Source organism: Diospyros lotus, chromosome 9 (genome assembly GCF_014633365.1).
Source record: "Diospyros lotus cultivar Yz01 chromosome 9, ASM1463336v1, whole genome shotgun sequence".
NCBI classification, from domain to species: domain Eukaryota; kingdom Viridiplantae; phylum Streptophyta; class Magnoliopsida; order Ericales; family Ebenaceae; genus Diospyros; species Diospyros lotus.
In genome coordinates this window covers 26,240,148-26,384,326 of record NC_068346.1, presented here as the reverse complement: position 1 = coordinate 26,384,326, position 144,179 = coordinate 26,240,148, and the positions used below count along the sequence as shown (strand labels likewise).

Below are 144,179 nucleotides of genomic sequence, written 5' to 3'. Positions count from 1 at the left end.
TTCTTTAGAGGACGGTGGAAAGGGGACAATGGAGATGTGGATGTGGTGGGAGACAAGGATACGGTAAGAGAGGAGGAAGAAGGGTGCGGAAGGGGAGACTAACCTTGAGGGTACTCACCCTACCCATTTTCTTTTTGCTTGAGTCTTTATTTTTTATTTTTTCCTTTGAGATATACTAATGATTTGCTATTTTTATTTTGCAAAGATGCACTGATTTCAAAGGTTGGTTGTGGTTAAAATGGTCAAGGTGTCACAATAGATGGAGGAGGCTTGAGATGAGCAACAACCATAGACTATCTGCGCTCCTAATTCTGAGGGGATCGAGAAAGGTGAGATTCCCTAGCGAGGAGACACAAGAGACCCCAGGGTGGAGGGAGAGGGCACGAGTGCAGTAAGGGAGGCCGTAGAGCCTCTGCCCAATGATTTCTTTAATATCCCCCAATGAATTTTTTGTTATAGCCACCATTTCTGCAGGCTTCTGGAAGATATTTTGAGGAAGGAGATTTGCTAGAGCTTGCATCTCTATTAAGCCTAGGGACACATGCCACTTTAGAGGCTTCAAGGATTAGGTAAGTAACAAAGGTTGAGGCTGAGGCTCAACAGGAGCAAGCTTGGCTAGAAAGATATCACGACCAACATCAAGTTGTGTGCAATCTTCCATTCCCTCAACCAACGGACCAATCGCCTGATAGGGAACTTGTTGTGGCATGCCCTAAGAAATTCCTAAAATCTCAAAATCCATGAAAATTTCCTACGTATTTTTCATATCCCTAGATAACCCAAGAGAGCCTCCCTGGCAATGTCCCTCGGAGTCCTTGAAAAGTCTTTGGGATAGTTGAGCATTAGCATTGGATCTCTCTCTAGACCCGAAGACTTAAGACTCTAAACCCTATAAGACACATTGGGAATTGACTCCCTCGAAGACCTACCTAGGACATTCAACATACACACATTCACACTTGCATCTGCACTTCATTTTCTAGACATCAGTGTCTGACTTAGGCATCGAAGAGCTTGTGTGGGGAAGATCCCCACGTGCCTTCTAACTGCCTTTATGCTGCAAATACCCAAGGACCATACCCTAAAGATCTAGAGAATAGTTCCCTAGAAGACCCTAAAGACCCTCCGAACCCATCCAGAGATTGCTCCCCAAAGACTCTTAAAGTCTGTCCGCCCCCGAAGACTCCTACGACCCTCCGGGACCCTATAACCTCAACCCTCATCGAGTTAGATCCCAATTCTCATTGACCCCTGGCAGCCATCTAGATTTTCTCAAGGACTCTGCCCTAGCTATTCCTAAGACAAATAAATTTAATTGTTGTAGTTAGGCAATAATAATTTAGCGTCGCCTGTGGGAAATGAACGAGAAGTCATCAACCTTAGGACAATTTATGAAGGCTATCTATGTGAAAATACCATTTTAATATGACAACCTTCAGCAACATTTGCACCTTAGTATGCAGCATCTCCCTTGGCTTAGTTCTTAAACCCTCCTAAGAGTCACTAGGGAGCTTCCATGAGGTTTTTCTTCTACTATTATGGGTCTTCCAAGGCTTTTCCCCCTCCACCTTGTGTCGCATCTGTTCTTTAAAGCACGGGACCACTCTAGGAAGGTGGGGAGATTAGGGAAACGCACCACATGTTGTTGCACTCTCTAAAGACAAAGCTTTTGATATTGTAACCTACTAAAATTGAACTTGATGAAAAAGGCCATTTCCCAAAGCTTTTCCATCTCCTGCAAGAAAGAGCGATGCCCCAAAGTTTAGAATTAAATTGTCCTCTTCCTTGGATGAAGTCCTCCTAGAGGTATTTCCGCAAAGAAGGTCTTATGAACCCAAGAGGCAGTACTTTGGGCTTGTTAGTTTCCTTAGATATGCCTTTCCCCAAGCCTAAGGGTATTATGGAGCAAAAGGGTGCCTTCTAGTTCAAGTAGAGGCAGGAGTTGCCTAATGTTCAGTATTAGTAACCTTAAGCCTTTCATAGGTGGGACCATACAATCAACAACAACAAATGCCATAAATGCTTCAAAAGAAAAAACGGCTAGAGTCGTTAGCAATATTATGTTGATCGCTTTTGGAATGCCATATTCAAAGGATCTGAGACAGATTATTCAGGATTGTACACCAAAGGCAGCTAGTCTGTAAGCAAAGCACTCGACTGAAGACAATACTAACTAAAAGCTAACTCATTGTAGTACGTGAATATAGATGCATGTATCGAACCGCTTAAACAAAATGCATTTGTATAAGAATATGGTAGTGATAACGGGTGTGTATTATATATGCCTGTATTCTTGTGTGCTTTTGTTTTGCAGCAACTCAATAAGAAGCTGAGGAATTTGGCTTGACTCATGCTAGTAAGCCAAGGGATGGAGCCCCCTAGTCTCGCTTAAACTTTCTATATATAGAACCAAGATTCATCCAGGAAAAAACTTATGAATAAATAAGGACATTCTAAGTGGAAGTATTAGAATTGTCAATGACCTTCTATTCGAAATACATGACTGGATTTTGCTGAGAACAAGTTCAAGAGTAGATTTTGAAGTGCCTGGCTTTTCTCGTAAGAACTTAGTCGAACCATTAAAACCAGAATTTTCTCATAATATCTACCTGGGAGTTGTGGACGTAGGCATCTGGCTGAACTGCCTAAACAAAATGCTCGTGGTTGCGAACGTAGGCATTTGGTTGAACTGCCGAAACAAAAAAACACTCATTCACATGATAGCAAACGTAGGCATTTAGCTAAATCGCTAAAAGAAAACATTGAGATCCTCTTTGATCTCGAATGTAGGGTGAAAGCCAAATTGCCACAACAAAATATTGGTATTATGGATGCGGATGTAAGCGTCTTGAATAGGCACTCCGTTGAACTGTCATAAAAAAATATTGGTATTTTGATTGCAGATGTAGGCATTGCACTAAACTATCAATCTGTCACAACAAAATAGATGAAGAGTGGATGCAAACACTTGGTCAAACCGCGAAAACAAAATACAGTGCCTCAAGTGCATGCCTCGTGCTAGTAGGTAGATGGGACCATGTCTTATCGACTCAAAGTTCATCATCACATGGGTATAGGATACAGCCTGCGAGATAGTTCCATTGTCTTTGGATGCAAAGACGAGGGTTGCTCCTTCCAATGACTGCATCTCTCGCCTTGCACAATCGTGCACCAACTAGTGGAAATGGGGGGGGGGGGGGTTAGGAAACATTTCTTTCATGTAAGTCCATTGGTACTTACCCCTTCCACTATGCTAGGGCATTAGGGTCGTGTATTTCTCCCTATTGACCAAACCTTTCCACAAAGGGACTTTATGGGCACCGGCATTCTCCCTCCCGTTTGGCCCCGGGGAATAGTGGCAACAACCAGGCTACAGATGAGACTTGAGGGTAAAATGCGTTCTGGGGATTCGGGCACATGCCTCACCCTAAGACATAAGTGGCAACAATGGTTCCCCTTGTTGATGAAGATGCAGGAGAATATATCTTATTCTGGATATATGTAACACCCCGTTTTTCTCTTACCGAGCGTGTCACTATGCTGGGGCCCAAAATATACATAATTTATTTTTTCTTTTTTTCCCGGTACATAACTTAAACCTTAAGTACCGAGTCTCGAACAAAACCCCCAGCAAATCATTTAAAATGCGAAAGCAATAATCGAAACCTGATATGATACATAATCAACTCACTTTATTTATAACGTAAGAATTTGTACCATAATTAACATCATATCCTCAATATTGAAATACATAAATACATGGAGATTCCATAATATTCTAACAATGCTAAACATCAATAAAGCATCAGCTAAAACATATCCGAGTCAGCTCGCTAAATCCATCGGCCACGCCATCACGTGCCATCATATCTCAACTTGCTCCTTGCCTGACCTGCAAGTCTAAACTTGAACGTGGAATGTCCCAAGGGCATAACCCATTAGAAGATAAAACTTCTAGTGAGGGTCCAAAACATATATACGAATGTATGATGCAATAACATGAACAACATTTGCCCTTAGTGTAACTTCCCTGGCCCGCAAGCCCGGCTAGGAATCCTAGGCAAATCCCGAACCTCTGCAGGATAAGCCTAACGTTATTTCCTCAATGCCCTTGGGGAATTACGGCTACACTCTGGGGGCAACGTCCCATTCCCATGCACAAATATCAAAGTGACAATAATATCGTGCCATGCAATTATCACGACTTTCCATGCAATATGACAAAATTAATATTACATTCATAAATAGCATGCATATAAACAATCATCTCATGAATATCATATAAGGTAGGATAACTCACAAAACCATGTTTAGGATAAAATTACTCACCTTTTGAGATAAACTTACATTTTCTCGAAAAGCGTGCATCGCCTCGATATGCGTGCCCCACCTTGATTTTCGTGCCAACTCTCAAAAGTTGCACCAATCACATCATCTCAATCACCTCAATCATAAAATAATATTTAATCACTAAATATCCTCAATATTCTATTTATTTCATTTTTCCTTCATTTTCTTTCATTTTTCCTTCTAAAAATCCCATTAATTACATCGAGACTATTTTCTCAAATCTATCTTCACAAAAATTCATAATATGCTATGAACTTCCAAGGAAAAATATTGGACTTACCCGGATATAGCGTTTTCAAGAAAAACGAGGTTCTTTGATGCTAAAATCGAGACATCGGGAATCCCAACTTCAAAACTTTTTGCACGGACCTTCATAAAATATTTTTCTCTATTTTTCAGAAATTTTTCCAAAATTTTAGGAAGCCCTACACGCCCTTACGCACTGGCACGTGGGCTGTGCATGTTGACCAGCGCGTGTAGCCCACGCGCTGGTCATCTTCTTCAGCGCTGGCCATACCGGCGATGCTGGTTTTTGATGCCTTCTTCTTCCTCTCCTTTAGTCGATCCACTTGGCACACCTTTGAGCTCGAAATGAGGCTAGGAAGGCCTCCGATTTGTCGGCCAAAGGCTCAGCCAGACCGCCCGCTTCCAAACTCCGGTGAGCTTTGAAACCCTATCAAAACTCCATGAAAATGCTCCAAAGTTTCCAGTTATGCTCTACACCTCATGGGCTTCAAAAGCCCCTTATTTTGGAGCTCCAATTCGTTCAATACAAGCCTCGATTTGAAGCTCCCATTTCTCCCTTTTCAGCTAACTCGAAAACCCTTATTTATAGGCATCTTTGATGCTCCAAACGCCCGAGATCGGTTAGCCCATGAGCCTTAGAGCATAACCCTACCCCGGATCGACTTAAAAGCATCAACACGTGATCAAAAAAGCGGGTTGCAGGGCTATCATCGCGCGACCAGAAAGCTGGTCGGTTTTTGCTCGATTTCTAGCCACCCCCGTGGCCTTCGTCAGTCCAACCTTCACAAAAGATGCTCCCTAGCCTTCCCTCGTGCCATCCCTATGGCCAATTTCAGCCATGTGCTGGTCAGATTGCCCATGCCCAACTTTCAAATTTTGCACTTTAGCCCCTTAGAGTTTTGGCTATTATTAGTTTTAGCCCCTTTCACTTAACCCCTGAACTTTTCAATATTGCCATTGAGTCCCTCGAGTCCTAAAACATTCATTTGACCCTTAAGGATTCCGAAAAAAATATCATTTCGGCCTCCCTCTAGTAATTTTCAAAAACTCCACTTAGGCCCGAATCTCCATTTTGGCCTCAAACCTTCTCGTTTCTTCCTGAAACCACTGAAGGGTTATTCATTATGAAAAATTGAAGCCCCCTCAAGCTTCCATTGACTTTCGAGAAGTCGTCTATAACAATTCGGTATTGCAGCCTAAATGGCAGTTGTATTTTTGCTCTATCGAAAACTGTTCCCGATTCAATTTCTTTTGGCACCATAAATCCTATCTTGGGGGCTTGTTAATGCCACATCATTTTCCTTTGGCATCTCAGCTCCAGGGCACTCCCAGTAGTCGATTTGGTCAATTTTTCGGGATATTCAGATACCAATTTTCTTTGAAATCCCATTTCTCTAATAAATTGCTTCTTTTTAATTAACCCAAATTTCTCGGGTATTACAATATCTATCGGGATTCTGATTATATATATATATATGTTTATTAGGGCTTGGAATGTCATGGTGCCTTAGCAAGTACACCTATACCCTTTGAATTGTTACATTTCCTTCATACTTATATATATATATATATATTGTTGTCTTACCCCCACAAAGTGGGAAATACCAGTACTCCCCAGAACAGTTACATTGGGGAGCTAGGTTTTCCTTATATGTTTGCTCGTGTGTGCAAGAACACAGGTATTTCATAGAGTGTACTGTCCCTTCTTAAGGTGATGGCATGCTGATGGTGATTTTTTGCAAGTGTACTAGTCACACAAGTAATAAAGTAGTGAGTAGAATATCGTCCAATGAGGATCGAGTGATAATTACCAAAATTATATTAACCTAGATGTTATTCAAACAATTGATTAAGGAAAATTAATTCAAGAAAACAAAATAATAACACATAATGTAAATATGGAGAATTTCAAGATTTAGAGAGCACTAGAGTATTTTGATTTCACCTAATTAATCCAACTTAATTTAAATGGTTGACGATCCAAATTTAATTATTCATGCAATGATAATTAACCACACATGTCAAATTTTTACTTCCATTCCAATTATATTCTTGTGATGTTTATTATCTAGATCAAGTTATAGATTTTTTCTTCCGGTCTAAATCTATATCAACATATCAATCAAATATTGGCCAAGTATTTGATAGCATTAAGCATAATAATAAACACTTGCATGAATAAAGAAAATCAATCCATGAAAATCAAATTATCATATTTAAGTTATATCAAAACACCCTAGTTATAGAGTTTAGTTCATATTACAAATGATAGAATCCATAACAAAACAAATGAACATGAATATAGAATTTAAAGGAAATGGAAGAAGAGAATAAAAAATTTTTGATGTGTAGGATTTCCTTCTCCAAAAATGTTGTCACCAATTCTTGAAGAAATATTCCACCAAGAGCTCTCCAATTCTCCAATCCTTCAAGCTTTCTCCCCTCCAACTCTTCCAATTTTTCAGCCTTCCTTCTCTATTTATACTCATTCATTTCTTCTTTTCCTTAATTTTCTCCTTAAAACATGGGATACCCTACCTCCATGTTTTCCTCTCCATGTTTCTTGCCACCCATGTCCACTCAAAAGTTTAGGTCCCATACTCAATACAAAATAATCCCTCAAAATATCAAGAATTACAATTTACGGATTTTTGTAAGATATGGGCTTAATTTAGTTAGACTTTTGGGCTAGGCTTCTTAGGTCCAATTGGGCTAATTTTTCATGAAATAGGCAGCTAACTAACCCTTAAAAGGCCTCTTAATCCATTTACAAATCAGCCCAACTTGGAGAAAATGGAATGCAAAATTCGTAGGTAATGCTGAATTTTTGACAGCTTTAACCTTCTGTCACTCCAACAATCATAACTTTCTGTAGAAAATTCTAGTTTACGCACCGTTTGAAGCGTAGAAAAGTAGACATATAAAGCTCTCACATATATGTTTTCCATAATTTTTTGACATTCCAATTGGTACATATTTTATTTTTAATCGGACCCTTGAGTAGTGAAAATTCATAACTTTTGCTCTTCTTTCTCTCTTTTCCTTCAAATCCTAACATGATAAATTACCTAAAATTAATATAGAAAACATATATAAGCATAAAATAAAGTAATAATGGTATAGAAAATATGTAGAAAATATTAGCACATCACATGCCGTTAATAGTAACCAGTTATCTTTGATATTTACCCATTTTATGTTCCTACATTGTTATTATTTATGCTACATGTGTGCATAAGATTCATACATACGCTAGGTCCATGCACTTAGTTGTTCAAACATCAGTCTATCCCCCAAAAGAATGCCCATTCTATTGACGTGTGTATGAGTTTAAAGATACAAAAAATAAGATAAGCCAAAACGTCAAAAAAGGTAAAGAGGGGCCTAAGCTAAATCAGTGCCTTAGGAAATCCATCCTACAGAGTGGGGGGGCCCTCTGGGAAGTCTAGATCTGTAAATTCAATGTCAGCTAGAATGTCAATCGCTTCTGTCCCTTAAGGAGTCATGTGATTTGTTAGCGTTGAAGGATTTGTATCCTGCTCTGGCAAGTACAGACTCCTTGGACCAAATAGGTTAGGTAGACCCTTACCTCGGCATCTAGATAATATTTTGGTGCCTTTGGGTCAGGATTTGCATATTCCTACCAATCACAAATGCCATCTCTAACCGTCTCAACTGTGAAAACAACATCTGAGCAGTCGACCTCATGGCATGTTCTCTCTAAATACCCCTAGGCCAAGTAAAATCCATATTTGATAAAACCCGAGGCATACTTGTGACTCCTCGCTCCCACTTATGGGTGCCACTTGTGAACAATCAACCGAACTGCTCACATACCCGGCCATTTGTGAAGGGCGGACTATATTTCAACACGAAACGCCCTAGATTGGAACTAAGTTTCATCCTTCCCTTCCCTCAACCCCAGGATCCACTAGCAGATTTGGGCTTTAACCATACCACACTTGGCTAATTAATTTCCATTAAGTTTGCCCAATCGCCATTTATTACTTAAATTCTTCTTCTTCCTAAGAATTCCACTGGCTCAAAAATTCACAATTTTAATCAACCCAATGATTTTTTCACCAATTTTGAGGAAAATATCAACATTTTAATTTTCCAAAAGTCTGGCATTTATCTCCAAAAATGCCCGAAAATCCCTTTACTTTGAATATTCCCCCGGGGCCCACATTCAACCAAGACATGCCCCCAAAAGCCCCAATTTTTCTGAATTTTTTAAAAAAATATGGCTGGCGGGGCCCGCACGAGGCCTAGCTGCTAGTTGACACCGCGCCTGGCCACTGGCGCGCTCGCCCGCGCAGCCCTGCCTGCGCGCACTACTGCTGCCTATCTCCTGCTGCCATCTTTTCTTTTTTTCTTTTTTCTTGGGCTTTTAAACCCATATTTTCCAGAACATAAATACAATACATACACATCACAATTATTCCAATTTGCCTCCATTTTTCCATAAATAAGGCTCACACAACCACCTTGATGATTACACAACATACATTAAGAAAGAAATAAGATTACATTAACGTTTTAGGCTTCAATCAAGCCATCAACTAACAAAATACATTTCTTGAAGCACTCTCCATGCATCTTCCATTCTCTCCATCCAAAATCTCGCTTTCCCATTAGTTAGCAACCTATATGTGAGGTAAAAACCTCATGAGTTCAAAACTCAATAAGGGTGCAATGCAAAGTAAATATGAACATAACAAGATTATATGATGTCAAATGCATGCAAGTGTGGCTAAGTCTCTTTACCCTCACAACCCACCAAGGTTAGAGGCATCAACCCACCATTCCCACCATGTTCCCAATCTACCCTATGGCCTTAGGTCTCATGTACACAATAGAACATGCAAAATGCAAAATACACATTTATGAACCATACTTACAACACATTGCAAGGCCACCCTCCCATGGGGCCATCCCTTACCTTGACTCCTCAAGATCTTCAATAAACTTTAATCTTCAAGACCTTACTTTTGATTCCAACTCTCCTCTTGAAAGAAACTATAAAAGAAATGAAAAAGCTAAGGCACCATCAAGAAAAAGATCTATACTACAACAAGGTAACAACCTTACCTTTCATCATTTTCTTCTCATTTCCTTCTTCTTCTCTTTTCTTTCTTTCCTTCTCATTGCAAAGCTTCTCCACTTACTCTCTTGGAATTTCTTTCTTTCTTGAGAGATTTTCCCCTTTTTATATCTAATAGCCTCCACATTAAATCCTAACCTTTGGATTTACTTTAGGAGAGCAAATCTCATCCACACAAACAAACACAATCCATGCCATTTGGTTTTCTTAAATCTCCACCATTAGATTTCTTTTCCTTTTTCAAAACCAAATCCCAACCATTCAAGAAAGCACAATCCATGTGCTCTTTAACTTTTAATCTCAACCCTTGGAAAATTCAAGACAATTCCTCCACCCTTGATCTTGTCTTCAAGTCCCAAAAATAGAATTTTTTTTCTATTTATTTAATTTGGCCATTTTTCAACCATTAATGCATTACTAATTTCATTTTCATTTTGGATTTTCTTTAATCCATATAATCATGCCTCTCATTAAATGCTTGAAAGACTAATTTCAATTCTTTTGCATTTATTTAATTTCTCTCATTTCTCTTGGCCAAGAGCTTGCCAAGTGTCACTTCTTGACACCAAACTTGGCTTCCAAGCCTCCATCATGGCCATTCATGTGGCTCCACCACATTTAATCACCAATTTAGGGGAAAATAAATTACTTCTTACATATTAACACACTATAATTAATTTCCCTCTTTAATAATTAAATTCCCTCATGGAATTATACTCCAAAATTATCAAAATACCCTTTGTTGGACTTCACTATCCAAATTATCAAAATGCCCCTCTCATAGGGCACCATTATCCTCAAGATCTCTCACATTCTTAAGGGCATTTTTGGAAGTTTCTCACTTCCTCTCTCTTTCTCTTAACACCAAGAACACTGGGTGTAACGCCGCGCTTTCTCAGGCGCATTAATTCTTATGACGATCCTGGGACGATAAAATTTTTTCTTTTGAACTCATATACTAAATGACATTATTCCTCAAAAGTCCTAGAATTTCCATACATTCATTTTATCTCTAAAGAGAGACATCATCATACTCATCTATTGCGGAAGCTAGAATCGAACCTGACATCTTATTTTAACATTAAATCATAAATCAATTCTTTACATCACCATTTCTCAAACTTAATCCTCAATACAAGACTATTCATCAATGAAACATAATTTCCTCAACATAACTTAAAACATAATATACGTCTCAACTAACATCAACACATAACATGCGTTCTTACTAACATGAACCCTAAATGGGGTTATACATCGTCATCATTAACCATAAGGTTACATCATCGTTCCTCATACGTCAATCATACTCATATCTTACATTATGGACTTCCAAAACATTCAGATTTCAAAGTAGCAATACTTAAACACATGGGCTACATCACATACATTCATCTCATCGTTCATTCATCATGCACTTAGCTAAGTGCCATTTCATGCCTCATTCATCCTCGTACCTGCTACAATCTCCATCTGGAACGTTTGAATATTCCAGGGGCAAAGCCCAATTAGAGGATGAACCATCTAAGTAAACGGTACAAAATCATTTTTCGTGCATGAATGCAATATGCAAAATGTCATCATCATTTTCGACTTGAGTTAACCGCACCCAACTGCTGCTCCCCATTTTTACAGCCCCTTTCCTGGACCGATGTGTATGGATGCACACTTAGTAGAGCAGCGGTGCCAGTTCATAATCCCAAGCCATTTATGCAATGCATGATCAATAATATCATCGTGAATGTATGCACATTTCAACATCAATACATGTAAATGCAATCTACATGACATAATCACATCAAGACATGACAACATGATAAATTGTTTTCATCAAATCAGGTTTTGGGTTGAATCCCTTTCATACCAAGCATTTTCATAAAACTAAATTCATTTTGGTAAGTACTACTTACCTCATTTGCATCTCATAACATCTTTATTCTCGTGCTAGACTTCTAACGTACTCAATTCAAATCATCAACATACCCTGGCCATCATATTCATTTAATAATATCAATAACCTATTCCTCATGACTTTCCTTTATTTTTTCCTATTTTCCTCAATAATTCCTTAAACATTTTCCTCATTAAATAATTTCTAAGTAAATAATTCCTAAATAAATAATTCCTCAATAATCCAAACTAATTATTCCTCAATTATTTTCCTCAAATATTTCTCAATAGCAATTCTTAAAATAAATTTCCTAATTTACTGGAACATTCTAAGGAACTTTACTTACCTTAGCTTAGCCTTTAAGATTTCCTCGGTATACGTGCCCCGACCTCAAAATCCATGATCGACCCCGATTGTCGCTCAAATCCTCAATTCTTGCGCACTACCTCAATTCTCGCGCATAACCTCAATTTTTGTACGATGTCGCAATTTTCGTGCACCGCCTCCAAACATGTGCGCGAACCATTTTTCTTACCAAAATCTCCAGAATATTAATACATCTCCATTTCCCTTTTTTTGTAATTTTTCCCACATTTCCGGAATTTATTTCCATTTATTTCTATTTTTCCTCTTTTCCTTTTCTTTCATTTTTTCTTTTTCTATTTTTCTTTCTTCCTCCTACTGTTCACCTTCTTCATGGCTTCTGCGCACAGTGCCCGCGCACCAGCTCCATGCGCGCACGGCAGCACCCCCGACTGCTCCTGGCTCCGCTACCGTTAGCCGAAACCGGCCATTGCGCCACTGCCGCCTGCACCAAAAGCCATCATCGCGAGCGATCAACGCAAGCAGCCACCGCGCCAAGACTCCTCTGCGCGCACCAGCCACTACCATGGCCGGTTACGCCCGATGCCGTTGGACACCGCGTCGCTGCTCGCCACCATCGCGGCCTGCTTCCCCGTGCGACCTCAGCCAGCCTCCATAGCCGGCCAAGCTTGCTGCTTCAAGCCTCTGCCTCAGGCCGCACTGCCTCTGCTCGCCGAGCTTGCGGCCATGGCTGCCGCAAGCCGTTGCAGCCAACTTCAGCTGCCTCCTCGCGCCCCCAACTCCCTTCTTCAAGCTCTCATCTCTCGCGATCTCTCTCCTCGATCTTGCTCTCTCATCTCCCTCACGGCTCTCGGCCATGGCCTCACGGCCTAGCTCACTCTCCCTCCTCATCCCTCGGTCTCTCTCTCTATATATAGGCGAAGATACTTGGGCGCTACTCTTCCCTCTCGACAACCTCTGCCCAATGCTCTCAAATGAAGAACCCCAAACCAACATGCTGCAATTCTGCCTCCTCCATGCGCGAAGACAACCACCTGGTGCTTCCCCCTGCTTCTCACGTACATATATATTTATATTATACGTATTTTACACTAATATAACTATAGAAAAAATACATATTCAATCCTCATATTTATTCTTTATTACATTTGGGAATCCTTAAATTGCAATGCCTCCCTTTGCACAAATCAATTTTCATTACGATGCTTTAATCCATAATTAATAATTTCGATAATTACTCGATATAATCGATTTCACCCTCGGGTCCTCATCGGGCCCTTGATTCATCCCGCAACCACTAAAGGGTTGATCGTTACGAAAAATCAAAGCCCTCTCAAGGTTCCGTTTAATTCCCGAACGACCCCTATGACAATTCGGTATTTCACCTGACCCGAAACTGCATTTTAATTGTACCGAAAACCATCTCAATTCTGATTTCTTTTACTTCCATAAATCCTATCTCAAAACGCTCATTGAGATTATGCCGTTTTCCATAGCCAATTACACTTCGGGGCATTCCCTCCAATCGATTCGGCGATTTATTTTGTTATCAAACCCATTTTTCAATATTCAAACCTTGCTTAAATAACATGGCAACCTTACGCTGAAACGGGGTTTTACACTGGGTGTTACAATACCTTTTCTTTTCCTCAAAGCATGCCAGGGAGAGTTGATATTCCTTAACCGTCGTAGCTCGGATGGTATCAATATTGGCTTCCTTGAGCAGGCGGGTAAGTTCCTCAGACTGTCTCATCGTCTCCTGGAATTGAGTCCGTAAGTTGAATTTCTCCTCCAAGGTACGGTCGAGTTCAGTGATTGTCAAGGCGTTGCCCTCCTTAAGCACCATCTCGACCCCCTGTTACCTCATCAGCTCACCCTTTAGCCACTCAACCCCGCTCTTCAGGGAGTCCCTCTCTCCTCTTACCCTCTTGGCATCTTACTTGTGGCATTGGGCTCAGTCCCTATATTCATCTAACTCCTTAACCTTGTGCTCTAAAAGCCTTTGCTTGTTTAAAAGGCAAAGAAAATCTTGGAACATCTTGTCTCTATCCACCTCAGCTTTGGCTAACTGTCCGAGCATTCGCTGTTGCAATCACTTGTTGTTGGATTCCCTGCTAGTCAAGCCATAAATCCAAATATTAACGGGCATAATAAAAAGGAGGGAGAGTATCAACAAGTATTTGAAATCTTTTCATACCTCAACCAAGCATTACTCTGCTGTATTCAGTTGATCTCGGGTGCTCCTTGAATAATTTGGTTCATTTCAAGGCAATACCATGGTGTAGATCAATCTCGCCCCAATTTCTGACTCTCTAATTGAATTTGTATCCAAAAGCCTAGGTTACACATGAAATTCGTGCCCCTTCAGTCGTCAATGTCATAAGGTCGCCACTCCCTGATGGATGGGGACCATATCTGGAAATAAAAGCAAGTGTACTCTGGATAACAAGTTTAGTTCTCTCCGTCTCGGGTGCTTGGTGGGCTGTGGAAATGGAAGGTTACACATTGCCCAATTTTAGCTGTGGTACCTATCCAATTCGACTTGCGCCTCAACTTCTTCCCTTACCGTCCTAATAGCCTTGTCAGCCTCTAAGACTAACCGCATCCTTGGGGTTAATAGCGATGGCGGCGGCGACATTTCTCCTTCCTTAACATATCTGCTCGAAGATTGAGGAGATGGTGGAAGATTTAGTAGGGAAGTTGAAAAAATCATCAGAGATTGGATCCGTGGCAACCCTTGTTGTGCTCACCCCCTCTTGTCCATTCTATCTCTCTTTTTGCTCCGAGCCAAGAAAACCTTTCCCTCTTCAATTTCTTTAGAGTGAGAAAGGACTTGGGCAACTAGTTGCTATGTCTCTTATTAGGCATTTCACGCTTGTTGAGCAAACTCCTCCAGCCAGTCCAACATTATCCTTTCGTATCACCGCATCTCTACACTTCAAAAACAATAAATCATCAATATGATCATCAAAATATTGAAGAAAGCAAAAAGAAAAGGGGTAGGGTGAGAACCCTTAGGGTCTATCTCCCCTTCACACCATTCTTCCTCATATTCTCCTATCATGTCCTCGTCTCCCTTAACATCTACCTCTTTGTCTTCTTCTTCATCGTCCTCCGACAAAGAGGATGACAAGGATGCAACCTCCAAGGACTCAGTCGGTCTCGGTGAACCAACCTCATTGTCTTCTCCAACAACCATCCACCCAGCCTTTATAAGGTGCCTATTGACTGTTAAGTCAGATAAGGTTTTTGGACCCCCTTGTGGCAAAACAAATACCAACCACCTAGTCTCAAAAATCATCAAACTTTTGAGATTTGCCCTTAAATAACCTAACCTTAATAGGCGTCCTTTGGAACGTCACAAATTCCTTCTCTCTTCTCTTATATCAAAGGCGATAAAAATAGTACACTAAGGAGGTAGTGGGTTCTACCCCTCACTCATTGCATAAAGTAAAAAATCCTACTAGCATAGCCCAACCATTCAAATGAAGCTAAGCCAGCACAAGCATCTCCTCGTCCAAGAATCCCCCGGGGACTCTCCCTTGATGACTAATAATTTACAAATGTTAAATCAACCCTATCGTAATTCCTAGGCATCGGGCACCCACTTTGTACTCTTCCCTTCACATTCTAGCCAAAGTAAAGAATGGAGACCTATTGTTGTGGGATGCCCTAAAAAATTCCTAAAATCTCAAAATCCCTAAAAATTTCCCAAGTATTTTGCATATCCCCTGATGACCCCAAAGAGTCTCCCGAACAATGTCCCCCAGAGTCCCCAAAGAGTCTCCAAGATGGTTGAGCCTTGACATTACATATTCCGAAGACTCACCCAAAGTTTTCCAGGCCCAGTTCATCCGATGGTTCCGAATAGTCTTAAGATCCACCCAGAGGAAACTCAATGGGGCACTGTCACCCCGAAGACCTTCCAAGCCCTCCAGCCCCACTTGATTCATCTCCCTGAAGAGGCTAAAGACTCTTATCCATGGACCCCACCAAGTGTCTATAAATACCCGCCTACTCCAAGGAAAATGGATCTTTTTGGATCCCTTTTGGACCACTTGGATCTCTATCTAAACTCCCTAGACCTGAAGACTTAAGACTCTAAACCCTACAAGACTCATCGGGAATTGACTCTCCCGAAGACCTACCTGGCATCTGCACTTCATTTTTTGGACATCAGTGTCTAATTTAGGCATCAGAGGGCTCGCATGGGAAAGATCCCTGCGTGCCCTTAAACTGGATTTGTACTGCAAATACTTGAGGACCATACCTCGAAGACCCGAAGAATAGTTCCCTAGAAGACCCTGAAAATAGTCACCCAAAGACCCTCTCGACCCATCCGGAGACTGCTCCCCTAAGACTCTTAGAGTCAGTCTACCCCAAAGACTCCTACGACCCTTCAGGAGCCCAAAGCCTTAATCCCCTTCGAGTTGGATCCCAATTCTCGTTAACCCCTGACAGCTATCTAGATTTTCTCAAAGACTCTACCCTAGCTTTTCCCAAGACAAATAGATTTAATTGTTATAGTTAGGTAACAACAGAGCTGGAGTTATAATCTAGAGCACATCCACCCTTGATTCCTACTATGGGACCCACACACCAAGAAGAGGTCTGCCACCAACATGGTGAAGGGAAACACCAACTATTGGAGTATCATTGCAAGGGTTTAAGCCATTTTCAAAAACGATATTCGAAAACATTAAACATAGTAGTGGAAAAAAGAACGAAAACACCTTCCAAGACCTGTTTCCAATGTCCATATGCTATCCAAAACTAAACCATGCCATAGGGGTTTAGTTGATATACCTTTCTACAATTGAAGGTTGATGTAGTGGTTGGAATCCTCCCAGTGGCAGTAACTCCATGCTCCAAACAACTCCCGAATAATCCTTCAGTTAAACTGAAACTGTCCCCTGAAAACTGAGGGGCCTAGTTGGTTCACGCTCCAGTGAGATGATGAATCCCACCACTCTCTCTTTGTCCTAGATAGAGAGAATGTGGAAGATTATGGATTGAAAAGAAATGGGTTCTTGAAGAATAAACCCAAGCATAAAACAATCTCATTGTTTTACTTGGGTTGCTACTATAGCAATGAAAGGATTAAGGAGCTATGGAAGAAGGGTAATCACAGAGTGTTTAAGCTCTGATATGGGGAGGAGAAAACGAGCCAGAGATAGAGGGTTCAAAATCTCCATTGGCTCTCTCTTCTCTTGGCTTATATATCAAATACATAAACCCTAGAAGACCAAAACCCACCCAATCGAACAAAACCGACTAGGAGAGAGAGAAGGAACCAAGGGACGACAAGAAGGACGCATGCCTTCGAGCCTCTATTTCTCCCATCGTCCTCCTATGCTACGTGTCCCAATTTTCATTACAAAAGACAACAAACCGATCGTGCATTCGCGACCTCTGTAACAGGATCGGTTGACTGCTCAAAAGGAGTTGTCAATCATTTCTCTCAAAATTGGTCGATCAGTTCCCCAAGCAATTGACTATTTTTGCCATGTATTTAAAACTTCCAGATAATTGCATCTAGGCCACTATTAACTCTTAATAGCACTTTCATTATCTCATAATGACACTAAGGCCCCCGTTAACTCTTAATGGCATGCCCGTCAACTCTTGACGATTGCTCCTTGTTAATCAATCATTTAACTTGATCCATTAACTCTTAACGGTAACATCATTAACTCTTAATGACAATTTCAGCTTTAATTGCTTAGTCAACCATCACACTCGGATATGCGTGTGACCTTCTAGGTTTACTACTAAGTAGCAATCAGGACACGTCAACTCTTTGACGTTGACCAAATATTTTGGTCTACAACAAGAATCTCTCGATCTCCTCGAAAGTACCCCGAAAGACCTTGAGTGACAACTAACATTATGGTAGGACGATTCTACCAATAATGAAGTCTTACTTCAAAATAGAACCTATTTGGGCTTTCGATTCTTGAGTACTATAATCCCTCCATCAGTTATCATCCCGATCAAGTGAGAGTCATGGACTGATCAAACTCACTAACTCGATGACTATGCCAAAATCAGTGTGGTGAGATTGAGATGACACATCGAAACTCTTTCCGACATTAAAACACTTTCCAATCAAGTGTACCCTGACCAGGGGTTTCTACGATCAAAACCACCACTGATTGCATAGGATATTCACCTCACGCCAGAGGTCGATGGATCCCATTAGCAATCACTTGTCTCCATATGCCACTACACAAAAACCACATAGTGCATCTCCCACCCAATAATCGAATCGTTCTTAGCAATGGCAAATCCTTGGCACCGACACACAAGATAACTGTGTTGCCTCCAGTCAAAGGACTAGTAATACAATCGAAGCCTATGATAAACCATAGATCCTCTGAGCCATGTGATCTATCACGTGTGTCACATTCAGTAAGTGCTCCACTAACACCTACCCATATATATATTATATCCATCACATAGATTATGGCATGTGACTCACCATCTTTTATCATTGCATCTCATAATAATCCAAGGTAGTATCCCATGTGCCAGTTCATACTCAACTAATCATAGTCCTCATCTAAGAAATCTAAGGAGTGGGAATAACCATTAAGACATCCATATTGCAAAGGTCAATTGTCACATACTCTTAATAGTTAAGAATAAGACCTTCAACAGGAAATCTAAGGAATCATTCATATTAATGATTGGAGAGCTATGAATGAAGATATGACCTTAAATAGGAAAACATATTTTATCACATATTGCAAGAATTACATCATTAGTCCCATAAATATAAATGTTAGATGCCATCTAAATCTAGCATTAGGGCACCGACACTAACACATGGATGACTAAAAGGGCACGAGTTCTAGGTGTATCTAGGGTTTCTAGACATAGATTTGGTAAGGGAGCCTAGTGTCAGGGCCAGATTGATTTACTCCACGATGCTACCTCGTGATGAACAAGATTTCATAAGACGCACGTCGGAGGCTCTAAATGCTGTGAAGCAGTGCCTGGTTATGGTATGGGAATTTCAGGACATTGTTGGCACTTACCCTCTTTTATGGAATATGACTACTAATATTTGATTTTTTTTTTTGGCTTTGCTGATAAGGCATATAATGACAGGTAATGGCAACCACAAGTGCTTGGGCCGATTTAGCTTAGGTTGAGGCGATCAAGCAAAAGTTTATAGAAAAGCGCTAATGCCTTTAAGCCAAATAGAGCCATTTGGAGCACAAGGTCAGGGCCTCGAGAGACATTCAAAAAATAAGGGGGGGGGGAGTGTAACGCCCCACTTTTTCAAATACATGATGATATCAAACATAAGTTAACATCACATACGGGTGTTATGGAAACCCTTATCAACTGAAGCATTGGATCGAACCTGTAAGTTTAATCAAAGCTAAATAAAAGGGTTTCCACTAGATTTCATTTCCAAGTACAAGAAATGTAAAAGACTCTCAACACTCCAAAAAGACACAACTTATTAATGTAGTACAATTGTAGGGCATCCTTTTATTATAAACTTTGAGTACCCTAGCTGCTATTCACAATATATTACTTCGGTTACAAGGGTACATAATGAATCCAGGATTCCAAAGCTAGCGAAGCTCCACCTCCTTGCTCACGCTTTAACCTGGAACCTGTAACGCTTGATACTTCTGATAAAGCTGGGACGATGAATGCCCCATGGGTAAGAAACACCCAAGTTAGATTATTACATCTAAGTGAGTGGTAAGAAAGAAAGAAATAGTGCATGCAAGAGTAATATGCAGCTTTGCCAAGAGACATGTAGAAATAAGAACAAAATCTCTCAAGATCACAGCTCACCGTAAGAGCACGAGATCCCCTGTGATACCCCAACAAATAGCCACAAATACAAATACCGATTTGCTCAAAAGCAATAAAATATGAGATGTAACCTCTCGGCCCCCTTACACAGGCACGAGATATCCTCCTTACTTGCCATGTATGAACCCCTCAGCCCCTTTACACAAGCTCGAGGTAGCCCTCTTACACAGGCCCACGTGGTCAGCCCCCTTACACAGGCCCCCGTGATAGTTCACACATGATAAGCCACCAACTAGCCACGCCACCAAATGACAAAATCTATGACAAAGCAGAAGGAATATGATCACAAGCCATAGAGTCACCATCATCCTTGCTGGCACTTGTGTGAAACATCTCAGTCTCACCTCTAGGCTAAGCCCCACCTCTAGGCACGTGATCATGGTCCAATCCCTCAGTCTAACCTTTAGGCATGGCCCCACCTCTAGGCATAGGATTGCCCCCCTCCCCCCCGCGATCATCGTGATGTTCCCAACAAGTGGCCAACCATCATATATAAGTTCTCTATCCACCAATAGCAACTATCACCAAACATGTTGAAGACAAAGCAGAAGGAGTATGTACAAACTAAGGAATATCAAGTAGGCACGGCCTCACCTGTAGGCACGGTACACAAACCAAGGAAAAATATGATATGCAATCCACAAGCTACGAGAAAGAGTAGTCATGTTTAATTCCATCGACGAACCACAACAACAAACTCCGTGATCAAGCAAAATAGGAAAGAAATGCTCGAAAATAGGGAAACATGAGATGTAAGCATCAAACCATCCATAAGTGGAAACCAACAGTGATCAATAGGAATAAGAATCACTCACAAATTAAACCAAGAATGATCAAGAGGAAGCATGCACAAGAACCACTCACCTTGATCGTTTCTCTTCGATAGCACAGTTTACAGCCCGGTTTCGAGCACTAGGGGTTGTTCTGCAGAAATCACGCATTTAGGTGAACCAAATCTTAAATATTTTTACATGGGGATTGTAGATAATTAAATTAGGAGAACAAAGATGAAAATTTCAAGCCAAATGGAGTCTGGACGCGCCCTCACGCGCCCCCGGAAGGGTGGCCACGCGTTGCCCCCTTCTTTGCTACAGATTTTGCAACCCAAAATTAAAACGGCTATATTTTGCTCATTTTTTATCCGATTCGCCTTCCATTTGAACCTACGAACTCCTATTTTCATGCTCTATGATCGTACGAAAAGAAAAGTAACTTACCTTCTCAGTTTCCTTTCTGTTTTTGCGATTTTCCAGCCAGGTCTCTCTTTCCTTTCTTCTTTGCTTTTTCTTGCACTAACTTTCTTTCCTTTCTCCTTAGCTTCTCGTGGCCTTAAATCCTTCCCTTTATATAGCCTTTAAATTCCCAAATCCTCAAGATTTTACTTGGCCTTCAAGTTGCTCATTTTCCATCCTAGTAATCATCACACTTTGAAATTTCCCAATCTTCTCAAGCAAGCCTCCACTTCTTCCAATCCTAGGCCACCAAATACTCTTTCAAGATAAGCCTTATCATCTTCTTTCCTTGCAAGCAACCCCTAGCCAATCCTAGTCTTCCAAGTTTAGACTTTTAGGGTAAAAATCAATCATTGCAATCTTTGATTTTGATTTCATCTTCTCCTTCAAGCCTTTACTTCCTTCCAATCAAATCTCCCCTTCACGCGGCTTTCATGATAAGAACACTCAAAGACCCTTATCTCTTCTCTTTCGAGCCACTCATAGCCTTCCAACTCATGCCACTTAAGACTTTTGGGGTAAAAATCCATCATTACTTCAAAGACTTTAGGGAAAGTTTTAAACCAATCCTATCTCTCCAACACATGGTTTCTAGGATAAGGAATCATTATTCCTTTTGTTGGGAACAAGCTATCCCTTTTACAAGTTGTGGTATTTGCATTTGGGTCCTAGAACCATTCATGTTCACACTTTAATTCCAAACTTTCATTTAAAACACTTTATTACATCATCCAACCTTTATATTAAATTTTGGGGCATTACAGAGAGGAACTCCCTTAGAGATGAGCTTGGCTAAACAAAGTGTATTTTGGAGGGGCAACAAGAAACTGAGGCAACCCTCCAAGAGGCCAGTGCTTTACTGATAGAGGAGCACTGTCGTGCGCTGGAAGAGAAGGATTACTTGCAAGCTCGACTCTAGGAGGTAGAGAGAAAAGTTACGGAGGTCACCCGCTAGTTAGAGGGAATGGACATTGATGCCATTCGTGCGATAGCGGCGAAGGAGTACCGGCTCTCTCAAGCATACCATGCAAAAAAAGAGTTACACCACGGGCTTCGTTAAACACAACTTCTATTTAGCTCGGGGGTATTTGGAAAAGATGCGCGTTGAAGATAATTTTTCAGAGCTTATTTACACAATGAAAGTGATTTAGTTTGGCACCCTTGATTGGCAAGAGCTTAGAGATCTAGAGCCAAAAACGCTTGAGGACTATTTGAATGTCGAGGTGGGCAATTTGTCTAACCCTGCTGGTCCTGGAGTCCATACATATCGAAGTCGGACTCGGGATCCCCAGTGCTGACATGCCCTATCACTACTAATGTGCCAGAAGCCATCGATGCCTTGGCCAACTTTGATTTTATAGCCTTAAATTTCATGGAGGGGGCCCTATCTCCTTCCTTGAAGGAAAACCCTCCAAAGCACCACCTTAGGCTAGGCTTCTCCTATCTTTTGGCACTTTTGACTCATTTTAACTTTTGTACTTTGGGCTTATACTTATTAATAAAATGAGCATCATTTTTTGAGAAAAGGTAGATGTTTGGGATTGCTAAGTGCATGAACCTGTTGTGTGTGTATTCATTTTGCACATGTATGCATGCATGCATGCATAGAAGTAGAGCAAGAACACAAAATAATAAGAATAGCAATAGGTTACCAAAAGTAACGTTTAGTTGCTACAAGCAAAGATAACATATCCTCTGAGTACTTGTGTTCTTATGCACACATAGGCACACAAAGAAAACTCGGCTCCCCAGTGTAACTATTATGGGGATGCCATTCCACCCCAACTTGTGAAAGGTAAAGCAATTGGATATGTAAAATTATGGAAGGGATGCAACAACTTCAAAGGTAATGATATACTTGCCAGGGTACTATGAGATATAAGGCCCTGATAAATATTGAATATGGATAGAATTCCAATAACCATAAAAAAAATACATAAGGCATGGACCTCCGTTAATCACCCAACAAGAAAATCCAGCAGGGGTACCACTGCCGCCACCTACAACTAGGGGTTATGAACGTGCCGAGTCACCGGATCGTCTTAAACCCACAGGTCTTGTCAGTAGCCTAATCGTCATTGTAATACCCTGGGATACCGTAAATATCCTGATTCTAGACCTTAGAAAAATTTAGTATGTATAAATTTAGTAGCGAAATTTATTTAATGATATAAGGTATGTGACCCTAAAGAAATTATTAGAGTTTTAAATGTTTATTAAGTATAAATTTATTTTTAGTGGTATGTAATTAATTTATTTAGTCTAAATCATATAGTATAATTAAAATATGCTTATAAATAGTGCTTATGCCAGAAATTATAGTATGTACTATTATATGTATAAGTATGTAAATAAGTATAAATGTATATGTATATGTATGTATATGTATATGTATATATATATAAAAGGAAAATCTGGCAGAAGATCGGAGCAGGTGCTCGCCATGCTCTGGCTGCACCTGTAAACAAGAAATCAGGGAGGGGGGCAATTAATGAAGGGGTGTCCATCGGAGTGGCCTCCCGGACGCGTGGCAATCGTGATGGGACAGGACATGTCTGGTTTGGGCTATAAATAGCCGAGATCGAGTGAGGTTTTTCATTCGAAAGTTTTAATTCAAGAAGCGCTCAATTTGATTAGTGTTTGAGAGCTTGGTGAGTGGGGTTTTAGTCCTTGCATCGTGGGCAACTTTTTTGGTGATTTTGGTGGCCAATGGAGTAGTGAAGAAGGAGATCCAAGCTCGCCGAAAAATCACGCCATTCGCCAAAATCGAGGCTTCATCGCGCAAATTAAGGTATTTTTGCTATTTTTTTCTCGTTTTTAAGGCTATTTTTGGAATCAGGAGATCGAAAATAGGGGCGAAGCAAGCTTCTTTTGAAGCTTTAGGATCAGGCAGCGTCGCCGGCGGCGAGAAGGCCGTCAGAGAAAAAGACCCAGTCGGGTGCGTGGCTGCACGCGCCCGCGAGTGGGAAGAAGGCGCGTGCCTTCCACGCGCCCGACAGAAAATAAATAGAAAAAGAAAATAAAAAAAGAAAAGAAAAGATAAATAAAAAAAATTAAAATAAAAGAAATAAAAAATTTTGCAAAAATTTTTATCAATTCTAGAATATTGTTTATGTCTTGTTTTGTGAAAAATATTTTGGAAAATGCTAAATTGGTCATTTATTTAAATAGTTCTTCTATTATGGAAATAGGGAAAAAATAGGAATTTAAGTTGAAAAATTTTGAGAAAATTCCAGAATACTAGAAATATTATTTAAGGAATATTAGTAAAGAGAAATTAGATTTTATGGAAGTTTAGATAATTATTATGTAATTTTGAGAGATAAGGCTTAGAAATAAAAGAGAAATTGTAGAAATTATGAAAAAAATAGTAAAATAATATTCTAAAAATAAATTTAATGTCTTAGGAGTCCTTGAAGGCAAAAAGATTGAGAAATAGCCACTCGGCATGATTTTCGAGGCCGACACGCCTTTCGAGACAACTTAGCAGTAAGTGTATCATTTCAAGCTTAGTACGGTTATAAATGTTTATCTTTGAGAATGCTTTCATCATATTGACATACCATGATATGTACCCAACACGTAGACTGCATCCATGACATGATTATGAAATGCATAAATACACGTTGATATCATTGATCACACGCATTTGAGGCCGTAAAGAGTACGAACTGGCACCGCTGCTTTACCAAGGGTGCACGCATACACCCCGGCTTCGAAAGAGGTGGCCGCAAAAAGGGTAGGTAGCATGAGGGGTGCAGTTAACACCTACGAGAAAAGACATTGCATACACACATGACATAGCATTATGTACCTTACTTAGATGGTTCATCATCTAACTTGGGTTTGCCCCTGGAACATTCGACGTTCCAGTCGGGACTTACAGTGATGATACAGAGGTTGGAGATGTGTAGTGACGCGAGACGTCAAGTAACAAGTAAATGTGCCATGTTATGAATAGTTTAAGAATTATGTACGTTTGTATTTATCTTTAGAAGCTTATGTAATAACTTTGTAATAAATGCCATGTCCAGTTATTTATATATGTAATGCCATGAGCAGGTTCAATTCAGCTTCCACTTTATAAGATTGTATTTACTTTTAGTGTATAAATTAAGCACTAGATTGGTCTTAGGGAATTTCAGGAATAATATAATTTCAAAAAAAAAAATAAGACCTAAATTTCCTAGGGCATAATATGCCCTGAGGAGGTGGGCTGTTTCAGTTGGTATCAGAGCTCAACTAAGTAGAGTACCTAGAAAGGAAAACTTAGACTGAGCCTAGCAGGTTGGAAGTAGCAACTCGAGGACAGTTAGGGGTACTAACGGAAGTTGTGATGACAGGATGGCTGGGAACTTCTCAAAGCAGGTCTTGGTCGATCATTGGGCTCATCATCTGGAGAACCGGATCCTGGAACCAAATGAGGGTATCATGGAACATCTAGTCCAAATGGAAGAAATCCTTGACGACATACCCCTGAGCTATCGACTCTGGCCTAACCTACTCCAGCTCTAGATAGACATGATGGTCGGTGTCTTGGAAGGTGACCTGCAGGACTTTGCAGATTGGGTTCAACAGGGCGAGCAGTTCCCTGATTTTCGTCTTTATTGTGCATGGATTTGTGAGCTACTGGTAGAGCTATACGAGCCGGTGCTAGCAGATGAGCCCGACGAAGAAATGGGAGACGCGCTCGAGGGGGAAAAGGAAGAAGGAATAGAAGACCCAATCGAGGCAGTAAGGGAAGAAGAAATGGGCGATCTGATTGAAGCAGAGGAAGAAGACAACATACTTATATTCTGGGCCGAGGATAACCTTTTTGAGTTCGAGGACACGGACTCTGAGGACGAGGAAGAGATTGAAAAAGTGATGGACGATCTCGAGACACCACCATACGAGTCTGAAGATGAGAAGAACGTTTGGATATGGAGGTCATCAAGATCAAAGTAGATCTAGCTAGAAATATTCTAACTATCTACGTGACTTGTGTAGTATGTTGTCTACGATCCATGTAACTTATGTAGTGTGTACCTATGGCATTTTACGGTTGAATGTATAATATCTGTAGAGTTAATGAAGGATTAACCTTATCAAATGGTAGGACCTTGTTGTCTGATCTAGAATGCTATTTTCTTTTCAGATGGTGAACACCCAAAGGAGGTTAACAGTGGGACCTAGGACACCCAACCAACAAGGGCCATACAGAAGGAAACGTAAGTGGGCACCCGGAAGGTGACTCTAGCCAAGAGACTGGAAGTAGTCGACTGGATCAGATGGAATGAATACTGGGAAGCATGGTGGGATTCATGCAAGGAACTCACTCTCGGGATAGCCATTCGGTCAATATGCTCGACCTCTATCGTCGACAGAACTCTCCTATCTTTCAAGGGAAACTTGGCGCAGACCCCAGTGAAGGGGAATTCTGGATCGAACAAACGGAAAAACTACTAGACCACTTACATTGCAGAGAAGAAGAGAAAGTCAACTGTGCCACGTTCATGCTGCAAGATGAGGCAGATAGATGGAGGAAAGGAGTCAAGAGGGCAATGACCCCTCGAGTTAGGGCACCCTATATCACCTGTGAGCGATTTAAGGAACTCTTCAATGAGAAGTACTTTCCCCTGAATTTAAGAATGAAGAAGGAGAGGGAATTCATGCAGCTAAAGCAAACCGGGGACATGACTATCGCCCAGTACGAGGATGCTTTTAGCCGATTGATCAGGTACATGCCTATTTATGAAGGGGACGAAAGGATCAAAGCTCAGAAGTTCTTAGGGGGGCTGAATCTGAAGCTTCGGAAGGCCTTGAGCAGTATAAGTACTCAGTCTTATAGAGAAGTGATGTTGCAAGCCTTTACCACTGAGGCTAACCTAAGCCGGATCGAAGCTATCCAAGGAGAAAGTCAACAAGCGAGCGGTCATAAAGTATGCAAGAAGCTGGATCTCCAGAAGCCGAAGTTCAAGCCTGGTACTCCGTGCACAAGATGCCAGAAGTAACACCCTGGAAGGCCGTGCCGGCTTGAAATGAAAGGTTGCTACAACTGCGGAGAAATGGGACAGCTCAACTAGAACTGCCCAAAGAGAGGAATCACTTGTTTCAACTGTCAGCAGACGGGTCATTTTGCAAAGGACTGTCCCAAGCCGCGACTGATGAGTCAACCTCAGGGGACGTCCGAAAATGCTAGAGCACTGCAGGGAAGGGTGTTTCATCTGACACGACAAGATACGGCAGAAGACCCAGCCGTAATTGAAGGTACCATGTTCTTATCTGGTATTTCCATGCATGTTCTGATAGATTCAAGAGCAAGTCATTCATTCATTTCACATGCATTTGCTGAAATATTAAGAGAAAAATCGAAAAACTTTAACTGTCGTATGATTGTGGCAACCCCAATGGGGAAGTCTCTAGAAACTTCTTCAGGATACAAAAATAGGAAGATTTAGATAAGAGAAGTTGAATTTCTGGTGGATCTGATCCTTTTGGAATTTCAAGATTTTGACGTGATTCTAGGAATGGACTTCCTAACCAAATACAACACTACGTTGGACTGTAAAGCTAAGACAGTCTATCTCAAGAGCGAAGACTTGAACGTCAAGTTTCAAGGGAAAAAGAAGGCAAGTGAGCGGAAGTGGATCTCGGCTCTAAAGGCTGAGAAACTATTACGTCAAGGAGCACAAGGATACTTGGCTTGTGTCCAAGGGAAAAGCGAGGAGCCGTTAAAAATCAAAGAAGTGCGAATTGTTAGGGAATTCGAGGATGTGTTTCCCGAAGAATTGCTTGGATTGCCACCCCAAAGAGAGATCGAGTTTTCGATAGAAACTGTGCCAGGGGCAGGTCCGGTTTCAATACCCCCGTATAAAATGGCCCCTACAAAATTAAGAGAATTAAAGATCCAATTGCAAGAGTTGTTGGACAAGGGGTTCATCAGGCCAAGTATGTCACCATGGAGAGCACCGGTACTTTTTGTTAAGAAAAAGGATGGGAGTCTGAGGATGTGTATAGACTATCGACAGTTGAACAAGATAACTGTCAAGAATAAGTACCCACTTCCTAGAATAAAGGAGTTGTTTGACTAGTTACAAGGAGCCAAGGTCTTCTCAAAAATTGACTTGAGATCAGGATATTACCAATTGAGGATCAAGGCGAAGATATGCCCAAGATAGCTTTTCATTCTCGATACGGGCACTACGAATTTTTGGTGATGCCATTCGGGCTAACTAATGCCCCAGCAGCTTTTATGGATACTATGAATCGAGTCTTCAGACCATTTTTGGACAAGTTTGTGATCGTATTTATAGACGACATACTGATATACTCTCCCTCGGAAGAAAGCACGAGACGCATTTGAGAGTGGTCTTGCAAACGTTACAGAAACATAAGTTGTATGCCAAATTCTCGAAATGTGAATTTTGGTTATATCAAGTTGCATTTTTAGGGCACGTTATATCGGCCGAAGGAATATCGGTCAACCCGGCCAAGATAGCAACTGTGACGAATTGGAAGCAACCTCGGTCGGTTACTGAAGTTAAGAGATTCTTGGGATTGGCTGGGTATTATAAAAAGTTTGTGGAAGGGTTTTCCAGGATTGCAACACCCCTCACCAAGTTAACTCAGAAGGGGGTGAAGTTTGACTAGAGTGAGCGGTGTGAAGAAAGTTTTCAGACACTTAAGGATAAGCTGACGACCGCTCCAGTATTGGCTATGCCAAATGATTCAGGAGGATTTATGGTATACACTGACACCTCAAGAAATGGTTTGCGGTGCATGCTGATGCAGCATGTCATTGCCTATGGATCCCGACAGCTTAAGAACCACGAGCGGAATTACCCGACTCACGATTTGGAGTTAGCTGCAGTGGTGTTTGCCTTAAAAATTTGGAGACATTATTTATACGGCAAGAAGTTCAAAATTTTTACTAATCACAAGAGTCTACGATACGTCTTCTTGGAGAAAGAATTAAACATGAGGCAACGGAGATGGATGGATCTGTTAAAAGATTACGACTGCACTATTCAATACCATCCCGGTAAAGCTAATGTTGTAGCAGATGCCCTAAGCAAGAGAAAAACCACTTGTGTGGCCGGAATGATGGTGGCAGAGTGGAAGCTGGTTGAAGCTTTCAGCCTGATGACGATAGGAGTAGTTTCCTGAGAAAACTTTGCCTACGCAGCCAGGCTCACACTATAACCAGAACTAATAGATCAGATATGACAAGCTTACTCAGAAGACTCTCGAATTAAAATGTAGGTTTACGAGCATGGGCGAGCAAAGAGACCAAAATTTGAGGTAAGAGAAAACATCCTTCGGTTTCAAGGAAGAATATATGTACCTCGTGTGAGGGAATTATGGCAAGCAATTTTGGGAGAAGCCCACCGATCCAGATATTTGATACACCCTAGTGCCACCAAGATGTACCAAGACTTGAAAGCTGTATATTGGTGGCCCGGAATGAAGAAAAGTGTGGCGAGGTATGTTAGTCAATGTGACACGTGCCAGAGAATTAAGATCGAGCACCAAAAACTCGATGGGAGTCTGCAACCATTGGAAGTCCCAGAGTGGAAATGGGAGCATATTACAATGGATTTCGTGACGGGATTGCTAAGAAGTCCCAAAGGGAATGATGTCATTTGGGTGATCGTTGACAGACTGTCTAAGTCTGCTCATTTCTTGGCAATGAAAGTAAGCCAACCAATCAGCAAGCTAGCTCAGCAGTATGTGAACGAGATTATCAGATTGCATGGAGTGCCGGTAAGCATTGTATCGGACCGCGACCCGAGATTCACTTCTAGGTTTGAGGAAGTCTGCAAAAGAGTTTAGGTACTCAGCTTAAGCTAAGTACAGCCTATCACCCCCAGACTGATGGTCAATCAGAAAGGACCATTCAAACCCTAGAAGATATACTGCGAGCCTGTGCTATTGATTTCCCAGATAGTTGGGAAGAGCATTTACCTTTGGTAGAATTCGCTTATAATAACAGCTACCACAGCAGCATTGGGATGGCTCCCTATGAAGCCCTGTACGAATGAAAATGTAGATCCCCGATATGTTGGACTGAGGTAGGAGAACGTCAAATCTTAGGACCCGAGATAGTTTAAGAAACGACAAAAAAGATAAAAATCATTCAAGAAAGAATTAAGGAAGCTCAGAATCGTCAGAAATCCTACGCAGATACGAGAAGAAGGAATTTGGAGTTCCAAGTGGGTGACAAAGTGTACCTAAAGATATCTCCCCTAAAAATGGTGACTTGAAGCAACAAGAAAAAGGGCAAGTTAAGTCCCAGGTATATAAGACAATATGATATAGTGGAAAGAATTGGACCAGTCGCTTATCGACTTGCTCTACCATTGGCCCTATCAAACCTCCACGATGTGTTTCATGTATCGCAACTTCGTAAGCATGAGCCGGATCCCTCCCAGGTAATGCCAGCTGAAACTATCGAGATTCAAGAAAATCTTTCATACGTTGAGAAACCTGTCATAATTTTGGATCGTAGGGATCAGATCCTGAGAAACAAGTCAATCCCTCTTATACAAGTTTTGTGGAGAAACCCGGTAAGTGAGGAAATAACTTGGGAACGAGAAGAAGACATGAAGCTCAATTTTGCATACCTATTTGAAGACCCTATAGTTAGAATGAGTGAGGAATGATCAAATTTCGACGACGAAATTTTTGTAAGAAGGGGAAAATGTAATACCTTGGGATACTGTAAATATCCTGATTCTAAACCCTAGAAAAATTTAGTGAGTATGTATAAATTTAGTAGAAAAAATTATTTAATGATATAAGGTATGTGACCCTAAAGAAATTATTAGAGTTTTAAATGTTTATTAAGTATAAATTTATTTTTAGTGGTATGTGTAACGCCCCGCTCCCACCTACGGGTGTTACTCACGAATAACCAACTTACTATTCACACGCTAGGGCAAAGATGAAGAAATGGCTACGTTTCAACGGGAAACGACCTAGGTGGGAACTAGGCTTTGCCCTCTCTTCGCTCCGCTCGAGGGTCCGGGAATTATCGATCGACCTATTAAACCCGAAACCTCGCAATCGTCACCCCTTCCTGAGCTCTTTAATGAAGGGCTAAGGGTGACTTACTAGGATCAAAAAGGAATTAAGCTAACTCTCTAGCTTAAAGTAATTTATGGCATAACGCCTTAAATTATAAGGAAATAGGTTTTTCTTATCTTTGCCCCAACCATTAACCCATTTATTTCATTTCCAGCTCCTTAGGAAAATATTTGGATTAATCTTCCTTTAGAAAAATTTAAATAAATTTTTCCTCATTAAAGCTCAATTGATTTTCCCTTTTATTTATTTCAAAATTTCCATAATTTTCCAACCATTAGGAAATTAATTTTTGAAATACAAATCTCAAGCATCCTCATCCAATTTCAAAATTTTAGGAAAATAGTCCGTTATTTAATTTCTCAAAATATAGAAATTTTTTCCACAATTGCCTCAAATTCACATTAATTTAAAAATTAATTTAGAGGCTAAAATACTCATTTATTTATTTATTTACTTAAATTATTTCAGAAATTTATAAAATATCAGAAATAATTAAATAACCCCAAAAAAAATAAAAAAGAAAGAACTTCAACAGCAGCCACAGGGGGGGGCGCGCAGCAGCAACCGCGCCCCCCAGCGCGCGCGCAAGCCGCGCGGGCCGCGCATGGCTGCGCGCGCAGGCCGCGCCAGCCCGCCCAGGCGCGCCTTGGCTGCCCAGCCCACTGCCTGGCCATTTTTTTTCCAAAAAAAAATATTTTTTTTTTTTATAAAACCATATTTTCCAGAATACATTTCCATATCAAGGGGCTTCCAAAACACTAAATTTTTCCCCCTTTTAACCACATTTACATACAATCCAAGTTTAACAAAATAATACAACACAAAAATACAAACTACATAACCATTACACATAGTTTTCCTCTTTGCTTCAATACCTTCACCCTTGCAAAACTCCCTTTCCGTTGGATGTTTCTCCACCTACATTGAGGTCAAAGGACCTTATGAGCCAATGCTCAGTAAGGGTGCTATGCAAATGTAAATGAAGTATGAGAAACATAACATGTAATGCAATGCAATGCATATCAAGGGTAGTTCTCCATGCCTTCATAACCACTTAGGTTAAGGCACCAACCAACCCCTCACTCCCCTCACAAGTCCTCCTTATGGCCATAGGTTCACTTGGGCACAAAACATGCAAAGAACCATCACATGCAACTCATTCATACATGTACAAATGCAAGCAAAACCCCTCCACTTGGGGCTATCCCTTACCTTGTTTCCTTGAAGCTTTAACACTCTCACAAGCCAAGAATCCCTCTTAGACTTTGAAGCTTCACACCTCCACAAGCTAAGACTCACCCTTAAAGAAAAAATAACAAAAGGATTTTAGCTCTTAAATACAAGCATTCAACTATATCAAGGGAGAAAATTAGGCTTACCTTTGCTAGTCTTTCTCTTCCTTCCCTAGACTTGCTTGCTTTCTTGCTTCTCTTCTTCACAAATGGGAAAAAGCTTGGAACTAATTTCTCACTTCCCATTTATAGAGTTTTCTTCTTAATCCATGCCAATTCTCAAGATCACATCCTAGCCATTGATTTTTTTCTTATTTCAAGAGACCTAATCTCTACCTTTGAACATTAGCACAATCCTTGTGCTTCTCCCAAGTTAAATCCTAACCCTTGATTTTAGGAGACCTCTTGCCTAGATACAAAGGAAACACAAATCCAAGAGACTTATCTTGTTAAATCTCCTCCATTGATCTCTCTTTGGAGACTAAATCTCCTCCCTTGGATCAATCCCAATTTTCCATAATTCTCCATTTTTCATTTAATTAAATCATGACTAATTTCCAAGATTGACTAATTTCCCAAATTTGCATTTAAATTAAATCCACAACTTTTCAAGCATTTAATGGAGACTTAAATAATTTCTTTTTGATTTAAATTTAAAAGCTCTTGAAAGACATAATCTAATTTCTTTAGTATTTATTTAAATCCACCATTTTCCAACATTAATGCTTGACAAATTTCTTTTTATTATTGATTTTCTTTTAATTCTCTCCATAATGGCTCTCATTAATGATTGAGAGACTAATTTCTATTTCCTTTTTCATTTATTAAATATCCCTCTTGGTTCACAAGATCATGCCATGTGTCACCAAATTCTCTCAATTAAATAAATCTTTATTCTCCAAATTAAATTAAATCTCTTCCATAAGAACTTGCCAAGTGTCATCAATCGAACCATACTTGGTTTTCCAATTTAATTCCTAATTATCTATGCACTTAATCAAGAATTAAATTCTCCAACATTTATTCTCCAATATAAATAATTTCTCCAAAAATAATTTATCTTCCTTTGGGATGAAATTCCAAATTACCATTTTGCCCCTCACAAGACATCCAATATTTCATGGCATTTTCTTTAATTCAAGGGCAATTTTGGAATTTTTCAGACTAAAATTCTCTTAAATGACAAAATTTATCATGACTCTTTAAGGGTATTACAGTATGTAATTAATTTATTTAGTCTAAATCATATAGTATAATTAAAATATGCTTATAAATAGTGCTTATGCTAGAAATTATAGTATGTACTGTTATATGTATAAGTATGTAAATAAGTATAAATGTATATGTATATGTATGTAAATGTATATGTATATGTATGTATATGTATATATATATAAATATATAAAAAAAAAGGAAAATTTTGTAGAAGATTGGAGCAGGCACGCACCATGCTTTGGTCGCGCCTGCAAACAAGAAATCAGGGAGAGGAAGGGCAATTAATCAAGGGGTGTCCGTCGGAGTGGCCTCCCGGACGCGTGGCGATCGTGATGGGACAGGCACGTCGGGTTTGGGCTATAAATAGCCGAGATCGAGTGAGGTTTTTCATCCGAAAGTTTTAATTCAAGAAGAGCTCGATTTGGTTAGTGTTTGAGAGCTTGGTGAGTGGGGTTTTAGTCCTTACTTCGTGGGCAACGTTTCTGGTGATTTTGGTGGCTAACGGAGTAATGAAGAAGGAGATCCAAGCTCGCTGAAAAATCGCGCCATTCGCCAGAGCCGAGGCTTCATCGCGCAAATTGAGGTATTTTTGCTACTTTTTTTCTTTTTTTAAGGCTATTTTTGGAATTAAGAGGTCGAAAATAGGGGTGAGGCAAGCTTCTTTTGAAGCTTTAGGATCGGGCAGCGTCGCCAGCGACGAGAAGGCTGCCGAAGAAGAAGACCTAGTCGAGCGCGTGGCTGCACGCGCCCGCGAGTGGGAAGAAGGCGCGTGCCTTCCACCCGCTCGACAGAAAATAAATAGAAAAAGAAAATAAGAAAATAAAATAAAATAAAAGAAATAAAAATTTTGTAAAATTTTTTATTAAATCTAGAATATTGTTTATGTCTTGTTTTGTGAAAAATATTCTGGAAAATGTTAAATTGGTCATTTATTTAAATAGTTCTTCTATTATGGAAATAGGGAAAAAATAGGAATTTAAATTGAAAATTCTGAGAAAATTTCAGAATATTAGAAATATTATTTAAGGAATATTAGTAAAGAGAAATTAGATTTTATGGAAGTCTAGATAATTATTATGTAATTTTGAAGAGATAAGGCTTAGAAATAAAAGAGAAATTGTAGAAATTATGAAAAAATAGTAAAATAATATTCTAAAAATAAATTTAATGTTTTAGGAGTCCTTGAAGGCAAAAAGATTGAGAAATAGCTGCTCGGCACATTTTTCGAGGCCAACACGCCTTTCGAGACAACTTAGCAGTAAATGTACCGTTTCAAGCTTAGTACGGTTATAAATGTTTATCTTCGAGAATGCTTTCATTATATTGACATACCATGATATGTACCCAACACGTAGACTGCATCCATGACATGATTATGAAATGCATAAATACACATTGATATCATTGATCACACGCATTTGAGGCCGTAGGGAGTACGAACTGGCACCGCTGCTTTACCAAGGGTGCACTTATACACCCCAGCTTCGAAAGAGATGGCCCCAAAAATGGTAGGTAGCATGAGGGGTGCAGTTGACACCTATGAGGAAAGACATTGCATACACACATGACATAGCATTATGTACCTTACTTAGATGGTTCATCATCTAACTTGGGTTTGCCCCTGGAACATTCAACGTTCCAATCGGGACTTGCAGTGATGATACAGAGGTTGGAGATGTGTAGTGACGCGAGACGTCAAGTAACGAGTAAATGTGCCATGTTATGAATAGTTTAAGAATTATGTACGTTTGTATTTATCTTCAGAAGCTTATGTAATAACTTTGTAATAAATGCCATGTCCAGTTATTTATATATGTAATGCCATGAGCAGGTTTGATTCAGCTTCCACTTTATAAGATTGTATTTACCTTTAGTGTATAAATTAAGCACTAGATAAGTCTTAGGGAATTTCAAGAATAATATAATTTTAAAAAAAAATAAAACCTAAATTTCCTAAGGCATAACACGCCCTGAGGAGGTGGGCTGTTACAGTCACTGCTATTCCCCGGGGCTAAATGGAAGGGAAGACGCCGAAGCCCATAAAATCTCCTTGTGGAAAGGTTTGCTTGACAGGGAGTGAACACACGACATTAGGCGCCCTAGTGAAGTGGAGGGAGGTGAGTACCAATGGACCTGCATAAAAGAAATATTCCTGAAATCCTGTTTCTTCCACTAATATGCATGAATGTGTAAGGCAGAGATCAGTAATTTGGAGGGGGCATCTCCCTCGTCTTTATGTCCAAAGAAAAATTGAACAATCTCACAGGTTTTTCCTGGGCCCCCAATGAAAGAGAATTCCTAGTGAAAGGATACAAGCCGTACTTAATGGCATGGGGCACACATTTAGCGCCTTATTTTGGTGATCACGATTCGACCTAGTGTATACATCTGCACCTATGTTGTTTCAATAGTTCGTCTTTTCATCTACGTTCGCAATCAGAACAGCAATATTTTGTTTCGAATATTCGGCGAAATGCCTACTTCCTCAATTAGAATATCCATATTTTGTTTCAGTAGTTTGGAAAAACACATACTTCCACATCCAAAATATCCATATTTTTTTTCAACAATTCAAAAAAATGCCAACTAGAATATCCATGTTTTGTTTTAGTGATTCAGGGAAATACCTGCTTCTGCGACCAAAATATCGATGTTTTGTTTCGGCATTTCGACTAAACGCCTACTTTTGCAACCAAAAAATCCATGTTTTTTGTCAGCGATTCGGCGAAACACCTACTTCTGCAACTAGAATATCCATGTTTTGTTTTGGCCGTTCGGCGAAATGCATATTTTCGCAACTAAGAATATTGAGAATAAATGTTAGCCCAGCATAGTTTCTTTAAAAAGTGTATTTGTTTCTTCCTTGTATTTTTGCGGGGCATAGAGGTCGCAACATGGTGTTGCACTACCCGAGGCAGAGGATAATTTTTCAATTTAAAGAGTTCCTCATGAAATGCAGGATGTCATGTATTTTCCAATAGTTGTTTTGATTCTTCTACTCGGACATCTACATCCCGAATCCCATTTATTCATGATCAATTCTTTGATCAAATCTTGGCCTTGAATATAGAAGATTTCCATCAAGTCAAGCCTAAGGGATTCCATCCCCTTGGCTCTCTAGTGTGAGCCAAGTTAGACTCCAGATGTACTTTTGAGTTGTTGCAAAACAAACAAGGTGCACACACATATATATGTAGTATGCACATGCTACTGCTACTACACTATTTTGCACAAATATGTTTTGTTTGCACGGCTCAGTACATGTACCTACATCCGTAGTTTACAACGAGTTAGTTTTTTGTTAGCATTGTCATCACTCGAGTGTTCCTACTTGCACTGTGGACTTCCATGTCAACCGTATATCACAATGTAAATTATCTCATAGCTCTTCAAGAATGACGTTCATGAAGCAATCCACATAATGCCTTGACAGCTTGCATGACCCTTTACATTTGAAGCATTTATGGCAAAGGTTATGAGACACTCTCGTCACAGCTAATCATATTATCCTGCCCGCTAATTAGGACTCGTGGGGGACTATAATAGTCACCAAACATCTTCCAACAAAGGGGACATATCTAGAGATCAAGAAGAAGAGTGGTTATAGAAATATATTAGCTGCAAAAGGTGCTGATAATAATATTTTCTTATTAACCCTTCATGCAGCACGTCAACTCCTCGCTACCTTTTGTCACACGAGAAGGCACGCCTTGGGTCTGCAATATGCTTGGTTAGGCAGAAAGTGCGTCTGCGAAACTGACCAACCCAAGCAACCTGGGGAAGATGTTGCTCCATTGTTGAAAGACTTTAGGGCAACACTCTTCCACAAGGACTGACAATGCTAGGGAGAATGACATTCATCATCAAGTTCAAGTTAAGAAAGAGCACAATGAGAGACACGTCCCCCAACTCTTCTGACTTTCCTCAACTGGTTCTCGGTTGATTGATCCGAGGAACCCTCATGAAGCGAGATGGGAAGGTATGCTTTTCCCCCCAGGGTTGCTGTAATAGTAGGGGAAAAGCCTTGCAAAATCTCTCTAGTGTCTCCATGGAGGATTTGGAATGTGATTCATTAGGAGGCACTACAAGCTCAGGTGAGAGCATTGCTAAGCGTTCTCAAACTAAGATAACGTCTTTGCGCGTATGGACTTTACGAGCTCTATCATGGAGGATGACTTCTTTCTCAATTTCTACAAACAGTGCTAAATTGTTGTCACCTAATTACCAATAATGAAATTTATTTATCTTAGAGAACAACTCAGGTAGAGTCAGATGGTCCGAGGCACCACAATAAGGGCTAACTGGTTTCGGGCAAAATCTGTTGTTTATGAGAGCTAAGATGGTGTTGGGAGTGTCTAAGGGCTTTTCTCCACATAAAGTCTTTGAATGGTTGGACTTCCGCAAGGTCCGAAGTGTAATACCCAAAACTTATAGGTTACTTTAAAATAAGAACAAGGAAAGAAATACGAAGTTTTAAAGGAATCGGTATCAGAATAGCCCGAGAAAATGACCGACTCGGTTAGAGGGAATACCCAGGAGCTTAGATACCTAAGGAAATAGGTATGACCCTAACGAACACCTTGAAATATGATTTATGACGTTAAAATAAATTGGATAAGAGATAGTTTTCGGTATAGTTTCAAATCAGGCCAAAAAATCAAATTATCATAAGGAGCTTGCATAAAGCTAACAGAACCTTTAAAGGAGTCATTTTTTCATGTGAAACAACCCTCAAGGAGTCTCGAGATGGAACAAGGGGGTTTCGCAATCAAAGCATAATTCCATGCCTAAGTGTAATTTTTGAAAACTCTCGAGTAAGGTCGAAACGACACTATTTTTTAAACTTCAGGGGTCAAATGAGAAGTTTAGAACATAAAGGTCTCAACAAAATTTTGGAAAACTCAAGGGCCTTGTGGAAATGGTCAAAATGCATTTCAAGAAGATGTGGGGGTGAAAGTGCAATTTCAGAAAAACCTCCAACAGCCATGGCGACCAACCCATCCCATCGCCGAATTTGGCCATGGGAGACCCAATTAAATGGATGGGGGGCCTCGAGGAAAGGCCTAGGCAAGCTTCTTGGCCGACAAATGGCCTTATCATCGTCAAAAATGGCCAACTTTCGGGCGAAAGTGGCCGAAAGTTTGGCCATTGTAATGGAGGTTTTGGAGCCATTTTGGTGGGTTTTGGATGGATCTAGGGCATGATAAGGCATTAATGGCCTTGGATGAAGCAAGATAGGTCATTTTGTGGGTCGATTTTGTGTATAAATAAAGGATGAAGGAGCCGAGGGTTTTGTGGGTCGATTGCTCCCATTTTAGAATGAATTGAGGCATGAAAATAAAGGGCTTTTGTTCCCTAAGTGGAGAGGAAGATTTATAGAGATTTTGAAGCATTTTGGTAGCCATTTGACAGGGTTTCAAAGCTTGGCTGGAGAAGAAGGTGGACGACAAGGCTGAGACTTTGACCAGCCAGTTGAGCACTTTAAGGTGTTCTTTTCAGGCCTCAAGCAATGCCATCTGAATCAATTTGAGGAAGAGAGCAAGCTGGTGAAGGAAGCCAGCATAGCCAGTGTGCCGGCGCTGGAGAAAATGACCAGCGCATGGGCTACACGCACTGGCCATCATGTGCAAACCATGCGCTAGCGCGTGAGGGCATGTCCTTAGCGAAGAAAATCGAGAAAAAATCTAGAAAAATGTGATCTCGAGGTTTGTGCAAAAAGTTTTAGTGTTTGCCTTTCCAATTTCTTAGTTTCCGTAAAGACTAGCCTCGTTATGCATGCAAATGAAGCTTCGGGGTAAGTTATGGAATTTTCTTTCAAATTTCTTAGAATACTATGAATTGTTGGGGAAAAAGATTTGAGAAATTAGTTAATAAAGTATTTATTTAGAATTTTAGAGAGGAAAATGGGAGAAAAATGAAGGAAAATATGAAGAAATTGAAGCATTGATATATTCAATGAATAAATATGATTTATAGGATTGTTATGCTTGAGGTTAAGTGACTTGTGCGAATTTTGAGTTTAGCACGAAAATTGAGGCGATACACATTTTTCGAGGTGTACTGAATTTTGGGCATTAGGTGAGTGGTTTTTTCCCAAAAGCTTGTATATGATATGATTGCTTATATTATGCATGATACTCATGAAAGTTACAATCATTTTGTCATATTTGCTCATATACTATTGCATGGAAAGTCGTGATTTTTTTGTGGCACGATATTATTGGCATATTGATACTCGTGCATGGGATTGGTATGTTGCCCCGATAGTGTAACCGTAATTCCCCAAGGGCAATAGATGAAACAACGTTAGGATTATCCTGAAAGTAGGCCAGGATTCTGCCTAGGGTTTCGTACCGGGCTGGTGGCCTAGGGAAGTTACATTAAGGCAATGATTGTTCATATTATTCTATCATGCATTCAAGTATCATGTTTCTAAACCCGCACTAGAAGATTCATCTTCTAATTGGGTTATGCCCCTAGAACATTCAAACGTTCCAGATAGGACTTGCAGCTTAGGCAAGGAAGTAGTGGAGATGTGACGACACGTGATGACGTGTCCGATGGATTCAACAAGCAGTTTCGCTATATTGATTCATCATGAAGAGACAGATATTCTTTTGTTTTATGTTCCGTTGAGGATTAGACTTGTAAGATGTAAGTAGGTTATGTATGATTATTCGAGGTATTTAGTTTCTATCTCTGATAAATGAGTCTCCATGTATTTAAGTATTGATGACACGACGATAAACTACGGTACGATTTCCCATGTTATGAATACAGTGAATTCGATATGTACCATATCAGGTTTCGATTATTGCTTCCATATTTATGATAATTACATGTCTTAGCTTATTGATTCTTATCTTGGTATGCTGAGAAAGTAGAACGGGATTGTCGGGAAATGATTTATACTGAGTTTATGTTAAAAAAAAATATTCCCAAAATTCTTAAGTTATTTAACACTCGGGAAAAATGGGGCATTACACGGAGGGTCTTCAGAAATGTGGCATTGGAAAGGTCTGTAGCACAAAGACAGTTAGAAGGCACCCGAGGATCTTCCCCACACGGGTCCTCTAATGCCTAATTCAAACAATGATGTCTTGAAGTAGAAGTGCAAATGTTGGATGTATCTAATGGGAGTATTTCGATGGGTTGTCTCCTGAAAGGTTCTATGTGGTTTAGGGTCTAAGTCTTTGGGTGTAGAGTCTGTGTGAGAGAGAGAAGTCTCAAAGAATTCAGGCCAAAAGGTCCTTCTACTATGAAATTGGCGAGTCTTTATAGATATTTGGCAGTAGGGTCCATGTGACACATGGCATGCTGATACGAGTCTCTCCACTCTTTAGGGAAATGCATCGAATGAGACCAGAGGGCCTAGAGGCATCTTCAAGGTTAAAGTCCTTCGATGAGTATCCTCCAGATTGGTCCGAAGACTCTTTAAAACCATCGGATGGCTTAGGCCTAGGAGATTCTAAATGAGTCTTAGGCCTTTGGGATGCTAAGGCTAGACCTTCTCGGAGACTCTTTGGGATCATTCGGGTCTTCGGCCTACTTGGAATATTTCTAGGGATTTTTAGTTTTAATTTTTCTAGGGCATCCCATAACACAGTGTTTATTGTTACAGTCATTAATGGAGGCGAAGACAAATGCAAAGATGACCAGTCATGGTGAAGAAAACCAAAGGGCATGCGACTTTCACTGCGTCACTACCGATAGTCGTCATCGAACAATCGCCATCGACTTTTTGACGATTAATTGATCTGACAGTGAGTCTCTTTTATTCTTTTGTGTACAAATTAATTTACGTAAAGACAAAAATTAAATAACTTTAAACAGAAAATACACGAGTTTCATAAACGTTGGCTCTGATCATTGGAAAATACACGACTTTCAAAAATTAAATAATTTTAATCTTTGCTATCGAAAGTCTGGGCAGGCATTAAAGTAATCCAGGCCTTGATTACTGGAAAGCTATAAAGAAGATTTTCAGATACTTGCAAGGAACAAAAGATCACATTCTCACTTACAAAAGATCCGATCATCTTGTGGTGATTGGATATTCAAATTCAAATTTTACCGGATGTATTGATGCTAGAAAATCTACATTTGGCTACTTATTCCTATTAGCCGGAGAAGCAACTTCATAGAAAAGTGCAAAGCAGTCTGTCATCGCTACATCCACTATGGAAGCTAAGTTTGTGGCTTGCTTTGAGACCACTATTCATGGTTTAAGGTTGCAAAATTTTATTTTAGGGTTTTGAATTATTAATAATATTATCAAGTCATTGAAAATTTAATGTAAGAACTTCGTAACAGTATTCTTCTCTAAAAATGACAAATATTCAAAAGGTGTTAAATACGTGAAAATCAAATATTTGGCCATTAAAAAAGAAATTCAAAAACATACAGTGTCAATAGAATATACTAGCACCAATCTTATAATAGTAGATTTTATGATAAAAAGATTGTCGCCCAAAATATTTAATGAATATGTTGAAAGGACAAGGAATTTGGGCATCATGTAATTTAACTCTATTAAAGCTTATACCTTTGACACTTTGAGCTCATTTATGTGTTTATGATATTCCTATTTTCTATTTATATATATATATTATTTTATAATTAAGTTAACAAGAATAATTAAAATTGGACCGATATGATTATCTTCATTAAAGATCATGTTAAGTTGAGAACTATTGTTGTGGTACATAGAATGAACTGTGTCGAAAAAATTGACACACAATCACCATAGCCCGCATTAATATTTTAATTTAATAATGACAAAACAATAATCAAAATAAAGAGAATTTAAAGTATATTTATTTATACACATTACATTCTTCTTATTAAATCATAAAGATAATATCGTATGGACCAAGTGAGAAAATGTAAGAATTATCTTGTGGCTCACATGATAATTAATAGAAAATATTTCATCAGACAAATCAATAATAATTATCTAGTATATTACAATATAATTGACATAACTATTTTATCATATATGATGACATTTATCAAATGAAATAATCAAATCAAATATCAGATATAATGGTGTTAATCTTATGAGATAATCAAATAATTTAATAAGATAATTAATTATTTTAAAATTCTATTTAATTTAAAAGACGTGAATAACTCTTAAAGAGTTTTGATGAGAGACTACTTCTATTATTATAAATAAGAGTTTGGTTATTTTTTACTCAACATAGAAAATTAATTACAATTATATTTGATATTCATCATTACGATTGAAGTTAAAAGGATCGAAATCAAATTTCGATGCTTTTGTCTTCGACTGACAATTCTTTTTACGATTTAATTTATGATAAATTTAAGTATGCGTTTATTCATCACATTACATGATTTACATGATTTAAATGCGTTTCTTCAATTCATGGGCATAATGTATAATTATTTATTATTATTTGTACAAGTAATATTATAGTTAACATGTGAAGATAAAATATTTACAAACAAGTTGCTAAGTATGAGATTGTGAGTTCCAACTTTAAACACATTTATAGTTATTTCTCATGTTCCCTACCCAAAAATAAATAAATAAATAAAAGCACTTAACAAACGAAGAAGACTTGAATAAGTATAAACCTACGGCAGTCTTATGTTTCTAGCAGAGACAAATGAGAGAGAGAGGGAGAGAGAGAGAGAGAGAGAGAGGACATTACTCAATAGTGGTAAGAAGAAGAATGCTGCTCATTTAACAAAAGGCTCACTGGCTTTACTTGTAAATGAAAGACAAACACATAGCCAGCCATCTCATTAAACACTGCTTTGCATTTGCTTATGAGAGGCTAAATAATAAGCGCAAAAACAGAAGAGAAAGGAAAAAGAACAAAAAAAATAAATAAATAAGGAAGAGGCATCACAGGAAAATGGGTCTGATCAGTTTGCTATTAACTAACATAAAACGGTTAAAAATTTTGAACATTCTCAAATTCTGAAATAAAAATTCTCCCGAGTTTTTTGGACAGTTCATCCGCTCCTCTCCATTTTACTCCTCACTCTTTGCAGGACACGGACAAACTCATAAAACATTGTGAAGTCTAAGCCACAAAGGCTGTTACCATCCGCAGCAAAGTTAGGAGAGTATGCGTATGGGTTCTGACAAATGATGAAGTCAAAACCTCCGAATTTCTTAATTAGGCTATCTAGTTTGTTACTTGTTAGCCTCTGAATGTCCTCAACCTGCTCCAACTCTCCTATTTGCCCAGAACTCTGCCACCATCTGCTGAGAATCTTCCGCTTTGTTTCACAAGGCTCTACAGAAACAACGCCTTTCAAGTGAATGCCAAGACGGTGCAGAGATATTTCTGCACCACCGATTCCACTGTAAATCGATAGTACAGTAAGCCCTTCTGGGAACAAAAACTTTAACACTGACAGATGATAACCCAAGGTGTCTGTCTGGAAGGAGTGTTTGAGTGATTCAAGTCTTTCTTTTAAGCCAAAGCCAGAAGCATGAGTATGTTGCAATGGGTAACCCAGGATTTGCTCTAGGTGTTCTGGCTCCACAGGCCCAAGTTTGTGATGGCCAACCCACAAAAGGTTTAATGTCCTACACTGATGGAGGACATCTCTCTGCTTTTCCACTGAAAGTAGCCCCTTATAATCATTTAGTATCTTTCCTAGTCTATCACATAACTGTGAAATACCAGTGATATCTGAACTGATACAACTCAACTGCTTCCTTGAATCCCAGGATGGCCACCATCTCTTTGTATGCGGTATTGCTTCTTCTATAGTCATTGAAGGCTTAGGAAGAATGTGAAATCTATTCTCACTAGGAAGGTTGTGCACGTAGCCTTCTTTCCTACTCAAAGCTGAGAAATAATGCGTGTTTACAAATTCTGGCTCCAGAGCATACATGAACTGTGATATTTTTGTCCAACAGTCTTGAGATAAATTGATAACATTTCCATAAAAGAAATATGGAGGTTTTGCTACCGCTTGATCAACACTCCTGCAGGACATGGGTTTAGACAGTTGTGGTGATACAAATCCACCCTCCCTTCCTCCTTTATGGCCAATCACTCTCCGAGGTATAGGAATCAGAGACTCCCTTTTTCTTGCTTGTAGCCATGATGGGTCAAGAGCACTGCTCGAGTACTCATCATATTCTTGTTTTGGCTTTTTAAAACTGCTTAACCCATCTATATACTCCTCTTTCGGCCTTTTGCCTTTATACCTGTCCAAGTCAAAATCCCTGTACTGAGAATCACGTCCTGGAGTAAAGTCCTCTGTTTTCACTTCCACTGCATCAAAACAATGTTTAATTGGATCATTTTCTATCCCTTTAACCAAAGATCTATAATTAATCCCAGCATTTGAACAGTTCCCACCGAAAGAGGTCATGCAATTCTGCAAGAAATCAAAAAGTCACTTTTGGTAAACCAACTAATAGCACAAAGCATAACTCCCATAATATCATAACAAGAAAGATAAGCTGACGTGCTGAAAAACTATACAACATCATGTAAAAGAAGTAACAAGTGTAACGGGAAATAAAGACCGAAGGACCTCATACTTAATTTCCATGAATGTCCAAGTAATGTGCTGTTTCATGCATATTCATTGAACCATAGCTGGGGGCTTTGACTCTATGTTACATGGAATCGCATAAATTTTTGGCATAGCCATGTCAGACATTTGGCACTTAGGATGGAAGATGGAAGGGATGCCTCCAACCTGCTCAATTTGATATCGCTTAGTAAAAATGTTGAACTTTTATTAATTTTTTTTTTTTCATTTGTATGTGAAACTCTGCATAAAATTCCTTCACTGGTAATTAGCATCATATATTCTTGCATTCCCTCTTACATATCAACGTCCACACTGGATAAGACAAAGGTATGGTTATGAAATATGTTTTTGCCACAACCATATTGGATCCCTGGATCCCCTATTAAACCTATATTTGAGAGAAAAAAGGAACTCACATTTGCTAGTAAAGAAAATTTTAAAGATCTTCAAATGGACAAGACATGGAAAGTTCATTTTTCTTCTGAACCCCATCCAATTTCATGTGTATTTCTAAATAATATCACTTGATTTTAAAATATTATATGAGATATAAAGTATATTTGTGGTTAACATAACCATTGGTAGATATCTTAATATTCTAAAGTAAGTTCCAGGTTAAAGAAGTCTGCCACGTGAATATGCATCTGAAATTTATACTCAGAAGTCCACATAACATGATTAAGTTGTCAAACTTTAGGGAATATGCCATGTGGGGCAGTTTTGACTTTCGATCATTTGAGGCACATGGGAAACCATGCGGAATGCCTAGGGTTGACCTTGACAAGTTGATCGCAGACTTCTTGCAATTTCAATGCACTTTCCTTTCATTGAGGCCATCTGCATAACTAGGACCTCTTGTAGTATTCCAAGCCAGAACATCACTATCATCTCAAGTTTAAGCATTGTTAAACACCATATGAAGGTTATCTAAAAAAAACACCATATGAAAGGTTAGGTAGCCGACAACCAACGTAAAAGCTAGTCGGATCCAAAACATGAAATCTAGACAAACTATGAAAAACCGTTGGGGCGTAACCCTTCATAGCAACGCGTTACACTGCCCACGTGTAGTGTCAAGTGAGATAGGCCTGCTGCATCGGCGCCCAGATGTAGTGACAAATGAGTAAGGGTCCTCGCATTTGCTTGGACGGATGCAGGTAAAGAAATTAGTCCAAAATCAAAAACAAAATCAAATTCAAAGTTAAAGCCAAAATCAAAATCATAGATTAAGGATTGGGTCATAGAACACAAGAACATTAACAGGCAAAACTATGAAAGTGGTAGATGTGATGATTAAGAGAAAGATTAATATTATGTGCCTTCAAGAGAAGAGATGGGTAGGGAAAAAAACAAAAACTTTATCAGAAATTTGATATAAAACATGATATACAGGAAATGATCAAGCGAAAAATAAAGTGGGGATTATTATAGATAAAAGCTTAGTAGATGACATAGTGGATGTAAAGAGAATAGGGGATAGGATTATTATGGTGGAGGTTGGTCTAGGAAGAATAACTATGAATATCTTTAGTACATATGCACCACAAGCGGGGTTAAATTAGAAGATAAAAGCAAAATTCTAGGAGGACCTAAAGGGACTCATACAACTGATACCAAGAGGAGAGAAAGTTGTTATAGGAGGTGACTTAAATGGTCACGTGAGTAGAGACGAAAATGGCTATAGAGAGGTACAAAGAGGGTATGGATTCAGGGAAATTAATAATGAGGGTAAGTCTATCCTAGATTTTGCTATGACATATGGGCTCATCATAATCAATACTAGATTCAAAAAACAGGATGAACACTTAATCACATATAAAAATGTCACATCAAGTACCCATATAGATTACTTCCTCATGAGACAAGAGGATCGGTTATGTTGTAGGAATTGTAAGGTGATACCGGGGGAGTGTTTGACTACTCAACATAGACTTTGGGTACTTGATGTCCAAATAAGAAATTGGAAAAAAAAAAAAATCACATAAAACAAAATCCAATAATTATGTAGCGGGATTTAAAAGGAGAGAAACAATTAATTTTCAAAGAAAAATTAAGAGGCAAAAGGGAATGGAATGGAGAAGGACGTGCAAAACAAATGTAGAGGAAAATGGCTATTACTCTGAGAAGCACGGCAAATGTAGTCCTTGGAGAGACAAATGGTAAAGCCCCAAACCTTAAGGAGTTTTGGTGGTGGAATGAAGAGGTATAATTGAAAATTAGAAATAAGAAAACTTGTTATAAGGCTGTATATCAGTGCAGCAATGAAAAAAACCTAAAAAATTATAAAGAAGCGAAAAAGGCAGCAAAAAGAGCTGTTAGTAAAGCAAGGTCAAAAGCATATGAAAATCTATATAAACGACTTAATACAAAATACGGAGAAAGAAATATATATAAATTAGCTAAAGCAAGAGAAAGAAAAACAAGGGATCTAAACCAAGTGAAATGCATAAAAGATGAAAACCAAAATGTATTAGTGAATGAGGGAGCGATTAAAGAGAGATGGAAGAAGTATTTCACAAAATTATTCAATGATGGTAGGGACACAAGAGTTAGGTTCGGACATCTTAGTAACTCCGAAGGGAACGTGAGATGTACATTTTATCGACGCATAAGTTCAAAATAAATAAGGCAAGCATTAAAAAAGATGAAAAATCATAAGGCGGTGGAACATGATACTATACCAATAGAAGCATGGAAATGCATGGGAGAAGAGGGTATCTCCTGACAAACGAAATTATTTAACAGAATCCTTAAATAAAAAAATATGCTAGATGAGTGGAGGAAGAGTACTTTAGTTCCTATATACAAGAATAAATGAGATGTTCAAAACTGTGAGAATTACAGAGGAATTAAGTTAATGAGACATACCATGAAACTCTGTGAGAGAATAATAGAGCAGAGACTAAGAAAAGAAACAGACGTCTTGAAAAATCAGTTTGGTTTCATGCTTGGTAGGTCAACAATAGAAGTTATATACCCACTAAGGCACCTAATGGAAAGGTATCGTGATCATCAAAAGAACCTGCATATGGTGTTTATAGATCTAGAAAAGGCGTATGATAGGGTCCCTAAAGAAGTATTATGGAGGGTTTTAGAGAATAAAGGAGTCCGAATAGCCTATATACAAGTCCTTAAAGACATGTATCACAGTGCAGAGACAAGGGTCAGAACATGTGGAGGGGATACTAAACCGTTTAAAATTATAATGGGACTGCATCAAGGTTCTACACTAAATCCATACTTATTTGGTTTAGTAATAAATGAACTCACTAAACACATTCAGACAGAGGTGCCATGGCGTATGCGATCTGTAGATGAAATAGTGTTGGGGGATGAAACAAAAGAGGAAGTGAACACTAAGCTTGAATTGTGGAGAAACAATTTAGAACCTAAGGGATTTAAATTAAGTAGAAGGAAAACAGAATATATGGAATGTAAATTTAGTAACAATGCAAGAGTGGAGGATGTTATAATAAAATTGGAAGACCAAATCATACAAAGAAAAGGCCATTTTTGATATTTGGGATCAGTGATTCAAAAATATGGAGAAATTCACGAGGATGTCACGCATAGAATTAAGGCAGGTTGGCTAAAATGGAAAAATGCATCAGGGGTGTTATGTGATGGTAAAATCTCATTAAAATTGAAAGGAAAATTCTATAGAACAACTATAAGACCAGTTTTGTTGTATGGCTCAGAATGTTGGGCAATCACATACCTGCATGAGCAAAAGACGAGCGTAGCGGAGATAAGGATGCTAAGATGGATGTGCGACCATACAAGAAAAGATAAAATTAGAAATGAGGTTATTCATAATAAGGTAGGAGTAATGCCAATCGAAGAGAAGATGAGAGAGACTAGACTAAGATGGTTTGGTCATGTGAGAAGAAGACCAAAAGACGCTCATGTGAGGAAAGTTAATGAAATGGAACAATTAGTTAAAAAAAGAGGTAAGAGGCAGACCCAAGAAGACTTTGGGAGAGACATTAAAGTTTGATATTAAGTGTATGGGCCTAAATGAAGATATGACAAAAGACAAAAATACATGCAAGTCTAGAATTCATTTAGCTGACCCCACATAGTGGGATAAACGCTGAATATGTTGTTATTTTATGTTTCTACCAGAGAGCATGAGAGGACATAGCTGGTAAGACAGAATCTTCTTCTACTTCTAATCTTACTCAGCTTAATGTTGAGGAAATCAACAAACTGAAGGCTTTCCTCAAGACTATCCATGATGGAAACTGTGCATTTGCCTAGCAAGGTAATTGTTTACATTCTACCTCTTTTACTGCCCCTAAAACTGATAAAAATGATATTTGGATCCTTAATTCAGGTGCCACTGACCATATGACCCTTGGATCAATTTGTTTTTGACACTTAGTCTCGATATTACTCACAAAAATGTGATGCATGTTCCAAACCTATCCACCAACCTAGTGTCTATTCATCGGCTTACTTATGACCTGAATTGCCTTGCCATTTTTTCCCCTAATATGTGTGAATTTTAGGCCTTGAAGATGGGCAAGATGATTGATGCTGCTAGGGAACAGCACGGGTTGTACTTTTTGGTGCACAAAGGAGGCTGCTCTACTAGAAATCAGCTGTCCAAGGTTACTTGTTCTTCTCAATTCATTTCTAATCCTATTGCTCAGATTTGGTTACAGCACTATAGGCTTGGTCACCCTCCTTTTCTTCTTTTAAAATCAAAGTTTCCTTCTTTGTTTAAGTCTCTAGATCCTAGTGCTTTTCAGTGTGATATATGTGTAATTTCTAAACAACATCGTGTGTCTTATACTGCTAATAATAAAAGGTCTTCCAAACCTTTTTCTTTGGTTCATTCAGATATTTGGGGACCTTCTAAAATACCAAATTGTTCTAGGGCTTGTTGGTTCATTTCTTTTATTGATGATTATACTCGTATGACATGGATTTTCTTATTAAAAGACAAAGCGGCTATTGGAACCATTGTGCCCTATTTTTGTAAGCTACTTTCCTCAATTTAACTGTTCTATTCAAAAATTTCGAACAGATAATGCAAAGGATTACTTTAATAATCACTTGCATCAATTTTTCCAACAAGAAGGGATTGTTCATGAGTCTTCCTATGTTGACACTCCACAACAAAATAGAGTGGTTGAACGGAAGATGAGACATCTTCTTAATGTTGCCAGGACACTTCTCCATCATCATTATGTGTCTAAGCATTTTTTAGGTGAAGCCATTCTTACCGCAACATACTTGATAAACCGAGTATCCACCAAAATCCTCAATCACCTGTCCCCATTTCAGTCTATGTCTACCCATTAGCTGGACCCTTAAAAGTCTTTGGTTGTGTCTCTTTTGTTCATGTTCCCAAGCAACATAGAGACAAGCTTGATCTTAGGACGCTAAAGTGTATTTTCCTTGGCTATTCCCCTACTCAAAAGGGGTACAAATGCTATCATCCCCCTCCCAAGAAGTTTTACACTTCTAAAGATGTGACATTTGTTGAGACCACACCATTCTTTTCTTCACCCAAGACTGGTCACCAGGCGGAGAATTTAGTTAATGGTTATCACTCTTTTTGCTATGGGGATGTACTTCCTCTCTTAGAACCTCTCTTAGAAGCATCCCCAATCTCTATCCCATAATAACAGTACTCAGATCCAGCCTTACCCGAATCTCATTCTCAGTCGCTCATGACCTCTCAGTTCCCTCAAACTCAGTCTAACAACAGTGCACTAGCCATTCCTCATCAAGAATAGCTGTCAATAAGGTTTAAAGGATCTCCCTATGTATTCAAAAGGAGACAACCTACTCTAAACTCTCAGCAAGCATCACCATCTGATCCTAATCAAGGTAAGGAATTTATGCAGTCTTTTGTTCCAGAACCTTCTAACCCAATCTGTGATGATCTAGACCTTCCTATTACTGTTAGAAAGAAGGTCAGAAGCTATACCCAGCATCCCTTGGCTAATTTTCTGTCCTATCATCGGCTGTCACCAAGTCACAAAGGTTTCCTAGCATCATTGTATTCAGTTATCATTCCTAAATCAGTAGATGAGGCATTAAAAGATCAGAACTGAAAGCAAGCCATGTTGGAGGAAATGAGAGCACTGAAGAAAAATCAGACATGAGATATTGTTTCTCAACCAAAGGGAGTCATGCCAGTAGGCTATAAGTGGGTTTTTAATGTGAAATATAAGGCTGATGGGACATTGGAAAGATATAAAGCCAGGTTGGTGGCTAAAGGATATACTCAATCCTGTGGCATACATTATTTTGAAACATTTGCCCCTGTGACAAAGATGACAACAGTGAGAATTCTTATTTCATTGGCTACTTATTTTGATGAAAATTACAGCAATTTGATGGGAAAAATGCATTATTACATGGAAACCTAGAAGAAGTTTTTATGGATTTGCCTCCAGGATTTCAAGAAGGAGATGCCGAGAAAGTATGCAGACTCAAGAAAGCTCTTTATGAGCTCAAGCAGTCCCCAAGGGCCTAGTTTGGTCGATTCTCCAAGGCCATTAAGACTATGGGATATAATCAAAGCAGGGGTGATCACATGGTTTTCATAAAACACTTAAGGCAAGGTAAGGTTACTGCTTTGCTAGTCTATGTGAATTGTTGTTTCACTTTTGTACATTAGTTTTGATGATGAAAAACATCTATTGGCTTAATCCCTAAGTCATGAGTCAAGGTTATCGTTTTCAATATATATCAATTTCAATATCAAGTATTTGAACAAAAACCAAATTAATTTCATTCTTATTCATATAGAGATTTGCAAAAACAAGTATTAAGATTTAAAAGAATCTCTTAAAGTGATTTTCAAAATTAGCCTTGCAATCATTGGTCAAAATAAGGCAAAAGTTGTTCTAAGGCAAAAGATCAACTACAACATATTTTTGAAAATATTTTCTTTTTGGAAAAGTATCTCCCAGCATTTCAATAGCTAATATTCATTGGTGATAAAATGATTTTTAATGAATTTTTCAAGAAATAAAAAATATGTATTTTGGAGGTGGTAAAATGGCTAAATCTCAAGTTTGTGCTAAAGCCAAAATTCTACTTTTTTATTGTTATGGATTTTGATTTTTTGGATATTTTTATTGAATCTAAATAGGGGGTACTTTCTTATTTACATTTATGTATTAAAATAAATGGAAGGTAAAATATAAATAAAAGAAAATGTGGACATTTACTTAGCAGATCATTTAAAAATCGAGATGCTTTTGTTTTACATTTTTGTATTTATCTAAAAGCTTCTCAATCATTTGTTTAATGCATTATCCATGCTCTGAAAATTCAAAAATCAAATTTGAAAGTGGAGACCATTATTTAATCTTTGTGCCCATAAGATTCTTTAGAATCTGTCTCCCACTATATGCTGTCTCGAAATGCTAGTCCAGCTGGAAAGGCTGTATGTTTCGAAATATGAGGAGTATGCTTTGAAATCTTAGTGTAAATTTGTGTTGTTTCAAAACCAATAAGCTATATTTCGAAACCTAGTTTGAAATCTTGTCTCTAACGGCTATAAACGGTCAGATTTCTATCTCTTGATATAAATAACAGGTATTTGAAGACAAGACATAACAAGACACAACAAGAGAGCACACACTAGAGACACATACACAAGCACAAGTGGTGATCAAAATGTTTAATTGAGCTTCTAAAAGAAGATCTACACATATCTTTCTCTTATGCATTGAAAGTGAGAAGGAGAGGCAAGCTTCTAGCTCTCCTCATCTTAAGCTGGTACAAAAGGTTTGTACATCCACCGGTAAGGCATTTGTTGTTTATTGGGCTGTAAAGATAAAACTCTATTTATCTTACTATTGATTGTAAGGTTTGAGTTGAGCCTAAAACCCATTGTGGTGTAAGGTTTGAATTGAGCCAAAAACTCATTGTGTCAAAGGTTTGAGTTGAGTCAAAAATTCATTTGATGTAAGGTTTGAGTTGAACCCGTAAAAACTCATTGTACAAGGTTTTAGGGTGAACTGCGGTAAAACCCTTGTCGTGGTTGATATCACTAATAAAAGTGATTGGGATTGAAAAATCCTTCAAGTGGGTAAGCTTGAAGGTAGTGGACTAGGCAGGGTGCCGAACTACTATATATCTTGTGTGCACTTAATATTTTGCTTTTGCTTATCGATTATTGCTTAATCTTTCATAAGATTTGGTATCAAGGACTAAAACATATTTTCCTTGAGCATAAGCTTATATATATTCATATAAACATATCTTTGATCTCAAACACCTTTGGTATATTCTTATTTATGTAAATCATATTTGCCAAAGATCATTATTTTGAAATACAAGCTAAAAGATTTCGAATCAAGCAAAACAAAAAGGTATATTTCGAAACACATATTCTATATTTCGAAACAAGCTATAACAATAAGATATATTTCGAAACATATAAGTAGGTTTCGAAACTTGCAAAATAGAAAGGTTTCTTTCGAAACATATACCCTATATTAAGAAACATAGTGTTCTGCCATCAACCATTGTTTTAATTATCGAAAAATTTATACGAATCCCAATTCACCCCCTCTCTTGGAATATATTTGTCATCATTAGAACCAACATGAATGACATAATTGTCACAGGTCATGATAAGGAAGAATAGAAGGTGCTGAAAGGGAATTTCGCCCAAGAATTTGAAATTAAAGATCTTGGTGTCCTCAATTACTTCTTAGGAATTGAGGTGGCCTACTCTAGGGATTGTGTTTTTCTATCTCAAAGAAAATGTATCTTGGATTTGTCAGTCGAAATAGGGTTGACTGGGGGAAAAGTGTCTAGTATTCTAGTATAACCTAATTGCAAATTGTGGCAAAATCCTGGCAGTTAACCAATTGATAAGGGTAGATATCAACGGTTGGTTGGTTTTTTGATATCTCTCTCCCATACCAGGCCAAATATCACATTTGTTGTTAGTCTTGTAAGCCAATTTATGCACAGCTCAACTGAAGAACATATGCAGACCATAAGGAAAATCCTCGGCTACCTAAAAGCTACCCTAGGTAAAGGAATACTGTTCAAAAAAGAAAATGAGTTGGATGTTAGAGGTTTTACTGATGCTGATTATGTTGGATACCTTACTAATAGAAAATCAACTACAGGGTATTGTATCTTCCCAAGTGGAAACCTAGTGTCTTGAAGGAGCAAGAAACAGAGTGTTCAGGGCAATGGCTCTTGGTATATGTGAGTTGCTTTGGCTAAGGATCATTCTAGAGGACTTGAAGATCGAGACTCAAGGTGCACTTAGGTTGTTTTGTGACAAGAAGTCAGCCATAAGTATTGCACACAATTCTGTCCAGCATGATAAAATGAAGCACATTGAAATTGATCGTCACTTCATAGAAGAAAGATAGATGTAGGCCTCGTTCAAATCTCTCATGTTTCTTCTGAGGAACAGGTGGCTGATATGTGACAAGAAGTCAGCCATAAGTAATGCACACAATTCTGTCCAGCATGATAAAACGAAACACATTGAAATTGATCGTCACTTCATAGAAGAAAGATAGATGTAGGCCTCGTTCAAATCCCTCATGTTTCTTCTGAGGAACAAGTGGCTGATATGTGACAAGAAGTCAACCATAAGTATTGCACACAATTCTGTCCAGCATGATAAAACGAAGCACATTGAAATTGATCGTCACTTCATAGAAGAAAGATAGATGTAGGCCTCGTTCAAATCCCTCATGTTTCTTTTGAGGAACAGGTGGCTGATATGTGACAAAAAGTCAGCCATAAGTATTGCACAATTCTGTCCAACATGATAAAACGAAGTACATTGAAATTGATCGTCACTTCATAGAAGAAAGATAGATGCAGGCCTCATTCAAATCCCTCATGTTTCTTCTAAGGAACAGGTGGCTAATATTTTCACAAAGGGTCTAGCAGCCAAGAGGTTTGAAGATCTAGGATGCAAGCTGAGAATGGTAGATATATATTCTCCATCTTGAGGGGGGCTATTAGCGGATACAACAACCTAGTTATGGGAAGTCTTGAGGAAGTGATCATGCCTCTTTGTAAGTTTCTATAACCAGATTAGGATACTTCCTAATCTGGTCTTAGGAAAGTTTCCTAATGTTTGTGTATATTGTTTTTCTTTGTAAATATGTAGCTTTCCTTTCTTTGTATCTTCTTTGTTTCCTTTCTTGTATTCATTCTCCCTCCATAAAAGAGGGTCATGTACATTCTTCGAGAATTATGCAAATAAGTATTTTCTACATGTATCTTTGTTGGGTATTCTCCTTCCCAAAAAGGCTACAAGTGCTATTGTCCCTCCTCTCAGAAGTTGTCTTTTGATGTAATTTTTATCAGGATCAACCTTTCAATCCTCATATATCTCTTCAGAGGGAGACTGCAAGTGCAGATTAGCATTGGGTCCCACCATCTCTCTTCCCATGAATGACCCTATTGAGTCCTAGCCGTTAATGTGTCCTCAAGGGGGAGCATCAGCATCAACTCATGAAAAGCCACTGCCAGCTGCTCTTGAAAACTCACTTACAATTCCTGACACTTCCCTTATAGCTCCTGAAAATCCACTTATAGCTCTTGCCACTTCCCTTACAGTTCCTAAAAATCCACTTACAGCTCTTGACACTTCCCTTACAGTTCCTAAAAATCCACTTACAGCTCTTGACACTTCCCTCACAGCTCTTCAAAATCCACTTCTGGTTTATTCACGATGGCCTAAAGATCCTTAGCAACCTCAACACAACCAAGCATTGGATCTAGAGCCTAATCCACCTGTGGACAACATTACCATGGTTGATGATCTAGCTAATCCTATAGCACTTCAAAAGGGGGGAAGGTCTCGTGCTAAGTACACCCTATTTCTAATCATTTGGCTTATTCCAAGTTGTCTCCACATTTCAAGGTTTTTACTACAAGTATAGACAATATTGAAATTCCTAAGACCATCCAATGTGGTTTGAAGGATCCAAAGTGGCAAGCTGTTGTTTTAGAGGAGATGAAAGCCCTAGTGGGTAGCAATACTTAGGATATCGTAGAGTTACCCCCTCAAATAAAAAGGCGGTTGGATGTAAATGGGTATTCATAGTGAAATATTGTGCAGATGGGAGTATTGATAGATAAAGGCCAGATTGGTGGCCCAAGGTTTCACTCAAACCTACGAGATTGACTATGAAGAGACATTTGTTCCTGTGGTTAAATTAAATTCTATCAGAATATTACCTTCTCTTGCTTCCAATTTAGAATGGCCTCTACATCAATTAGATATTAAAAATGCCTTCTTCAATGGAGAACTAGATGAGGAAATCATTATGAGGGTTCCCCCAAGATTTAAGCAAGAAGTGAAAGCTAGAAAGGTATGTAGCTTAAGAAGTCTTTAAATGGGTTGAAACAATCACCAAGAGCATAGTTCAAGAAGTTTAGTATGAGTCTTAATCGGTTAGGATATCAACAGGGGCAAGTAGACCATACATTGTTTATAAAATATGCAGCAAATGGAAAGAAAGCTATCTTGATTGTTTATGTGGATGATATCATAATAATAGGAGATGATATTCAAGAAATAGAGAGCCTAAATAAGCAATTGAGAGCTGAATTTGAAGTTAAAGACATAGGAACAACAAGACATTTCCTAAGAATGGAGATGGCAGAGTAAAGCAGGTATTTTCATTTCACAAAGAAAATACACATTAGATCTTTTGAAAGAAACAGGTATGCTAGGGTATAGACTTTCTGGAACACCTCTAGAGAAGGAATTGGAAATTTGGAGAAATCAAGGATGATATACCAGTAGAAAAAGAAAGATATCAACGGTTGGTGGGAAAATTAATTTATTTGTCTTTTATACAGCCTAATATAGCCTATACAGTGACTGTGATAAGCCAATATATGCATTCTCCTACCCAAAGACATATGAACGCTACTATTCATGTCCCAAGGTATCTAAAAAGGATACTGGGAAAAGGACTTTTATTTCTGAAAAATGCAGGAAGAGGAAATGTGGGTTTTGTCGATGTAGATTAGGCCGGGTCTATTAAAGATAGTCGGTCAACTTTAGGTTATTACACTAAGCTATGGGGAAATTTGGTTACATGGAGAAGTAAAAAACAGACAGTTGTTGCCCGTAGTAGTGTCGAGGTAAAATTCTGAACCATAACTCAAGGGAATTGTGAAGTAATTTTGTAAGGAAGGTTAATGGAAGACTTACATATTCTTTTGTCACAACAAACAAAAGTGTATAGTGATAATAAATTAGCAATTAGTATTATTAATAATCAAATTCAGCATGATCAAATTAAGCATGTGAGAATATATCAAAGTTTCATAAAGCGGGAAATTGAAGAAGGAGGAATCAATCTGTCCTATATTCCTACAAAAAAGTCAAATTGCTAATGTGCTTACAAAAGCTATGGCAAAACCAAGTTTTAAATCAATTATTGGCAAGATGAGAATGATGAATATTTATTAGCCAGTTTGAGGAGTGTTAGAATAAGTAAAAAGGAATGCCCAAAATTAAAGAGATAAGATTGTTAGAGATAAGATAAGTTCCCAATAATAAAGGGGATAAGGTTGTTGGAGATGAGATAAGTTTCCAAGATTAAAGGGATGAGGCAACTTAGAAGAAAAAGATAACTCTAGAAATTTTAAATTTCAGTTTATTTGTTTTATCTTGTAAGTCTGATTTAAATTGGTTCCTGATTTTTAGGAGATAGTTTAGATGGTTTCTTGTATATATATATATACCTACTTGAATTCAATAAAATTCAAATAAGCTTTCCAAATATTATGCTTATTTCAGAAATATATAAATAAATTTGGTAAAGGGAAAAAAGAACGAGAAATTCAAGCCAAGTGAAGTGAAAAAAAGATGAAGACCAGAAGGTATAGGAAAATGAGGTGGCCATCAAGGAGAGACAAGAATATTTTTAGAAGTGCTATTCGGTGAATTTATGGAAACAAGTATTACATTAAGACATTTTCATAATTTTGAAATGGTTGAAACTATGTTCTACAGACATATTTGTCTGAAGAAGTGAAGCAATTCATAACAAAAAGTAAAAGAATGATAAAGTAGTAGGACTAGATAATATTCTGATAGAAACGTGAAAATGCAATTTGTATTGGTGGGCTGTATCATAAATAGTTGAGCCTGTGACCTTATTATAATTGTTCACAGAATAGAACAAGTTTTTTTGGACATTAAAATTCCACTGGCTAAGGCAATGTGATTTGTTGTTAGAAATCTTCCCATAGAATATACTCTTAAGAAAATTTTTGGTTTTCTCAGATGTTAGCAATTTCTTATCTTAAGAAGTCCAATGGAGTCACTTGTTTTAATGGAGCTTCAATAGAAATTGTCAAAACCTAAGCATAAACATCAGGGCAGACGCAAGATAGTATGTCAATTTATCCATCATTAACATCTTTAAAGAGTTCTGAGCATGTGAAGTCCATTCACCAGCCATTGCAAAGACAGATACAGTACAGCAGAAAATGGGAAAAGTAGTAAAACAAAATGAAGCCTAGCACCTTGTTTTTGTAATTGCAGGTACCAATAATTTCATCCGCACAAATTGAGTCAGCAAGCTCAGAAATGGGAGCATCTGTACCTGAAAGATAGCAACATAAAATGACTAACTAGAAAATTTCCATCAACATCATATCCATGCCCCACCAAGAAGGAATAACATGAGACTGAGATTCAAAGACCCCATAGAGAGGAACCCAGGCATCAATTAACATCTTCATTAAATACACCATGGAATCTAGGATAAGCAGTATGCTGAGAAATGAGTATTTGACATCATACCTTTTTACAGAAAAGGGCAGTGGAAGGTAAAGGACAAGACAATTTCTAAGAACGGAGAATAAGTGCATGACCTAATGCCATATTAAGCATCATAATATACTAAATTTGGAGAGTGCAATGCAGGATAGTTCAAAACATCAATATTGTAAATCAAATTGAGCAAACAACAAATTGAATTGCAATCAAAGGTGGTCCAATGAGCATGCGAACAAGACAAACTCAGAAAAATTGTCTCCTGTCCTAGGTCACTGAAAGGGAGATACTTGCAGCTGATGTCTTGTTCTTTCCCACTCCCACTTTTGAAAGTTCTGATTCTCATGGCTTTCGTATGATTAAGGGAGCTTCTGCCTGAGTATCTTTTGATTTACATAACCGCCTATCGACCTAGTTCGGGCTTAGTGTTCAATTCAACAAGATGTTGTTTGGATGCAAGCTCAATCTACATTAAAATATAGATGCTATGAATTGCATTCCTAAGCAAATTCTGGCTGCTAGATTCCCAAAGAGTATTGTTCTGTCATTTGTATTAGATTAGAATAAATGTAATCAATATCGTTGTATTGCTTCATGAATATTTTCTGTGATAGAGTTAGAATTAAACTCATCTTCTAGAAGGTATGTTTCTATAAGGGGCAGCTGACCATGTTAGTCTATTTCGGTCAGTTGGGCAGTTTGTTATTGCCTTGTAACCCACGCCCCTATATCATATAAATAAGGGTCGTGAAATAGGAGTAGGGCAGACCTTATTGCGCCTATTACCGGAAAGGACAGATTCCGGTTTTCTGTCTTGTATTCGGGATTGAGTGCAAGAGGTAGAGAGTGGCTGGGGATAGCTTGTATTCTCTAGGATCTTGTTAGCTTTCAGTGTATATGGGCGAGGTGGGATTCGAGTTCTCGTTGTAATTATCCTATGGATGTTTCAAGATAGTGGATTGAAGAGGTGCTAAGCAGTCTGGATGTAGGTCTTGTTTCCAAGACCGAACCAGGATAAATCGGTGTGTTTCTTGCTGTGTTTTGTTATATGTTTTGTGTGTTTCTCCCTTTCAGTGAGCTTTGGAATACCCTAACAAGTATAAATTTTATTTTTTAAACCCATGTAACTCAACCGTAGAATAAGAAGCGTAACAACATAGAAACATTTATGCAAAAGAATGACACGAAGTATTTGCAAACAGCCATGATGGAGGACATTGGAAGCATCCCCTAAAGATATATAAGATGCGTCTTTAAAATTGGTTCTATGGGCCAAGCACTGATTTGGGATTCTTTTTATGGAGAAAAGCCCCTCCTATAAGCTTTTGTTAGGCTTACTTAAGACCATTTATATAATGTTTCCTAATGTCTTTTTTGGTTATTCTAATTATGTGTTAGGATTTTATTTATAGTATTCTCTTAGTCTTATTATTAATAGCTTTAGATTTTTTATTAGTCTCCTAATAGGAAAAGGCGGGATTTTCATTTTGTTTAGTTTTCTAATAGGAAAAGAAAGGATCTCCATTTTGCCTAGTTCCCAAATAGGAAAAGTTTTCTAATCCTAGTGGGAATAGGATTACTAGAATTCTATAAATACTACTTTTCCTTTTCATTAGTGAATGATTCTTCAGTTTTCTCTAAGCATTGATGCTTTTCTTTGAATTCTATGATGCAATTCTAACGTTAGGCATGATGCCAACGGAACCTGTTGTTTTAGACTCACTGGTTTAGGTAGATTAAATGAACAATTCTCTCTCAAATAAGTTTCCCACTCTAGGATTAACAGGAATAAATATTAACAATAACAGAAAGTAAAGAATTCATAAAACTTAAACAGAAACCAGAAAACCAAACCACAAGAAGCTGAAATTTATCTTGGTTCGGATTGCAAGTATTGCAACCCTATATCCAGCAGTCAAAACACCTCACGAGTAGTCTTCTTTATTCCAACCAAATGATCAGTACAATAGCAAGTTCCCTCCCTTCTATTCCCAAGTACCACACAACCCTCGTTCCCCAAGATTACAAAGCTATCTTTCTCTAGCCTTTTTCTCAGAACAATCACAATAACTCATTACAATAGAAAATGAGAACAAAATTGCATACTAACCAGCTACCCCTCACCCTCTATTTATAACAGGGACGGACATACCAATGAAACTAATCGAAATTTAGATAATTCTAGTTTAACCCCCAAACTTACACTAATTACATTTAGGGTATAATTTCTAACCGCCTATCTAAACCAACCTTAGCCACTTTATGCCACTGCCTTCACTGATCTTCTAGGTTAACTCAAAGGCAAGCATATCAACAATACTCCACCATTTGCCTTGAGTTTTCTTCACCTGATAGACTGATCATGCTTTCCTCTGAGAATGCATGACATACCTAATCACTCAAACACAACAAACATTAAGAATATTTAAACAATACTGCAATTTACATATAGGAACAGCTTTGGTAAACATATATGCTGCATTATCTTCTCCTGCAACTTTTATTAGGTTTATTTCCTCCTCCTCAAGGATTTCTCTAATGAAATGATACCTAACATCTATATGTTTGGTTCTTTCATGGTGGGATGGATTTTTAGCCAAATGAATAGCACTTTGGCTATCACACATCAACTTAACCTTGACATCTCTACCTAGGAGTTTAATAATAATTCCTTTAAGCCAAATACCCTCTTTAATTGCTTCTGTGACTGCAATATACTCAGCCTCGATGGTAGATAACGCCACCACTGATTGTAGGTTAGTTTTCCAACTAATGGTAGAACCCAAAGCTAAAAGACATAACCCATTGAGGACCTTCTTTTATCCATATCAGCAGCAAAATCAGCATATGTGAACCCTAAGATGCAAGGATTTTCTTCCATTTTAACTCCACCATAAACCAAGGCCATGCCTAGTGTTCCTTTAACATACCTAAAGGTCCATTTTACAGCATTCCAATAAGCCTTACCTGGATTGGCCATAAACCTACTAGAGACACTCATAGCATGAGCCAAATCTAGCCTTGTACAAACCATGTTGTACATTAGGCTCCTGACCGCATTAGAGTAAGGGATCTTACTCATTTCCTTAATCTCCTTTTCATCTTTAGGTGACTGCTCATGGGAAAACTTAAAGTGTTGTGCAAAAGGAACCGATACATCTTTTACATCAAAAATATTAAATCTTCTAACCAGCTTGCTTAGGTAAGATTTCTGAGATAAAAACAGCTGCCTTTGCTGTCTATTTCTTTTGATTTCTATACCCAATATCTTCTTTGCTTCTCCTAATTCTTTCATCTCAAACACTGACCTTAATCTCAGCTTAAGATTCTCGATTTCTATGGCTGATTGACTAGCAATCAACATATCATCTACATATAGGAGAAGATATATAGATATATTCCTTGGCATATGTTTAAAATACACACAACTATCATAGGAACTCCTCTTAAAACCTTGGGACAACATAAAAGAGTCAAACTTCTTATACCATTGCCAAGGGTACTGTTTTAAGCCATAAAGGGATTTCTTACATAAGCACACTTGCTCTCCCTTCCCCCTAACCTCAAACCCCTTAGGCTGTTCCATTAGAATGTTTTCCTCTAAGTCTCCATGTAGAAAGGTTGTAGTGACATCCATTTGTTCTAGAATTAAGTCTAATTGGGCTGTTATTGTAAGAAGGATCCTTATTGAGGTATGCCTTACCATAGGTGAAAATACCTCATTAAAGTCTATACCGGACACTTGGGTAAACCCTCTAGCCACTAACCTAGCCTTATACCTAGGCTTATCCTCTTTCCCAGCACCTTCCTTAATCTTAAACCACTTACAGTCAACCACCCTCTTTCCTAAGGGTTTACCTACAAGAATACAAGTCTTATTCCTTTTATGAGAGTCCATCTCAGACTTCATGGCTTCTTGCCATTTCTAAGAGTCCTTTGATTTCACTACTTCATCATATGATAAGGTTCCCTTATTTCAGCAGCTGCACTCGTCAGTGCATAAGACACTAAATCAAAATATCTGTATCTCACAGGGGCCCTAAAACCCTTCTTTGTCTATCCCTAGCAACGTTATACCTCTCTGGATTAGGGGCATTTTTTGAGCTGGAGGATTCTTCATAATTCTCTTACTGCCCAGAAGAGGATGCTTCATATTCCTACTGCTAACCAGGGGAAGATTCATCATAATCCTCTTGGTGTTCTAACTCCTGATCTAAGAAATTATCTAGGCCTCTATCACTAGTTTCCTCTTGCAGTTCTACATCGACTGCCTTGGCTTTTTCAGCATCTTTTGATTTCCCCTTTTCCTCAAAATCTTTTATAATAGACCCTTCATCAAATGTAACATCTCTACTACAAATGTCTTAGGCATATCTGGATCTAGGCTCCACAATTTATATCCCTTAACCCCTTTCGAGTATCCTATAAACAGATACCTAATTGCTCTTGGATCTAACTTACCTTGCTTAGAGTGGGCATAAGCAATACATCAAACACCCTTACATGGTCTATATTAGGTTCATGACTTGTCCACATTTCATAGGGGTTTTTAAACCCTATGGCTGCGGATGGGGACCTATTAATCACATAGGCGGCCATAGTAACCGCTTCTACCCAAAAGGATTTAGATAGCCTAGCATGGATTATCATGCACTTAACCCTCTCTAATAGAGTCATATTCATCCTTTCAGTTAGACCATTCTGTTTGGGATTCCCTGGAACTGAAAGATGTCTAAGGATACCATTTGATAACATAGGTGGGTAAAATCCTTATTGCAAGATTCCAACCCATTATCAGTGCTAATGATTTTAATTTTGCTATCTTTCTGATTTTCTATCATAGTTTTACAGGTTTTAAATGTTTCAAAAGTGTTATCCTTTGATTTCAATACATAAACCCAAACCATTCTAGAATAATCATCAATTATTGACAGGAAATACCTAGCTCCACCATGAGATGAGGCCTGGGAAGGGCCCCACAGATCAGAATGAATGTATTCTAAAGGGACCTTAGTGGAGTGGATAGCCTTCCTAGGGAATTTTACTTTAGTTGATTTTCCAAGGATGCATGTTTCACATTTATCTAAGGCTGTTACATTTCCAGCTCCTACAATCCCTTGATTAGCCAATTCCTTAAGCCCTTGCTCACTAATGTGAGCCATCCTATAATGCCATAGCCTAGTTTGATCATAGGATTCTTTCTCTCCTACTGCTACCTCTCCACCAAATGTGGATGCTTGCAGTATATATATGCCATTTTCAAGGATTGCCTTCATGCATATGAGAGAGCCTCTAGTTACCTTAAGGACTCTACTAACTCCCCTATAGGAGTAATCATTTTTATCTAATACTTCAAGAGCTATAAGGTTTCTCTTTAGATCTGGGACATATCTAACAACTGACAATATTCTCACTGTTCCTTCATGCATTTTAATTTTAACATCCCCAATCCCTTTGATTTTACACTCTTGGCTATTTCTTAACAATACTTTACCACCATTAATGTCCCTATAGTTTAGGAACCAATACCTATGAGGTGTCATATGAAAGGAACGACCGGAATCTAACACCCAAATTTGCTTACCCTCGGTATTACATATAACTAGTGCATCTGCATTGTCATAGTCAAATTCACAAATTGAAGATGATATTTCAGCATTCCCTTTACCCTGAAATTCCCTCCTTTTCTTTGGACAATTGCATTTCATGTGACCTTCCGTGGTAGTCATTTTAGAGACTTCACGCAGAACCTTGTCTCATAGACTTAGAATCAAGGTATTGAATGCCCTTTTATTGATTTATTTCCTTTGTTGACTTATTTTTGTTTTTTGTTCTTCAGTACAAGTATCGGGTATTTTCTTTTCCTCATCTAAAGCCTCTTCTAGTCCTAAGTTCCCTAGTAGTGCTTTCATTTTTATCCTCCAAAGACCGAAATCATTCTGGCCATCGAATTTTTCCATATCATATCTTGTTGTAGCCATTCTTGATACTATTATGGCAAAAAAAAAAAAAAAACACCAAGTAAATGAAATGAAAGCTTTTCTTGATCCTAGGGGAAGGCTCTGATACCAAATTTTTGTTTTAGACTCATTGGTTTAGGCAAATTTAAATGAACAATTCTCTCAAATACGTTTCACACTCTCGAATTAACAGAAATAAATACTAACAATAACAAAAAGTAAAGAATTCATAAAACTTAAACAGAAACCAGAAAACCAAACCATAAGAAGCCGAAATTTATCCTGGTTCGATTGTGAGTATTGCAACCCTACATCCAGCAATCAAACGCACCTCACGAGCAGTCTTCTTTATTCCAACCAAATGATCAGTACAACAGCAAGTTCCCTCCCTTCTATTCCCAAGTACCACAACACTCATTCCCCAAGATTACAAAGCTATCTTTCTCTAGCCTTTCTCTCAAAACGATCAAAACACTCGTTACAATAGAAAATGACAACAAAATTGCATACTAACTGGCTACCCCTCGCCCTCTATTTATAACAGGGGCAGACTTACCAATGAAACTAATTGGAATTTAGATAATTCTGGTTTAACCCCCAAACTTACACTAATTACATTTAGGGTATAATTTCTAACCACCTATCTAAACCAACCTTAGCTGCTTTATGCCACTGCCTTCATTGATCTTCTAGGTTAACTCAAAGGCAAACATATCAACAGAACCCTTGGTGCAATGTCTAGAAGATCTCTCTCCCTCTCTTCTCTAATTGTCAATTTCAAAATTTATTTTCATAACACTACTTCCAGCCCTGTTCTCAGTCCTCAAATCTAAGCTTTTGAGCCATATTTTGCCTCGGGCCCGTGGTTAGTAGGTGTTAGCAGAATGCAGATCTATCCTACATCAAGCCAAGAAAAGATATTGATGCAAAACTTTAAAATTTTTTGTTGCTTTATAATTTACTTTTTTGCATTGTCAAATGGTTCGCCATAGTGAAGTCATCAACCAACAGAAGATAATATGGGACATTCAAGACTATGGAATAAAACTTTAAAAAAATTTCTTGCCTTACACCTTACTCCTTTGCATTGACAAATGGTTCATCATAGTGAAGTCATCAACCAAGAGAAGATAATTATGGCATTCAAAACTATGGAATTTGTGAGAGATGAAGTTTTACCTCTGAAATGGTAAAATCAATAAAGATACAAACTGTTTTCATTAAATGTAAGAATTTCCACCAAGACAATTTGGTGTAACCAGGGTGAGCTAAAATTCAAGATGGGTTATTTTACCTGAAATGATGTTTCCTACTTTCGGAGGGAATTCAAGTTGGTATTTGCAAATGAAAAGCAGACAAAATGGTTCACAAATTTAAAAAGGAAAACTTCAGGATACTCTCTCAAAGTTCTGAAATTACACTCTTCTTGAGAATGTCATCATGACATATGCAACTGAAGCTATGTTAGTCCAAAACCCCCTCCAAAATGCTTATTTAGTATTACAATTTTAAGAGTATTGTTGTTTGTTTGATAGTTATGCTACAATGAATTAACATTGCACTATACCATCAACCTATGAGTTCAGTTATGACCTCTAGTATTGCCAAACGTTTTACATATGTCCCACTTTACAAACATAAAAGAAATAATAGCCATTTCAGCTCTCATTTGAATTAGAGTGGCTCAATTTTGTTGAACCAAAAGGAATGAAAATTAACCATAATTTGTGGGAGGATTTCCATTTGAAGTTTAAAATCAAAATCAGGCTTACACAATCTTTATCTTGTGTTGCATTATCATGCAGATCTAGACTTCTATAGTTTCATTAAAGTTCGATTTCTAGGGGAGATTTACCTTCATATTAGTAGTGTCAAGGGTCTAGCACATGCTCTCGTGCGGCATGCCACTTGCCTATGTGAGGCCAACCTTTATCCCTAGAAGACACACAAATGACTCCTTAAACAAGACATTTGGATATAAGTGCACCTACATACACAGTTGTATATCAATAAACCCACAGGAACCTATAGAACACCCATGGCACAAGACTGGCCCTCAAACACTAAGGAGTCATGGGTCATGACTTTCTCCCTCACCCAATTCTGTAATGCCCTTGTTGCGTTGTGACATCTTTCTATTCCATTCTCATAAAGTGCTTAGCACATCGTCATCTCCTAAGTGAACCCCTACCTACCTACTCCTTTCCCTTGGAGCTCTTGGTGTGTTAATGCCTCCAACCTATCATGTTGTCTTTGACACAACCATCAGATGCACCTTCGCGTACTTGTCTATACCTTTTCCTAAGATCTCTCAGAGAGCGTCTCCGTGCTGCCACCAAGCACCATTCTCGCACCACATTGTCAATGGCCTGGTGTATGCCCCTATGCAGTGGGCTCTTGCCCATGCGAGCCCAACCTTTTTTCCTAGGTGACAAGTAAATGACTCTTTAAACAATGCATCTAGATATAAGCACACTTGCATATACAATTGTATATCAGTAAACCCGCAGGAACTTAGAGAAAACCCATGGCCTATGGTTGACCCTCAGCATTAGGCAGTCACGTGCAAAGATTCTAGTACTAAGAAATTGTGACATAAAAGGCCCTAGTTTGCTTCAGTTGTTACAACCAAGAACAAAATGGTAACAATTTCTAAGTTTCTAGTGGAACTCTATTAAAAAAGATTTATTGTTCTATATTTGAGGGTTATAATCTTATTGCAATTTTTAATTCTACATGAAGATGAGACTTGAAAGGTTCTACTTCTCCACTCCTTTATTGAAAGCCAAGGGTTCATGGAAACTAACTCTTGGAACACCTTCTTGCAGTTCATTGATGACGATGCTGAACAGTAATTTGTATAGTAAGTTAGGGAACTTCAATTCTTGGGGGCAAATAGGTAAGGACTTAATGCATATCTTTGATTTATTCCAATTGAAATTGGAAAAGCCACAATATATCCTCCACATGTTCATGTTCCCTGATAGAAGTCTTTAGTAACTTGTACATAAGCAATTTAGACTCCTTGCTTTACTTAAACCCGATAAGACTTCTCTCGAGACTCAATCACAAGCTTTTCCTAGATTTTTAAATAACATATGTAAATTCTTTTGTTTATCTCTACAACTTTCCATTAGGCACCTCAACAAATATATAGTTTCCATTGTTGACCTACTAGATACGAAACCAAATAGGTTTTCTAATGCCTCAATTTCTTTTCCTAATTTGTACTCAATTACTCTCTCCCAAAGTTTCATAGTGTGGCGCATTAACTTAATTCCTCTACAATTTCCAAAATTATGAACATATGCCTTATTCTTATTAATAGGCGCTAAAATGCTTTTCCTCCACTCATCCAATATCCTTTTTGATTTAAGGATCATGTTAAATAGTTTCGTTTACAAAAGAATGTCCTCTTCTCCCATACATTTCCATTCTTCTATCAATATATTATTTGGTCTAACTACTTTACTATTCTTCATGTTTTCTAATGCTTTTTTTTTTTTAATTTCAACATATATGTTTGTAGAACATGTAGTTCTATCTTCTACAAAGTTATTAAGATGCCCCAACATAACATTTAACTTCAAGAAATACTCCTTCCATCTCTCTTTGATCACCCTCTCATTTACTGGTACTTTTTGGTTTTCATCTTTTATGCATTTTACTTGGCTTAAATCACTTGTTTCCCTCTCTCTTGTTTTAGCTAGTCTATATATATCTCTTTCTTCATATTTTGTACCAAGTTACGAGTACAAATTTTTATAAACTTTTGATTTGCTTTATTGACTGCCTTTTTTGCTTCACTTTTGGCCAAACCATACCTCTATTAGTTTTCGTCATTACAACTTTTATTTAAAGTCTTGTAGCAAGTTCTTTTACTTTTGATTCTTATACTTGTTCATTCCACCACGAAGACTCCTTTTGTCTTAGGACTTTTTCCTATGACTCTCCTAGAACCATTTTTGTCGTGTTTCCAATAGCAATAGCCATTTCACTCCACATTTAGTTAGCCTCTCCTTCTATGGCCCAATCTCTCTTGCCAGACTTCTTTCCTTGAAAAGGGTTTATTTTTTACCTTTTAAATCCCACCATTTAATTTTTGGGCTCTGTTTTGTATCATTTTTTCTTCTCCATTCTTTAAACATCAATGGACAAAACTCTATGTTGAGTGCTCAAGCGTTCTCTTAGTATAACTTTCCAATCCTTACAATAACAGTAGTACTAATCACAAAGGGAAGCAGTCTATTTGGGTGGTTTATACGCCATTTTTATATGTGATTAAGTGGTCATTCCTTTTTTTAGGCCTAGTGTTGGCTAAGATGAGGTCATATGATATGGCAAAATCCAAAATAACTTTTCCTTCATCATTTCTTTCTCCAAATCATTAACCTCCATGTACATCTCTATACTTATTCCCTTCTCCACCCATATGACCATTTAAGTCTCCTCTTGTAATGATCTTCTCTCCCCTAGGTACCTCTTGTACCAAACCATCTAATTCCAAAATTTTGCCTCTCTCCTAACCCAACTTGTAGGACATATGTTTTAACAATATTCATAATTTCTTTCCCCAGGGGTTTCTAAGTTATACATGACAACACCTTGAGGAAGAGGTTGTCACATGACAACCATGACAGCTTTTCATTAGGTCTAAAGAAAAATGTGCTTATGATGGGCTTCTAACAAGATTGGCCAAAGCTGTTACAACAAGAGTGGACAAGTACATGGCTAATGGGGAATAATCACATATAACAAAGACTTGAACCAAAGACCTCTTAAAGTTGCAACTCTAGTACCAATTTAAGTCACCATTTCTCTAAAATCTTAACTTCATAATGAAGGGGCTCACTAAAATATATCATGTTTCTCTGACAGAGCTCAAGTTACAGCTTTTTGTCCAATTACTTAGACCTTGCATGGTTTCTCTTTTGTCATTCCACTCTATCAAGAGCCATAATTTCAATTAAATTGCAATTATCATGTTTATTATTTCAATCCAAGTAAACTTCAACCTCCGCCTCTATACCTAGGGGAAGGGATTTTTTTTATTTTCTTTTGGGCACGGTGGTGGAGAGAACGTGTACTTAGCTTGTGCAAGTATATCATCCAACTCCCTTTGAGAACAACCGACAGCTCTCAATAAATTAACGCATTGGTGCACATGCACAAACTTAACTGCCTACAACTAGATGCATTTATTAAGCATAGAATCAAACCTTCAAATCAAATACAATTTGTTACTTTAAAATTTACAATATTCTTTTACGTGAATGAAAGAAAATAATCTTTTAGTTCTGTGCCAGATTTGTTGATAAAATGCATCCATATACTCTGTAAGCCCTTATCCTTGTCGTCAATAGGTCAACATTGCAGAACAACTACTGTCTTATGTTTTAAAATCACAATTATATGAAAGACAGTGATGAATCATGGGAGATGCTTTATATTTTCACACCATAATGTCTGAGATGTTGATTAATATTTGAAGGAATTCAGAATTATACTTTCATTCATTCTAATCTGATGGATACAACAGTCCTCTTATAGAGGAAGAGATTACATCAAACATGGAAACTATCAAAAAAGAAACTATCTCTAAGGAAACAAATTAAAACACAAAGAAGTAAATATACAAAGAAGGAAATATACACTAAGATACATATGGACATAATCAATAAAGATTCCTAAATGGTAATTAGAAATCTTTCCTAATCTAAGTAGATCTCTTAATATTCTGATAAATCAACACCCCCCTCAAGCTGGAGAGTGGATATCAACCATTCCCAACTTGCTTATCAAAACATCAAACCTTCTTCTAGCTAGCCCTTTAGTCAACACATCTGCCACTTGATCTTCAGATGGCAAATATGGAATTCGAATTAACCCAGCATCCAATTTTTCCTTGATAAAGTGTCGATCAATCTCTATATGTTTAGTTATGTCGTGCTGTACTGGATTATGGACAATATTAATAGCTGATTGATTATCACAAAGTAGGTCAATAGTACCTTGAACCTTGATTTTCAAGTCTTCTAAGATAATCTGAAGCCACAAAAGTTCACACAATCCAAGGGCCATTGCCCTAAACTCTGGCTCTGCACTAGATCTTGCCACAACACTTTACTTTTTACACCTCCAAGACACTAGGTTTCCCCCCAAAAACACACAATAGCCTGTAGTGGATCTCCTATCAACCAAGAATCCACCATAATCTGCATCAGTGAATCCTTGTACATTCAATTCAGTCCCTACTTTAAACAAAATGCCTTTACCTGGTGTTACCTTTAGATAGTTCAGGATTTTCCGCACAGCTTGCATGTGCTCCTCGGTTGGACAATGCATGAATCTACTTACTAGACTGACAGCAAAGGCAATATCAGAACTAGTATGTGAGAGAGATATCAATCTGGCCACAAGTCTCTGGAACCTCCCTTTATCTACCATTTGTCCCTCTGAGTTCTCCTGCAATCTGAGATTAGGATCCACAGGTATACTTGACCCTTTTCCTCCTGTCATTCCAGTTTCAGCTAGAAGATCAAGAATGTACTTGCACTGTGATAGAAAGATTCCAGTCTTCGAGTAGGCTACCTCAATTCCTAAGAAATATTTAAGTACCTCGAGGTCTTTGATCTCGAATTCTTCAGATAATTTTCTTTTTAAACTCTGTTGTTCTTCCATATCACTTCCAGTCACAACTATATCATCAACATACACTAAGAGTGCTGTAACTTTTTCACCTGAATGTTTGAAAAAAAGAGTGTGATCACCTCTGCTCTGAGCATATCCCATAGACTTCATTGCCTTAGAAAATCTGCCAAACCATGCCCAGGGAGACTGTTTAAGTCCATATAGGGCCTTTTTAAGTGTTGATTTATCAGAATATTAAGAGATCTACTTAGATTAGGAAAGATTTCTAATTACCATTTAGGAATCTTTCCTAATTATCATTTAGGAATCTTTATTGATTATGTCCATATGTATCTTAGTGTATATTTCCTTCTTTGTATATTTACTTCTTTGTGTTTTAATTTGTTTCCTTAGAGATAGTTTCTTTTTTGATAGTTTCCATGTTTGATGTAATCTCTCCCTCTATAAGAGGATTGTTGTATCCATCAGATTAGAATGAATGAAAGTATAATTCTGAATTCCTTCATGGTATCAGAGCCTTTCCCTTCCCTTCCAATGTTTTCGAAACCCTAATAGTGCCTTCATTGCACTTCTTTGCGCCGAACTCCTCTAGAGTTTCAGCCCAGTCTTAATTGCTGTTTTGTTCTGTTCTGTTGTTTAGCAATTTTGTTCCTGCTGCACTTCTAGTTTCCCTTTCCAAACTCAATCTTCTTAAGACATGTCCGAGATATCAGAGGCGACTCCGATCATTACCACTGTTGAATCCTATCCTAGTGATCAGTAACCAATGGGAGGGGGTGATCTGCCTGGGATCCATCCTTCCTACCGACTTGATGGGCGAAACTTCTTGCAATGGTCTCAACTTGTGAGCACATTCCTCAAAGGCCGCAAAAAGCTAGGCCACCTGACCAGAACCCCTCCAAAATATTCGGATCCATCCTTCACAGCATGGGAAATTGAAGATTCATCAATCATGTCATGGCTTTGGAGTGCCATGCAGCCGGAGGTAAGTAAAAACTTCATGTTTTTAACATTAGCTAGGGACATTTGGGAGACTGTGAGGCAAACCTATTCTAAAGTTCAAGATGCCTCGGTGATTTTTGAGGTTAAGACTAAGATTAGTAGGACAAGGCAAGGGGCATCCACTATAACAGAATATTATAATAAAATGAAGGGGATGTGGCTAGAACTAGATCATTATCAAGATATCAAGATGGAGTGTAGCAATGATGCTGTTAAATTTAAACAAATTCAAGAAAGGGACAGGATTGTAGAGTTTCTAGCAGGGATTAATCCGGAATATGATCAAGTGAGGATCCAAGTGCTTGGTAGGGAAAAATTACCTACTCTTAATGAGGTTTTTTCCATTGTTCGAAGTGAGGAAAACAGAAGGATGGCTATGCTAGGAGATCACAGTGTTGAAGGCTCAGACATGGTGTCAAGCCATAGAGATGGATCTCGGTTTAAAGCAGGAAAGGCAGAAAATTCGTGGAAAAATTCAGGACGAGAAGGTTTGTGGTGCAGTTATTGCAAAAAACCTAGGCATACTAAGGATAATTGCTTCAAACTCCATGGCAAAGAAGTTGTGCTAAGCAGGACAGGCGGATTTAAGAGTTGTCAAGCCTATTTTTCCAGCACAGATCAAGGGGAAGCTGAATCAGCAGGTAAAACTGAATCTGTTGGTGCTGTCACAATTGAATGCAGAAGAGATGAACAAACTCAAGAATTTCCTCAAAACTCTCCAAGATGGAGCCTGTTCACTTGCACAGCAAGGTAAACTCACCAATTCTGAGTGTTTTTCTGCCTTTAAAACTGCTGGGAATACCAATTGGGTCCTTGATTCAGGAGCTACTGATCACATGACCCCTCACATAAATTCCTTTGACACTTACCAACCTCTTGTTAGCCCTAAACAGATTGTTATTGCTAATGGAACCACTGTTCCTATTGCTGGCCAAGGTACAGTTAAATTCAGCCCTTTGCTAACAATATTTGTGAATCATTAATTATTGAAAGAAAAAATATGCACCATACTCCTGGCAACAACTAAAAACTATAAACATTTGAAATCCAAATTACAGGCAATTATGGTACAAAAGGACACAAAAATATGCATCAGTATTTTCTGGGAGCTGTGGAAAACAGCAAAAACTGAAAGAAAATGAATGATGAGGAAAGGAAAAATGCAAGAAGCTGAAGAACAGGATAAACAAAATTAAATGGACAAAATTGCTATCTTCTATACTAAAGCATCAACAAGCTGAGATATAATTGAAGAAGTTACCCACCACACTTTTCAATGGCTGCAGAAATTTGATTCTCAGAAAATCCAACCTTAAGCAAGTGAAGTGTCTTGTCCATTGTTCCAAACAAGGATTCCGTGCAAGTTTCCTATTTATTATAATTGGGTTAGTTTGGAAAAGGCCATACGATATTGAACACAGAAATTAAGGTAATTAAAAATCAGAAACAGAGAATAAGCTCCACTAACCTTGACATTAATATTGTGAATTAAAACCAGAGCCATCAACCTTGCCCTAAAGGTAGAGCCAAGTGCTTGTATACTCTAACAGTCTCTATATTTATAACCAACAACATAGCTATAACTCACAATCAATTATTGTACTATCAATCGCCATGCTAAATTTATTAGATCACAGGGGAGCTACGATAAACCTGCTTGAACTCATCATACAGCATAAGAAAAATCTGTCCATCTAAGAATGTTTCTGATTTTAATATCCTCTCATCCACAAAATGCACATAAATTGTCACATCTGCAGTCTTCTCACATATAAGATGGTAACATCACACATTTTCCAAAGAAAACCATTGAGAAAAAAAATGCAGTAAAGCACAAACACAAGTTGGTGGTCAACCATTCTACCTGGAGTTCTAATTGAAAAATATGACACACCATAGACATCACCATAGACATCAACGCCCCCCCCCCCCAACACACACACACAAAAGGAAAAGTCCAAGAATGTAAAAAAAGATTGTAATGTAATGGGTCAATGAGGCATGAATAGGATATAGGTAAAGAAATGCAATAAAAGTAGAATTGTCAAAAGACCTCATTCCTTTCTTCGTCAGCATGTCGTGTATCAGGGCCTTGGTCTTTGGCTATCTGAGCAGCAAAGATAAAATCCACCAGTTCACTGATTGGAGCATCTTCACCTGACATACAGCATCAGGATGCAAAATACGGGGAAAAGAGTCCTCAATAACACATCTCCATACATGACAAAGAATGAATTTAGGACTTCTAAAAGCAAAACTGCATTCACCACACTAGACCTTCATGAGAAATAAAGGACAAGCAGAAGACTGCTGAAAACTTTATTCCAAAATCATGGCATACTCTTCAAGTAGAATGAAAACATAGGTAGGTGATTTTGTGAACTCTGTGCAAGAAAACATGAGCTTTTAATGTATACAAAGTTTGATTGTTGGAAAATTGAACGCATGATGTTGGAATGGGCTAGAGGACATTTTTCATTGAGAGAAGGTCTCCATACACTCGTGTAAGTTCAGTAAGACCAAGGCAATGTCAAGACAGCATGTGAATTATAAATATTTTCCGAAGTTTATTTGGTCAAATAGAAGAGCAAAAATTAATATAAACCCATAGGATAAAAGAAAGCTTCAGTAAACCACCAAAAACAAAAAAAGTTGTAATATGCAGAAACTTCCACATACCAAGCTTATCAATAGCAAAGTTGATTTCTTCCAGAGAGAAATTCATCCTTATCAAGGATGTTCTACTATTATCAATAACTTCACTGAGTACTTCAGGATCCTGCAGTGGATTGAGGAAAGGATGAACCATGGACTAGCTATACAATTCGAGAAACTTAATAAAGACAACTAAAATGAGAGTTGTAATCACCTAATAAGAAAGGCAATCTACTGCCAATGCATGATACAAGGGCAGCCACAATCTGATCTCACATCTATCATAAAGTTGTGACCAAATAAAAAAGCTATATTTCAGCCAACATTTAATGCAATAGAAGAAATGATGCACAATATCATTTATTTTCATATTCAAAAAGCTTACACCTACTCTGAATTTTTATGCCATTCCTATATTCTGAAAGTTTCCTTCTCTAGGTGGGAAAATTTTGTCATTATTGAAAAAATTTCTTGCAAGTATAGTATCGACATACTTTTGCAGAAAGGATGTGAACTCATTATAGATCATATCAGTAACAAAACAATGAGACAAGCATCCAAACATATTAATTCCTAAGAAATCTTAGAAAACACTACATGAAGAACTTCTTAGTAAAAGAATTGATATCAGCAGTTGATGCAACAATATTTAAACACCTCATCATTATACTTCTTTTAGTATCCAGATTGGGGAGATGGCCATGGATAGAGATGGTTGGTGGTCTAGAGTTCATGTAGCCAACCACAAGTGGGATTAAGGCTTGTGATTATTATTTGGATTACATGTCTTTCCATAAAAAAATACTTCATTGACATCATAAGCACCAACTTCAAGACTTGGTTGAAATGCAGAGGAACTACCTTATTTCTATTTCAGATACTAGATTGGTCGTCAGAGGTTACAATATAATGTCCCCAAATAGTCAAAAGTAGAGAAAATAAGATGGACAAGAACAAGTGAAAAAGGTGGTTAGAGAGAGAAGCTCTCAAGCAAGGTGAGTCACTCGACTTGGTGACCTTCACGTTGTTGCCTCCTTGAATCTGTGAGTTCTTCTATTCGTTGTTCGGGAGTTTTTCTGCCCGTGGGAAAGGTTTATCGGGTGTGGCTTAGTGTGATTATTCTATAAGGATTCATCCATTCTCTAGGTCTTGCTATTCCAAATTCAAAATTTGAATTTTGGAAGTTTCCTGCTTCAAGGAAAATTTATATTTTTCTATAAAGGTTTTTGATTTTGTAATCAGTCGGAGGCTAGGACATTGATTCAAGGTGTTTTGGGTATTTTCAGTGGGGCTTCAACTATCAGTTGTGGGTCTCCAATTGTGGGTCCTCCGATTGGAGATGGGTTGCCTATGTACGGTTAAGCATTTAACCTACATGGTTAAGAAGAAGCAGAAAGCAACTATAAATGAAGGCCCCACTAAAGCTGTTGTTACAAAGGCATCCCTCCAAGCCTCGATTTCGGAAAATGCAGACCCTCCGAATGTCTCGCAGACACTGGGTGAAAGAGACACGTCGGTGGAAGGTTCCTCTAAGAGCACCAATAAGGTGAACGGTGAACCCAAAAAAGCTAATGTTCCAGCCCCATGGATTCGCCTGTTCAAAGATAATAGATCCCAGAATAAGGGACTAGATCTCCAAACTCTAGTGAATCTTCTGGATGAGCTTGAAATTAGCAATCAGGATATGGACGTTGTTGAAGAAGCCTAGGGATTTTGCTTAGTGGGTTATTTCACTGACAGATTTTCAGGTAAGTTGGCTCTTCTGAAATTATGTGAATCTTGGAATATTAAATACAAATATCTTGCTCATTCAAGTGGATGGTTGATATTTAAATTTGAGAATGAATAGGATAGAAATATAGTTTTGTCAAGAGGTCCCTATTTTTGTTTATGGGAGACCATTGATGCTGAAGATTATGTCTTCTTGCTTTGAATTTGATGATAAAGATGCCAGTCTATTGCCAGTATGGGTGACACTCCTTGGTCTTCCTCTTGATTGCTGGAATTCGACTATTCTAAGCAAAATTGGTTCCAAAATTAGTAAGCCCTTGACCACAGACCAACTCACGGCATCAAAGGAAAGAGTGTCCTATGCTAGAATTATGGTTGAGATTGATGCATCACAGAAGCTAGTGAGGTCAGTTCGAATGAAGTTTCCATCTGGGAAAATTAGAGAACAACCAGTTGTCTATGAGTATGAACCTAAGTATTGTTCAGTGTGCAAGGTTATTGGGCATTCCTTGGCAGGATGTAAGGCATCTATAGAAGCCTCGTCTATGAAGGAGAAAGAAGGTCAAGGGGAAGCCCCACCAAGCCAGCCCAGCAGTGGCCACAAAGATGTACAAGAAGTTGGTCCACCAAGTCAACCTAGTGATCTTCATGAAGATGGCCAGGATGTCGGCCCATCAGGCCAGGGCAATGAGGCCCATAAAGAAGACCAGGATGTTGTCCCAACAAACCAGTCTAATAAAGGCCAGGAAGGAATTCAAGGTGCTGGCACATCTAACCCACCTAAAAAAGTCCACACGGAGATTATCCAAGAAGCTGTTGGTAGTGAGGCCCAATCCCTCATTCAACAAGCTGAGGCGGATTCCGGAGACCAAGGTGCTTAGGAAGAGGGCCCATTCCAGGTTTTTAACAGGAAGAAAAAGAAGGTTCTTAATCTAACAGATACTAATCTGGAATGTCTTGATGAGGGTGCTGACAACAAAATTATGAACAAGATTGAAGGCAAAGGGAGTAAGGGCAAAGGAATCTTTACAAAGAAGTTGATTTCAAAACCAAAGAAAGATATTAGGAAGGGCTCTACCCTCCATATATCATAATGATAGTAGCTAGTTGGAACATTAGGGGTTTTACAAAGCCCCTAAAACATAATAAGGTCATGAACCTCATTAAGAAGCCGTCCATAAATGTTATGGGTCTCTTGGAAACAAAAATCAATCATGATAAGCTTCAATGGATTTTGAGCAGGAAATTTAAAGGTTGGGCCGAGGCGAAAAATTTTAATTTGTATGTTGTGGGTAGAATCCTAATTTTATGGAATCCAGATAAAATTTCTATTGAGCTGATTGATGTCAACCCCCAAGCCATTCATTGCAAGGCTACCTGCAAGGTGACCCAATCTTTAGTTCACATTAGTTTCATTTATGAGTTCCATTCTATTGTGAGTAGAAGGCCCTTTGGAACAATATTATTGATGTGGGTTTGCACTGTCATGATCCGTGGCTATTGTTAGGAGACTTCAACAATGTGCTAAGAAATGGGGAGAGAATAAATGGATCTGAAATTTCCCCATATGAAATCAGGGACTTCATTGAATGTTGTCATTCTGTGGGGCTGTCAGATATTCAGTCCATTGGTTGCTTCTTCACGTGGATGAACAATAAGGTTTGGAGTAAGATAGATAAGAGCTTTGGTGAATAATTCGTGGCAGCTTGCGGGCCTTCATGCCCACGCCAATTTCTTGCCCCCTGGTTGTCTATCTGACCACTCTACCTTAATTGTATCATTATTTGGTGAAGTCCTATCCAAAAGAAAGCCCTTCCGGTTCCATAATATGTGGGTGGTTCATCCTGAGTTCCAAGGGATTGTGCGAATTGGAGGATGAGAATTAGAGGCTCTAAGAAGTTCACTTTATGCAAAAAATTACACAGTCTAAAGGGGCATCTTACGGAGTTAATTAGGAGACACTTCTCAAACATCTCTGAAAAGGCCAAAACAGCAGCTCTTATCCTTGATCTGGCCTATAAGGAGTTACATGATCAGCCAAGGAATGTTGACTTGCAATCCAAAGTCACTGAGCTAAGGAGGAAAGCTAGGAATCCAACTGAGGCAGAAAGCACTTCTTCACCCTGAAGGCTAAATGCTCCTACCTCCTTAATAGTGACAAATGCACAAAAAATTTTCATGCGATGATCAAAAGGAATGCTAAAAGGAACTTCATTCCAGCAGTCTTCAAGGCAAATGGGTTCCCCACATCCTCCATGCAGCAGGTTGAAGAGGAATTTATCAATTATTACCAAGAGTTGTTGGGTACAAAAGGCATTTGTGAGCAGATTGATGCTTCTGTGTTTGATGTTGCGCCGAAAGTCTCTAATGATCAAGCTCAGAACCTTACCAAGTTTATTTCTAGACAAGAAATTAAAGATGCCCTATTTAGCATAGGGGAGGACAAGTCCCCAGGCCTAGATGGATACTCATCCTGCTTTTTCAAGAATGTCTGGCATATTGTGGGAGATCATTTTTGCGAAGCGATTGAAGAATTTTTCAGCTCCTGCTCTCTTTTGAAACAGGTGAATCATACTGTTGTTGCCTTAATCCCTAAATCCTCTCATGCATCTATGGTGCAGGATTATAGACCAATTGCGTGTTGCAATGTTACATATAAAGTTATCTCCAAAATCTTGGCTGCTCGTTTGGTTCCCATCCTAGACTCTTTGGTTGATCAAGCTCAATCAGCATTCATTCAAGGTAGAAGCATTATTCATTTAGCTCAAGAATTACTGAGGAAGTACAATCGTAAGAGAGTTTCTCCTCGTTGGATCGCTAAGGTGGATATCAGGAAGGCTTTTGATTCTATTAGCTGGCAGTTTATTAAGGATGTTCTTAATGGTCTCAGCTTCCCCATTACTTATATCAACTAGGTGATGGAGTGCGTCACTACTACTTCCTTTTCTCTTTTAATCAATGCCAGCTTATGTGGGTTCTTTAAAGGGAGGAAAGGTTTAAGGCAAGGGGATCCCTTGTCCCTGTCCCTATTTGTTTTGTATCTGGAATACTTTTCCAGATCGCTGAAGATTGAGACTGACAGCTCTGATTTTAATTTTCATCCTCGCTGTGGCAGCCTTCATATTACTCACCTTGCTTTTACAGATGATCTTATGTTGTAGGCTAGAGGGGACATTCCATCAGTTAAAATCTGCTTAGACTGCCTCTCTAATTTTGGAGCCAAATCTAGGCTTTATGTTAATGATTTCAAGTCTAATATGTATTATGCCGGTATTGATGATCATGACATTGAGGCCATCCAGAATTTATCCAGGTTCTTGAAGGGTCAAATGCCATTTCGGTATCTCGACATTCCGATTGCAGCTGCCAAGCTCAAAGTTAATTACTACGTGCCTCTTATATACATAATTGCTAGTCATATTAAAGCTTGGAAGTGTGTATCTCTATCCTATGCAAGTTGATCAAAGCTGATCAAGAGTATTCTCCAGGGGGAGGAGTGCTTTTGGCTCACTGTCTTGCCTAGTCCAACTGCTGTCATAGACAAGACTACTCAGTTATGTAGGTAGTTCCTCTGGAATTCCACTGACTCCCTTGTTTCTTGGAAAGATGTCTGCCTTCCGAAAAAAGGAGGCTTGGGCTTTAAAGATCTAAGATGATGAAACTTGGCTCTACTGGCCAAGGTTTTATGGAACTTCCATAGCAAAAAACACTTTCTAGGTCAGATGGGTAAACCATGTTTACCTTGGGTATTCTACAATTTGGGAGAGATCATGCAAAAAGGATGACTCTCCTCTAATGAAAAAAATATTTGCAATCAAAGATTCTTTGTACTGCTCGGAGGGGTCAGTGGCAGTAGCTATTCAGTTATTTGAGAGCTAGAATCAAGGAGGCACCATTAAAATGTCATCTGTTTATAATCACTTTCGTCCAAAGGGTTCCAGTAAAATTTTGGCTGGGGATGTCTAGTATTCAGTAGTGCCCCCTAAACAGGCGTTTATCTTAGGGCTCAGTAATAATGAAGGACAACCTTGGCCAGCAGAGCTATCCAAATAGCTTACGAAGGACAACCTGCATTTTCTGGACATTGTGAGAGGTAACGGGCTTTGTGGTTCATGTGATGAATCCCACCAGCATCTATTTTTCCAATGTTCAGTGAGTTTGGGGATTTGGGGGTAGATTAAAGCTTGGATTGGCACCCGTCGATCTATGTCATCCATTTCCAGCGCTTTAAAATGGATCAAAAAAGAGAGTCAAGGATCTTCTTGGCAACCTAAGGCCAAGAGAATAGTTCTAGTTAGCACAGTCTACTACTTATGGACAACCCACAATCGGCACATTTTTTAAGGCCAAAGACCATCTGTGGACAACATCATTTGTAGGGTTAAAACACAAGTATACAGGATTATTTTTTCTTTGTATCCTTATGTTTTATCTCATTTTGAATCCCTTGTTATGGGTCATTAGACTTGGTCCTTTCATTTGTTTCTCTTACGTATGCCCAGTGTATTTGTATAGTCCATTTTGATCAATGCATATAGTTATTATTGATCCAAAAAAAAAAAAAAGATGGACAATGAAAATGACCACACCAGCATTTTAACTATTCCCAATAACAATAGCTATAAATTGACCATAATTCCCTTATAAATAAATAGTCTCTACAGCCCTCATGCTTAACCAAATTTCAACCTCCACAATGACCACAATTGACTTAATAGTCCATCTGAGAAGAATTTTCTTAAAAAATTCCATAGTTGTTAAAGGCGCTCCCCTAGGCGCAAGGCGCCAGTTCAGCGCCTCGCCTGGGCCAAGGCGAGGCGATTTCAGTGAGGTGCGCGCCTTGCATAGTGAGGCGCCGAGGCGAGAGGCGCGCCACATGAAACCTAGGTAAATGTCCAACATGTATACATTACAACATATTTATATTTCTTTAGTTTAAGTAAATGTCCATATTTTCTTTTATTTATATTTTACCTTCCATTTACTTTAATACATAAATGTAAATAAGAAAGTACAGCCCATTTGGATTCAAAAAAAATATCTAAAAGATCAAAATCCATAAGAATAAAAAAATAAAATTTTGATTTTAGTACAAACTCAGGATTTAGCGATTTTACCACCCCCAAAATACATACCTACTATTTCTTGAAAAATTCATTAAAAATCATTTTAACAACAATGAATATTAGCTATCAAAATATTAGGAGATAGTTTTCCAAAATGAAAACATTTTCTTATGTCTCCTTATAATGCGTTAATCTTCCAGACTAAGAAAAATAGCATTTTTCAAAATGAAAACATTTTCTTGATTGAAGGGGATGATGAAGATATTGACCTTGATGTTGATGATCTCCTTGATGATGATTGATTAAAACTTCTTTATTGATTGTGGACTTGTAGTGTTTATATATTTGTTTAGAACTTTGCATGATGATTGGTACTTGTTTGAATTTGAGACTTTAAGTTTGAACTTTGATAATGTTTCTAGTTTAGAATTTGCATGATGAATGAATCAACTTTGATGATATTAGTTTAGAATTTAAAAATAATGAATCATTAATGATATGCATGTGTTATTTTTGATAATTTGATAGTTTTTTATGATTTTACAAAATTTTGAGTTTTTTTTCTAAAAGGTGTGCCTTGCTTTGCAAAGCCTCCCCTCGCCTCGCAAAGGCGCACCTCGCCTCGTGTGCCTCGTGCCTCAGGCTCTAGGACCCTTTGTGCCTCGCGCTTTTCAGAACTATGCAAAATTCTTAATTTATCAAATTCCCAGACAAAATGAACATATTACTTAGGTTAAAACATGCTAAAAGTTTGTGCCCAAGATCATTCTTTGAGGCCGTCAAGTTAATCCTCAAAATTGGCTTCTCACCTTGACTGCAAAAGTTCCATATTTAGAAAAAATTTCTAATTTTGCAGTTGTAAAGAGAGAGAACTTCTATGTATTTTTCTTATTATTGCAAAGACACATTACACTATTATATATACATTCTATATCCTAGGATTGTGCTTAAGATGTTCTACTTTCTATATTTACAGAGTTTACTTTCCTACACATTCTATTCTTACAACATTGAATCCTCTAGTTGTCAAAGTTTCTATATATATAGTTTCAATAGATAACACTCCCCCTCAAGCTAGAGCATAGATATTAATCATGCCCAACTTGTTACATAGATAGTCAATTCTAGAACCATTCAATGTCTTTGTGAATATATTACCTAGTTGTTCGCCTGTTTTGACATGACTAGTTGATATGAGGTTTTGTTGGATTTTTCCTTGGATGAAATGACAATCAACTTAAATGTGTTTGGTTCTCTTGTGAAAAATTGGATTTGATGCAATATGAAGAGCAACTTGATTATCACACCATAACGTCATAGGTAGAGGACTGTCCAATCTAATTTCGCTCATCAGGTGATAGATCTACAAAAGTTCACATGTTGACTGTGCCATTGCTCGATATTCAGATTCTGCACTAGATCAAGATACCACATTCTGCTTTTTACTCTTTCATGATGTCTTCCTTTTGATAACATTTTGATGATGAAAAACTTTTTCTTTAGAATTTGAAAATGAACTATATTTTATCTTTAGAAATTGAAAATGAAAAATACAAACTGCCAAAGGATAAATATGTTTTCAATGTTTGCAAAATTTGTTGTATTTATTTTGAAATCAATTTTTTTATATTTATTTTGAAATCAAATGTGTTAAAGAGTGCCAAAATATTTTTCAAATCATGAACACTATCTTTAAAGGCAAAATTGTCGACCATGTTAGTAAAATTGTCGACCGTTTTGTGCCTTTATTATGGGCTGATGAAATCAAGCCTAAAACTGTCGACTGTTTTTCTAAAAGAGTCGACCATTTTTGGCATTTCAACAAAAACAATCAACTATTCTCTTGAACTGTTGACAGGGCAAATTTCAAGTCTCAGCTATTTTTGCGTGAGTTCAAAATGAGTTGACTGTGTTGAAGAGAATGTGACGTTCAGATAGCATTTTATTATGTTTTACTTATGTTTCATTCTGTTTTATGTATATATATACAGCTTATGTAATGTATTCGGTAGATTGATTTTATAAAAAATAAACTTGAGCACGTAAGTTTTCTCTCTCTATCCTCGATCTCTAAGACTCTATGCCCTAGGGTTTCCCTCTTACATGGTATCAGAGCCAATAGCCTGCTAAACTTATGTGCTCAAGTTTATAGAGTTTCATTCCTACTAAACTTATGTGCTCAAGTTTTCTCTCTCTACTGATTTTACAGAGTTTCATTCCTTTGAAGCTCAATTCGAAGAATTATATTTTTTGGAAGGCTCAAATCTTAGCCACAGTACGAGCCTTCGACCTCATTTCGTTCTTGAACAAATCTTCTCCTTCTCCAAAATACATAATTGACTCCACGAGTGATAATTCAACGATGAATTCTGAGGTGAATCCAGAATATATGAGCTGGCTTCGATCTGATCAGTTGCTTCTAGGATGGCTCTTCTCAACAATTACTGAAGAAGTGTTGGCACAAGTGATTCAATGCGAATCATCTGCCGAGGTATGGCTCTATCTTGAAAAATTATATGCTAGACAAACAATTGCCAAGTCCTTTCAATTAAAACAGCAGCTGAGGTCTGTTAAAAAGGAGAATTTGTCAATTAATGACTATGGCTTGAAGATTAAGACTATAAGTCATTCTCTAGCAGCTATAGGAGAGCCGTTAAGTGATGATGAATAGCTTCTTGCTATTCTAAACGGTTTAGATCGAGATTATGATATTGTGGTGAGCTTGATAACATATCAGATGGACGATATAGATCTGGAGAAGGTTCAATATTTGTTGCTTATGCATGAACAAAGATTGGCTGCTAAGAATGTGCCTCAATCGTCTCTACAATTTGAGTCGATGTAGTCTAATATGAATGTTAATGTGGCTTCACATCAAAGTAATGGAAATTTTGGATATAGTCGAGGCGGATATACGCAACGAGGAGGAGGTTGAGGGTTTAGAGGAGGTAGAGGTCGAGGGAGGTATTCAAACAGAAAATTCTATTGTCAGTTGTGTGGCAAACCAGGGCATTATGTGGATAAGTGCTATTACCGGTTTGACCGCAATTTTACTCAAGTGAACAATCAGACTACTGGTAGACCTACTAGAAATTTTAATACTGGAAATCAATTTGATTCAGGTGCTTACATGGCAACCTTTAGTGATTCTAATGGACCTACACTAATGAGAATAGATCAATAACAGGCTCACAGTTTCATGGTTCTCCAAAATAGTTTATTCCTCCACAATCCTCTCAATTTATTTCTCCTCAATCCTCTCTTTCTGATCCAGCCTGGTTTGTGGACTCAAGAGCCACAAATCACATTACTTCGAGCCTGAATAATCTGTCACTTCACTCACCTTATCGTGGTGGGGACAAAGTCACTATAGGCAATGGTAAGCAGTTGCCGATTACTCATGTTGGTTCAAGCGTGTTAAATACTACTTCAAATTCATTTCTTTGTATACCTAATGTTCTTCATGTTCCTAGTATACATAAAAATCTCCTTAGTGTTTCTCAACTCACTAGAGATCATAATGTGGTGGCTGAATTTCATTCTAATGTCTGTTTTATCACGGACAAAGAATCCGGGGCAGTTCTTCTTGTAAAGATGATTAAAGAGTTGAGAGAAACAACGAAAGAAGAAAAGAGAATCTAAAATAATGCCTCGTCCAACTGTTATTCAAAACAGAAATGATAAGCCTATTTATATGATAGGCTTAGACTTCTAATAACATTTTAAACATAACAAACTAAGCTTACAAACAGAAAGCTAACTGATACAAACTAAAGAACAGAATACAACTTAATTCCTTCAACACTTCTACGGGGACATCTTAAGGATGGGCTATATCGGCTAGTTCCAGCACCTTGTTTCGCTGCAACCAGCACTCCTGTTCACTCCCTAGAGCCACTTTCAGTTCCTTCAGTTGTTACTTCATCTAATTCATGCAATACTACCAGAGCATGTAAAGGACTGTATTCATTTGTTCATGAACTATCAAAAGATGTTTGTGTAGCTCAAAACACTAGTAATTGCCAAGATTGGCACAATAAATTGGGTCACCCTTCTTTGAATGTACTACAAAAAGTATTGAATAAAATTGGAATTTCTTGTTCATCTTCTAACTTGTCTTTTTGTGATTCTTGCAAAATAGGTAAATTGCATCAACTTCCTTTTGCTTCTCATGAGATTATTGTTGTTCGTCCCTTACAGCTTGTGTATTCTGATCTCTAGGGACCAACACCTATGTTGTCTATGGAAGGTTTTCGATATTACATCATTTTTGTTGATGCGTATACTAGATACACTTGGTTATATCCTTTAAAATTCAAATCAAATGTCTTGTCAGTGTTTAGTACCTTTCATAAACTGGCAGAAAATCAATTTCAAAGTTCAAACCAAGCTTCAAGCTTTGCAAACTAACAATGGGGGGAATATTGTGCCTCTCTACCCTATCTACATAACAATGGTATTCAGCCTAGGTTTACATACCCTCACACTCATCAACAAAATGGGATTGTTGAAAGAAAGCATAGGCATATAGCTAAAATTGGGTTGACACTATTAGCTCACGCTAAAATGCCTCTAAAGTTTTGGGTAGAAGCTTTTCTTACTGTTGTTCATGTGATCAATCTACTACCTTCTACCTCTGTTCAATCTTAGGTTCCTTTTGAATTGTTATATCAAAAACCTCCTAACTATCATCTGCTCAAGCCCTTTGGATGTGCGTGTTTTCCCTTGCTCCGACCTTATAGCAAACATAAATTTGAGTTTCACTCAACCAAATGTATCTTTATTGGATATAGTTCCACTCAAGCTGGTTACAAATGTCTACATCCATCTGGTCGCATCTACACTACTCAGCATGTTCAGTTTAATGAACAGGACTTTCCTTATTCGACTATCTTCTCTTCATCTCATGAGACTGCTGAATTGTCTACAAATTCCAAGTTTAACAGTCCTACTACAAAGTTTCTTCATCCTATTGTTTCTCCTCCTATTGTTTCTTCGTCTTCTTTTGATTAGTGCCCCGTAGTTGCTCCTTCTCCACATCCAGTCCTAAATACATCAGACAATTCTAGTCCTATTGCCATCACACCATCTTCTTTGCCTTTTGCACCTCCTGCTCTACCTGTCTCAAAGATTCACAAACATAAAACTCCTCCATCCCCATCAGTACACCCTGTGCTTACTCGGTTTAAGTCCAGACAACTTGTTCATAACTCTCCTCATGCTTTAGTGAGCTCACTTGAGCCAACATTTGTTAGTGAGGCTCTTTTAGACTCACGATGGGTTCAAGCCATGGAAGAAGAATACAATGCTTTACAAAAGAATCACCCTTGGGAGTTGGTTCCCTACACTGCTGATATGAATCTTGTTGGAAGCAAATGGATTTTCTGGGTAAAATTTAAGCCTGATGGGTCTGTTTTAAAGTATAAAGCTCAGCTAGTGGCCAAAGGTTTTCTTCAAAATCCAGGTATAGACTATGTTGAAACATTTAGTCTAGTGGTTAAGGCACCCACAATTCGGGTTTTATTTTCTCTAGCTGTGTCTTTTAGCTGGGAAATTCAACAAGTGGATGTAAACAATGCATTTTTGAATGGTGATTTAGCTAAAACAGTGTACATGGCTCAACCGGAAGGGTTTGTGAATGTTTCAAAACCCACTCATGTTTGTCGTTTGATAAAGTCTTTATATGGATTGAAACAAGCTCCTTGAGCTTGGTATAATAAGCTAAAAGAAGCCTTAATTAGCTGGGGTTTTGTTCGATCAGTTGCAGATGCTTCTTTGTTCATAAAGCGAACAACTGATTATGTGTTGTTTGTGCTTGTATATGTAGACGATATACTTCTTACTAGCTCTAGTTCTGCTGCTCTTAAGGCTTGTATTCATGATCTCAATTGTCAATTTGCTTTAAAAACTCTAGGAGCTGTCAACTATTTCCTAGGGTTTAAAGCTACAAGAATACTCAAACCAAATATGTTGTGGATTTGTTAAAGAAGGCTGGTATGGAGGACTGTAAGCCGTGGGACACACCTATGAATGCTGGACTTTCATTAATGGATGAAGGAGAAGATCTTCTTAATCCAGCTCTCTATCGAACTATTATAAGCTCTCTACAATACTTGACATATACAAGACCTGATATTTCCTTTGTTGTTAACAAGTTGAGTCAGTTTTCTTCCAAACCTAAAAGTCAACACTAGTTACCTTGCAAGAGGTTGTTTCGATATATAAAGGGGACAGCTGGTCTTGGTTTGTTTTTCTCATCCACACCTGGAAATTTGAGTCTAACAATTTTTACTGATGCTGATCACGCTGGGTGCAAGGTCACTCGAAGGAGTACTAGTGGGTTTTGTGTGTATCTTGGTCAAAACCTTATTGTTTAGGGCTCCAAAAAACAATCATTGGTTGCACGTTCTGTAGGAGAAGTTGAGTATAGATCTGTTGCTTGGGAGTGATGGAACTTCGATGGCTTAAATCTTTCTTTGTGGAGTTGGGCTATCCAATGTTACCACTCCAGTTCTCTGGTGTGATAATTTAGCAGCCAAAAGCATGGCTGAGAATCCTATTTTTCACTCAAAAACGAAGCATGTTGGTGTTGATGTGCATTTTGTTAGGGAAAATGTTGAAAAGGGTGAAGTAGAAATTCGATATGTCCCTACATCTGAATAGGTAGTTGATATCCTAACCAAGAGTTTGCCTAGAGACAGATTTCAGATGTTATGCAGCAAATTCAGGCTTGCTTGGTCCCCTATCAGTATGGGCGAACAAAGGTGTACAACAATGATAGCATTTCACAGAAATCTTTATCTTAAAGAGCCGCTGGAGGAGCGTGATTTGAAGGGGAGTGTTGAAGAGAATGTGACGTTCAGATAGCATTTTATTATGTTTTACTTTTGTTTTGTTCTGTTTTATGTTACTATTGTGTTAGTTTGTATTTGAGGCGAGAGCTCTTTCTTTCGGTTATAAAGCTGTATATATATACAGCTTATGTAATGTATTCAGTAGATTGATTTTATAGAAAATAAACTTTAGCACATAAGTTTTCTCTCTCTATCCTCAATCTCTGAACACTCTATGCCCTAAGGTTTCTCTCTTACATATAATGTTAACTTTTGGTCAAAATAGTCGACCGTTTTTCTAAAGAAGTCGATCGCTTGCCAAAGCCATGAGTATGTTTCAGGTTTCTCGAAGAAAACTGTCAATCAGTCTGGTAAACTATCGACCATTTCTTCACTAAAAGTTTTAAATGGCTAGTTTTGCAAGCATTAAAAGCTCCCAACAGCTCTTGCAACAACTAGTAAATTCAATACTCGGGAGAATCTTATAAATATCAGCTCAAGGATGCACTAGAGAGGTTGATCAAGTGATAAGATCAAACAAGTGTTTTTATTCCTGTCAATAGTCCCTATACTTTCAATTTTTCACTCCACCAAGTGAACATGTGAACTTAAGTGGATCCATCGGCTAATGAGTGAAATTAGATTGAGCAATTCTCTACCTATAAAGCTATGGTGTGATAATCAAGTTGCTCTTTATATTGCATCAAATCCGGTTTTCCATTAGAGAACCAAACACATTGAAGTTGATTGTCATTTCATTCGAGAAAAAATCCAACAAGACATTATATTAACTAGTCATGTCAAGACAGGTGAACAACTAGGTGATATATTCACAAAGGCATTGAATGGTTCTAGAATTGACTATCTATGTAACAAGTTGGGCATGATTAACATCTATGCTCCAACTTGAGGGGGAGTGTTATAGAAACTAGATCTAAAGCATTCAATGTTGTAAATATAGAAGGGTTAGGATAGTCAACTATGTAAATATGGAAAGTAGAATATCCTGAGTATAATCCTAGAATCTAGACTGTATATATTGGTGTAATATGCCTCTGCAATAGGAATATACAGAGTATTTTTCATCCATCTTTTACGGAAACAATGTTTCTGGGCCATGTTCATCATAAGTGAACAGCATCTCTCACAACCAGAACAAATTGTGATGTGTTTATGACAGCAGTTGGAACAATTTGCGCCTGTACCTAACCTCCATTACATTTATAGGAATCAAATGGACACAATTGACCTAGTAGAGAAAAGAAAGCAAATGAAAAGAGTATCAGACAAACAAAACTACAATATCTACCTCTTTTGGAGGTTCGAGTCCTAAAATATTGGGGGAACAGTTCGCGTCCTTGTCATCACCAAACAAGCTATCCAGAGAATCTGATGATTCAGAATAGGGTTTTTGAAGCTCCTGTTCCATTGAGAGCAAGTCAGCTTTAATTACATAACCTCAATTTGAAAGACTATAGCAAGAAGAAGAAGGTAACTAATACAACTTTTTAGATACTTGTATCTCAGAAAATGTTTCATAGCTACAAGTAAATCATGGAAGTGAGTTTTCCAGTGATTCATTTTGTTGCAATTAAGTACTCTATTCAATCTCATCATGCTGATCCTTGAGACAAACTCATACCATTTCTCTTGAGTTTCATTCTGAAGTATCAGTTCCCTATGTCTAAATGTAAAGTATTCGTCCATAAAGGAAGCAGAGCTATTAACTTGAAATTTAAAAAAATACTTTTGAAATTGGTTGTTGTGGACAACAGAAAATTTAAAAAACTACTGCAGAAAATGTTCTCTCTTTCCTTGGACCATAAAGAATTTGAAATCTACTGTAGCAATGCATCCTTGCCATGGTTCAGGATTTAGAGCATTTTGTTAATACCCATAGGGTATTCTTTCACTAAATTTAATTAATATTACAAGTCATGCGGGCCGGGGCGGGTGGAAGAGAGGGGGGGAGGGGGGAGGGGCGCACACGCAAAAGGATTAAATAATAACATTCATAATGAACTCTTTTTCTGTACTGACCTACAAGATAGAACATAAATATTCCAATGTAAATATATTTTATGCGTTTATGAGGGAGAAAAGCTTCAAGAGCAAGACAGACTTGCAAAACAGACATTACTTTTCAAGTAAAAGGCTTCATTAGGTACTGTGAAGCTTAGGAAGGAAACCCTAACTTTTAATATGTATATACAACTTAATTAAATTCATAGACTATACACCTCTATATATATATACAAATATAATAGGCCATGGGCCATGGGCTCTAACATAGGATTAACCCTAGACTATAACCATAAAACTCAATACTCCCTCTCAAGCTGGAGTATATATATCATATGCACCAAACTTGCTACAAATATACTCAATTCGAGGACTCCTGAGAGATTTAGTGAAAACATCTGTTAACTGGTCATTAGAATTGACAAAATCTGTGGTAATATAGCCAGATAAAATCTTCTCTCGAATAAAGTGACAATCTATCCCAATATTTATCTCGATATGATTGGAAGCAATATGTAATGCTGCTTGATTGTCGCAAATTGATCTCATCTGTGATATCTCCCCAAACTTGAGCTCCTGAAGCAATTGTTTTAATCAGATAAATTCACACGTTGCCAAAGCCATAGCACGATATTCTGCTTCTACACTCGACCTAGCAACATCCTCATGTTTCTTACTTTTCCAAGATACTAGGTTTCCTCCAACCAAAACACAATATCCTGAAGTAGACCGTCTATCAGAAGGAGAACCTGCCCAATCAGCATCAGAATATCCGACTACTTGAGTATGACCTCTGTTCTCATACAATAGTCCTCTACCTGAAGCTCTCTTAATATACCTAAGAATCCAGACTACCGCATCCCAGTGGCTATCGTAAGGAGACTGTAAAAACTGAATGACAATACTGACTGAGAAAGAAATATCTGGGCGAGTGATAGTGAGATAATTAAGTTTTTCGACTAGTCTGCGGTATCTTCCAAGATCAGCAAGAGGCTCTTCTTGTCCTGGTAAGAGCTTTACATTAGGGTCCATAGGAGAATCTATCGGCTTACAATCAAGCCTCCCAGTTTCTTCCAAAATGTCTAACACATACTTTTGTTGAGAGATAACAATACCAGAACTGGACTGAGCAACTTCTATGCTAAGAAAGTATTTAAGTAACCCCAAGTCCTTGGTCTAAAAATGATGGAAAAGATGTTTCTTCAATTGAATAACGCCATCCTGATCATCACCGGTAACAACAATATCATCCACATAGACAACCAAGTATATACACCTCCCTTATGATGTGTGTTTATAAAAAACCAAATGATCAGACTCACTACAAGTCATACCAAAGTCTTGAATGACAGCACTGAAATGACCAAACCAAACTCGAGGAGACTGCTTCAACCCATTTAGTGAGCAACGGAGTTTACAAATCTGCCCAGACTCCCCCTGAGCAACAAACCCAGGAGGTTGCTCCATATAAATCTCCTCCTGAAGCTCACCATGTAAGAAGGCATTCTTAATGTCCAGTTGATACAACGACCAGTGGCGCATAGCTACTATAGAGAGAAACAAACGCACAGAGGACATCTTAACAACAAGGGAAAAAGTGTCACCATAGTCAAGACCATAAACTTGAGTATACCCTTTGGCAACCAAACGGGCCTTAAGGCGATCAACCTGCCCATCAGGACCCACCTTAACAGTATAGATCCACCAACAGCTGACAAGAGATTTCCCTAGGGGTAAAGGAACCAAATCCCAAATACCATTGGAATGCAAAGCAGTCATCTCATCCACCATTGCTTGTCGCCACCCCAAATCAGAAAGTGCCTCACTAACAGTCTTAGGTACTAAAACAAAGGATAAGGAAGACACAAAAGCACAAAAAGGAGACGAGAGACGGTGATAGCTAAGAAAATTATAAATGGGATGAGGATTGCGAGAAGAACGGGTACCTTTCCGAAGGGCAATAGGAAGCAAATCCTCAGAAGGCAGTACCGCAACAGGTGGAGGGAGTGGAGCAGGATGTGAGGCAGCAGGAGTCGCTGAAGTAGTAAGAGATACAGGAGAAGGCGCAAGAATAACATCTCCACCGGGAGGAGACCGAGGCTGATGACGCTGATGATAAACCTGCAATGGAGTAAAAGAAGGAACAGGGAGAATAGGAGCAGGAGGACTCACGGGAAGAGGGATTGCCTCAGAAATGGGTTGACACTTGAAATGAGGCAAAGAGTAGAAAAGAGACGACTCAAAGAAGGTAACATCCGCCGAAAGAAAATAGCGGCGGGTGTCAGAAGAATAACACCGATAACCCTTTTGAATGCGAGAGTAACCACGAAAAATGCATTTGATGGATCGAGCAGACAATTTATCTTGACTGGGAGACATGTTATGGACAAAGCAGGTGCAACCAAAGACACAGGGAGGAAGAATATATAGTGGTTGATCAGGAAACAAGAGAGAGTGAGGAATCTGGTGCTGAAGAACCAAGGAGGGCATCCTGTTAATGAGATAGCAAGCAGCAAGGACAGCTTTAGCCCAAAAGCGAAAGGGAACATGATGATGTAGAAGAAGAATGCGAGCAATTTCAATCAAATGTCTGTTTTTACGCTCAGCAACCCCATTTTACTGTGGTGTATATGCACAAGATGACTGATGCAAGATCCCCTGAGAAGACATAAAGGTAGTAAAGGGAATGGAAAAATACTCAAGGGCATTGTCACTGTGCAATACTTGGACAGATGTATGAAATTGCGTTTTGATTTCAGCACAAAAGGATTCAAAAATTGAGAATAACTCAGAACGATTTTTCATTAAATATAACCATGTGCAACGAGAATAATCGTCGATAAATGTTACAAAATATTGAAAACCCAAAACAGACACGACACAACTAGGACCCCAGACATAGGAATGAACTAAAGCAAACGGGGACACAGCCCGATTATTGACACGCTTTGGAAAAGAAGTGCGAGACTGTTTTCCAAGTTGACAAGACTCACAATGAAAGGACGACAAACTAGATAAACTGGGGACCATCTTCTGAAACTTAGCCAAACTAGGATGTCCCAAACGATTGTGGAGAAGAGCAGGAGACTCAGTCACCGAGCAAGCAACAAGCGATGCAGGAAGGTTGAGATGATAGAGACCCTGCGACTCACATCCGACGCCAATCATCTGTCCCGTACCGCGATCCTAAATAGTAACAGAATGATCATCAAAGGTCATAGAACAATTTAAGGCACGTGTAAGTTTACTAACAGAGACAAGATTAAAGGGACAATGAGGAAGAAAAAGAACAGAATCTAAAGGTAGAGAAGGTAAGGGTTTGGCAATACCAATAGCTTTAGCAACCGCTTTGGACCCATTAGCTAATGTTACAGAAAGAAATAGAGTTAGAAAAATGAGAGAACAAATGGGGATTACTAGAGATATGGTTAGAGACACCTGAGTCCAGGACCCATGGTCCCAAAGAGGATGACTAAGTGAGACAGGCAGTGGAATCACCAAAATGGGTGACAGAAGCAACTGTGGATGAGGTTTGTTGTGATGTCTTATACTTGAGATACTCATCATAGTCAGCCCCAGTGAGAAGGACAAATTGCGGTGGATGACCATCAAAGGACTCAGATCGAGAACCATCAGCATGAGCAACATTAACACGAGGAGGGCAGCCATACAACTTATAACACTGTTCCTTAGTATGCCCCTACTTGTGACAGTAGTTACACTTGGGGCGTTTGCCCCGATTACCACGATCTCCTCCCTGTTCGCCACTACTCTGAACCTGTAACCTGTGAAGCCATGACTGAATGATCACCTGCAGAAGAGGGAGGCACTGTAGGAACAGATGAAACCCGAAGAAGACGAGAATACACTTCATCCATAATAGGTACAATAGGACTAGCAAGAATCTGATCACGAACAGCAGCAAGTTCAGGACCAATGGCAACAAGAGTACACACCATGAAGAACTTATCCTGCTAAGCTAGATCCTCTGCAGCAGTCTTACCAGTAGGTAACAAGGAGCTAAATTTAGCTTTAATAGAGGTCATCCGACCAAGAAAATCGGGAAGAGTCAAACCCTGTTGTCATAAACTGAGTAGATTAGACACCACTGAATACAGGTGTTGAATGTCATTAGTGTATAACGCCTTGGCCTGAGCCCACAATTCACAGCACATGGTATAGTTAGTATAGATCGAATGAAGAGAGGGATCAATTGACTGCCACAGGAAACTGCATAACAGAGCATCAGCTCTCTAGCACTCAAGTTTATTTGTGGTCACATTCTCAACCTTGGTAGTCAGATGATCCTGTAAACCTTGACCCATACACCATAGTTCAACCACCTTAGACCAAGAGATATAATTGGAACTGCCCATCAACTTCTCAGTAGCAATGGCTGGAGAGGGAGACAAAATACCAGAGAAGGAGCCAGATTTACTAGTACTAGCCATGTTGGACACAAAAGAGCCCTGCAAGATCAATAGGTATGAAACAAAAGGGTTAAATAAGCCAAAAAATAAAGGCTGGGTGATCCCATAGAGAATGAAGTGTGGAGGCGCGCTGGAGCGACGGCAGATGGCGGAAGCCGGTGACTGGCGGCGGCGGATGGCGACGAAACCACCGGGGCTGGGATGGACTGAAGGAGGCGAGTTCAATGGTGAAGACGGCGTTGCAATCGAAGTACTGGTGAGAGAGATCGGAGCAAAAAAGGCTCCGTGAACAGTGTGAGAGAGGCGGCGCATGGCGACGGCAACAATGACGTTCCTTCGAGAGTCAACAGATCGAAGGCCGGCAAATGCAATGGCGGTGGTAGTGTGCGTGATCGGTGGCCGGACGATGAAGAGCCGCTGCTGACCAGTAGCGCGAGAGGCAAAAACGCAGTGGGTGGCGACCACGGTGACACGGCAGGCTGCGGCAGTCGATGGCGACGCGACCGACGATGGTCGTCGGTGATGTGGGCGGCGGCGACAGCTAGGGTTTGTATGGTGGCTGCTAGGGTTTGTATGGCTCTGATACCATGTGAAACTTAGGAAGGAAACCCTAACTTTTAATATGTATATACAACTTAATTAAATTCATAGACTATACACCTATATATATATACAAATACAATGGGTCATAGGCTCTAACATAGGATTAACCCTAGACTATAACCATATAACTCAACAGATACCATGAAAAAAAAGAAGCAGCAAAGCTTTCAATTTAACTGATTTTTCCAATGACAATCTGTTGACAAATGGAGGAAACCAAATAAGGCTCCACCAGATACTATGAAATCAAGGAAGCAGCATTTTCAACCTAATTAGTCACCAGCAACAAATCCATTGGTAAATGGAGAAAACCAAAATTTACTATTTGGCACTCCACTAGATACTCTGAAACTTATAGCGGCATAGTTTCCACACCCGTAAACCTTTCTCACAGCATACTTAGTACTAAGTAGAGGAGAACTTAAATGACTATTTGCAACATTCCTAAAGTGAAAGAACAAGGAATCATTCCTCAAGATCAAAAATGAATTTCAGGGATTAAAAATGGCAAGAAGACTCAAGGCAACAGAAGGTGGCCAAATTACATTGACGACTACCAAACCACATTCTTTTTTTGTTTTTTGGGTTTTTATTTGTTTGGGGGGGGGGGGGGGGGGGGGGGGTGTCATAATCGAGCTATTTCCTTAAGTGAAATCCAAAAGTGCCATCAGACTGCCATTGGAGATTGACTCAATGCACATTTCTTTCTTCCTATCGTCTTTTCGACACTATAAAATCTGAAAGGCGTGTTGGAACTTTACATTCACATAAGCAAGAAAGATCAACATCAAGCTCAATTGTTTTGAGGAAGAACAATAAGCTTCCACCAATGCTGATTGTCAGGGTCCTATGTGGAATCCGGGGCGAATTTGTATTTTACTTACTATGATTGTAACAGTAAATGGTTAAGGCAATTGGAGGGTGTAGACATAGGCGGTTTAGGCAGTTGGTTGATGGTTAGGGGTTGTAGGAAGCTGTTATGTTAGTACTGTTAGAGGGTGTAACAACCAAGCTGTTATGTTAGTACTTTATGTAAGTGATTGGTTATTCAAAAAGGCTGTAAAATAATTATTTTCCTGATTTTGAGCACTGAAATATATTCATTTTGTCAAAGTGAGGATAGATATGTAATTTTTTTTTAACTTCAATTGGTTCAGTAAAGGCAAGTTGTTGCTTGCCGTTGTGTAAAAACGGCAGCCTAGAGCTCAAGAATCTAGGGTTGTTTGTACAAGTTTCTCAGGCGAGACGGGGTGAAAAATATTAGTGGACTGATAGTGGACCACAAGGTCAGATGAGACCTAGTAGAAATGGAAACAGGTGCATATGACACCAAACCACTATGAATCTCATGTGATTAAATGATTTGCTTGCTTTACTTTATCTCGCACACAGCAAACTAAAGAATAAGAAGCTATTTGATAAGATTTTTATTGACTCAATTCGCCCCCTCTTAGTCAAACTACCATGACATAAGGACCAACATGAGGTTCAGTTATATTTTGAAACAGACACCAATGTCTGACCCAATTACATAAAGTATGAACCAATGTTTTTCCTTTGAATTAAGCATCATTCTTTACTAAAATGAAAAGCTTATCAATTATGATAAAACACAAGTGAGTAGTTAAAGAAAGGTTAAACCAAAGTAGAAGTAAGTTGATGTTTAACACTAACTGGACCATGTTCGCAACTGCTGTGTAGGTGGACTCCTGGCCACAGAAGAATGTAGTAGAAAATAAAAAGGTAGAGAAAAACTTTCTTACAGAACACTATGTAGGATATATCACTTAAGAGGTGTATATATGTTACATTTTATCACATTCACGACTTGTGGTTCCATCTTGTAAAGGTTGGCATAACATTCACGATATCATCTAGGTGTTAAGTAACTATCATATCAATTATCTTCATTCATGACATGAAGATCCTTGTCATATCTACTTTTGTTTTCGTATGGTTGAATAAAAACCAGAACGGAAAAAAAACATGTGAAGGCATATATCAGAAAAGTAAACTGCGTTTCACAGACAAGGTAGAGAAATATACCTCCTTTGCATAACTATCTACAGCTGTTTCATCCTTGGTGTCACTAAACAAGACATCCACAGATTCTGAAGAATCAGATTGCGGTTTTTCAAGAGCCTGTTCATTCCAAGCAAGCAGCTTTCAGTTATCAAAGATACAACTGTTAAAAGTAAAAGCAATATGCATCTCATGGTTCATATGTTCAAACCAAAAGCACACATTCTCTAAACACAAGGATGGTTTATTTAGATTTAGCAAGATAAATGGAAGAAACTAATTAGCCATTAAGCAAATTCATCAAATTTGGTCTCATTTCCTCAATAAGATCAATAATCAATATGAAGAAGAAGAAGAAGAAAAAGAAGAATTTTCCCTCAAGGTCACGGATCAAATGCTCCAAGGACTATACAGTCCCTTTTGCACCAAAATGCACACATAAACACAACCTAAAAGATAAAAGAGTCATTTGACAAAGCAGATAAACAATTTTCTGCTTAAATGCAGCATATTTCGAATGGCACAAACATGAAGAAGTAATCAGCTCCAGAAGCACAATGCCAAAATACAGGTTTCACATTATAATCACTGTTAATCTATCTGGAACCAGAAACATTTTGCATGCTTGCAGATCTTAGCAAAAGAATGAAAAAGATGACTTCAGGTTGAAAATCAAAATCAAAAGAGTGTCTAGTTATGACATTGACTATCATTTCATAAATTATTTAATTTTAGAAACCCTACACTGTTTAGTTGTACAAAACAGTCCAAGTTTTCCATAACTCCACAGAAACTGGAAAACTAGAAAACTTGTTCAATACAAAAATTTTCCAAATGGAAAATGGAGATAGAAAATGCAATTTCCCAAACTTAAACTACTAAAACGAGTTTTCCATGCTTTCCTTATTAATTTGGAGAATTGGAAAATGTGATTTTCCAAAAAAAAGTCCACAAATCATCTCCATCTCCTTCTCCAATTACACAAAAGAAATTAAAACATCTCTCTTTTCCTTTCTAACATATGTTCTAATTTTCTAGATTGGAAATTAGTTTACGTATTTCTAACATTTGACACATTTTCCAAATTTTCTATAGAAAATGAAAACTAACATTTTATAGAGAATTGGAAATCGAAAACTAGAAATCATTTTCCACAGCTAAACACACCCTGAAGCTTCCAATTTATTAGTAGATAGAGGCCTTTAGAACAGAAACCAGAAACTAATGTTCTAATTTTCCAACATATAGAACGCGAACAATTCTTACTCTTTACATGATAAACTAAAGGGTAAACTTCATAAACCAACCTTGAGGTTGTCTAAATTGCACCGGCCACCACTGTGTTTTTGAAAATGTCACTGACTTCCCTTAAGGTTAACTACAGTGCAACACATAACACCCGTTGAAGATTGTTGGAGATTTCTGTCACGAACCCAGGGTTCGTGATAGGTTAGAAGAGGAATTGGAAGGAATTGAGGGAGGGAATTAAGAGAGAACATAATAGAGTAGAAGATTAAGGGGGAAATGAGAGATAGAGAGGGAAATGTCATGGTATAAACCATAAGCAGGGGAATAAAGCATGCAAGTGGCGAGTTGTCACATGCACGCGGGTAGCCAGTTGAGTAGTTAATTCTAGAAAGGGCTCTATTGTAAATAAAACTCCCTTTGGCAGGAATAGAAACGCAAAATCCTCTCTATATAAGGGACCGCGCAAACTGTATTGAGGCATGTTGAATTTGAATCAAAATCATTCTAAATTCTTTCTCAATTCTCTCTCTTTTCCCCGATCTCTCTTCCCTCTCTTTCTCGTGATTCTATCTCCCTAACTCTAGAGAATTCTCATAATTCTATGGAATTCATTGTCAGATTCACTAAGGTTTGATAAATTTGGTATCAGAGCTCGTTCTGGGTCGAAGAAGTAGATGGCAGAAGGAACTCGAATGAAGAATTTTGAGTCACAGGTGCAGCAACTCCATGCGACAGTGACCGATCTGCAAGCTCGGGTGGAACTACTAGAAATCGGATCCAATCGCAACCATGAAGCAATCACATCGATGGATAGAAAGGTGGATGAGTCTCTCGGCAATTTGGAGAGGAGGTTGGATGGGATTAGAGATGAAGTGGGAAACCCAAATTTGTGAGCAGTTGTAGAGCTTCATGGTAATGTTTACGCACCAGAATCAAGTAAGTTTATCACCTGATTTCTGACCAAGGGAAAGGACGGAACCGGTCCTTACTAGTGTCGGAGGAAGGAATGGAAATGTCGAGGCCTCTGAGATTGAGGTAGCACCGAGAATGGAAGAAGATATAGAAGGAGAATTCAGGCGCGAGGGACCAGTTATCCACAATCAACCGGGGTTCCCTATGTCTAAGATGGAGATTCCCATATTTGATGGGAGTAACCCGTGGTGGTGGGTGAGAAGATGTGAAAGGATGTTTGAGTGGTACAATATACCAAGGGAACGTAGGGTAACCTTGGCAGCCGCATACCTCAATGATGCGGGGGATGCCTAGTACCAAGGTTGGTCACAAAGTAGGGGAGAGTGCCCTTGGGGAGAATTTGCGGACAAATTATGCGAAAGGTTTAGAGACAGAAATAGGAATGATGTAGTAGAAGAAATCAATAAATTACGACAAGAAGGGAGTGTGCAGGCTTATCAAGCACAATTCGAAGAGCTACGATCGATTATGGTCACCTTGAACCCTCATCTGTCCGAAGCATATTTTGTCTCGAGCTTCTTGAGCGGATTGAACGAAGAGCTTCGACCCATAAACAAGATGCTAAGGCCGGAGACCGTGGAAGAGGCAGCAGAGAATGCAAGGTTACAAGAGATCATGGTAGAAGCAATCATGAAGAAACAGAGGCAATAGAACAAGGGAACTAATGGGGGACTCGTAAAGCCAATGATGAGAGGATATGGAAGGGAGTTGGTCAGGGTAAATCCTGGGGCAAGAGGGGTGACAGTGACTGCACCTGGCAGCCAATCGGTAGGCCAGAGTGGCAATGTGGTAGATCAAAGGAGACAGGCTGGGCTATGCTTCAAATGTGGTGATCGGTATCACCCGGAACATCAATGCAAGAGGCAACTACTCTTGCTAGAAGGTGAATAAGAAGCTGTGGAAAACGAAGAGGAGATAATGGAAGAAGAGAAGTTAGAAGAGGAAGGTAACGGAGAAATCTCGTTGCATACACTCAAGGGGTTAACCAACAATAAGATTATCAAGGTGGAAGGCAGGGTGCCTGACGGCTATCTAATGATTTTAATTGATAGTGGTTCCATCCACAGTTTCTTGGATGAGAGCACTGCCAAGAAGCTCCACTGCAGGATGACAAGAACCCAACCCTTGTTGGTGACCGTTGCCAACGGACACAAGGTGCTAAGCAAATCAGCTTGCACCAGGTTTTGTTGGGAAATGCAGGGCAAGTTGTTTGAGGCAGATTTGAGACTACTCAAGCTAGGGGGTTGTGATGCAGTGTTGGGAGTTGACTGGATGAAACAAGTGAGCCCTATCAGCTTCGATTTTAATCGAATGGAAGTGATTTTAGAGAAAGGGGGCAAGAAGATGACTCTCACGAGCAACAAAGAAATTGAGGCTTGTAAGATGATCACGGGAAGGAAGCTGTAGAAGCTGCTTAAAAACAAGTGGGCTCAAGTGACCCAATTGTTCTCAATCCAAGCTATTGAGGAGGCAGAGGAAGGAAGTGAGTCGCAAGGGGAATCTTACCTAGCAACACTCATCCGAGACCAAAATCAAATGGAGGTACATCAACTAGACTGTCTTAATATACTTTTGGCTGAGTATGAGGAATTGTTTGTAAAATCTAACTCCCTGCCACCCCCAAAGAGCCTTCGACCACTCAATCAACCTGAAGCCTAACTAAGAACTTGTTAACATCCGATTCTACCGATACCCCTCACCACAAAACCGAAATCGAAAAAATGATGAAAGAAATGCTGCAACAATCCTTAATCCAACCAAGCCAAAGCCCAAATGCATTCCCCATCCTACTTGTCAGGAAAAAGGATGGCTCATGACATTTTTGTGTTGACTACCGTCAACTTAACACCTTAACTATCAAAGATAAGTTTCCAATCCCTATAATCAAAGATTTACTTGATGAACTAAAGAATGCTTCAATTTTTTCTAAACTGGATTTACGCTCAGGGTACCATCAGATCCGCATGAAACCTGATGATATCCATAAGACCGCCTTTTGAACCCATTACGGCCACTACGAGTTCTTGGTGATGCCATATGGGCTCACCAATGCTCCTGCTACCTTCCAATCACTTATGAACCAAGTCTTTGAGCCCTTCCTACAGAAATTCATCCTAGTTTTCTTCGATGACATCCTAATTTACAGCCAAACTTACACCTAGCATTTGCAACACCTAAGGACTACATTAGATATCCTCAAGTCCAGCCAATTGTATATTATGCGATCTAAATGTGCCTTTGGCCAGAAGCAGGTGGAGTATTTGGGCCATGTTATTTCAGGGGCTGGGGTGAGTACTGATCCAAGGAAGGTAGCCGCCATGGTGAATTGGCCAAAGCCTACCAACTTGAAGGCTTTGAAGGGTTTCTTGGGACTAACAGGCTATTATAGGCGCTTTATAAGAAATTATGACCTCATAAGTCTGCCATTAACAAAGCTTCTGAAGAAAGATGGTTTTAAGTGGGGACCGGAGGCAGAGAAGGCATTTGGACAGTTGAAGGATGCCATGTCTAAAGCACCGATGTTGGGGTTACCAAATTTCAGTAAACCTTTCATCCTTGGGACGGATGCCTATGGAAAGGGAATAGGGGCAGTGTTAATGCAAGACGGAAGGCCCCTGGCTTATCTCAGTCAGTCCTTATCCTCCACCCTAAGGGATGGCACAAATGGCTTTCTCTTGCCCAATGGTGGTACAACTCCAGCCACCATGCCTCGATCAAAAGGTCACCCTTTAAAGCATTGTTTGGCTATCAACCCCCACTCCTTCCAACTGTTGGGGAGGGCACTACGGCAGCCACAGTGGAGGCTTATTTGGAAAAGAGGCAGAATGTCTTACAACAGCCCAAGGAGGAATTGGTCATGGCTCAAAACCACATGAAGCAATACGCAGATAGAAAGAGAAGCGAGAGCAAATTCAATGTAGGAGAAAAGGTCTATCTGAAACTCCGACCAACACACCTCAAGAAGATTGCCTAAGGGCAGATCACCAAGTTAAGTCCCAAGTACTACGGGCCCTACTCCATTGAAGCCAAGGTAGGAAGTGTGGCATATAGGTTGAAATTACCGAAGGAGACCAGGATCCACCCGGTCTTTCATGTATCATTACTTAAAAGGTCCGTAGAAGATCAGCAGGTGGCCTCTAATTTACTGCAACTATCATGGGAGGCAGACATGACAGCTCAATCCTAGACAAAAGGGACTTATACAAGCACGAGGCCCCAATTATTCAAGTGCTAGTTAGATGGTCCAATATTCCCCATGATAACAACACTTGGGTATACTTACTTGACCTTGGGAATACTTACTTGACCTACTAAGGCAATTCCTACACGCAGCCAGCCTACTCACTATTTCTTGAGGACAAGAAATGTCTCAAGCCTGGGGGAGTTTGTCATGGTATAAACCAAAAGCAAGGGAATAAATCATGCAAGTGGCGAGTTGTCACATGCACGCGAGTAGCCAGTTGAGTAGTTAATTCTAGAAAGGGCTCTATTGTAAATAAAACTCCCTTTGGCAGGAATAGAAATGCGGAATCCTCTCTATATAAGCGACCGCACAAACTGCATTGAGGCATGTTGAATTTGAACCAAAATCATTCTAAATTCTTTATCAATTCTCTCTCTTCTCCCTGATCTCTCTTCCCTCTCTTTCTCGTGATTCTATCTCCCTAACTCTAGAGAATTCTCGAAATTCTCTGGAATTCATTGTCAGATTCGCTAAGGTTTGACAGGAAATTGGAGGGAGATTGAGAGAGAATGGTAGAGAGAATTAGAATTTCATTTATCATTTCAATCATGCTTTCTTCCTACAACAGTGGCTTATTTATAGCCCACTGCTCCTGCACCCATGTGTAGTCCGTTTGGCCTCAACCATGCACCCATGTGCATAACAACTGAAATTCTAACAAATTCCAAAATACCCTCTAACTATTTATATCCCCATTACAATTTTGCCCCTCTATTGCTCCTAGGGTCATGACAATTTTTTAGGATTTATTCCTAAATATCTCCTTTCCTAAACATGTCGAAAATTGATTTCCTTACCTGTTTTAGGAATATTTCCTAAAATAGGAGATTTCTTGCTTTTTCTTTCTTTCCTTTTACAATTGTTCGTTGTTTTCCTGTGAGCCTTCATTGTTGACCTTTGTTCTTCCTCCCATTCCATGTTGGCCTTCATCCCATCACCTCTGCTGATTTGGCCTTCATTTCCATTCTCGTTCCCTTCAATCTCCCTCATTGTTTTCTAGTTATCCTATGAAAAGATGTCTGAGACTTTTGAGAACGTGACATCCAATCCTGGAGCTGTTCTTGAGTCCCCATTGACTGGCTCACATGGAGAGCTTTAGAGCATTAATGTTGTTTATGCTTGAATGGGAAGAATTATCTGCAATGTTAGTAGATTGTGAGGGCACTCGTGAAGGGAAAAGGAAAGATTAGTCACTTAAAGGGGACCAGTCCGAGCCAAGTTCCAAGCATGGGATGAGGAGGACGCGATGATCATGTCCTGGATATGGAATTCAATGCAGCCAGATATTAGTAGAAATCTCAAGTTCCTTCCTATAGTGCGAGATATTTGGGAGATGCTTCAAAAAACATACTCCATGAAGCAAGATGCTGCAATGATTTACAAATTGAAAACCAAAGTTTCATTTGTGGTACAAGGCTCTCTCTTTGTTACTAAATATTATAACTATTTAAATGGTCTTTGGCTTGAAATAGATCATTATCAAGATCTTAGGATGAAGAATGCTGAAGAAACTAAAGCCCTACTTGAATTTCTTGAAAAAGGGATAGGATTTTTGGATTTCTAGCAAGACTAAACATGGAACATGATCAAGTAAGAGTGCAAGTGCTGGGAATAGATTGGCTACCACCACTTAGTGAGGCTTTCTCCATCATTCGAGAAGAAGAAACTAGAAGAACTGTTATGCTTGGCACACAACCAATTGAAGGTTCTGCCATGATGTCCAAGAAAGGTGCAGATGGTGGAGGAAATAAGCCATACAATCCAAGACGGGCAGAACAAGGCTGATTCCTCTAAACAGTCCCAACAGAGATGCATTGTGGTGATCCTACTGCAAAAAGCCTCAACATACAAGGGATAACTGCTTCAAGATTCATGGGAAGGCTCAAGTATTGGCTAGGAATGGTGGATTGGAAGAACAAAACAAAACCAAGCCAATTTTGCTGAGGAAACTTCTCGAGAGGAACTAGCTGTCAGTGGAGAAGCATTCAGGAAAAAGGACAATGAAAGGTTGAAAGGTTTTGCTTAACTCCCTCACCAAGACTTCTGGTACGTGTTCATTGCTCGGAATGGTAAGTGCAAGGTTGTTAAAATCGAGATTTTATGGTAAATCAAAAAAGAGTCCATAAAATCAAATTGTAAACTTAAATCGTAAGATTATAAAAACAATTAAAAATACCCTTTAATCTATGTAAATATAAGTTTATAATGACATAATTTTATAAAAAATGAATTAACATTGCTTAATAACATGATTATTTCAACTTTATTCCTTATTATGAATGAAATACATGTTACCTATTTCAAAATAGCTTCATCTATTAATTTCAAAAATACTAAATAGTATGGAATTTCTAAATATTAAGTTCATTTATAATCATTCATCCATCTATAATGAAAATTTTGAATATTAGTTCATATAATGTAAATTCTCATAAGTCATATGAGTCATAACCTAATATAAATAAAAACAACACACATTAGTAAACTTCTACATTACAAACAACAATTATAATAAAAGCTCCAACAAACATTCAATTTTTTAAGGAAACCAACAATAATTCACTTTCAAATTAAAAAAACCAACAATAATCAAATTAATGAAGGTAGGCGAAGAAGAAATAGATGAAGTTGTGGCGGACAAGAATCACCGAATCAAACCAAGAAATTGAAAAAGAAGAAACAAACGAAGCTATATACCCCATTAAGTTGAATCGACGGCAGTACCGAGCAATCGAAGCTATGAATCGATTCATGTTACATAGAAACGGCGGCACCAAGCAGGCGAGCATGGAAACGTCAATTCACGTTTGTGAATCAACGATGGCTTAGTTGGCAGTTTGTGTTTGTAACGAAAGTGTTTTGAGAGAGAGAAGGGTTCACAGAGGCAAAGGGCATCCCTCGAATCAAAATTAATATTATGTTCGCTAGAGATTGAATTTTTTCTCTCTCAAACCTTTTTGTGCATGAAAGTTAAAATCGGTAAAATCGTGGTCCAACTCGGGATTCTACCGATTTTACTGAGTTAAATCAGGATTCACTTCAATTCTACTACAATTTAGATTTTATATGGGCGTTAAATCGTTTAGAGGTTCCTAACACGTAAAATCGTAAGAGTTGAATCAAGATTTTGACAACCATGGGTAAGTGTCTCATTTCTAATATCTCTAAAGCTTCCAACATCTTTCATTCCCAATCATGGGTCATAGACTCTGGTTCTACTGATCATATGACTCACTACCCTAATAAATTTGACAATTATATGCATGTCCTTGGAGACCAAAAGATCTTTGTGGCTAATGGATCGGCTATTCCAATTGCTGGTCATGGCAGCATTAAAATTACCCCCCCCCCCTTTCTTTACCTAATGTCCTATACGTGCCTAAATTGTCAACCAATCTTCTCTCCATCTGCAAAATCACCAAAGATCTAAATTGTACAATCAAATTCTTTGATACTCATTATGTTTTTCAATATTAGACCACAGGGAAGACGATTGGATTTGCTAAGGAAAGGAATGGGGTTGTACTATATGTCATAAACCCAAATGTGACAATGTAATCTGCTCTCTAATTCAGGTCAGTCAGAGATCTTAGAAGAAGAAGAAGAAGCAAATAAGAGAAAGAGATTAGAAAAGGGAGGAAGAAGAGAGAGAGATAACAGAGAGAAATAGGATTCGTTTCTGATATTCAATACCGTTACAAGATGAGTGTAGGGGTATATAAACCTCTAGCATGGGTGCTTCCACAGTAGATCCCACCCCCAATAACCAACTCTTTTGTCTTTTTCCCTAGGCCCCTTTACACGTGAACCTCCCCTTAAAATATCCTACCCCTTAAGCTGTAATATCCAAACTAATACCAATGCATAAAGTAAATAAAACATGACAATATAACATAAGGGAAATGACTAGGAAGACAGTTTAAATTTGCCAATAAATGGTCAATTTCGCACCAAGACCATAATGTGTCACAATTGCCCCTCCCTTGAAACATTTCTTGTCCTTAACAAATGATAAGGAGGTTGGCTGCCCTTGGGAACCATTGAAGGAGGCTTGGCAAATATTCCCAGGTGCTGCTCCCCTTGTCTTCGTCCTGCCACTTGACAAGTACCTGAATGAGAGGAACCCCATGGTTACGGATCACCGTCCAATCCAATATTGCTTCTGGTTCTTCTACCCTTTTCTTTTCCTTAGGTAATGATGGTAGCTCAGGATTGACATGTTCCTTGCCCAATGACCTTTTTAGGAGAGACACATGGAAGATGGGATGCATTCAGGATCCTTCTGGGAGTTGCAACTGGTAGGCTACCTTTCCAACCTTAGCTATGATAGGGAACGGGCCAAAATACCGGGGAGATAGCTTAGTAACCGATCCTTGAGTAATGGGCTTCAAATGGAGTTGCCTCAACCTCAAATAAATAAACATTCTCCCCAACCTCCAGCTCTTTATCACTTCTCCTCATGTCCACATATTGCTTCATTCTATTTTGGGCCGAGGTCAATTCTTGTTTAAGCTGTCTAATTACCACCCTCCTTTGCTACAAATATTCTTCCACTGAGGCAGCTGTAGTCTGCCCTCCTATGGCTAGTAAGATCAGAGGTTTGTAACTGTAATTGGCTTCAAATGGGGACATTTTCAAGGTGGTATGGTGAGTAGAATTGTACCACCATTGGGCTAATGCAAGCCGTCTATGCCATTGGTTAGGGTGCAGAATACATATACACCTAAGATAGGTTTCCAAACTCTGGTTCACTCTTTTCATTTTCCCATCCGTTTGGGGGTGGTAAGCAGTAAACATGTTGAGTTTTATCCCCATTGACCTCATCAATTCTTGCCAAAAGGTGCTGGTGAATATCTTGTCCCTGTTTGATATGATAACCCCCAGCACCCCGTGCAAGGCCACTATTCTGTCCATGAAAGCTCTAGCAACCTCTCGGGCCGTATAGGGATGAGCCAAACCTATAAAGTGTGCAAATTTAGTGAACCTATCCACCACAACCAGCACACTATCCTTCCCTTCGAACTTAGGCAATCCCTCAATGAAATCCATGGAAACACTAGTCCACGCTTGGTCTTGTACTAGTAAGAGCTAGAGCAGCCCAAGGTACGCAACATTCTCATACTTGCACCTCTTGCAAGTATCACAAGATAATACGAATTCCGCATCAGTCTTCAATCTTAGCCAATGAAATAGCTACCTCACTCTTAAATAAGTGTTTTGGACCCCTGAATGCCTCTCTAAGGGCGATTCATGCAATGACTGTAATATTTTTTTCCTAAGGTCCCCCTTCTGCCAATGACCACTCTACCATGCAGTCGCAACATCCCTTCTCTTAGAGTATAACCACCAGTTCCTTGTGATCCCACAACTAGTCCTTGTATGAGTTCTTGCACCCGCTCATCCCTTTCATAACTATCCACCACTTCCTTACACCACTCCGGCACTATCATGGTAATGGCTGCCAAATTCCCATCCTCATGACACCTTGAGAGGGCATCTACTGCCACATTCTCCTTGCCATTCCGATATTGTATTGAATAATCTAATCCCATTAATTTAGCCATCCCTTTCTTTTGTAGTTGAGTTTGCAATTTTTGTTGAATTTTTGTTGCAACAAAAATTTCAAACTCTCATGATCCATCTTAATTATAAATTTCCCCCCTCCCAAGTAATGACACCATTTATCCACTGCCATCAAAACCGCCAAGAATTCTTTCTCATATATACTTAGGCCCATATGTCTACCACTTAGAGCTTAGCTTAAAAAGGCTAAGGGTCTTCCTTTCTGGGACAATACTGCCCCAATACCAGTCCAATAGGCATCTGTTTCTACCACAAATGGTTGGCTAAAGTCGGGTAGCCCCAAAACTAGAACCTTACCCACTGCGCTCTTTAACTTTTCAAAGGTTGCCTCGGCCTCCTGCCCCCAACTAAAGCTCCCCTTCTTTAAGAGTTCTGTTAGAGGTTTACTTATGGTCCCATATCCTTTGGCAAATCGACAATAATAACCCATTAGCCAAAGGAATCCTCTCAAGGCCCTCACTGTGGTGGGTTTGGCTTTCACTTTTTTAGGGTCAGTGCTAACCCCTGCCCTAGAAATTAAATGCCCTAAATACTCCACTTGATTCTGTCCAAATGCACATTTTGACCTTTTAATGAAAAGTTGGTTAGCTCTAAGGACCTCAAGGGTGGTTTTAAGGTGAGATATATGTTGGTCCAAGGTGGGGCTATATACAAGGATGTCATCAAAGAACACTAGGACAAATTTCCATAGGTAAGGCTCAAAAATTTGGTTCATTAGGGACTGAAATGTAGCTGGGGCATTGGTGAACCCAAATGGCATCACCAAAAATTCAAAATGGTCGTAGTATGTCCTAAAAGCGATTTTATGGAGATCTTTGCGTTTCATTTTGATCTGATGGTAGCCCGCCCTAAGGTCAAGTTTTGAAAAGAAATGGGCATCATGTGGTTCATCCATCAAGTCCTCTACGAAGGGTATAGGGAATTTATCTTTAATGGTCAATGCATTCAATTTGCGATAGTCAACACAAAAACGCCAAGATCCATCCTTTTTAACTATGAGAACTAGCGAGGCAAAAGGGCTTTGGCTATGTCTTATGAAAGATTGGTTCAACATATCCTTCACCATCTTTTCAATTTCGATTTCTAGGTTGGGGAGTACCTATAGGACCTGATGTTGATGGGTTTAGCATTAGGCTTCAGGTTTATGGAGTGATCCAAGGTTCAGGTAGGAGGTAAGGTTGTGGGTTCAATAAATAGCTCCTTGTAATTATCCAACAGTTCATCAATTAGGTGTTGAGAATGTACCTGGTCAGGCTTTTGGGGTTGAGATGTGATTGTCAAGTGCACCTCCCCCTACAACTCTTTCTCAGGCCCTCCCTCCGTTGTCATAAGTGAACCTTCCTCCACAGCCACCAATGAGACCAATTTGGACAGTTGACACCATTTGTTCTTGAGCATTTTGTGCAATTTCTTCCCTGAGATCATCTTGCAGGATCCCGTTCCCCTTTCCCTAGTCAGTGTCATTTTCCTTCCTCCCTTGTCAAAGGAAACCTCTATTCTATTGAAGTCAAAACTGATGGGGCTTACCCCCTTCATCCAGTTAATCCCCAACACCACATCACATCCCCCGAATTGTAGTAGCCTTAAATCTACCTTGAATTTCTCTCCTTACATCTCCCACGTAAACCCGTGGCATGCTGATTTGCTAAGCACCCTACTGCCATTTGCTACTGTCACACTTAGGGGTTGAGTTCCCTAGAGTGGGCATTTTAGCCTCTTAGTTGTCCCTTCATCAAGGGAGCTATGTGTGCTTCCACTATCTATTAGGATCAGCAAGTTATGATTCTTCATACTCCCTGCTACCTTAATTATCTTGTTGTTAGTCACTCCCTCGAGTGCATGTAATGAAATTTCTCCGTTGTTCTCTTCTTCTGATTCACCACTCTCCTTTACTTCCTCTTTTGACCCCTCAACTTCATCCTCCTCTTCCCCTTCCAACAATAGAATTTGCCTTCTACATTGATGCCCGAAATGGTACTTATCCCCATATCTAAAGCAGAGGCCAACCAATCTTCTTTGCTCTCTTAATTGCTCCCCATAAGGCACTGTGTTGGGCCCTGTCCCCTGTTTCGTACTTCCTCTACTCTTACCAACTTCTCGGTTAACATACTTGCCTCCCCCATTGGCTAGTCCCACCATTAACCCCTTGTGTTGTTGCCTCTGCTTTTTCATAAGTGCTTCTACAATCATTTCTTGTAACCTTGCACTCTCAGCCGCTTGTTCTACTGTTTTGGGCCTAATCATCTTTACCATTGGCCTTATGCCCTCACTAAGCCCACTCAAGAAGCTTGACACAAAATAAGCTTCAGTAAGGTGTGGGTTTTATTGAGTCATATAGGACCTCAAATCCCCAAATCTCTTTAAGTACACTTCTACACTTCCAGTTTGTCTTAGCTTATTGAACTCCTCAATGGTGTCCACCCTATTTCTTTCTCCAAATCTTTCACATAGTTTGGTCACAAACTCATCCCAGGTAAATTCGTTTTGCACACTTACACACCCCTAGAACCAGGCATCGACAGCCTCATTAAAGCAGGCTATAGCGAGTGTTACTTGCTACCTCATTGGTACATTGTTCCACCCAAATACCTTCTCACATTTCCTTATCCACCACCGAGGGTTGACCCCCTTGAAGATAGGAATCTCCATCCGGGGCATGGTGAACCCCAGGTTCTGCCCATTAGGCGCACCATTCCTATCGTTACCCACCACTCCTTCCAATGTTTCTTCTGGGTCAGCCTCTATTTCTACATTGGCACGACTCCTATCTCCCCCATTTCTATGTAATATAGGCTCATTTCTATCTCTAGGGGAAAAGTTTTTAGCCATCCTTGCCTGGTTTTGTCGTGTGAATATTACCATAAATTGTTGCATGTCATCTAGCAACCTAGCCATTGATCCATCCAGCCTCTGCTCCATATCTTCCAACCTTTGTCCGATTCCTTCCAATGCACCTTCCATCCTGCTATCCATAGCTCGGATCACCTCTCAGTTCTGGGCTTCTCCTACTTCCATTTGGCCCATCCTATTCTGAAGCTCAGTCATCATCGAGCTAACTTGTTGCAGTTGCGTTTCAAAATTCCTCATGCGAGTTTCGTCCGCCATCCCTGCTTCTACTGTTATGCCTAGGACCGATGCTTTGATACCAATTTGTCACAAACCTAAATGTAACAATGTAATCCGCTCTCTAATTCAATAGGTCAGTCGGAGATCTCAGAAGAAGAAGAAGAAGCAGATAAGAGAAAGAGATTATAAAAGGGAGGAAGAAGAGAGAGAGAGAGAGAGAGATAATAGAGAGAAATAGGATTCGCTTCTGATATTCAATATCGTTACAAGCTGAGTGTAGGGGTATTTAAACCTCTAACATGGGTGCTGCCACAGCAAATCCCACCCCCAATAACCAACTCTCTTGTGTTTTTCCCAGGCCTCTTTACACATGAACCTCCCCTTAAAATACCCTGCCCCTTACAGTTGTAATATCCAAACTAATACCAATGCATAAAGTAAATAAAACATAACAATATAACATAAGGGAAATGACTAGAAAGACAGTTTAAATTTGCCAATAAACGGTCGATGTCGCGCCAAGACCATAATGCGTGACACTATCTTGAAGGGACTAGAGGTGACTTAGATGGACAGAATCAATTGTTACTATGCTCACCTACTAATACCTCCCTCTCTTCAAAAAGGTCCAAAATTCGGCTTCATCATTTGAGACTTGGTCATCCTTCATTTCAACGTCTTAGAACTATGTTTTCTTTACTTTTTCAAAACATTTCAATTAATAGTTTACATTGTGATGTATGTGAGTTTGCAAAGCATCATCGTGTATCTATCCCTTTAAGTTCAATAAGATCATCTAAACCCTTCTCTTTAATTCACTCTAATGTTTATGGTCCATCTAAAATTCATAATATCACTGGTGCTAGGTGGTTTGTTTTGTTTATTGATAATTATACCTGTACCACTTGGTTGTATCTTACAACAACAACAACATATCCAACATTTATCCTACTATATGAGGTCGGCTACATGAATTCTAGACTTCCATATATTTCTATCTTTTATCATAATTGTCAGATTTTTGTATCTTATGAAATAAAAATCTGATTTGATCAAAAATTTTCCTATATTCCATAGTATGATCAAAACTTAGTTTGGGCAAAATATTAGGAGGGGTAGGTCTAATAATGGGAAAGAGTTTTTCAAACACTTTCTAATCTCCTTCTATCAAAAACAAGGAATAATTCATGAATCCTCATGTGTTGACACTCTCCAACAAAATGGACTTGTTGGAGACAAAAACAGACATCTCTTAGAGATTACTAGAGCATTACTTTTTCAATCAAAGTTCAAACAAACATATATTTACATCAAAATTAAGTATATGGATAAAAATTTTAGTAGCAAATATGCAAGACATTATCTCAATTAATAATTGAACAATTAGCAGATCATATAAATCATGTTAAAAAGATAAATATCATAAAAATAATTAGAAAAAGGTTCACTATGAAAACAAAAAGATTAACTAAAAGACAATTAGTCTTTTCCCTACATTTCCTTAAAGCAATGAAAAAAACAACAAATATCATACCAGACAACCAAGTTCACTCACAGAGTATGCAAGGAGAGTCTCTAGTAATAAATCGACATCGGCTTCACCTAAATTGAAAGGTAAATACTCTATCAATACCATTAAGCACAATCATAAAATTGTTTTGCTGATAACAACATCAAACTCATCAGTAAAAATAACAGTAATTTCTTTTTCTTTTCTTTTTTTCATTTTTGTGCAAAACATTGCATACCCTTTTCTTCAATCACTTTGTCAACAACTGACGGTGAGAATCCCATCCCTATGAAAGACGATCTCAAATTGCTCCCTGATGAGCTAGCAGCATTGTCCTGGTTTCTCAACAAAGAAAAACAGTAACAAAAATACAAAATCATCAGGCATAAACTTGTTGAAGGAAGAAGATACAAAAATTATATATTGAGGTGTACCAAAAGGAGATGAGATGATAAGAAGGTTTTGAAATTAAAGAAAGATGAAAAGTTAAAGTGGAGATGAGATATAGATAAAAGAACGGGGTTCCATAAAATAGGATGAAAACTGTCACTTAAGTTTAAATCATACCTTATCTGTTGTGCCATATTTAAATTTGTATTTTGTATCATATTCCTGTATTTTAGGAGCAAACCGTGACCTGCTCATGTATAAATATTTCCTCTAAACTCAATACAAGACAAGAAACATTTTATTTGTTCATCTCCAATTTTACCTAAGGTATTCCTACTTAGGTTGTTTGATTTGTTCAAAACTTATTATCTATTTCCAGCTAACTACCAAGACAGGTAAAAAACTGAAGCCCAAAACCAAAACCACACAAATTCCAGCTGTTCCAATGTCTCTAGACAGCCATGCCCTACAAATTACCCAACATAAGCTGAATGGGACTAATTTTCGTGAATGGTCTCAATCAGTTTTGTTGGTTATCAAAGGAAAGGAAAAGTGGGATACCTGACCGATGCTACTCCTATGCCAGACACAAAAGCTACCACCTATGATGTCTAGGATGCCAAGAACTCAATTGTTAGGGCTTGGCTCATCAATTCTATGGAACCAAAGATAGGCAGGACCTATCTTTTCTATGAAACAGCCAAGGAGGTATGGGAGGCAATGCAAGCACTCTATTCAGATATGGAGAATACAACTCAATGCTTTGAAATACGGTCAGCCATTCGGACAACCAAACAAGATAATCACTTGGTCACCAAGTACTATAACATTTTGACTGAGTTATGGTAGGAAATGGACTTGTTTTACGAAATTAGATGAGTGCACTAAAGATGGAGTCAAATACAATAAAATGGTGGAGAAAAAATGAGTGTTTGAATTCCTTCATGGCCTCAATTCTAACCTAGACGAGGTTCGAGGAAGACTACTGGGAACTAAACCATTCCCATCAATCCAGGAGGCGTTTGCAGAGGAAAGAAGGGAGGAAAGCCGCAAGAAGGTAATGATGAACTCTTCTTCTACAAATGAGAATAACACTCAAAACTCAGCCCTTGCTACTTCTAAACTAAAATCATCACCGCTGCATGGAGAATCTCAAAGAGATAAATAGTGGTATGATCACTGTCATAAGCCCTATCATACAAGAGACACTAGCTGAAAACTTCATGGAAAACTAGCAAATTGGACAGCAAAGAATCAGAAGAAAATGACTCAGGCAACCTATGTAGTAGAATCTAAAGAAGGAGGAACGACTAACCTAACCCTAACAATGGGTCAACTAGAACTACTATAGCAGGTATTAAATCAGACAAAGGTTACAAAACCATCTAATTTAGCCGAATCTCCTAAAACAACTATGTCACTTGCCAAACAAGGTACATCACATCAGTGTTTATTCTCTAAAAATATGTCTACATATGTTTGGATTGTAGATATAGGAGCTTCAAATCATATGATCGATTCATTACATATATTGTCAACTTATAAAAGGTGTAATCAAGTTATAACCGTGTCAATGGCTAATGGGACAGTGTCCTATGCTAAAGGAGAAGGATCAGTCTATATAGCAGACCTGCATTTAAAATTTGTTCTATATGTGCCTAATTTGAAATGTAACCTATTGTCCATCAATAAGCTAACAAAGGATATGAATTGTATGGTGGCATTCCTTCCATCTCAATGTGTTTTCAAGGACCTAACTTCAAGAAAGATGATTGACAATGCTGAGGGAAAGGAAGGTCTTTATTATGTCAAAGGATCAGGCTACACTCCCACTTCATCTAGGTTACATAACAAATTCTCTCTTTCTACTGTCTCAGATTTCGATATACAACTATAGCACAAACGATTAGGTCATCCTAGTTTCAGTTATTTGAAAATTTTGTATCCTCATTTGCTTATCAATAAAGGGAGTGATTCTTTTCAATGTGAGCAGTGTATACTTGCTAACCAAATTAATGTCTCACATCATATTCATTCTTACCAACCCTCCAAGCTATTTTATTTGGTGCATAGTGATGTGCAGGGACTATCAAAAATTCCTAACCTAACCAACACCCGTTGGTTTCACTTTCATATATGATCATACCAAGATCTGTTAGATTTTCTTAATGAAGGAAAAATCTAAAGTTCATGCAATTTTTAGATAATTCCACCAAATGGTGTGTAACATTTTCCAAGCTTCAATCCATATCCTTCGATCGGATAATGGTAGGGAATACTTCTCAAATGAGTTTAATAACTACTTGGGTAAACATGGGATTATTCATCAAAGTACTTGTCCCTATAATGAGTATAATCCACAACAGAGTGGAGTGGCTGAGAGAAAGAATCACCAACTCCTTGAAATTGCTCGATCCTTGATGTTTATAAGCTCAGTTCCTAATTCCTATTGGGGAGGCAATTCTTGCAGCTACATACCTTATCAATAGACTTCCTACCAAGGTTCTAAATTTTAAGACTCCCTTGAGCACTTTCCTTGCTAGCTACCCATTTCATACTAGGATGCTTAATTCACTATCACCAAAGGTATTTGGTTGTACTGCGTTTGTGCATAATTACTGTCCATTTCACTCCAAATTGGAACCTAAGTCTATAAAATGTGTGTTGGCTACTCTCCAACACAACAAGAGTACAAGTGTTATTGTCCTAACACTAGAAAATTTTGTTTCGTGTGATGTCTCTTTCCTCGAGAATCAATATTTTCATTCCCCCACACCTCTATAGAAGGGGACTCCTAACCCTAATGTAGAGCAATGCTGGGATACTTCCTTTTTTTGTCCAGAGGCAGTTACTATAATTACTCCTACTCTGAATTATGTAACAAATCAAGGGAGAGAACAACAGGTTCAAGTTCCTAAAAATCACCCCTTGTTTATTCTCAAATATCCCGTGACCCAAAGCAAGGTTGTTTCATGAATCTGTCGACCGTTTGAGCTTCCAACAGTTACTCTCAACTTATTGCCTCTAAGACCGGCTATTAACACTTAATAACCTTTTCCACTAACTTTTAATGGAACCAAGTCCCTCGTTAACTCTTAACGACATGTCTCGTTAACTCTTACCAGTCCCCTAAACTTGTTGATCCTTTTGTTAACTCTTAACAAAATCCAGCATCATTAGCACCTTAACGATGAAGAACACATTAACAGCAAAGGTTCACTAATCCAATGCATTACTCAATATGCGTATGACTTTCTAAGTTCATAGCCACATAACAATCAAGACACGTTAACTCCTTGACACCGATCAAATGCTTCGATCTATTAAGAGGATCTCTTCATCTCTCCAAAACATCCTAAAAGATCCTAAGTATCCTCTAACCAGTACTCAGGATGATCCTAACGGCAATGAAGTCTATACTTCGAATGAACCTATTAAGCCTATCAATTATTGTGCATCATAATCCTTCTATTGACTAACATCCCAACCAAGTGAGAGTCATAGACTAATTAAACTCATAAGACTCGGTAACTATGCCAAATCTAGTATGGTGTGATCGAGATGACACATCGAAACTCCTTCCGACATCGGAAACTCCTTTCCTATCGTGCGTACTGTGGTCAGTAGTTTTCTAACCACAACTAACTAAGACCACATAGGATGTTCACCCCCATGCTAGAGGATAATGGATTCGATCAACAAGCATCTGCCTCCATACACCACTGCACGAAAGCCACATGCATCCCCCATCTCTCACACCGGATGGTTCCGCAACTCAACGACAAATGCCCAACACTAGTGTACAAGACAACTCTGTCGCCACTAGTCAAAGGACAGATACACAATCGAAAATCAATAATAGATCATTAATCCTCTCAGTCATATAATCTATTACAAACGTCACATTCAGTAGAAACCTACCCACTTGTCTAGTATGTGCATCTCATGCAACATGGCATGTGATTCACCATCTATTATCATTAACATCTCATGTTAATTAATGGTAATAGCCCATGTGCCAATCCATGATTGATAAATCATATTCCCCTTCTGATAAACCTAAGGACCAGGAATATCTTTAAGAAATCCCAAACTAAAAAACTTTGTCACATATTCTTAACAATTTAAGAATAAGATCTCTCCAAGAAATCTAGAGACTCATTCATAGAATAAAGAGGAGAGTATGAATGAAGATATGACTTTTTATTAATTTACAAGATTACATCATTAGTACCCTTTACACATACTAGATGTCATCTAAATCTAGCATTAGGGCACTAATACTAATAGGAGCTTGTTCCTTACTCTCCTGACATGAATTTGGTTGGCTGTAAATAGGTGTTTCGTATCAAGTACAAACCAGATGGGTTAGTTTGAAGTTCAAAGCTCAGTTAGTGGTTAAGGGGTTCCATCAAAATCCTGGTATAGACTACGCTGAAACCTTCAGTCCAATGGTTAAGGCACTTACTATACATGTTCTTATTACCTTAGCAGTGACTCTTGGGATATTCAACAGGTTGATGTGAACAATACCTTTCTAAATGGAGATTTGTCAAAAAACAGTCTACATGTCCCAACCTAAAGGCTTTGTTAGCTTAGAGTATCCTACCTATGTCTGTCAACTAAAAAAGTCTCTATATGGCATTAAACAAGCCCCTCATGCTTGGTACACAAAGCTTAGGACAACATTGCAAAATTGGGGATTTGTGAGAGCAGTTATTGATGCTTCTCTTTTTATTAAGAAACAACAGCAATCTGTTTGTTCATTCTTGTGTATGTTGATGATATTCTTAATCATTGGTTCCTAAGACACTTCAGTCATTTATTCATGATTTGGACACTTATTTTGCTCTCAAAACTCTAGGGTCTATGAATTATTTTCTGGGTTTTGAAGCTTATAGGCACAGAAAAGGTATCTACCTCAATACAAATATATTGTTGATTTGTTAAAAAAAGGCTAGTATGCACAACTGCAAGCCATGTTCTACGCCAATTAATCTGGGAACTCCTATGACAAAATGACGGCGAAATGTTTTCAAATCCATCTTTATATAGAATTATTGTTGGCTCACTACAATATTTGACTAACACTTGACCTGACATTACTTTTGTGGTAAATAAACTAAGAGAGTTTTTGTTTTCTCTAAATAACAACATTGGTTGGCCTGTAAAAGATTGTCTAAATACTTGAAGGGGACTGTTGGATTAGGACTATTGTTCACTCCTCCCTCTAATTTATCTCTTGAGGTTTATATAGATGTAGATCATGCTGGGTGTAGAGTAACACAAAAATCCACAACTAAATCGAGTATATCTTGGTAAAAATCTCCTAATTTGGAGTTCCAAGAAACAGTCAGTGGTTGTAAGGTCAGTTGGGGAAGCTAAATATAGAGCGCTCTAGCCAAGGAGTTAATAATTTTTTGTGGATAAAGTCTCTATTCCTTCTCTAAGACTCCTACAATCTGGTGTGGCAATATGGCAGCCAAAAACATTACTGAGAATCTTGTCTTTCACTCACGCACTAACATATTGAAATTGATGTTCGCTTTGTCAGAAAGAAAGTTGAAAATAGAGAGGTAGAGACCAGATACATTCTCACATAGTATCAAACAGTTGATATTCTCACCAAAGGTCTGCCTAGAGATATGTTCCTTCTTCTATGGAACAGACTTTGTCTAACATTGTCCCCTAAATGTGTTGTCCAAGATAAACTACAATTGACTACTCAGATGGATGATTCAAAGAATGACACTCTAGTGCAACAAACAGAAGAATCCAGATTTGCAAAGGTTCCAAAATCTAAATTGAGGGGGAAAGTTAAAGAGAAGTAGTGTTATTTGTTCTGTATAAAAGAAATACAAGCTGCAATACAATCGATTTTAGCTACTATCCAATCGGCTCAGTTTGTTAGTCATTTAGGGTTTGTCCAATCATTTCGTACACTCGTCAAGTACAGCTTTGTCTCTAACAAAGTTATTTGAGTACATACACATATATATACTCAATAGCTCTTCTGATTTGGTAATCAAGAAATAATTTCCAGCAAAGTTTCAGTTCTCTCTCTTTTTCTCTTTTTCATTTATTTTCTTTCTATCTCCTTCATAGAAGCTCTCGCTTCATGGACGAGTGGAGAAATAGCAATTTAGGGCCTATTTACAAGAATAAATAAGAGGTTCAAAGTTGTGAAAATCATAAAAGGATTAAGCTAATGAGTTGAGAGATTTAATTGAGTAGAGGTTAAGGAGAGAGAGAAGGTATATAAAAACCAAGTTGGTTTTATGCCCGATAGGTCAATGATGGAAACTATATACCTATTGAGACACTTAATGGAAAGGTCCAAACATTAACAAAATGATTCGTATATAATACTCATAGACTTGGAAAAAGCCTATGATAGAGTGGGTTGAGAAATTTTGTGGAACGTGTTGGAGAAGAAAGGGGTAAAATGTGTATTAGGGTTTTTGGAGGAGAGACTAAGGCTTCCCCAATTAGAATTGGATTACATCAAGGATCTACATTAAACCCTAACCTCTTTGCTCTTGTTATAGATGAGCTTAGAAAACAGATCCAAGAAGAAATCCACAAATTCATGTATATTATTAGCAAATGCTATAGTCTTGATAGATGAGACAAAAGAAGTCATGAATAATAAACTTGAGTATGGAAAAAGTGCCTAAGAATCCAAAAGTTTTAACCCAAGTAGGTCAAAATTAGTGTGTGAAATGTACGTTCAATAAAAATGTAAGTGTGGATGATATTATTATGAAACTTGGAGATCAATTTATTCTAAAAAAATTATCAATTTTGGTATATGGGATCAATTGCTCAAAATGAGAGATAATGGAGAATGTTACTCATATAATCAAGGTGAGATAGTTAAAGTCAAGAAGTGTGTCCAACATTTTATGGGATCATAAAATCCCTTTAAAGATAAAAAGGAAGTTTTATCAAACAGTTATAAAAGACCATCTTTGTTATATGGCTCAAACTATTGGGTAGTTGAACACCATGTACAAAATGAGTGTACAGTTGAAATGAGAATGTTACAATAGTAGTGAGGTCATGCAAGAAAAGGCAAAATAGGAAATGAGATCATACATAATAAGGTTGGTGTAGCTCTTCTTGGAGATAAAATGAGGGAGTCACAATTAAGATAATTTAGACATGGGAGAAGAAGACCAATTTGCACTTGTAAGGTAAGTTGATGAAATGGCGAACTTTTTAGCAAAAGCTGGGAGAGGAAGACTGAAGAAAACATAGTGGGAAACCCTAAGACATAACTAGTATATAATAGCCTGGATAGAGCTAATTGGATATCTATAATTCATACAACCGTCCCCCCACCCCACAAGTGGGATTAAGGTTTGTGATTGTTGTTGCTCTTGTATCTAATAGAGAAGCATATTTTAATTTGTTTGTAGCAAAGCTAAATATGGGGAAAAAAAATCTTAAGGCACGTTTGATAGCCACTTTTTTCCTGGGAAAAGAGGTTTTTTCCACCCAATTTCCCATTTGTGTAGTGTTTGACAGCCAAATTTTTCCAAGGACTCATTTCTTGTCATGTGATAGCTTTTTCCTTCAAATCAAGGAAACCAAATTCCTTGGGGGGGAGGAGCTCCGATTTTCCAGGCAATTGAAGCAACAACCCACTGTGCTCCATCTTCAAACTTTCAACTTCCATGGAAGCACCAAAATTCTAGTAAGAATCTGTTTTGACAAGAGGGAGGGCGAGGGAGCGAGAGAGAGAGAGAGAGGGCAAGCGAGTGAGTGGGTCAGCAGCTGTGAGCGGCGACGGGTGAGTGAGCAGGGAGGCAGTGAGAGAGAAGGCATATATATATATATATATGTATATATGTGTGCAACGAGGCAGCAAGATATATATGTGTGTGTGTGTATCTATGTGTGGGTGAGCAGGGAGGCAGCGAGAGAGAGGGCATACATATATATATATATATGTATGTATGTATGTATGTGTGCGTATATATATATGTGTGTATCTCTGTGTGTGTGTATATATTTATGTATATATATGTCTGTGTATGCGGAGATGTATACATTTTAGTTGGTTTGGATATATATATGTATCTGTGTGCGTATATATATGTGTATCTGTGTGTGTATATATATATTTATGTATATATGTATGTCTATGTAGGGATTCAATGTTTGTCAATACATTTTTACCATTGAATTCCATGGAAAATATGTCATTTTTCATAGAAAATAATACCTATCAAACACGAAATGTCAGGAAAATGATCAAATTCTATAGAAAATATTACCAATTAAACACCAAAAGATGGAAAATAACATCATTTTCCAGATAAAAAATTATACCAATCAAACAACTTAAACTTCCAATTTCCATAAATTCATTTTCTTCGGAATTCAATTCCTTGGAATTCATTTTCTTTCCACCCAAATTCCACCATTGCAATCAAACGCACCCTTATATCATTTCATTAAGCAGCAAACTCAACTTCATCAGCATCCATTGCCAGCATTTTCTCTGTATGGATGGATGCTGGCAGCTGAGACTACAAATGCATTAGAGTACATTTGAGAAAACATAGGACACACCTCACCATTGCCCAATGAATTATTCAGTAAAATATTAGACAATTGAAAGGCACAAAGGTGGAAAAATTCCACAAAGAATCACAATTGCCTTGTGCAAGGTTTCCTTTTGCAGAACAGAACATGTGATGGCTTAGAGTATTTAAAGAGGGGGAACTCAAAGATCTGTTTTGATGCTTCAAAATGGGTAGCACTATAATCCTGTCATGTCATTTTCTTCTCCACCAACAGTTTTTATCCATAATTCTAAGTTACGATGATTAGTTTTCATGGTTTTGGAACTGTTTCCAAGGCAGTTTTTAATGCTTACAGAAGTCTTCAGATGAAGCTGTTAGCTGAACTGAAATTTGTCTCAAAAATGTTTGCAACAACCTATGCTCTATAACAAATAATTAAAACAATGAGGCACCAATGCACATAAGTTGAAATAAATGGTAACTAAATATAATTACTAAACAATAATAGAAAAACAAAGCAGAGAATTAGCCAGATCCGCCTAGCAAAACAGAAAGAGAGAGAAGAAAATTAGATAGATCCAAAAGCAATTACTGGAGGTTATGCTCAAAAGCAGGCACCAATGCACATAACTAACAGGGCTTACCCCCATATGCCTTGGGGTTATGCTCTCAGGTGGCAGCTCCAACCCTGAAATCTCAATCTTTGGCACAGTTCTCTCAAAATCTGGCATGGTCCTAGCCTCACTCTCTGTGATCACTTACTGCCATCCAGAAAATCTGTTATTTCAGTATGACAGGAAACTAAGAGATGAGAAGTTTGAAAAGGAAAAAAACATTCAATACCTTATTAGAAGACAACTAATTGCTAATGATTGTATGTACCGTGTTGACATGAGAAATTGGTCACCAGAGCAAGAAAGCAGCAGTTTATAGAACCACCACAAACTGCAATAATTGTTTGCAAAAGAAAATCAAATCACCCAATGAATGCAATGAAGCAAGATGTTATTTAAGACCTCTGAATTCAGTACGTTACAGCATCTGGTCTAGAAAAAGTTGCAGGATGATAACACATTTAGTATCTACTATGCTTGAAGCCCAATGGTTTTTATTGGAAAACAAATATATAAAGAGATGTGCACTCCAGCCCAGGAAAAAGAACAGAATAAGGGCAAGAGGTGAATAATTGCAGGCCATCCATATTTTTTCTATGCAGCCTAAGAGTCAAGAATCAAGAAAACCAGCCCCCCCCAAAAAAAAACAAAAACAAAAATCAGCTCATTCATCATCTTCTCTTTTTCTTCCTTAATTTCTTGGCAAAGTTTCCCACCTCGATCTTAGTAAAGCAAAAAAATAGAGATCATATATTGATCTTCAATTAGAGAGGACAAGCAATGTATTAGACAAGCAAGTAGCACATGTAAACTTTGAAGGTATAATAAGAGTTGTGCCACATTAAATAAGATAAGTAAAGGGAAAAAAATAAGATAAGCAAAGGGTATTAGTGGACTGGGGCATAGAATGACAGATTTATACTTGCAAACTGTTAAATAAGATAAGTAAAGGGTACTAGTGTAATTAACTTAAAATAATTGAATACATATTCTCTTGTATTATACACTTTTTGGTAGAATACACACATTATTTTATTCACACAAACTATAGTGATTACAAAAAGGGAAAAAAATAAAGAATCCACACTGCAAAAGCAAATATTCATAACTTTTAAATATTTTTTCAAAGAATAGAACTGAGTCAAGTGTGTAAAACACTTTCCTTTCACTTCTAGGTCAGTTGAACCCCAAATTGGTTGAGCAGGCTCGAGGCAACACTTTCACTTGAATTGAGGAGCATGCTTTCTTTCTTGATTTGCTCACTCCACTCAACAAATGCTAATGGATGCTATATTGTCAATGCAAGAAGATCCCTGCACTGCAGTGCCATGCCAAATTCCCCAAGGTACCATATGTCACCACAACCTTTTTAAGACCAAGTGGATATTTGACTGCAGCATCTCCTTACCTTTCTAACAATTTGACCCTTTTGCTAACCAAGCCAAGGTCATCCCCATACAAAAAATGCTTTAGAAAGATTGGAGAGCAATTTTATATAGGTGTGAAGCCAAGTATTAAAATCCTCCCTAGGTGTGAAGCTACTCTCCTTACCACTGCAAACATTTTAGTCTTTAGACTCTTAAGGAAGAAGCTAAAAGAATCTCTCATCAAGGGATACTTGGGGGTTTGAGATTTGGTGTTAGAACTAAAGATCCATCAAGAGTATTGTCTTCTTGTGCCTGGGACCTTGACCCATAATTGTCCTGATTAAGAGATTTTGGGTATTAGACTGTCCATTGGCGTTTGAGAACAGGCACTCACTTTAGATGGGATAATAGACATTTAGTCTCGTTATACTTGATAAATAAGAGATTCTGAGGAATGACACATTCTAGGAGGCTCCTTCAGCACAAAAACAAAACAGTAAGAAAGAACACATAATAACACAACCACCTCAAAGCATAAAACTTAAAAATCATCTAGAGGGTAGAAAAACTCACAGAACAAGATAAGTGTCAGATGGTTCTCACTCCACTCTGGTAGTGAAATTTAATGAAAAGGATAAAATTTAAATATAAGCTCTTTATTAGTTATCATAAATGGGGTGCAAATGGGGTCATATCAAGAGAGCAAATTTCACATTTCCTCCATTGCTATGTGTTAAAAAGAAAGAAAAAAAGTGACAGAAAGAGGATTGAAGTGGGTGAAACCACAATAGCACCATAATATATCATATCACAAGCAATATTTTCCAGGTGTGGCTAGCAATGTTTTGAAAAGCACTAAGCACACTTAAACGCAGAAAGCCCATTGAGCTTAAGCACAAAGTGAAGCACACACTTAAGCAAAGTGAAGTGCATATAAATAAAATAAAGAGCAAAAACTTTTTTAAGCTTCAAAAATATAAATTATTAAAAAAGCAATCATAAAAAAAACTAAATAAGAATGATGGCCGCAAATTTAACTAAAGATGAGATATCATTTTTTATTTATATTTTATACCAATTTACAAGTTCATGCAACCATCTGGTCAGCTATTGATCTTTATGGAACATGGAAGACAAGCACGTTTGAACTCTCCGTTGAAAGGATCTAAATATGTTATGGAGTCTATTTTAATTTTTATTTTTTTTATTTTGTTGAGTCTCTTTTTGGTTCGTAAAAGTTTTGCAAAAAAAACCCATTCTATTTCATTAGCCCGCATGTATATAGAGGATCGAATAGAAAAATAAGGAAAAAATTATCCCTAATTTATAATAATCCCCAATTAATCAACCACTAATTTACAACAATTCTCAATCAATCAATCCTTAATTTATAATCAATCAACAACCCCTAATTTACAATGATCAAGAATCAATCATCAATCCCTAATTTATGGCAATCCCAGGGGAGTGTTTGACTACTTAACATAGACTTTTGGTACTTGACGTCCAAGTAAGAAATTGGAAGAGAAAAAATCACATAAAACAAAATCTAAAAATTAGATGGTGGGATTTAAAAGGAGAGAAACAATTAATCTTCAAAAAAATTAAGGGGTAGAAGGGAATGGAATGGAGAAGGACAGGAAAACCAAATGTTGAGGGAAATGGCTACTGCCTTGAGAAGCACGACAAATGTAGTCCTTGGAGAGACAAATGATAGAGCCTCAAACCTTAAGGAGTCTTGGTGGTGGAATGAAGAGGTACAATTGAATATTAGAAATAAGAAAACTTGCTATAAGGCTATATATCAGTGCAGCAATGAAGAAAACCTAAAAAATTATAAAGAAACGAAAAAAGCAGCAAAAAGAACTGTTAGTGAAGCGAGGACAAAAGCATATGAAAATCTATATAAACAACTTGATACAAAGGATGAAGAAAGGGATATATATAAATTAGCTAAAGCAAGAGAAAGAAAAACAAGGGATTTAAACCAAGTGAAATGCATAAAAGATGAAAACCAAAATGTATTAGTGAATGAGGGAGCGACTAAGAAAAGATGAAGGAGTATTTCACAAAAATTATTCAATGATGGTGGGGATACAAGAGTTAGGTTGGGACATCTTAGTAACTCCGAAGGGAACATGAGCTATACATTTTATCGACGCATAAGTTCAAAAGAAATAAGGCAAGCATTAAAAAAGATGAAAAATCATAGACGGTGGGACCGGATAATATACCAATAGAAGCATGGAAATGCATGGGAGAAAGGGGCATCTCCTAGCTAACGAAATTATTTAACGCGATCTTTAAATCAAAAAAGATGCCAAATGAGTGAAGGAATAATACTTTGGTTCCTATATACAAAAACAAAGGAGATGTTCAAAACTGTGAAATTACAGAGGAATTAAGTTAATAAGCCATACCAAGAAACTCTGGGAGAGAGTAATAGAGCAAAGGCTCAGAAAAGAAACAGATGTCTCGAAAAATCAGTTTGGTTTCATGTCAGATAGGTCAACAATGGAAGTTATATACCTACTGAGGAGCCTAATGGAAATGTATTGGGATCATCAGAAGGACCTGCATATAGTGTTTATATATTTAGAAAATGCCTATGATAGAGTCCTTAGAAAAGTATTATGAAGGGTTTTAAAGAAGAAAGGAGTCTGAATAGCCTATCTACAAGCCCTTAAGAACATGTATCACGGTGCAAAAACAAGGGTCAGAACATGCGAAAGAGATACTGAACCGTTTAAAATTACAATGGAACTGCATTAAGACTCTGCACTAAGTCCATACTCATTTACTTTAGCAATGGATGAACTCACTAAACACATTCAGACAGAAGTGCCATGGTATATGCTATTTGCAGATGACATAGTGTTGGTGGATGAAACAAAAGAGGGAGTGAACACTAAGCTTGAGTTGTGGATAAACAATTTAGAATCTATAGGATTTAAATTAAGTAGAAGGAAAATAGAATATATGGAATGTAAATTTAGTAATAATGCAAGAGTGAAAGATGTTATAATAAAATTGGAAGATCAAATCATACAAAGAAAAGACCATTTTCGATATTTGGGATCAGTGATTCAAAAAGATGGAGAAATTCACGAGGATGTCACATATAGAATTAAGGCATGTTGGCTAAAATGGAGAAATGCATGAACGGTGTTATGTGATGGTAAAATCCCATTAAAACTGAAAGGAAAATTTTATAGGACAGCTATAAGACCAATTTTGTTGTATGGCTAAAAATATTGAGCAGTCAAATACCAGTATGAGCAAAAGATGGGCGTAGTGGAGATGAAGATGCTAAGATGGATGTGCGGTCATACAAGAAAAAATAAAATTGCAAGTGAGATTATTCGTAATAAGGTAGGAGTAGTGCCCATCAAGGAGAAGATGAGAGAGACCAGACTAAGATGGTTTGGTCATGTGAGAAGAAGACCAAGAGACGCTCCTGTGAGGAGAGTTGATGAAATGGAATAATTAGTCAAAAAAAGAGATAGAGACAGACCCAAGAAGACTTTGGGAGAGACATTAAAGTTTGATATGAAGTGTATGAGCCTAAATGAAGATATGACAAAAGACAGAAATACATGGAAGTCTATAATTCATGTAATCGACCCCACATAGTGGGATAAAGGCTGAATATATTGTTGTTGTTGGAATAATCATCAATCCCTAATTTACAGCAATTAGGAATAAATTACCAACTCTTAATTTAAACCTAATTGCATGTTTCTTTCAATATTTTTTGCTTGGTAAATACAGCTGAATCTTCTTTCTTTTTTAAAAAACAAATGTATATATATATGCTTTTATTTAGTTTCTTCTAAGATCTGATAATAGTTTTTTTGGGCAAGGATTCCTTAAAAGTAACCACACTGTTACAGAGATCTAAACAAATCCAACCATTCATACTGTTTGATTTTTTTTTTTTTAAAAGTGTATTTCTGAAGCAAACTTTATTGTGCTTCAGAGCTCAGCTAAAAGAGCAGCTTAAGCGCGCTTTAATAGTGCTCAACTAAGTTGCTAAGCTTCACACAGTAAAAAAAGCCCCAAGCATGTTGCGCTTCATTCTTACATGCGCTTTTTTAAACACTGGTCGCTAGCAGAAAGTTGCAACTTCAGCTGCTATCAAAAGCTGCAAGTCAGCTGCATCTTCATTCATCTTTTCCCGCAAAATTATACATGCCACACATCACATTATGTATCCTGCATTTAGAAAATTATAATTGCTCCAAAAATTTATTTCTTGTACTGATACAAAATAATAAGCATATTACTATTAAACTAGCCAATGAATAAATTTCCTTCAGAGAGCAGAGAGAGATGAATGTGCGTGCGTGCGTGCACCCGTGTGCCCTTGCGAAAGAGAAAGGAGAAAGAGAGCAGCAACAATGCAACTGAATCAGTATCAACTCCTAGCAGAATTAGGAGCAAAAACTGCACCAGATAAACTCACAGAAATTAGCCCCTGATTGAACAAATTCTCCGAACCAGCACCAATCGCCAAGGACATGCCTCAAATTGAGCACTTCCTCCACAACCAAACATCAACAATCAGACAAAAGAGGCTACACGCAGGCACATCTACAATTGCCTATATCCAAGTCCAGAGAAGGCAAGGCAGACGCAAGAACTAACAAAGCCACAAACTAAAACAACGGAAAAGATCAGAATCCGTAGCGAATTCGACATACTTGGAGAAATTAGAACAGAGAGAGAGGGAAGTAGGGTTTACCTGGTCGGAGATTTCACCAGTGAAATCAACAAAGCAAAGCTACATCCCCACTCGCCACAATGTGCTTCGACGGTGGAGAGTCAGTGAAATCAGCGCGGAGAGAGAGAGAGAGAGATCAGAAGCAGACAACAAATACGAAATATATAAAAAAAAAAGGATATTTTAGTCATTTCGGTGCATCGGCGAACTCAACCGGCGTGGATATTTTAGTCATTTCCTTGCATCGGCGAACTCAATCGGCGTGGCGGCGAACTTAAGTGAGTCCGTTTTGTTTCCAAGTTTTGCAACAGCGAAGCGGGGCCAGAGAAGAGGTGCATGTCTTGCGCGTGTCATTCACCTGGTCTGGACACTGCGCACGTGTGTAATAATCTCCCACTAAAAGATGTCTCCCCTCCGCTGCCTCCAACTCTACTCACTTTATATGCTAATCTTTGAAAATCTTATCCTATCCTATAATAATAATAATATAATATAATATATAATATATTAAATTATAATAATCAACCAAAATATTTTATCAAGTGACAATTAATAGTAAATTTTTTTCTCTCAAAAATTTGTATCAAATCAAAGATAATAATTAATTAATTATTAATTTTATTTTAATAATTATATTATAATCTTAAAAATATAATATCTTAACCAATTCATAAAAAATTATTTAAGATAATCAAATGGTCTGTCAAAGTGTTAAAATTCTATCTTATTCTTATTAATATATTAAAGTATGATAGTCTGTCAAAGTATTTTGTTAAATGACAATCAATGGTGATATGTTTTTCCTTTAAAACTTGTATTAAATTAAATATAGTAATTAATTAATTATTAAAATTGTAACATCCTGCTTTTCTAGGTGTGCTATAACTTGGAACAATTCTGGGATAATAAATTTTTTTCTATTTAAAACTATGACTAAACTATATAATTACTCTTATCTATTTCAAAATTTTCATACATTTATCTCGAAAGAGAATCATTATAAACATTAAATGTGGAAACTAGAATCGAACCTAACATCTTAACATTAATCATAAATCAATTATTACATCCTTATTTACCGTAAATAAAATTATACATCATCATTCCTCAAAACATTCAAAATTTGAAATAGCAAAACTTAAATACATGGGCTACATAACATACATTCAATTCATCATTAAATTCATTATGCACTTTGTTAAATGTCATTTCATGCCTCATTTATTCTTGTATCTACTACAATCTCCATCTGAAACGTTTGAATATTTCAAGAGCAAAACCCAAGTTAGATGATGAATTATCTAAGTAAGGGAACAAAATATTTAATGCACATATATGAATACAATGCACATAACATCATAACTCTTATGTTTTGGTCGATCGCATCTCAAGATTACCTGTCATTTTTATAGTCTCCCTATTAGACTGAAGTATATGGGTGCACCCTTAACAAAGCAACAGCGCCAGTACCTAATCTCAAACCCATGTAACGTATGATCATGAATCTCATCATGCTCATATGCATACTTTGTCATCAATACATGTGAATGCAATTTACATGACATGTTCACATTAAGACATGACAACATGATGAAAACATTAACATAAAATCAGGTTTTTGGGGTTGAACCACTTACCTTCTCAAGTTTATCGGGCTATTTCGATATTCACGCATTGCCTCAAAATACATGCATCGTCTCGATTTGCGTGTCAATCTCAAAATTCGCACATATCACCTCAACTTAAGTCTCAAAGCATCCTAATCATCATATTTATTTAAATAAGTATTAAAACTTATTTTTTCATAATTTATTGCATTTTCTTTATTTTTCTCCCTATTTCTTCCTATTTTTCCTCAATAAATCCAAACTAAATATTTCACTATGACAATTCATAAAATAACATTTATGAATTTATGAAATTTTCTAGGGAATTTTATTTACCTTAATTTAGCCTCTCAAGCTTCCTCAGTATGCGTGTCATATCCTAGAAATGCGTGCAAATCCTCGATTCTCACGCACTATCTCGATTATCGTGAACCACCATGATTCTCGTGTACCATCTCGATTTTTGTGCGCTACCTCAATTTTCGTGCTAGACCAGTTTTCTTGTCAAAGTCTCTAAAATATTAATAAATTTCTATTTTCTATTTTTCTAGAATTTTCTAGCATTTTTTAGAATTTTTCTCTAATTTTTCCTAATTTTCCTTTTTTTCTTTTTCCTTTCTTTTTTTTTCTTTTTTTTTTTTCTTTTCTTTCTTTTTTCTTCATCTTCAACCTCCAGCTCATCTGCTCCTGTGCGACCCTTGCTCTTACGCGCGCACTAGCTTTATTGGCTTCTTTGCGCACCTGTAGACAACTATCACAACCGTCCTCGACCTCGCTGGTCCCCGTACGACCCCTCCATCGGTTGCAACCATTGTGGCCTTCAGCACCGGCCACCCTTGCATGCAGCCTCGTCGTTGCAATCGCCACCATGGGCAGCCACCCCAAGCACCATCGTGCACCATTGTTGGCCGTGACCTCATCGCCGGTCGACTCCCACAGCAGTTGCTTCGCTACCCGTCGCTTGCTTCGAGTCGGCCATGGTCCCTGCAACCTTCCAGGCTTGTTGCCATGGCCACTTGGGAGCTTGTGGCTATTGCTGTTTGCTGCTGCTGTTGCGACCCGATCCGAATGCCTCCAGCCACCCTCACGACCAAGCTTTCTTTCTCTCTCTGTGTGGCGAACTCTCAGCCTCCCTCAAGCTCTCTGCCCTAGCTCTTATGATCTATTTCTCTCTCTCTCTCTCTCTGTAACTTGTTACTGCTTGCTCTCATCCTTATTTCTTCCCCTCTATTTATAACCAACCCACAGTAGCCTCAAGCCTTACCTCGGCCAATCACCTCGACCAAACTCTTGATTTCTCTGCATCATTTTGGTGGAAATTGCTCCTTTTGCAATTTCTTTTAGTGGAAATTGCTCCTTTTGAAATTTCTTTCACAAAAATACTCAATTAAAGCTAACCCCACATGCATATATTTTATATATATAATATATATTTCACACATTTGATCCCATAATTTATCTTAGTTACACTTGGTAATTTCTCAAATTACAAATACACCCTCTAACGTCCAATTAATTTGCATTATGACATAGAAAATAAAAACTAATAACTAAAAACTTTATCGATACGGACGATTTTGCCCCAGTGTCCTCACCGAGTTATAGCGTCATCTCGAAACCATCTCAGGGTTGATCCTTATAAAAAACAAAAGCCCTCTTAGGGTTCCGTTCACTTCCTGAGAGTCCCCTATGATGATTCGATTTTTCAGCCTGAATCGAAACTACATTTTAGTTGTACCAAAAATCATCTCGATTTCAATTTCTTTTAATACTATAAATCCTATATCGGAACGCTCATCGAAACCATATCATTTTTCTTAAACATTTATACTTCGAGACATTCCCTATTATTCAAGTATTCTTTCCTGCAAGTGAACGGAATCATAACAAGTAATATAATGATGAATAAAGTATCAAGTATTAGCTTTTGATGCTTACTTTAACCACTATTAACTTTAATAAACCACACACAATTAGAAGAATACTCATTGGAAGTTTTATATTAACTAAAACTAACTCACTAAATGGAAAACACAAAATAATTATTTGAGTTTTTGAATGCAAAAATCTAATGCACTAGGGTTCATGAATCCACCATAGTTCTTCAATTGGTTTAATCTTTTAGTGATCAGGTTTTATAATTCTTACTTTGATCTGAAAATCGATGATCCTAAGTTAATCAAAAGCCTCTCTCGATTGTCAAACGAATCTATGCTTACATATGAGATTAATTATCTCTAATTAATTTGCAAATATACAAACATTCATTTATCCACAATGATCATCTAAATAAGATTTCACAAGGCATAACTGTATCTCTACCTATTATTGAACTTTATGTCGTTTATTACCAAGTGCTAATCTATATTGAATCTCTCGAAAGCAATATAAATCACAAACACGTTATAATGGCAGCCAAGCATCAAAACAGAATTAATGCATAACAAACGATCAACCCGAAAGATAATAATATAATAAAACTCAAATACTTTTATTTAAACCATCATTGAACTAGGTTTCGTCAATCACCCTAGCCACAAAGTTGTTAGCCTAACATAGTTTCAACCAATGAAAGAATAATAAAAACGGAGTTCATGATGTTGGAAAGAAGAAAGAATAGAAAGATATAACCAAAACTGAAGATTTTCAAGAAAACTCCTTCTTTTTCCTCGATTTGCCATCTTCTCCCCCTTAAAAAGCTCCTCAATATATCAAGAATCCTTCTTTATATAGTGTTTTTTAGGTCTTCAAAGTCGTGCCCCTTGAGAGAGTTCATCCCCCACTTGATTTGGAAGAAAATGGGCCCATATTGTAGAGAAAAATAGAAGAACAAAATCAAAACTAACAGAAATAAAAAAAATAATCGTTGTAAGTGATCAGAAACGTTCGCAATGAAAGTGATTGGAGATTGGGCTGCGAAGAGTAAATAAGAAGAAAAAGTGGTTGGAAGAAAGTAGTTAGGTAAGGGTAATAAAGGGGTTTTAATGAAGGGTAATTAAGGAAATATAACTACGGGCTGTGAAGAGTAATTCATCAGGCTGCATATAGAATTTTTCCCCATCAAATCCTTCAATAATTTTAAAATATCTATTTTAACCCCCACACAGGACAACCCATTCTCTTTTCCGATCACCCTGGTCGCCGTCTCGTGTCTCTCTTTCTCTCCCGCACCATAAACACACAAACACATACATATATATATATATACACTCACCCACACGAAAATATGGCCGCGACTATGGAACCCAGCCATGATAGTAGTCGGGGAACCCAAGGTTCCCTTACTAGCCCGAGTCAAGGAACCCAGGTTTCCCCGATTGCCAGCAATCAAAAAAGATGATTTTTTTTATAATAAAATAAAATTAAAAAAATAAAACAAATAAATAAATTCTAAATATCTGTATTTTAAGTAATTATAAATTAACTAATTTTAAATTTTAAATTTTAAATCATCGTAATTAAGTGTTGAATTTTTTCTATTTTAAAAAAATAAAATTAATTTATTTATTTTTAAAAAAATTAATTAATTTATCTTATTGAATTAGGTAAAGATACATATATTTAAAAAAAAAATTATTTTAAATGATGATAAGATTTTTACACATAAGATTTTTAGATATTATTATGTGTATCTTTAAAATTTAAAATTAGTTAAATTATAATTACTTAAAATGTAGATATTTAAAATTTATTTATTTGTATTCTTTTTTTAATTTTTTATTTTATTTTATTATAATAAAAAATGTAAAAAATAAAATAAAATAAAAAAACACCTTCAATCGAGGAAGATGGTTTTATTTTTTATTTTAACTAAATTTGTTTCATTATAATAAAATAAAATAAAAAATTAAAAAATAATACAAATAAATAAATTCTAGATATCTATATTTTAAGTAATTATAAATTAACTCATTTTAAATTTTAAATTATCGTAATTAAGTGTTGAATTTTGTATACTTAACAAAATTTAAAATTAATTAATTTAACTTATTGAATTGTTTTTAAAATTAATTAATTTATCTTATTGAATTAAGTAAAGATACATATATTTAAAAAATATATATTTTAAATGATGATAGGATTTTTACATATGGGATTTTTAGATATTATTATGTGTATCTTTAAAAATTAAAATTAGTTAAATTATAATTACTTAAAATGTAGATATTTAAAATTTATTTATTTGTATTATTTTCTTTTTTATTTTATTATAATAAAAAAATTTAATTAAAACAAAAAAAAATTTAAAAAGGTCTGGCAGTCAGGGAACCCAACGTTCCCCAGCTCGGGGTAATTTTGTAATTATTATTATTTAATGACTGTAATATTTATAATTTTAATATTGATTGGTGTAATTTTATCTAAAATAATTTTATTTTTGTTTTCAAAGTAAAAATCTTTAAATTTCTATTTTAGATTCACGACAAAAACAAAACAAAAAACCTTTTGACTTCAATAAAAATGCTTGTACAATTTTAACAAAATATCATTAAAAAAGCTCATGAAAGTGCTTTGATTCAAAAAAAAAAAAAACATTATTATGGATTAGGAAAGAAAAACCAAATCAATCAAATTGTGATTTCTTAAAAGTAGTAGTTGGTTGTGCTAGTTAGTTATAATTTGACGATTTTAAAAACTACTCAAAATGGTTTAGTTTAAGTTTTGTGTAATGTTCTATATTACATTCTTATTTAAAAGTGATGATTAAGATATGTGCAAAGGTGAATTTGAATAGGTTCATGTGAGTTTTCTTGAAGTAAAGTAAAGTTCAAAAAAATATAAGAAAGTTGTTTTGGGTTATTCTTGCTAATTAAATCAAAAGATATTGAGAAATTTATAGACATCGAACTAAGCAATTTGGGATCGCTTGTGAACTTTGGGAGCCTTTTTCTTGTGTTTGCGCTCGAAGTGGTCATGATAATAGCCATGCCTCTTCCTATGAAGGTCTATGCAATCTCCTTGAGGCTTAACATGTCATTCATCAGACACAAGAACAATCAATCAGTAACCATTTGCAAAAGATCGACATCAACAACAACAACAAAATGGAGATTGAGTGAAAAAGAGAAGCCCTAAGATGAAAGCGTCAGTTGTAGGGGTGTTCATGGTGCGATTTGGCCGGTCTGAACCATTTTCAGCAAGCAAACCGCTAGTGCGATTTTCTGATCAAACTAGACCACGGTCTGATTTTGGTGCGGCCAAACCGCACCAAACCAGACCGCATTTGCGGTCTGGTTTGGTGCGATTTATCGCGGTTTGAAAATAACTATTAACAATATATAATATAGTATAGAAATATTAGAAAGAATAATTATATATTATTATAAACTATTATAATATGTTGGCAATTATAATAGTTATATATTATTATAAACTTGTTATATATTATTATAAAAATTTTATAATAATAAGGGTTGTAGGGGTTATTGGGGTGATTTTTATAATAATATATTTTTTATATATATATTTTATATTTTCTTGGGCGGTTTGGTTTTAAACCAAACCGCCAACCATACAAACCGCAAACCGTGCGGTTTGTATAACCACCAAACCGTTTTGGACTGCAAAAAAAAAAAAAAATCGACCGGTTCGGTTTGGTTTGGCCGATTTTCGCGGTGCATCGATTTTTTTGAACACCCCTAATCAGTTGAGAAACGAACCATGGTACGTGACGACGATCCAAAGTCTTTACTAGAGAAGAAGAAAGAAACCCTAGCTTTTAATTATAGTGCCAAGGGTTTTAAAAGAGGGTGGATCGAGTTTTTAACCTGTTATTTCCAAATAGACATCGAACTGACTCATCGGCCTTCCTTGTGAGATTTTTGTCATATGATGATTCATAAGGACCACTCATGTAATTTAGTGTTTGAATTTACAAAAAAATGTTTTTTATATGTATTTGGTCAATAATTGACAAAATTAATTTTATTAATAATAACATTATTGGAAAGTATTTTTGTAATTACTATTATTTAATGAGTGTAATATTTATAATTTTAATATTGATTGGTGTAATTTTATCTAAAATAATTTTGTTTTTGTTTTCAAAGTAAAAACCTTTAAATTTCTATTTTAGATTCACAGCAAAAACAAAACAAAAAAGTAAAGGCTGTGTATTTTTCTCCCTCTTGAGCTTTTCTATGTTGGTCTCGAGGGACACTTTCACCGCGTCAAGCTACCCCCGAAAATCTTCATGCTGCCTCTTAAGCTTCATGGTAGCAAGGGAGAGCTATAAAACAGGAAAAGTTAGCTAAAAAAAAAAGTTGAGAAGCTAGGAAAATAAAGGCAAAACTTACCACGAGACTATGCTGAGCCATGAAATCGTAAAGGGCTGGGCCCTTCATCCCTTCATTATCTAGTTGTTTGGGGCCTAAGCCTAAGAGTGTGGGCATACAGTCCAGGAGAGTAGTGAAATAGGTCCCTCCCGACAAGGTCTCCGGGGCAAGCTCATTCTCGTCAACTTTAGCTTTCTTCCCCCTATCATCCTCCACAGTCGGTCTAATGTCCTTTTTGACCCAGCAACGGGAACGCTAGAAGCCTTCCTTGAGACCTCTTTCCCACGAGCTCCGTCGTAATCGCAATCATGAGGAGTAAAAGCTCGCTGCTCTTATTGCAGTTGAGACCGTTTTTCCTGTGGCGGTTTTTGTTGTTGCTGTCGTGATTGGGACCGTTGCTCTTGTTGTTGTTGTTACTGCTGTTGTTGTTGCTGAGGTCGAGGTCGCGGTGGTGGTTGCTCCGACCTCCCTCCTCGCGAGCTTGAGCTCGGAGTTGCAAAAGAAGTGGCACCCGATCTGGCCCCAAACTTCTTCGACATGGTTAGGATTAGGTTCACCATGTATGCTCGCTCTTCTTCCCTGTTGTTGCTCATCACAGGGATTTGGAAGGCGGACGGAAGGACCTTTGAACCCAGAACCCCGATGTGATTCCCTTTTATAAGACCGGTGTCAAGAAGGGGCGCAAGCTCATGTTCTTTGAGCAACTCGTCGATAAGCTCGAGATCTTCAGAGCCAGACCCTACATCCACTAGGTTGTTGAGAATGCCGAGTTTGTCTGTTAATAAGCTTGGCCTCCCGCCTCCCAAATCTGCACAACATAATGAGGAAGTCAGGATATGCATAAAACATAAAAAAGAGAACCCATGCGAACTAATATGCCCTTACCAGGGGTTAGTGCGAAGCTAAGGGTTTTGAGCGATGAAAGTGAAAGGTAAAAAATAAAGAACCAACTGGACATATAATCACCCACATTGGACTTCCCCTTCACTCTGCCCTAAGGAATGATGGCTTTATATTGAGAAGAATGAGCTTCCAGGTAATACAGCCCAGCCTTGGCATTCTTAAAAGAAAAAAAAAACCTGATAAGTTTTGGAGAAGGGGGGAAAGTTTATTCATAAGGAACAAAAGGGTTAAAGAAGTGAGTTGGGTATAGGAGTTTGGGGTCAATTGAAAAGGCGCGAGCTTTAGGTCGTTCAAAAGTTTGAGAACATAAGGTGCAACAGGGAGCCTAAACCAGACACGAGGTGCTGGGGGCTTACAGCTACAAAGCCGATTGGGGGGTATGCCACATGATAGTTCTCAGTGGGGATATACACTCAATAGCCCGCTAGAAGGCGGAACTCTCGAGCGCAAGTCGCCACGTCATGGGGTTTGGCTTTGGAAGGGAACCTCTTGAAAACCTCTCGCCCCTGACGCTATTCAGCGACCTCCTCGAATCGCGAGCTCACTTCCTCAATGTTGTGTGTCTTCATCACGAAGCAATCTTAAGAATTTGAGGTATCGTCTTCTCCTATGCTATGGTTGCAATGCTTTTGACCCGAGATCTCGTGAGCAATATCGGTCATCTACAGGGGAAGAAAAGAACAATTAGGCCATAGCTCGCGGACCAAACCTGAAGAATTGGGAAGTACCCTAAAGGTGCTCCCTACTTAACAGGTCACACGCTTTGCAACAGGGTGCTGCATAAGGCAGAGGGGCTTCGACTGCAAGACCGGTATCCATAGAAAGCTAATCCTAAGGTCTTTAGCCCTAAAGGCTCGGTGGATGCCTAATGAAATGATTCAAATCGATACACCAGAAAACATGAAGCACCACCGACAGAATCAGGGAGACCAAAGGACCATTGACGGTTAGCCAATGATGGACGAGCTAATAAAAGGAAAAGGATGGAAAGGGCTTACCTATCGATGAATTCCTTGCTGTTGTGGTAACCGGGAATAAGATCCGGACAGTGATGGATGCTTGAGCAACCATGGTTAAAAAAACTTCGTCGCAGAAAGTGCTTCCAAGGTGAAGAAGGCAAGAGCGGAAAAAATTTCAAAGTTGCATGAAGAGGGAAACAGTATGGCCTCTCTATTATTTATAGTTTCAACTAGAATGATCTCGGTCGTTAGATCAAAACGACCTATGGCATGCTCCGCGTCCATTAGCCTTACAATGGTCTATGGGCCCCTTAGCTTAATCATGCGCTGTACCAAGGGAACGTGCGTAATAAATGCGCCCTAGACAAGACGTGCGGCATGAAACATCGTGATTTGAAGTGATTAGGCAGAAGTTCGAAAGGTGAATTGACAGCTAGAGTAAATCGGCAAAGCATCAGCTCCTAGTCCGAAGATCGTACAATGAGCTGGGGGGCTTGTGTTACGGGTATTTCCCGCACTACTCTTTTAGGGCTAAACTCGGCTCACCATGTAGGCCCAATCGCCTAAAGAAGGGTAGTGGGCCCTAGTTGAGCCCGTCGAAGAGAGTTCACACATCGCTAGAGCTCGAGCTGAGATCGCCAGATCAGGCGAGCTCCTGATGATATTTCCAGCGAGCTCCAGGTGACGTTTACGATAATACTTCCAACGAGCTCCAGGTGATGCTTACGATAATGCTTTTAGTGAGTTCCCAGCGTTTCTTTACATTACAGTGAGTTTTTCATTTAGAATCTTCAATTTCCATCCTCAAGACTACAAAGCCCTTAAAGACTTCAAATTTTATTTATGTTGCCTCTGTTTGTTCTCCTTTGAATCTTTGGCATACTCATCTGCTATTAGATTATATCTCTTATCAATTAGCAAAACAGATTTTTTTATCTTTTTCTACTAACAATGATGTGGTTTTTATTCTTTTTTATTTAATTTATTCAAGTATTTTAAGTCTTGTTTCTACTTCTAATATGTTCAGCGAATCACACACAATGTAATATATAAACCAAGAATCATTGTTCTTGGATATGAAGCATCAAACTACATCGTTGTATTTAGCTAGTTGGAGGGCCACGTGCTGCAACCGCAGCTTGCCATTTGGAAGCTGCTGGATGGCAGCACGTGGCAACCATCAACAGCTCCCTGATGGCACCCGATTGCTCTCTCTTGCCTGATCTTATTCCCTACTTGCCTGCCATTTCTGTTGGAATAATCAATCGTGCTTGCACGATTTGATCTCAACCATCCATCTATGCTTTATGAGGCTCAATCCCAACCATTCGTCATTGCTTTTAATCTCGCCTCGGGATGTGAACAGATGAGATGGAAATTCAAAAAATGTGAGAAGAAGGAAAAGGAAAGAAAAAGAAAGATCTGGGCGTTTTGGTTGAAGGCTTCCGTCTTTGGGCTAGGGTTCTCTAGTTTGCTCTCTGTTTCTTTTTCTATAAATGGTTTGTATAGATTATGTTATATGGTTCGATAGGGGTTGCCTTTAATCTGTATTAAGTGATTATCGGGCAAAGTTTTGTTTCTCGAACCATAGTTTATACAGACTGATTGAGAGGGTTTGTATGTGGGTGTAATCTCTGATTCTATTCATAGTTCAATGAGCTCTTCTCACCAGAGCTCATCGTGGACGTACCCTCGTTTTGAGGTGAGCCACGGTAAAAACTCTCGTGCCTCATTCTTCGTTTTCGTTTCTATTTTGTGTATGTTTATTTTGCTTCCAGTTTTGTTCACCAAGCGTCTGTGATTGAAAAGTTGTGAAAAACCCTAAGGTTTTTGTTATCAGTTCCCAACAGTGGTATCAGAGTCGTGTTAAGTTTGTCTCTTAGAGTTTTTTGTAAGTTCAATCGTTTTTCCAAATCTAGGGTTGTCTCTGATCTAGGGGGTTTCTGTGAGAGTCCGTGTTAGTGAGTGTTTGCTGTGTTGATTCTCTTCTGTGTCTAAAGCCCCCTAGGTTACCTTCGTGCAAGACGAAGATGAATACTACCTGATTTGAAATCGGTATATTTGATGAAAAAAGAGATTTTGGAAGCTGGAAAAAGAAGATGAGAGTGTTTCTCTCTCATCATAAAGTGCTTATATCACTTGAGACAGATGATCACAAATGGTCCGCAGACCAGCTTGCGATGACAGAGGAAATCAGAGAGGAAGCCTTCAATCTGATCTTCCTCCATTTGGGTGACAGTGTGATTCGCAAAGTAGATGGTATGTCTACTCCCTTAGAACTCTGGAATAAACTAGATTCTTTATTTTCTATCATCACTGCACCTAATTTAGTTTATTTGATAGGCATGCTGTTTAATTTTAAAATGAGTGCATCTAAGACAATGGATGAGAACATAGACGAATTTACTAGGCTTGCATTATTACTTAGAGGTACTGATCAAGCATTAGGTGACTCGAGTGAAGCTATGATTCTATTAAATTCATTGCCTGATGATTATGATGTTGTTAAACATGCATTGAGATATGCTGGCATTGTACCTAGTCTAGACCTTGTTATTTTAGGCATTAAGGCTAGAGAACTAGAACTAGGAACATCTAAGAAATCTGGAAATAATCTTTTTGTAAAGGGGAAGAATGAGAAAAAACATTCTACTAGTAATAATTATCATACTAGTGGGTCAGGGCAAAAGGGTAAGAAGAAAGACAAGAAGGGTAAACAAAAATGGAAATGCTATCACTGTGGGAAAGAATGGCACATTAAAAAATACTGTTATGATTTTATCAAAAGACAAAAGCAATGGGGAAATGCAAATGCTAATACTAATAATTCAAATTACTTAGCTGAGGTTCTTACTATTTCATATTGTTCTATTGATAATGAATGGATCATGGATTCAGAATGTTCTTTCCATATGTGTCCTAACATTGATTGGTTTCAAAATTTTGATAAAAATGAATCTGGAACAGTGTTTATGGGTAATAACCAATCCTGTAGGGTTAAAGGTATAGGAAACATATCTCTCAAATTGCATGATAACAAAACCAGAACCTTAACTAATGTAAGATATGTTCCTGGCTTAAAAAGAAATTTGATATCTCTTGGCACATTCGATGAGCTAGGGTTCTCGTATAAAGCAAAAAATGGATCCATGCATGTGTTTAAAAGAGATGCACTAATCCTAACTGGTGCTAAGAAAAATGGATTGTATGTTTTGGATGGCTATTATTTCCCCTCTGATAACATTAATTCTGCATGCATAGTCAAATCTGATAAGACAGAATTATGGCACCTGAGACTTGGCTATATGAGTCTGAAAGGTCTTAAGGCACTGTCTAACCAAGGTTACCTTGGATCAGTGCCTGTTGGATCCCTCAATTTTTGTGAGCCATGTGTTCTAGGCAAGCAACACCTAGCGAGGGTATGCCTAGAATATATACATGCAAACCTATAGGGGCCTTCTCAGGTCCCTATCCACGGTGGTAACAAGTATTTTCTTTCTATTGTGGATGATTTCACTAGGAAGGTTTGAGTTTTCCTTTTAAAATCTAAAGACCAGACTCTAGAGAAATTTAAAACCTGGAAGACTTAATTGAAAATCAAATAGATAGAAAAATTAAGGTCTTAAGAACAAACAATGGTCTGAAATTTTGTAACAAAGAGTTTGATGAATTTTGCAATACCCAAGGAATACTTAGGCATAAGACTGTGAGGTACCCTCCCCAACAAAATGGGGTAGCTGAGAGAATGAACCGAACCCTTCTTGAAAATGTTAGATGCCTCTTATTTACCTCTAATATGCCAAAGTCCTTTTAGGGGGAGGCTTTGTCCATAGCAGCCCATTTAGTAAATAGAAACCCATCAACTGCCCTAAACCTGAAATAGAAATGGACTGATATGAAATTAAATCTTGATTACCTAAAGGTGTTTGGTTGTGAAGCTTATGCTCACAAGTCAGAAGGTAAATTAGAACCTAGGTCCACAAAGTGTGTGTTTGTTGGTTACCAAGAAGGGACCAAAGGCTTTAGACTATGGGAAAGACAGTCTGGTGGGATTAAAATTATTATCAGGAGAGATGTTATATTTAATGAAGCCATTTTCCCTTGTAAAATTCAAAACTCAGGAGAAACCAACATTCCTAGAAGTCCAGATGATTTTATTATCCTAGGAGGGTCTCAAATTGAGGTGGAACAGGCTAAAGGTAATCTTCCAGCTGCTCCATCAGAATCCACCCTAGAGAATGTTCCAGTCCCAAATGAAAATCAAACCTCTGATCATGATGATGATCAAGAGGAACCAGAAGATGAACCTGAGATTAAGGTGGAGCATCACAGCTCAGCCCAAGATCTCAGTGACTACCATCTAGCCCACGATAGGAGCATGAGGGTTTCAAGACCCCCTACAAGGTATGCCTATTCAGACTTAGTGTATTGTGCCCTTATGACAGGTCTGGAATTAAGGAGCAGTGAGCCTTCAACATATGAGGAGGCTGTCAGCTCCAAGGAAAGTGTAAAGTGGCAGCAGGCCATGGATGAGGAAATGTCCTCTCTTAAAATTAATGGCACCTGGGTGTTGGTGCCTAGACCTTAGAAATAGAAGCTGATTCAGTGTAAATGGTTGTATAAGTTAAAAGAAGGTATATCTCCCACTGACCCAATTAGATATAAAGCAAGATTAGTGGCAAAAGGGTATACTCAAAGGGAGGGTATAGATTACACTGAAATTTTCTCCCTTATAGTTAAATTTAAAACCATCCGCATGATGCTATAGTAGTTGTTCAATTTGACCTTGAATTAGAACAATTAGATGTTAAAACAACATTTTTGCATGGAGATTTAGAGGAGAAAATTTATATGGCTCAACCTGCTGGATATATTGACTCAGATAAGCCTGAACATGTGTGTTTACTAAAAAAATCCCTGTATAGCTTAAAACAATCCCCAAGACAGTGGTATAAAAAGTTTGATAATTTTGTCTTAGGGATTGGATTTGTTAAGAGTCAATATGATAACTGTTTCTATTTTATTCTCTCCAATGTCCTTGTTTATCTATTGTTATATGTGGATGACATTCTGTTAATTAGCAAGTCTAAGTCTAAGATAATGAATTGAAACAGATGCTCAACACAAGTTTTGACATGAAAGACTTAGGATCAGCTAAGAAAATTTTATGAATGACAATAGAAAGGGATATAGGAAATTTCAGCTTAAAGGTTCATCAAAATGACTATTTAATGAAAGCTATAAAAAGGTTTGGCATGCATAATTGCAAGCCAGTGAGTGTTCCTTTAGTAGGACACTTTGTCTTAACTAAATCTCAATGCCCAACGTCCAACTCAGAAATTATTAAAATGGAAAATGTTCCATATGCTAATGTAATTGGAACTATTATGTATGCCATGATTAGTACTAGGCCTAAT

General features: G+C 38.0%; 2 protein-coding genes across 24 annotated transcripts; one reads left to right on the top strand and one right to left on the bottom strand.

Moving 5' to 3' along the window:
• The first annotated feature begins 26,277 nt into the window (after positions 1–26,277).
• LOC127809327 (uncharacterized) lies at positions 26,278–28,059 on the top strand. The gene is made up of 2 exons (XM_052348091.1): positions 26,278–26,950; positions 27,476–28,059. The coding sequence occupies exons 1-2, from the start codon at positions 26,278–26,280 to the stop codon at positions 28,057–28,059; spliced, it is 1,257 nt and encodes a 418-aa protein (XP_052204051.1).
• Positions 28,060–43,341: 15,282 nt separating this feature from the next.
• On the bottom strand, positions 43,342–129,177 carry LOC127809175 (probable inactive DNA (cytosine-5)-methyltransferase DRM3). Of its 23 annotated transcripts, XM_052347925.1 has the most exons (15): positions 129,040–129,177; positions 128,761–128,953; positions 128,380–128,510; positions 123,158–123,259; positions 122,959–123,075; positions 113,629–113,725; positions 113,415–113,482; positions 97,792–97,887; positions 90,000–90,110; positions 75,085–75,184; positions 74,459–74,562; positions 73,671–73,773; positions 58,540–58,619; positions 44,856–44,874; positions 43,342–44,768 (listed from the first exon to the last, which is right to left on the bottom strand). In XM_052347925.1, exons 5-15 carry the CDS (start codon positions 123,043–123,045, stop codon positions 43,489–43,491), a joined length of 2,145 nt encoding a protein of 714 aa, XP_052203885.1. In that variant the 5' UTR covers positions 123,046–123,075; positions 123,158–123,259; positions 128,380–128,510; positions 128,761–128,953; positions 129,040–129,177; the 3' UTR covers positions 43,342–43,488. The 23 variants fall into 23 exon arrangements, with proteins under 23 accessions (XP_052203885.1, XP_052203867.1, XP_052203866.1 ...); XM_052347907.1 differs by having other exon boundaries at positions 43,342–44,874; positions 128,748–128,953; XM_052347906.1 differs by having other exon boundaries at positions 43,342–44,874.
• Between the last annotated feature and the right edge of the window lie 15,002 nt (positions 129,178–144,179).

What these genes read in the sequence shown, in the direction of transcription:
- LOC127809327 (XM_052348091.1), top strand. Translation starts at nt 26,278, where the DNA reads ATGGTGGGATTCATGCAAGGAACTCACTCTCGGGATAGCCATTCGGTC. An exon ending in GAAGCCGAAGTTCAAGCCTG is followed by an intron (nt 26,951 to 27,475) that starts GTACTCCGTGCA and finishes TGGAATTTCAAG; the next exon opens with ATTTTGACGTGATTCTAGGA.
- LOC127809175 (XM_052347907.1), bottom strand. Translation starts at nt 123,045, where the DNA reads ATGCCAGATTTTGAGAGAACTGTGCCAAAGATTGAGATTTCAGGGTTG. An exon ending in GACTCGAACCTCCAAAAGAG is followed by an intron (nt 75,185 to 89,999) that starts GTAGATATTGTA and finishes AATCCACTGCAG; the next exon opens with GATCCTGAAGTACTCAGTGA. An exon ending in CCTGCAATTACAAAAACAAG is followed by an intron (nt 44,875 to 58,539) that starts GTGCTAGGCTTC and finishes GATTTCTTGCAG; the next exon opens with AATTGCATGACCTCTTTCGG.